Source organism: Aulonocara sp. 'chitande type north' Nkhata Bay, unplaced genomic scaffold (assembly GCF_057382095.1).
Source record: "Aulonocara sp. 'chitande type north' Nkhata Bay isolate Kocher_YH1m ecotype deep benthic unplaced genomic scaffold, A_spYH_male_GT1.1 unmapped_scaffold_2, whole genome shotgun sequence".
In the NCBI taxonomy this organism is placed as follows: domain Eukaryota; kingdom Metazoa; phylum Chordata; class Actinopteri; order Cichliformes; family Cichlidae; genus Aulonocara; species Aulonocara sp. 'chitande type north' Nkhata Bay.
The window spans coordinates 1-144,179 of NW_028234334.1; the positions used below are offsets into that span (position 1 = coordinate 1).

Below are 144,179 nucleotides of genomic sequence, written 5' to 3' on the forward strand. Positions count from 1 at the left end.
TCTCTGTTGTGTCTGCATTTGGATCCTTATTTGAAATGTAAAACTGAAAAGCAATTGCCTGCAATTCTTAGGTGCACTCAGTTTATTTATGTAAAGAAAAATAATTTAAAGACATTGTCAATAGTTTGGCCACAGGAACTGCTTGCAGGACTCAGCTGTGAATAACAAAGCACATCTGCATGCTATTGTGTTCATTTCTCCTCATATTTGCAATGTTTTTCTGAACCACAAAAAGAGAAGTGTGTTACAATTGGTGCACTAGTGACGTAGGTCTTGATTATTTTTGGAGCTACTTAAAATGTATAAAAACTGAAGCCTCCAGAGCCAAGTGTCAGTTCTTCTGCTTCTGTGACAGAACTGCGTGTCTGAGCTGCACCAGACGTGATCTCTGCTCATCGAGTCTTCACTCCTCAATTGGTAAGAATTTTTTATTTATATTATGTATATTTATACACACCAAATTGATGGATTTATGCTCAAATTTAAATAAACTTTTCATTGAAATCCAGTTTTACTATGAATTCACAGTAATCACTGACACCTTCAGAGCATTACATTCATTAAAGACGTCTTCTCACCTTCTCTTCCAGACGACCGACACATACCTCAACCACTGCAGATTAACCAACCACTCATCAGTAAAGCACAAAATAAGGTAAGTGTCCTCATGTGGAAAGGACTTAAATACAACTCCCATATATTACTAATGTAACAGATCCATTTAGGTAGAGTAAGAACACTACGCTGGATGTCTTTTAATGCAGGAAAGTCCTGTTTTATGCTGCACCTCTCTGAGGAGAATATCATTGTTCCTACAGACCATCAGCTCCATCAAAACCAAAGCAGGAAAGACTAATCCTGTGGCAGCAACAAATCATTTACATTTAATATCTGAGGACAGTTTCATGATCCAATATCATAAAATTTTAGGCCTGCTGTCAACAATAACTGCAATGTTGATTCACATGCATACATGCCAACCCTCCCGATTTTTCCGGGAGAATCCCGAATTTCAGTGCCGCTACCAAAAGTCTCCCGGAGCCACCATTCTCCCCAATTTCTCCCGATTTTCCACCCGGACAACAAAATTGAAAAACCATATCCCAGATTGGCCCAGCCAATTCCAGTTTCCAACAATGGATACTACTACTGCAGCTACTTAGTTTTAATTTTACTCTTATTACTCTTTCTGGGTCACAAAATAAACTTTTAACATATTTTCAGGCAACAATATAGCTGTGTAAACTTCAAATATCTGAGCCGGGGAGAACAGCAAACTCCTGGAACATCGTTTTCAAACCCCCGCGGTCTTTCGCTACTCAGGTTAAACATGATATATAAGTCACTTAAATAACTGAAACATGTTTTTGTTACTGGGTTTTATTTGTTCGTGAGTAAATCGGTTTGGCTGAGATTAAAGTTATTAGATTAGATGAGATTAAATAAAACTTTATTAATCCCTCGGGAGGATTCCTCCGGGGTTTTCACACAGCTGAATAAACGTCAAACAGAAAACTGATTAAACAGAAGTGTGAGATGGTCAAAAATTTACGCCAGCGTCCGGTTATATTTTAGATAGCAAGGAGCAGACACCTGAGTTTCACTCCACCGAGAGAGCTCGTGACGTAATTCTGAAGGCTAGACCGTCCAATTTCACAGTTGCTCATTTCCGGTCTGCCCGGCTTTTGGAGGACCCAGCCCACTTAGACCACGAAGGCCGGGTCCTCAGGTGGACGCAGACTCTGAATTTGGACACCCCTGGCCTGTTTCCGGCTGGACAATAATAACGGTGACATTTAACTTATTTTATCCGATAAATAAACACTGTAAGATTCAAGTTTTTTGTATATATATATATATATATAGCATGGTGGTGAAGGGGTGATGATTTGAGCTTGTCTTGCAGCTACAGAACCTGGGCCCTTGCAGTCATTGAGTTTTCCATGAATTCCCTTGTATACCAAGTAGTCTACAGTCAAAACTGAGTTTTGGTAATGCAGCAGGACAAAGATCCCAAGCACATCAGCAGAGCTACAACAGAATCAAGGTGTTGCAATGACCAGGTCACAGTCCACACCTCAACCTGAAAAACAGTGCTGGGAAATTAAGAGGGCTTTACATAAACAATACCACAAACCTCAATGAACTGACAAAACGATGTAAAGAAACGTCAGGCGAATGGAGACTAAGAGTCATATAGAAACAATTTGGTGACGCTACTGCTGCTAAAAGGTGGCTCTGCAAGCTACTCACTCATGTACAGTGCTTAGTTTTTCAGAGTACTCTATAGATTCCCATGAAAACACTCTTTTCCACATGACTGTATGTCAGATAAAAGAGATACGATCTGTGAAGAGGATTCTGAGAAGAGAAAACATCTGGGGACCTGTCCCGAAAAGTTCATTTTGTTCATCTGGACGTAGAGTTTTCAGTAGCAGGAACGCTCTGTCACTCATCCGAGTTCGACTTCAGACTTCTTCTGTCTCGGCTCAGTGCAGGTTTCCCCAACCTTTGTTTGAATTTAGACTTTACATGTTGTCCAGTTTCAGGCAAGGGAACTGAAAATTGTGCTGAGGATAAATGATAAATTAGGCAGATGTAAATGAACAACAGCTGCAGGCTGGTGGCTCTGACATCACACCTGATGGACACCTAGAAGGCTAGATTCAATTGTTTTGGAGTTTCTGAAGACCGTCTATGACTCTGGGGTGACATCAATCATCTTTTATGGTGTGTTCTGCTGGGACAGCTGGGGCTTCCCTCTTTCCCCTGCTGGGATGGGCACGCACACGTCGCTGAGATGTGTGGTCTCAGGTAACTGGTACTGCTGGAGGCTGCAGGTGACATAGTCATACTATACCAGTGTAATAACTGAAATAACACAAATAGAAATGAATAAATAAACAGATAACATAGTCACATGAACAAGAGGAGCCTATAGAGATTCTAAGTAGCTGATCTTGCAAAAGCAAAATGTGTTGTGCACCACAATGCATTCAGGTCACAATTCTGATTGCAAAAGCTGGCAGATAGGACAGGATATTAAAAATAAAACAAAAACCCACCTCCCACCACATGCAGGTCATCCTAGCAGCACTGAGCAGCTCCTACAGTGACACGCTGCTGCAACAACAGTGTGCGAGGAGAAATTTCAGATATCTTTCCAGCTGCTGTCAGACTCTACAATAGAGTCTTAGTGCCCACTTTAAAATTAGGTGTATACAACATCAGGGGAATAACAACACGTGATATATTACACCGTGCCATTATTTACTTAAGGCCTGAGCATTTCAAAGGTTACTGTGTCTGATGTGGGCCTGTCTGATCATTACTGTGTTTTCTTTGAAAGTAAAATCTCAGCCCACACAAATATATCAACAACAGTGATCACAAAACGGTGTATAACTGAACACAGTAGTGCAATTTTTAACCAGGTCTTCCCATTAACACCTGACCTGTCCAAAGGTTCAGTCAATGAGCTCGTCAATAGCTTCAATGCTAACATGTTAAATGTAATGGACACTATTGCTCCCATTAAGGTGAAGGTTATCTCTGGAAGGAAAAAGTCTCCATGGAGAAACTCCACACTGGTGAAAAAAGAAAAAAGAGAGTGTAGGAAAGCTGAGCGCAGATGGAGAAAAACAAACCTCCAGGTTCATTATGACATTTATAAAGAGAAACTTCACAATTATAATTTACAACTGAGGAATGCAAGGAGGTCCTACTTCTCTGACATCATCACTAAAAACAGCCATAATGCTCGGGTCTTATTTTCTACAGTTGACAGGCTAACAAACCCTCCTGTGTCAGTGGCAGCTGAACTTCATTCGACCATGGCCTGCAATGACTTTGCCAAATTCTTCACTGAAAAAATCCAAAAAATTAGACAAGCAATTGGTACATCAACAGCAGATCCAGGATATGTACTGTGTCCACCAAAAAACTGTTTAAACACCATGAAACAGTTTCAACCTATTAACAGCAAAGACCTGGAGGACATCTTAGGTAAACTGAACTCCTCCTCCTGCTGTTTAGATGTCCTGCCAACAAGTTTTTTCAAAAAGGTCTCAAAGACTTTAGAGTCAGACCTGTTACAGATCGTCAACTTTTCTTTATTATCAGGTGTGTTTCCAGAATCACTAAAAACTGCTGTAATCAAACCTATACTGAAAAAGGACAATCTTGACAAGACACAAATGAACAACTACAGGCCGATCTCAAATCTCCCGTTTTTAAGTAAGATCATTGAAAAAGCAGTTTCTCAACAGCTCAGTTACTTCTTAAAACAGAATAATTGCTACGATGCCTTCCAGTCAGGTTTTAGACAGAACCACAGCACTGAAACCGCTCTGACCAAAGTGTTTAATGACATATGTCTGAATACAGACAGTGGAAAAATGTCAGTCCTAGTTTTACTGGATCTCAGTGCAGCATTTGATACAGTTGACCACAACATATTACTCAAACGACTGGAGAACTGGACAGGTCTTTCAGGAACTGTACTAAACTGGTTCAAAACATACGTAGAAAACAGGAAATACTTTGTATCAATAGGTAACTTCACATCTGAGCAGACAAGTATCACATGTGGAGTTCCCCAAGGTTCCATCTTGGGACCCCTTCTGTTTAACATCTACATGCTCCCACTGGCACAGATTATAAACAACAACAAAATAAACTATCACAGCTATGCAGATGACACACAAATATATATCACAATGTCACCAGGAGACCGAGGCCCTGTACAGGCTCTTGGTAAATGCATTGAGGAAATCAATGACTGGTTGTGCCACAATTTTCTCCAGCTAAACAAAAACAAAACTGAGGTAATAGTCTTTGGCGCCAAAGAAAAACGATTACAGGTCACCAGAGAACTTCAATCTATACATCTAAAAACCACAAACCAGGCGAGAAATTTGGGTGTAGTGATGGATGCAGACCTAAACTTAGAAAAACACATTAAGACAATAACAAAGTCAGCTTACTATCACCTCAAGAATATATCAAGGATAAAAGATCTGATGTCTCAACAGGACCTGGAAAAACTAGTCCATGCATTCATCTTTAGTAGGCTTGATTACTGTAACAGCATCTTTACAGGTCTACCTAAAAAAATCAGTCAGACAACTACAGCTCATTCAGAACTCTGCTGCTCGAGTCCTCACTAAGACCAAAAAAGTGGACCACATCAGTCCAGCTCTGAGGTCCTTACACTGGCTGCCTGTCCGTCAGAGGATAGACTTTAAAGTTCTGATGCTGGCCTATAAAGCTCTGAATGGTTTAGGACCAAAATACATCAATGACCTCCTGACCCAGTATGAACCATCCAGATCCCTCAGGTCATCTGGATCCGGTCTTTTATCAGTTCCCAGAGTCAGAACCAGACACGGAGAAGCTGCATTCAGCTTTTATGCTCCTTATATCTGGAACAAACTCCCAGAAAGCCTCAGATCAGCTGAAACACTCAGTTTATTTAAATCCAGGTTGAAGACTCACCTGTTCTCAGCTGCATTTGAATAAAGCACCAAATCCACACTTTAAGCTTAAATTTCAAAACTTACATTTAACTACTGATTTTATCTACTGTTCTGATTTTATCTGTTTTGATTTTATATACTGTTTTGTTTGTTTGTTAATTAGTTAGTTAGTTTATTTGCTTGTTTTAATCAATTTTAAATCATGCTTTTTATTTGTTCTTGTTTCTAATGTCTCTGTAAAGCACTTTGAATCACCTTGTTGTTGAATTGTGCTATACAAATAAACTTGCCTTGCCTTGCATTGCCTTGCCTTAACAAAAACTAAGCCAAAAGGCAGTTTCTGCACTTTTTTCACAAATGTCAATATTTTTTTATTTACTTATTTTTAAAACATGTGGTTTATTGAATTGAAAAAAAAAATAGCTGCAATTGTTGTAACGCGAGCTATGAGAGACAACCTGCATCTGCAGCTGTGGTCACTGGTCCTCACATCATGTTTGCAGCATGTTCTGAACCACAAACAGAGCAGTGCTAACTGGTGGGCTGGTGATGTAGACACTGATGCTAGTTAATTTAAGGTGGGGCTGCTGAAATGTTTAAAAGCTGAAGCCCCCAAAGTTTTACTTGTCTGTGACACAAATGAGCTCCAACCTGCTCAGGTAGAATTTACTAACAGCTGAGCTGCACTAGACCTGGTCTCTGCTCATCTTGACTCCTCGTTTGGTAAGAACTTTTTATTTGTATATTTAAAATCTTTTATAGACAACAGGCTTATTTTGAATAACTCGATCTCCTGCCACACTTATACTCACATTCACTAACCAGATATGGGCTTTAAAACATGCATCATCTGGGTTCTGTGACCATGAATATCGTGAATAAGAAATGTGCATGCACAGGCAGAGGCCTATCTTTTTTTATTTATGTTCAAATAATGTTCAATTTTAATTCCCCTTTAGAGCATTTCATTTACTGAAGACATCTTCACCACCTGCTGTTCCAGACGACTGACTCGTGCCTGAACTCCTGCAGGTTAATCAACCAACCACTGATCAGTAAAGCAAAAAATACGGTAAGTGTCCTCATTTGGAAAAGTTTGCTTAAAAGTTTCATAACTTTCTAATATAATAATTACATTTAACAAGAATGTTGTCATGACTGAGTGCAATGACCGTTTCCCTCTGTAAGGTTCAATGTGTGGATGCAAGTAGAGAAGTTGCCTTTAGATACACCTCATGAACTCATCAACTGAGAGTTAACAAATCATCAAATTTATTTAAATTACTTAATTTGTTGTTCATTTTCACTTGTTTACCATATCTACCATATGTAAGTAAATGATTAAAATTGCCTGTTTTAAAAATATCCAGTAATACTCTAAAAAACGTACACAATATTATTGTTCAACATGTCCTCCAGTGCCTCTGATAAGTTTCAAAATATTTACTGAAGAAAAAAATGACTGGTTTAGATGTTGAATTTTTTGAAGCTGTTATATTGATTTTGATTTTCTTTATTTTATCATTTAATGATTTAAAAGACTACATTAAAGTAACGACAGCTGTTTTTGGTTATTTTTAAATGATGGTTGGCGTTTACTAGATGACCCTCAAGCACCAGGAATTCCTTGCTTACGGCCACACATTGAACCGTAAATGGCGACGTAGACGCGCAAATTATTTTCTAGAGTAGATAGCGAGCCAAAATTAATATTTCAACTGAGGGGTGCTTTGCAGACATATTTTCAGGCACTTTCCAATAACCTGCAGTCTTTACGGTGAGGACACACAAACATTAACCCGACTGGAACATAACTGTATGAAAATATATCACCTGTATTTATGTTCGCTTCGTAGTTACACTGTTTAAAACAAAATATTAAACCAAACTGCGGTAATTACCTGTCCAGCAGAGAGCTCAGGTAAATTCTTTCTGTCTGCTTTGCTTTATCAGAGATCGTCTGTCTTTTCCTTCCGACTTGTCTCTCCGCGCTTTCTGCTCAAGTCAGCCCCCTCCTCTGCCGCGCATGCCCGACGGGGTCTGCGCAGCGCGTGCACCACAGGTGTGGAGAAGTACTGCTTAGTGTTGCAGTTTCAAAATAAAAGCTGCCAAAAAGCGAAACATGCTGCCTTCAATGTTTCAAACCATGTTCCAGGGTTTTTAGTTCACCATGTATAATGTTAAAACAAGAAAATAAAAGACAGATCTGAACGTTTGAAAATGTTTTGGAAAAACTCCATAAAGAATAGATGAAAAACACTGAAATTATCCTTTTATTTATGTTGATCCATTAAGTTGGTTCATTTTTTTGTTACATAAGTTGTTTTTAAAGTTAAACTTGTGTGGGTTTCTATATAAGTCAATAAAAAAAACAACAAGCCATTAAAAATGAAAAGTAAACTCTGCCAAAGAAACTGAGAGGTTCTGGAAGCGTGGAGTTCAGTTTGCAAATTTATCTAATGCAAAAAACATCTATGAATAAAACTTTGTTGGCCAGCAGCTTTTCAAAAAGACAAAAAAGAAAAAAGATGGTCATAAAAAGAAGCTATTATCTGGGGGGAAATAATCATTTGATCCCCTGCTGAGTTTGTAAGTTTGTTCACTTATATTAAATGATCAGTCTCTAATTTTTTTAAGTATTTTCATTTTGATGTAATGAGACAGAATATCAACCAAAATTCAATAAAAAATATATTTGCTAAAATAAATGAATTGATTTATATGTCACTGAGTGAAGTAAGTATTTGATCTCAAACACAACTTAGTACTTGGTGGAGAAACCCTTATTGCCCAGCACTGCGGTAATATGTTTCTTGTAGTTGGTCACTGGGTTTGCTCACATCTCAGGAGGGATTTTTTTTCCACTCCTCCTTCCACAAACTCTCTAAATTCTTTAGATTTCTTTGCTGCTGTTTGGTAACTTTAAGCTTCAGCTCCCTCCACAGATTTTCTTCAGGACTGAGGTTTGGAGACTGCCTTAGCCCCACTCCATGTCCTTGTGCTTCTTCTTTAGCCACACCTAAAGTATGCATCAGTGGTATGTTTTAGGCCATTGTCATGCTGGAAGACCCATCGATGACACATCTTCAGTCTTCTGCCTGAGAGAAAGTGGTTCTTGTCCAAGATTTTGCAGTACATGGCTCCATCTACTGGCCGCCTCAATGTGGCGAGGCGCCCCACAGTATAATGTTTCCACTTCTGTGCTTGACAGTGGGGATGGTGTTCTGTGGGTTACACTCAGCATTTCTCTTCCTCCAAACACAGTGGGCTCAGTTCATGCCACAGAGTTTTTGATTTCAAATGACCACAGCATTTCCCCCCAAACCTTCTCTCAATCATTTAGATGTTTACTGGCAAACTTAAGACTGGCCTGTAGTTTTGGGCTGATCCAACACCTTTCTCATGATTATCCTCACCCCATGAGCCAAGATATTACATGGAGCAAGATAAGAGGTCTTTGGTCTTGACCATGACTTTTCTTGTCCCTGAGGTCCCTTGCCCGAGTAGACCTCAGTAACTAATCCTTTTACACTTCTTCAATCTTGCCCATGGTGGTGGAGATGGAGTTGGAATGGAAGAATTTGGTACTGTGGACAGGTGTGCTTTATACACATAATAAACTGAGATTGGGAGTATCTGTAATGGACTGATTGATTGACTGTAATCCAGTCTGTGGGAACCAGAACTCTTGTTGGGTTGTCGAGGATCAAAAACTTACTTCACTCAATTATATGCAAATCAGTGAAAAGAAATCATGTATTGTGTTTTGTTTCTGTTGGTGTTCTTGTCTCTCTCCAGTAAAATAAAACATCCACAAAAAATAGAGACTGTTCATTTCTTCATAAGGGAACAAATTTACAAATTCAGCAGGGGATCAAATACTTACTTCTGCCACTACAGTGATGACGTTTTTGTTGCATTAAATTCTTGATCTGGAAAATGTTCCTGTTTTTCTCTCTCCAGGAAACAATGAGGATCATGTTTACCTGTTTGCTGCTTGTGCTGCCCTTTGTTACTGGACTCTCAAAACCAGCCAATCTTCAACCCAACCGAATTGAGAAGCGACTGAATGAAACAAATTATGAAAAGTTTAGACGACAGCATGTAGATGCCAAGATGAGCGTGAAAAAATGTGATACAGAAATGAAAAAAAAGAAAATATATGCTGATCGAAACAAATGTAAGGATGTTAACACATTCATCCTCAGTGATTACAAACAGGTCAAAGCCATTTGTAACGGTCAAGGAAGATATGATCAGACGAATGGCACGACAAAGAGTGTAGCAAAGTTTCGCATTGTTAGATGTGACCTAAAGAACAATGCAGCCAGGAAACCCAAGTGTCAGTATAAAGGCACACTTCTCACTAACAGAATAGTTGTGGTCAAATGTGAAGGAAAGTTACCTGTGCACTATTGTGGTGATGAAATGACCTTTGAATCCAATAATGCAACTATAGGAAAAATCCCCATGCGCTCTACTTCTGTACCCACAAATTTACATTTCTGAGATAACAAAAGAGCAACATTTATCATCAGCTCTAACTAAACGTCGCTGGAAACGTCTTCTTCATTATACGTTTTTATTTGAGTCTGTCTTAGCAATAAGTATATACATTTTTTAACATGTGATCAACCTCTATTTCTTCACATGTTACATGAAATAACATAAAACTATTATTTCCTTCTGATGAGGGAATTTTATATTCATCCCACCAATACCGACATATTAATTGTACTGACTGTAGGATGCTGTGTAGAAATAATCTCTTAGATCCAGCTTGCTTCTAATAAAATATTTTTTATCTGATCACAGGATAAGCATATAATAAAAGTCACTTTTTGGTGTTTGTTGGTTTTTATATATTTATTTTTTAACATTTGGAGCATCACCAGTTACAAGACTCACAAGCTGACAAGTTCTTATTCAGCGCCCTGTCTCTTGTTTCTTTTGTTTTTAATGTCATCCAATTTTTTTGTTTTCATTTTGGCATGCGATTCATTTCTAAGACTTTTCTAAATGTCTAAAAGACAAAAGTGTAAACGTCGTTGCCATAACGGAGGGGGCTTGAGCATTTGCCCCTTTCCTCTTGGACGTCCCAAGAGCCCTGTTCTTGAGGCATTACTATTTTTTAATCTGTGTACATGTGCTGTCTGTGCCCCTCAACAATAACATTTAACTATTAACCCCAATTTTGCTAAATAAAAGGATCTGGCTTCCACTAGTCACATGATGCCCATTAACTAATTCTCGACTTTGACGGCAGAGGGCATTGGTTACGAGATCACAAAGAACATGCACATTTTTTGCCGCCTGGGTGGTGCGGAGCTGTAAGCGAAACACACAAAGTAATTGGGAGATGCAGACTGGTGCAACAAAAACCAGTAAGTAGGTGTAGAGCGTACACTGTAGTCTATAGCAGCGGTCCCCAACCCCCGGGCCACGGACCGGTACCAGGCCTTGAGTCGTTTGGTACCGGGTCAAGAGAGTTGAAGCTCGTACCGCACAGAAAAAATAAATAACTTACATTATTTCCGTTTTATTTATTATCCGACTCTGAACAGTGTTTTATTTGGAAAAAGACTGAATTCTCTCAGTTACTTCAGTCTATGACTGACTCTTGACGCATGTCAAGATACATTAGTTAATATTAAACCCACAAACTAGCAAAATTAGTAAAAAACAGATGTCTTTGGAGGGTTTCTTTGCAAAGGAAAAAAGGCCCAGTGAGGAGACAGAAGAAGAGTCTATGACAACTACTAAGAAAAAGAAAGCTGCATTTAACAGACGACAAGTGGATATATTGCAACAAGTGATTCCCATGCACCAAGCCCGCTCTGCATAATATATGTGGAGACCAGCTCTCCAATGAGGCAATGAAGCCTTCAAAACTGCTTCGTCACTTGGAGACCAAGCACCCGACATTAAAAAACAAGCCTTTGGACTAGTCTAAAAGAAAAAAAGCGGGAACAACAGGGACAGAAGCCATTACTGAGGGCCTCCACAACAACAAATACAAGTGCACTGAGAGCATCATACTTGGTGGCTAACCGTATTGCTAAGGCTAAAAAGTCATTCACTATTGGTGAAGAATCGATCCTTCCTGCCACTAAAGACATTTGCTGTGAACTTTTCCCCTTAATATTGGTATGATCCCAGCTCAGGCACTGAGCGAGGGGGCGGGGCAGCTGCTGCCTGCGAGTGCGCTGTTGGAGAAGCGCAGCGAGGCAGACAGAGAACTGAAGTTTGACCAGGTTCCAAAGGAAATCATTCGTACTGTACAAATAATGTAAATATGACGGTGCATCACAAAAGATTGATATCAAACTGATCACTTGACCCATATTACGTTACTTGCTCTTCAAGTGAATCAACAAAAGGTGAAATGAAAAGCCGAACAACAACAATGCTGTTTCTTTAGAGAGTCTCAGCTTACATGTGTGTTTATTTCATATTTTCAGTTGTTTCCCTCCACGGCTAAATAAATCGGTTTCAGTTATGCACTGATATACAAGACTGGACATAAGGAGCTTCTTTCAAAGAAAAACTCTGGTAGATGTTATTTTATATATTATGCTTTGTATGTTGTTCAGTATATTTCTATGCAAAACAAAAGGAATTTCAATACACAGCAGTATATTCACAGTTGAAACCAGATATTTACATACACTTTATGGAAAACACAAGAACATTTTTTTACTGTACAACATCAATTTAGAGTAAACTTGTTTTGTTTTGCATAAATAAATATTGAAATATATTTTGAATTAGTTAAAGAGAGAGAGCTGTCTCTTTTTTATCACTTTCACCAAATTTAGGAGCACATATACACTAAGTTTATTGTTAATTAATAAGAAAACTCCAGACGATTCCATTCTGAGCTGAAGAAGCTTCTGATAGGTTGGTGGCACACCTGTGGATGCATATAAGGCAAAACACAGAGCCTGTTTCTGTGACATGGGAACATCAAGAGATGTCAACCAAAACACCTGGAAAAGAACTGTGGAGCTCCATAAGTGTGGCTCAATTTGAATACAATTTGGTGCCATTTACAATTAAGAAATACAGACAGTTTCTCTCTTTACTCTTAAAGTTAACAAATATGTTTTTTATATTTATCAACATAAAAAATAAACATTTAGTCTGATTTGATGTTACAATTAAAAAAGTGTTTTTGTTTTTATCTGAAGAGTTTGTAAATATCTGGTTTCAACTGTATATTTGATGATGTTGGTGTTTGGTTTGATTGTCAGCACAAAGAGGGAGAGAGAGGGAGGGAGAGAGAGAGAGAGAGAGAGAGAGAGAGAGGACAGAACAGAGATGAACAAGAGCAGGTGAGACACACATGTTAGTCAAATGGTTGTTTACCAAAAGTATCAGCGTATCATAGGTCCTCATGTATCTCGTACCTAGTGTTTCTTTTTAGATACCATTTGTTACTTTTCAAATTCTATATTTATTAAGTTTTGCAGGCTTGTTTGCACAACAAGGTTAAATAATTATCTAAACTTTTCTCAATCTAAATAGTGGACTTTGGTAGAATTAAAAAATAAGTGTAGTGCAGGTCTATGATGATTTTTAGTGCTACTATCATCTAGTTCTGATTCTGGTTCTGTCTTGGTTAAATCCTAAGTAGTCCTGCTTCTGAACTGTTGTAGTCCTGTTTTAATTCCGGATCAGTTCTGGGTCTGGTTGAATTGGGGTTTAGTCCTCGTGTCTTGTTACAGCCCCGACTTTGTTCTGCCTTGCTGCTTAATTAAAAAACTACTTTAAGGTGTCCTGCACATGTGATATATTTTTCCCTATATGAATATGAACTCAAAACAGAGCCAATTAATCTTTCAGTCATTTCTTCCCCCCCACCCCCCAAGTCCCAGATGCATACTACCCTTTAGGGCTAAGCCCCGGGTGTATCAAATGTCTGCCTCTGCTCTGCTCTACAACAGAATCACAAAGGTGTCTCCAATAAGCTGCAGAGATGATTGTTGTTTTAATTTTTTAACGGTACACAAGCAAAAAATTAGAAGAGAGGTCATGAAGTTTCTTACTAAACAGTAGCGCCCTCTGCAGTTTGTGTGTGGAAGTGCAAAAACTTACAGCACCTGGTATTCCCAGGCGGTCTCCCATCCAAGTACTGACCAGGCCCGACCCTGCTTAGCTTCCGAGATCAGACGAGATCGGGCGCGTTCAGGGTGGTATGGCCGTAAGCGAAAGGTCAGCTCAGAAACGGCGTTTTTATACATGCTGTAATGACACATACACGCTTACGTTTTTGTTTTCTATATTTAAGTTAAAATGTCCAAACGACAAAAATGTTGGACTTCCAAATCGACCCAACACACCGTGTGCTCTCTGTCACTTTAACACTGTGCTGTAATCAACGAACATGTCTTCTTATCGTGATGTTACTGCGGGAAAAGCATTTTTGCAGCTCAATTTGAAGCTGCAGTTACAGTTTTTTCTGAATGCTTAAACCCTAACTGTGATTCCTGTAGCACAATCTCTAAAACTATTCAGACTTATAGCAAAACCACTCACTGAGTTTGCAAAACTAAAAGCACAAAAACTGCTTTGCACTCAGTTTGCAATTTTGTAACACACACTTTGCAAAACTGTAGGCACAATTCACTGCACAACACTCAATTACCAAATTTCCAACACACTCCTAGCAAAAGTATACACATGTATGGCTATCATTAACACTAACTTGCCAACTGTCTGGCACACTTTCACATGTGAAAACTTTTTTAGATAATTCGTTCACTTTGCAATCAGCCTAAGCACTATGATACAGGTAAGCTGTGTGTGCGGAGTACAATGGAGGGAGCAGAAAGAGTGAGAAGTAGAGGAGGCCGAGGAAGAGGACGTGGAGGTGAAGAAGTAGGATGAAGAGGACGACAAGGACAAGGAGGAGCAAGAGGAAGATGAGGAGGGGGGAGAGGAAGATGAGGAGGGGGGAGAGGAAAATGAGGAGGGGGGAGAGGAAGGGTAGGAAGAGTAAGAAATAGAATTACTGATGACATCAGAGCTACAATAGTGGACCATGTAATCAACCGTGGAGTGACCCTGAGGGTAGCTGGCCAACGGGTCCAGCCTAACTCGAGCCGCTACACTGTAGCAAGCACCATAAGGACATCTTGAAATGAGAATCGGTTAGTTGTGTGCTTAGTAGATGATGGCTTGTGTGTACTGTTTGATACGGAAACACCACTTTTACGAAGGTGTGAAGAGTTAGTCTAGCTGTGTTTGCTTTTGCAAGAGAACTACAATGTTTTGATGATTGGGTGACAGGTTTTCTTATTTGTGTGAAGAGTTTTGCAAAATTAGCCAATAGTTACAAAAAATGTGCTTAAGCAATCAGAAAAAACTGTAATAACGAAGGTTTGCATGTTGTCGCTGTAACATATGAAGTTTAGCACAATAATATAGATCAAACTGTGAGACATTTGCCACCAATAAAAGGTCTTTTTCACAGCTTTGCTTTCGCTTACGGCCATACCACCCTGAACACGCCCGATCTCGTCTGATCTCGGAAGCTAAGCAGGGTCGGGCCTGGTCAGTACTTGGATGGGAGACCGCCTGGGAATACCAGGTGCTGTAAGCTTTTGCACTTCCACACAAAAACTGCAGAGGGCGCTTCTGCTCCTGCTTGTGCTAAGAGGCATGAGAAGTTAACATTTATGGGTGATAAAATCCTTTTTCTATATTTTTAACATGAGAATATCAATTTTCCATCTTGTGTTCCAGAGTAATCGGACAAAAGACAAACGTAGAACAAGGAAAAAAGAGGCCAAGTGTCTCACCTATAAAACAAAATAGAATAGAATAGAATAGAATTCAACTTTATTGTCATTGCACATGCACAGGTACAGGGCAACGAAATGCAGTTTGCATCCATCCAGAAGTTCTTTAGTGATATAGATATATTACAATATATATTAGCAATAATATAGATATGTGAGTATATTACAGAAATGGGTCTATTATGGTATGTTATAATGTACACGGTATGAAGTATGTTGTGAATATTCTATAACTATAAGTATGTACAGGCTGTAGTGAGTACAAGCTATGTACAGGCTATGAACAGGATATAAATATGAAAAACTATACAGAATATGAAATAAATAACTTTACAGAATCTGGGATATACAGTTATACAGAAATGGGAACTATGCAAGTTGTAAACAGTTGTAGGATTAAAGATTATCGAATGTACAGAATGATTATTTACACAGAGCTATACAGTAGCTGAAAATTACTGTTTTCTGAATAGTCTCACACAGATAAACATTTGCAGGGAATACCTTTTCCTTCAAAACAAACGTCACAGACTGTGTTTTTCTTTACTGATTGTATTTGAGTAGAAACTCAGATTAAAATGGCATGAGTGCTCATAAAACGATTTAACTGTAAAAGTAGGTGTAGTGGATCACTTTGCATAGATGTAGATAAAAGTGCAGTAAGCAAAGACTACAGTGGTCATTGAGCAGCTGTTCCTATAATGTGAATCTGGGATAAAGGCAGAGATTATTTGTTTGCCTTTGTTTCCTGGTTCTTTCTTTCTTATCCAAATGGAAAAAGAGAGCATAAAAGTACTGTTTACAAGCAGCTTATCTACCTCATTGTGCCCACTATCATAAAATCTTGGTTGACTGAGCACTGAGCCATCTACCACTCGAAATTGAACCTGTGTGGGACAACAACAAAGTCCAGTATACTAAGTTTCAGTAATGTGCAGTTTTTTCTGTGGAAGATGTAAATCTAAATAGATGTCCTATTGTATGCATAATATACCACTGAAATGTATAAAACAATTTCTAAAGACAAATTTCAATTTATTTTAGATTTTCTCAAATCCAAACAGCGCTAAAAGCATACACACAGTCAAATATTTTTCATACGAGGTGCTGAAGGTTCTGCAATGTTCTGTCAGTGCGCCCCAGGGCAGCTGTGGCTACAATGTAGCTGCCATTACCAGTGTGTGAATGTGTGTGTGAATGTGTGAATGACTGAATGTAGTGTAAAGCTCTTTGGGGTCCTTGGGGACTAAGTAAAGCGCTGTACAAATACAGGCCATTTACTGTGCGTGTGTTTATGCTCAAGTGTATGAATAAATTAGTCAGTTTGAAACAGTTGCAATTTAAACAGTAGAAGAGTGGCACTATATTTATATATTTATAAAGAATTTCAAAGAACAATTAATTGATGGTCAAAGCAGGTTTATTTAATTAATATCCAGATTTCCAATTAGTTCCGAATTGATTCAGCAGCAAATCACATCACCAGTCACTTCAAGGCTGTATGTATTATTGTAAGGTAGACCCTACAATAATACATACAGAGAACCCAACAATCATATGACCCCCTATGAGCAAGCACTTTGGCGACAGTGGGAAGGAAAAACTCCCTTTTTACAGGAAGAAACCTCCGGCAGAACCAGGCTCAGGTCGGGGCGGCCATCTGCTGCGACCGGTTGGGGTGAGAGACTGAAGACGTTTGTTGTAGGTCTGATTGAAGGACTGATGTGATGGTAAGTTGTCTGCTGCTCCGCTTTGAATATTGAGAGATTAGTTGATGGATTTCAAGCCAAATTGTGCCCAAGTTTAAGACCACATTCATTGGTTGTTTTTGTTGATGTTATTGTTTTGGGCTTTTTTTCCACAAGAATTTCTAGCTCCCCTAGAATTCTGGCCACCCAAACGATGATTGCTGCTGAGAGAGCACAAGGTTTTGTCCCCCTGTACTATTCATGTCAGTGCAGGGGGTTCTCCTTGAGAGGCCAGGGTGGAAAAAGGGATGCTTCAGAACCTCCAAGGGTGTTATGCGCTGATTTGCATCCAAGGCCAACATTTCTTTGATTAGCCTTACAAATAATGATTGGCCATTTTCCGGTCCTCGCCTAACCTTTAGCAGTTGTTCGAGGTCATCGAGACGCTTAAGTTTTATATATCGAGTTTCTTTAGATCGATAATGTGTCTCGTATTGAAATTGTTCTTGGGTCTTAAATGTCCAGCGCTGTTTGTTGTAGTTATCCTCGATGAAGTAGCAGTCAGTGTACAAGCCAGACTCTAGGAGATGATCTGGTAGCTGACCCTGGGTTTCAATTATGAATTTTAAAACATCATAATCGTCTTCCCCAGGATAGAGAGGCACCCCTGTAGCAAGCTCCACAGCTACCAGCCCCAGAGACCACATGTCGATTGCTTCGTGGTATGGAATGCCAAGCATAACCTCAGGTGCACAATAACCAGTTGTCCCCACACAGTCACCAGGAATCACTGCAGAAGCAGGACATGCGAGGCCAAAGTCTATGAGTTTGACTTTGACGGGAGACTCACTGCGGTTCACAACCATGATGTTTCCAGGTTTGAGGTCAGCATGCACTATTCCCACAGAACCCAGGTGGAACAGAGCATTTGCAAGCTGATGCAAAATTGGCCTGAGTTCTCTCATTGGGAGACCTCGGTTATTCCGGTCCCCAATGTAGTCCCACAGGCTTTGGTCGAGCAGTTCGAAATTCAAGCAAATGCGCTGTCCATCGAGGAAATAGTCGTTCCATTCCACAATGTTGCACCTGTCTGGATCCAAGCGTCGTAGCTGCTCCAGGATGAAAATTTCCAGTTTTGCCTGGAGCAGAATTTCAGGGTCGCTCTTGTTGACTTTAATAGCAACAGTTTTGTTATTTTTTGTATCGCGACATCTGGTTACAACACCAAAGCCTCCTTCTCCAAGGAAGGCCTCTACCACGTGGTGATCTCCTAAAATGGTCCCTTCCGTTATTTGAAGATCATCTTCAGAGGCAGATGGGTTGGCTGAGGTGTTGATGTCTCCTTTTTGAGGAAATTCAACTGAGTTTTGGAAACTGCAGCTGAATTTTTGCGATCCATGACTTTTCCAGCTTGAAGGCTGCTGAGAGAGCACAAGGAGTTCTCCCCCTGTACTATTCATGTCAGTGCAGGGGGTTGTCCTTGAGAGGCCAGGGTGGAAAAAGGGATGCTTCAGAACCTCCGAGGGTGTTATGCGCTGATTTGCATCCAAGGCCAACATTTCTTTGATTAGCCTTACAAATAATGATTGGCCATTTTCCGGTCCTCGCCTAACTTTCAGCAGTTGTTCGAGGTCATCGAGACACTTAAGTTTTATCGATCGAGTTTCCTTGGATCGATAATCTGTCTCATATTGAAATTGTTCTGGGGTCTTAAATGTCCAGCGCTGTTCCTTGTGGTTATCCTCGATGAAATAGCTGTCAGTGTACAAGCCAGACTCTAGGAGATGATCTGGTAGCTGACCCTGGGTTTCAATTATGAATTTCAAAACGTCATAATCGTCTTCCCCAGGATAGAGAGGCACCCCTGTAGCAAGCTCCACAGCTACCAGCCCTAGAGACCACATGTCAATTGCTTCATCATATGGAGTGCCAAGCATAATCTCAGGTGCACAATAACCAATTGTCCCCACACAGTCACCAGGAATCACTGCAGAGGTGTTACATGCGATGCCAAAGTCTATAAGTTTGACTCTGACTTGAGACTCACTGCGGTTCACAACCATGATGTTGACAGGTTTGAGGTCAGCATGCACTATTCCCACAGAACCCAGGTGGAATAGAGCATTTGCAAGCTGATGCAAAATTGGCCTGATTTCTCTCATTGGGAGACCTTGGTTATTCCGGTCCCCTATGTAGTCTGACAGGCTTTGGTCGAGGAGTTCAAAATTCAGGCAAATGCGCTCTCCATCGAGGAAATAGCCGTTCCATTCCACAATGTTGCACCTGTCTGGATCCAAGCGTCGTAGCTGCTCCAGGATGAAAATTTCCAGTTTTGCCTGGAGCAGAATTTCAGGGTCGCTCTTGTTGACTTTAACAGCAACAGTTTTGTTGTTTTTTGTATCGCGACATCTGGTTACAACACCAAAGCTTCCTTCTCCAAGGAAAGCCTCCACCATGTGGTGATCTCCCAAAATGGTCCCTTTAGATATTCCAAGCTCATCTGAGCCGAAGGATGGGTTGGCTGACATGGTGTAATGTGTCTGTTTGCGCTGTGAATTGGTGAGAAACAAAACTGAACTTGTTTTGGTTTCTCTCGTAAATTGCTCTCAAAACTTCTCAAAAGGGTTTTAGTTGCTGCAGGTCAACGTCCGTTAAGCATAAAGTAACAGGTGAGCGCTTCTATTTATAGGTTTTGGATCAAAGCAAAGTTATGACGTCAGAAAGGATCAAAGCAAAGTTATCACGTCACAAGCGATCGAAGCGATTCTAATATGTGCGCATGCGCACATATGAGAAGCGATCGAAGCGATTCTAATATGTGCGCATGCGCACATATGAGAAGCGATCGAAGGGATTCTAATATGTGCGCATGCGCACACACGTGCTTGTTTGTGTAATATTGTTCACACTAAACTTGACCCTAATCAATTTAATATCAGTCAATCAAAGAAAATGTTAGTTTTGGAAAATTTTAAAATGACATAACTGACAGTTAAAACATTTTTTGTTCATGTATTTGTATTTGTATTGTCTTCGGGGTTTTTTTTGCATACCACGTCAAGCTTTTCTGTATATAGTCATGTCGTAGATTTCGGAGCAAACAAGAAATTGAATTGGATTTTAATATTGCAGTGCTTGGATTTCGGATTTGGTGCTTAAAACTTCTTGAAACTGTAACCGTATTTCATTCACTACAAAGAACTATCTGATTGAATAGTTTTCTTATCAGATAGAGAAATAAAACGAGTCGCAAAGTCTAAAAGCAACATTTGTCTGCCTGGGCTGTACCTCTGCACGTTAGTCTGTTTCAGTGTGTGACCCCCCACCCCCTCCCTGATCAGTCGGGGGTGAGTGCGCTAATGTGCCTGGAGGCCGTTTTAATGAGTGTTTGCTGGAAAACGAAAAATACAAGAAGGATTTGTACGTTTTCACAACGGGGGAGTTGCGTAAGTACTAGTAAATAATTTTCTCGAGTGTGTACGTTACACATGTTATTTGTTTAAAATTGGTATTATTATTTTGCTAGCTAGCAAACTCGCGGGACAAAGGATTGAAGTGCACTCAGTGCGATACAATACGGTGGCGCTATTCTAACAGTTAGTTATTGCAGGGTAACTTGTAGAATATGCTGTGAATTGAACCAAGATTACACAGCAGTAGCAGTAATACGAGTTACTTCCCTCAAGTGAAAGCGTTAAACGTTAGCCCGATGCTTAACTAGCCAACGTCAGGCTTTCTGATTGAAGGCTAAAAGCGACGTTGTCACCAAGTAAACAGAATATTGATGATATTTTTGTGTATCGCTGCAGCCTTTTCAAGTATTAACCTGGTGTCTTTGGGAACAGCTTAGGGGGAAATGACGGTAATATGACTGAACCATATGGGAAGAAAGAATAGGCACTTTTTTGTGCTAGCGAAGTTTCCTCGCTTTCATTCAAAATCTGTTTCTCATTAAACAATTGAAACATAATGGCTTCGAGCTGACATTGAGGCCTGTGGGGCACTATCAGCCACTGAGACAGTAGACAAGTGACTATTTCACACTTTAAGGCTGCCTGTTTATTTAAGGGAGATGAACAGTACATTCTAACTGTACATAATAATATCAATGATGATAGATTAAATAAATGGGTTTTTGAAAGACGCTTGTGCATTTTTAAAGTCTAAAGTGTTGAATTGATCTGAGTATGTCATGTGTTCAAAGCCTCTCCCAGTCAGTGCTGTTCTCTATGCCTGTCTTACTCTACATGATGTTATTAGCACAAACACTTTAAAGGTGATAATTAGGTCTACAACAATAACACAGACTGCAATGTAGTTAAGCGTCTTACAGTTAGTTTTGAATGAATGAACTTAAAAAACAACACAAGCAAAGATCTGTCTCCTCCTGTTTTTTGTGTCACATAAGAAAGAAGCATCAATATCTGATGAGAAGACTTATTAATTTGGCCTTTCACGTGGTCTTACTCAGGTGATGCGAAGTGAAATATGCATCCTTTTTATGGTAATGTGCTGGAAAATGTTGAAAATGGACATTAAACGTGCTTACAAAGTGCTTGAATTTGACCCTGAAAGGTGTATGAAGCCAGAAAAAGTCACACTTGGAGTAAAAACCTCTCATAGCAAGTTAATCATATTCAATTGATTTGATGCTTTCAGCACAAAATTTAGCCACACAGTCAGGACAGCGTCTGATTTACCTTCATCGGTAAACGTGTTTATGCAGTACATAGTAACAGTGTGGCTGAGTCCTCTGGTTCAAATCAGTTCCAGTACATTTGGAGATGTAAGTCTTAACCTTTCACATGCATCGGGAAGGAAAAAACATTTGATCTTCACAGTACTGCCGAAGTGCAGCGATACATTGTGAAGTGCACATTTGCATTTGTCATACAGTACCGAGCAAAAGTCTTGAACCACCCCCTTATTTTTTCGTGTTTTGCCAGGTCAGTCTGTGTTAACGGTGTTATTAACTGCATTCTTCAACTAAAGAAGTGAGAACAAATGATGTGGGCTTTTGTTTTTTTGCAATAGGCTGCAAGTAAATGTGTACAGATACAATTTAAAATTGGTTCTTTGTTAAGTTTTGTGGTCCTTTCCGTGACTTAGGTGTCTGTTTATGTTTGAATGTTTCAGAGATTAGTGTGAAGGGTCTTAACAGACAAAAAGTGGTCAAATACAAGCCCTGGATTAAAAATCAGAAACACTTTAAAAAGCCTGGAGAGCTATTCCTTAATACCACTTTAAAGATTACAGGGAAGTCCGGATCCCTGGAAGCAAATGAGGGATGGCTCAAGACTTTTGCACAGTGCTGTACATGTCATGTTCCCTGTTTTATAGCTCAGCTCAAACTGACACGTTCTCACTAACTGCTTCTCATTTTCTCCACAGTAAACTTTGACCACTTCCAGATACTGCGGGCCATCGGGAAAGGAAGCTTTGGAAAGGTAATGCAGCCTCCATTTTTCACGCCACTTGTATATTGTTTGCCCTTAATTACCCACCACGGTCGTCATCTCTAAAGAATCAGTGCAAGCGAAGCGAAATGTGCTGGGATTACACTTTAGTTCTCGTGTGCTGCTGTTATTTAATAACAGTTATAAATGCAGCTGATGTAATTATTTCTATAAAGTCAGTTAGAGGAGAGCCGATTTCTATTTCATCTCACTCAATCTAGGTGGGAATTTTGACCCCACGTCTCAATTTAATTACACAGCAGCAAAATTCTGCGGCTCTATTTGTCATCGCGCTCAACGGTTGGGCTGAAGGCAGGAGGAGAACTTAGTGTGTGTGTGATACACAATTGGGGCTGCAGAGATTGGAATAGTTTACCTTCATTTTAAATATCACTGCCCTGTGCACATTGTCGGCTTTAAAATTCAAACTTAAAGAGTTTGTAAGTAAACTGGCTGAGATGAGACAGACGATGCACCGGGTCCTCGTCTGAGTGCTGGCTTTCAGTTGTGCTGTTTCTCTTGCCCAGCCATGCACACACAGACACTGTGCTACACTTACACAGTGAGACAGATGCTCACAGAGACGTCCAGATACATTTTGTCCTTGCTGGAGGTCATCTTGTGTTTTTTGGCCCACTGTGGCCTCACACCGAGCTCCTGCTGTTTTTTGAACACTTTAACAGCACCAGTCTTTAGCTTCCTGTTGAACACACTTAAGTGGGGGAGGTGTTATTATTAGTGGTAAATGATTTGTGTATTTGTTGGATGCACCTCAGAGCAACAGGAAACATGACACGACACGCTCCAGTAACCTGCAGTCTTTACAGTGAGGACACACAAACATTAACCCTCTGCTCCTTACAGAAACTCTCTAAATCCTGTAAGTTTCTTGACTGCCACTTGGAAAGTTGAAACTTCAGCTCCCTCCACAGATTTTCTACAGTACTGATGTCTGGAGACTGACTAGACCACTCCGTGATCTTATAGCACTTCTCCATTAGTACATACTCAGATCAGCTTGCTGTGACTCATTTTCCATTACAATCAAGTACCACCTAATGTGCGTGGGGTCATTACAGCAAAGCGGCCCGATGTCCATGTTGTCATTTATGAGCAACACGAATGCCACAACAAAGGAAGACGTCGCAGCGATGATGTATCTGTGGCTTTTTGTCACACTTGGAAACCACGGTGTTGTGCAGCTATTTGCCTTGTTGCAGGGTTTTAAAAAAACTGCAGTTTTGATTTTAGTGAAAGACAAAAGCCAATCCGTGGCCTGCAGTCTGACGATGTCACATTTCCTGACTGCTTGGAACCCCGACTAAGTCGTCCTGTAGCCCACATCATAATGTTTCCATCTCTCTGCTTGACTGCGGGGATGCTATTTTTTGCATCACACTCCTATTTCAAAAGGTCAGTTAAAGCCACATAATTGGAATTTCGTTTCATCTCCCCACAGCACTTTCTCCAAAGTCTTCCCTGAATCATTTAGATGTTCACTGGCACTTGAGATGGGCCTATACATGTTTCTCCTTGAACAGGTAGCTACCCTATGTTAGCCTAGCTTTCTATCACTGATGCTCTGTGTGTATGCTGCTGCCTCTCGTCTCGTGTTACTTAAAAAATTAATCCCACAGCTTCAATAACCGTATCTAAAAATCTCTCACTGAAAGTTACGGTTGAAGGTTTGGAAACATTTTGGGGTAGCCAGTGTTAAATAGAGACAGTGCCACATTCTTTATCTAGTCATTGTAATGAAAGAAGCACATTAAAAACTATATGAGAGTTTGCTTTTAACAAGCATGTAATGACTCTACTTAAAAACTGAAAGTAGCATTTTGTGGATGTTTTCCCTGCTGCCCGATCCCATCAGTCTCTTAAAGCATCATTTTTTATGCGCCCTGGTGTGACAGTGGTTTCATGGCGCTACAGGTTACCTGAGCACATCAGGTATATTACGGTTGAAAACAAGTGCCCGGCCTTCCAGTGGGTGTTCGACCCCTCGTGCACAGCTCAGGAGTCTAAACGACCCAGCAGTTATGGACATGTGTGTTTTTGGTGTGCTGTCCCTCGTTCTCCCTGCTTGCAGGTATATCTGTGTGTGTGTGTGTGTGTGTGTGTGTGTGTGTGTGTGTGTGTGTGTGTGTGTGTGTGTGTGTGTGTGGATGCCGGAGTTTCTGAGAGCACCTTCAGGCCTGGTGGGTGTGGCCCTGCCAGGTGGTTGGCCACACCTGAAGACCATCACACAGCTGATCAAGCTTTGTCGGAGGAGCTACTTAAGAATGCGGTGGCGCTCTCTCTGACGCTGGATCATTGCGTGACTTCACGTTAGTCTCTCGGCCAGTCAGTACGGATAGTCTGCCGCATTGTATGTGTCTTACGGCTGCCTGTTTGTTATCTCCCCAGGAGAAGCGTGGAGACGAGAGGGCAGCGAGCACGGGGTGCTCAGACACTGAGGAGCGGAGACAAGGAACACTAGCACTGGGAAGAGGACATTTCACGGGAGTCGGGAACGCACTGCGGATTTATTGTTATTTTCCATTCACTGTAAATAAACGCACTGCTTGCATTCAGAGCTCCGTGCCTGGCTCCTCCTTCCTCACATCCCCACGGTTGACGCTGGCCAACCGTGACAAATACCTTTTCTTAGATTCATTATTAGTTCAACATTGACAAATAGTAGTTGACTAATATCAGGAGCCAAAAAGAAAACAAAAAACAAACTAAATAAATATTTCAGACGCTGAAAATAAATTATTACGGTCGTTTAAATTTGCTGTCAGCAAGTTAGGTCTAATACATGTAGTCAATCTAATGAATCAATATTACATGTAAAAAGTACAGAACTGAAAATAAAACTAAAATATAACGGTAAATGAACTGGTTCTTGTATAAAACCTTTCTACTCTCTACAACTTGCCTCATTCATGCACTCACTTTTTTCTATGCTTTTTCTCTGTAAGTGCTTTCTATCTAACATTAATACGCATTCATCCTCCCGATGGATGCATCGGAGAGCAACTTGGGGTTAGCGTCTTGCCCAAGGATATTTGGCATGCAGGCTGGAGCAGGCGGGGATTGAACCAGCAACTTTCTGATTAGTAGGTTTCCTGCTCTACCTGAGCTACAGACACCCCAATTTGTGGTGTTCTGGAAACAACACGTTCTCATCCCAACAGGTAACGATGCTATGTGACAAATCATCGGTATGTGTAAATGTGTTTTTTGTTCTAATCATGAATTGCTTTGTAAAACAAGACCTGATAGGGTTAAGGTTAAAGTTACGGTTAGAGTTAATGTTAGGGATAGGGCTGGAATGGACGGCTGGAGCCTCTCCTCCAAGTGTGTGTTACTGCCGCGATCAGCATTCTGTTGTATGCTTTTCTCTGTAAGCGCTTCGAGCCTGTACTTTTTTGCTTTAGCTGAGTAATGAAGTTGAATCAGTACTTTAACTTTCACTGGAACAATAGTATTTTTACTTCTACTTAAGAATGTCTGATCTTTTGCCAACTCTGGCTGTCTCTCAGTCTTGGAATACCCACTTGTTGTCCAGCGGTGTCCTGGGAATATGGGAACTAGACAGACTGGGGAAACAATGGGAGGAGACACAAAGATGGAATCACTTTTACCATCTTTGATGTATTTGCTGGTCGTCTTATTTCTTCTATTTTGCAAGCACAGTGTTGCAATCATTGTCTTTGTGGTACAATGACACAGGTAGAATGCAGGTGTTTTCATGTAACACGATGCCAGAAAGATGAGTAATGTGTTTTGAAGAGAAGATAAAACATCATGTTTGAACAAAGATAAGCAGCAGACACGTCTGTGTGTGAGTTATTCAGGTTCAGTAAGAAGGTAATATGTCTGCAGAATTTGTCATTCTTATGAAGATATTGCTTGTACAATAAATAAAATCCCTTTAACTTCTTCTTCTGGAGAGTGTCTTTATATATTTAGTCATTTATTTAGTAGTAACGCTAGTCGGGGATATATATCAGAGTTTACTTTCAGATATGAGCATTGTGTTTCCTGTGGATGAATGAATGAATTATTTATTTATGTATTTTTTTGAAAGACTGGCTCATGTAAAATCTCTGAAAGTATGACACAGCTCTCCTGTTACACTTTATGGACTCCTGAGCTTCACCATGAGGGCCTGTCTTTATTCACTGAAATCCACTTTTATAATGAATTCACAGTAATCACTGACACCTTCAGAGCATTACATTCATTAAAGACGTCTTCTACACCTACTCTTCCAGACGACCGACACATACTTCAACCACTGCAGGTTAACCAGCCACTCATCAGTAAAGCAAAAACTAAATGTAAATGTCCTCATGTGGAAAAGACTGAAACACAACTCCCACATATCACTAATGTAACAGATCCATTTAGGGAGAGTGAGAACACTAGGCTGGATGTGTTTTAATGCAGGAACATTCATCATGTCTTGAGTTCAACAAATCATTTACATTGAATATGTGAGCTGGATGGTTACACGATACAATGTGATTGTCAACAATAACTGCAATGAACGCTGGTTTGAGGGCGGAGTCAAGGAGGCCATTTACGTGAAAAGGGAAAGACCCTCTCTGAATCAAGGAGGGGGCCTAAGGGTACATCTGTCACCATCTTACAATGCTGTGATTGCAGCCGTTCTCCAACTCTCTGTGAATGGTACTCAAGACCATTGATCAGTGGTTGTTGATCAATGGTCATGAGAATTTGCATAATCATGATTAAGGAACTGACCTCCCAGCCCATTGTTCCTTCAGTCGGCTGGTTTCTCTGACTGAAAACGCTACGTCCAGAAGAACAGGATCAACTTTTGGAGATTTACTTCCCTGGATGATTGAGCACGCATCAAGACCTTTAATCAGGCCAACAAATAGCTTGTACTCAATTTTAGCAGCAGCCATTGTGACACTGATGATAAAACTTGTGTAAAAGTGCGAAGCTGTAAAAAAAGTAATTATAAAAAAGCATTTTTGTAGCTGAATGTTACTGGATAGCTGTTTCATCTGTAACACATCAAAATAACCTGCTAAGGTTTAATAGGCTATAAGGAACACACTCACTTCCTGAGCCCTGGGCAATAAGAGACGTTTTGTGTTTTATAATTTATTGACATGTTTGATCCTTTCTGACCTGCGTTAATGAAGCAGTCATTAGAGCACCATGTCCGCTATAATAGTTCTGTAGTTTGATGCTTGAGTCGTTGCAGACTTGTTGAAACTCCCTCACCCGTCAAAGCAGCGTCTTTGTTATTGGAGTCCAGCAGATGGCAGTGTTTCACTGTCTGACGGCTGTCTGAAGCTTCAGCTGGTTTATCCGTTTGCTATGTTTGCCATGTTACAGTGGGGAGGAAAAACTCCTTTTTGACAGGAATATCTAGACATGAGTGATTACTGCAGTGGGGCACTATCTGTGCTATCTATAAGAAATGTTAGCAACAATAAAACTCTGAGGATCAGGGCTCCATTTCACTCCAGTGTTCAGTGGCATTTTAAAAGAGTGAATACCGACGCTGAATGTCTTTGTAAAGCAAAAGCACTTTGTTAGCCTTTACAGAGCAAAGCTATGGATCAATGTGCAGTGAAGAAAAATCCAGGTGGCCAGTCTGTCCTTTCCTAACCAATCACAGAGCTCCTTACATTGTTGCGCTGGAGAATAACTAAATATAATATAAAGATGATATTGAAAATAATCTTTTGTAGAGTCACTACTTAGTGGGCAGAGGACAGTTATCACTTTGCTGGATGCTTTAAAGTCGCATGTTCTGTATTTGCAGATTAACAGGATATTAACAGATTAACAGCTTTCATTAGACTTCATATGATAATCAACAGTGAAGTGTTTCTCTTTCAGTGTTTATTCTTGCTCATTGAATGATCTCTGTTCAGATAATATGCTGCACTCATCTCATGTTTCTTTAAATACGGCATCACTTGTCCAGCTGTCAAACTCTGAAAGAGTTACAGTTTCACCACTGAGCACTTTGAATGGTTATTCTTTTATTTAAAAGCACTTATTCTAGCTGCATCATCAATACGACAAAAACTGTGACTTCAACAAAAATGTATCTAAAAATATTTAGGGGGAAATGTTCCTACACCCCTCATGTAAACGTTACACCTCCAAAAGGGAGAAATAATCAGAATAAGGCGTAATCATTGTCTTGATAATAATGACCATGAAAATGAAACTAGGCCTACCTTTAGTTCAGCACACTCAGTGTTGCATAAAGACATGCGAACATGCCATCATCCATTCTGGAGCCTACTTTTAAAAAGAGCGAGCTGTTTATTCTGGCTGAGTAGCAAACAGAACCAACCATGAAAACCTAAACTGGGAAAATACTCGGAAACCTTGAACACTGGGAATATGGAGACACAGGGGGTAGGTGAACAGACACTCTGACAAAGGACAGAGGAAAGCAGATACAGTATATACACTGAGGGGTGATCCGGGAGTGGACAAACATGGGAACACAGACTAGGATTATCAAAATAAGACAAGAAGTAGCACGAACACAGAGACTGAGATAAGGACACATGAGCTTGACACTAGGATGGAAATAAACAAACATGGGAACACACGACGGACTGAGGAGACAAGGACAACACACAAAGAGAGGGACACTGGAAACAGGTAAAGGAGACAAAACCCAGAGACAGCACTAAGACACAAAGAGAGGGAGACACAAGACGGGCTGGGGACACTAAGGGGACGCCGAGGACAGAACACAGAGACGAACTCTATGACAGACATTACGTGACAACAAGACTGACATCCACAGGAGACACAGAAAAAACAATAATCAGAAAATTCACGAATGCAGGAAAAGTAAACTAGGAAACTTCAGTCAGTATAAGAACACAACAATAATGATGAAGCAACATTCAAAAGTCCATCAACACAAAACACTGGGACAAAGACCCAGAACCATGACACACAGACACTGACAGTGTTCTTGTTAATGCTCTGCCTCCTCTGGATCTTTAGTTAGCTAAAGTGGACTGCAGTCTTTCATTTATTGATATCATTAATAGTTTACCCGTATTAGACTCTTTAGTCCACCTGAATCAAACATAACAACATGTTACAAGCTGTTTTGCTGCTTCCAGTGTCTCAGATCTCATGCAAACAAGTGGCTGGCTCAGTGAATGTTAATTTAGCACATGTTATATAGAATAGAATAGAATAGAATTCAACTTTATTGTCATTGCACATGCACAGGTACAGGGCAACGAAATGCAGTTTGCATCCATCCAGAAGTGCTTTAGTGATATAGATATATTACAATATATATTAGCAATAATATAGATATGTGAGTATATTACAGAAATGGGTCTATTATGGTATGTTATAATGTACTCAGATTGAAGTATGTTGTGAATATTCTATAACTATAAGTATGTACAGGCTGTAGTGAGTACAAGCTATGTACAGGATATGAACAGGATATAAATATGAAAAACTATACAGAATATGAAATAAATAACTTTACAGAAATCTGAGATATACAGCTATACAGAAATGTGAACTATGCAAGTTGTAAACAGTTGTAGGGTTAAAGATTATCGAATGTACAGAATGATTATTTACACAGAGCTATACAGTAGTGCAGTTAAGATAAGTGAGGGTGTAGATAGTTTCTACAGAGGCTATATAAAGTGCTAGTGGTTGTGAGTGGTGGTTCAGTCCATGTTATTATTGTGTGTTTGAGGGTACAGTTGTCCATTGTGGGTGTGTGTATGTTCAGTCCATATGTTAACGTGGGTCAGATGTCAGGAGGCAGAGTTCAGGAGTCTGACAGCTGTGGGGAAGAAGCTGTTCCGGTACCTGGTGGTCTTAGTCCGGAGGCTCCTGTAGCGCCTCCCAGAGGGCAGGAGGGTGAAGAGTCCATGTGATGGGTGACTGGGGTCTTTGATGATTTTCCCAGCCCTTTTCAGACACCGCTTCCTGTAGATGTCTTTTATGGCAGGAAGTGGTGCTCCGGCGATGCGCTGGGCAGTTTTCACGACCCTCTGCAACGCCTTCCGGTCCGAGGTAGAGCAGTTCCCGTACCAGACTGTTATACAGTTGGTCAGGATGCTCTCGATGGTGCAACGATAGAAGTTCACCAGGATGTCTGAGGACAGGTGGTTCTTCCTCAGAGTCCTCAAGAAGAAGAGGCGCTGATGAACCTTCTTGACCAGCTTGGAGCAGTTGGTCGTCCAGGTGAGATCCTCGGAGATGTGGACTCCCAGGAACTTGAAGCTGCTCACACGCTCCACAGCCGTCCCCTTAATGTGGATGGGTGGATGTGGGTCAGCATTCCTCCTGTAGTCCACGATGAGCTCCTTGGTCTTCTCGGTGTTAAGCAGCAGGTTGTTTCTGTCGCACCACTCAGCCAGACGATCCACTTCCTCCCTGTAGGCGGCCTCATCGTTGTCACTGATGAGGCCAATCACCGTGGTGTCATCTGCAAACTTAATGATGGTGTTGGAACCATCAGCAGGTCTGCAGTCGTGGGTGAAGAGGGAGTAGAGGAAAGGGCTCATCACACAGCCTTGTGGTACACCGGTGTTCATTGTGATGGTAGATGAGCAGTGGTTATCCAGCCGGACATGTTGGGGGCGGTTGGTCAGGAAGTCCAGTAACCATTTGCAGATGAGGGAACTGATGCCCAGGTCTGTCAGTTTCTTGATGAGTTGTGAGGGGTGGATTGTATTGAATGCTGAACTGAAGTCTATAAACAGCATTCTGGCGTAGGTGTTGTTGTTGTCCAGGTGTGAGAGGACAGAGTGCAGTGCGATGGAGACTGCATCCTCTGTGCTCCTGTTCTGGCGGTATGCGAATTGGTGGGGGTCCAGGGTGGGGGGGAGACAGGATTTGAAGTGTGCTAGGACCAGCTGCTCTAAGCACTTAGTGATGATGGGGGTGAGTGCTACTGGGCGGTAGTCATTGAGGCAAGATGGGTTGGAGTTTTTGGGTATCGGGACGATGGAGGTGGATTTGAAGCAGGCTGGTACCACAGCGTGGGCCAAGGACAGATTGAATATGTCTGTGAGCACTCCTGCAAGCTCCCCAGAACACGCTCTGAGAACACACCCGGGGATGCCATCGGGACCTGCAGCCTTGTGGACATTGATCCTGCTCAGCACCGCTCCTACATCGGTGGGGGAGAGAGTCAGAGGTTGGTGGTCTGGCGTCATGTCTGCTTTGGTTGTGGTTGTGGGGTTCCCTCGCTCAAAACGAGCATAAAAGTTGTTGAGCTCGTTGAGGAAGGAGACATCAGAGGATGCGGGGGAGGGTTTGGTGGTCCTGTAGTCTGTAATGGTCTGGAGTCCTTGCCACATGCGTCGGGGGTTGGAGTTGGAGAAGTGTTCTTCTACCTTCTTTTTATAATGGTGTTTGGCTTTTTTGATGCCCTTCTTTAGATTAGCCCTGGCTGTGCTGTAGGCGTGTGCATCTCCTGACCTAAAGGCGGTGTTGCGGGCCTTCAGGAGGAGACGAACATCCCGGTTCATCCAAGGCTTCTGGTTGGGGTACATGGTGATCCGTTTCTGGGTGGTGACCAGAAACGGCTCCAGCCAGGTTGGAATACACATGGTCTAAAGTCTTGTCTCCTCTGGTGTGGCAGGAGACATGTTGGTGGAATCTGGGGAGGACTGTCTTTAAGTTGGTGTGGTTGAAGTCGCCAGCAACAATAAAAGCAGCCTCGGGGTGTTTATTCTGGTGTTTGTTAATGGCTGCAGAAAGTTCTTTCATGGTCCGATATATCTCTGTTCAGATATTATGTTGTACTCATTTTTTTCCTTTATTCAAATAAGAGCAGTTATTGTTCATTTAATCAAACGCTGCTCAATCATCCATGTAACGAAAACTTTGATTCTCTTCATCTGGATGTAACGTTTTCAGAATCAACTTTTTTGGGAGCTGCAAAGCAGTTTCAGCTCAGAGCACCGTTCATGTTAACTTTTGCACCACTTATTGAAGCTGCATCATCATTTCCATCGAAGCTGTGTGTTGACACAGCTTCTTCTGTCATTGCATCCTCTTGTTTTTTTCTTGCTCTTGGCCTTTGTCTTTGAGCCAGAGAGATGGAGGTCCATGGCGTCATGTAAAACTACTTTGAAATTCTGACCATTTGATAATAAATTGTGAAAATGTATAATTTGAACATATTTGTTTTCACTCAGCACTACAAGCTGTATGTTCTTGCTTTTGAGCCCCGCACTCCCTCCTTTTTCCAATTCGTTTACTTCTCATTAGCACTCAGGGATCTGCACAGCTCAGGAGTCGCTGGCTGTCCCCTCTGTGACCTTCCCCAAACTGCAGCTTAAATTCATGCTCAAGCCATCTGCCATTATCTACTAAAAATGCTATCAAACCTAAAAAGAGGATGTGGTCTCAGCTGGTGAAATTGCATTATAAACCGCTTTGAGGCAACTGTAGATAATTCATTTATCATTATTCAACATTGACAAATAGTAGTTGACTAATATCAGGAGCCAAAAGGAAACAAAAAAAACAACAACCCCAAACTAAACTAATATTTCAGATGCCGGAAAAAAATGATTACAGTTGTTCAAATTTGCTGTCACCGAGTTAGGTGTGATACATGTACATCAATCTTACATGTAAAAAGTAGAAAACTGAAAGTAAATCTGAAATATAAAAATGAACTGGTTCTTATATAAAACCTTTCTACTCTCTACAACTTGCCTCATTCACCCAATCACTTCTTTTTTTTCTCTGTAAGTGCTTTCTATCTAACATTAATACGCATTCATCCTCCCGATGGATGCATCGGAGAGCAACTTGGGGTTTGCATCTTGCCCAAGGATATTTGGCATGCAGGCTGGAGCAGAGGGGGATTGAACCAGTAACTTTCTGATTAGTAGGTTTCCTACCTGAGCTACAGACACCCCAATTTATGGTGCTTTGGAAACAACACGTTCTCATCCCAACAGGTAACGATGCTATGTGACAAGTCATCAGTATGCGTTTGGAGGCATGAGAGCCGTTTGGAATGAATCTATACATGTAAATGTGTTTTTTGTTCTAATCATGAATCGCTTTGAAAAACACTACCTGATAGGGTTAAGGTTAAAGTTATGGATAGAGTTAATGTTAGGAGCCTCTGCTCCAAGTGTGTGTTACTGCTGCGAGCAGCGTTCGGTTGTTTTCAAATGGGAATCTGGAGCATCTCATAAGGATGCGGAAAGATACCTTTCACGTTACTATGAGATGCCTCAGGCCATGACAAACTTTTGGTATGTTATAAGAACTGAGGGCAGCTGTATTTGGGCCTTTATTGGCTACAGAGATTCATTAGAGGTAAGGGTAAGGAAATGTGGCTTCCAGTAATTGTCCTGAACATACACCTGAGAAAACTTCAAAATCAGAAAAAAAAGCATCAAAGTAATCTTAAAATGTGTAATGTGCTTGTTACTCTGCTACAACTGGGATCATGTACCGCATAAAAAGACTAGATAGTCTATGTGATGTGGATGCTAGAGCGAAAGCCATGGTTGATATTTGACCTTGTAGTATTTTATAGTTTCCTTCCTGGAGCCAAATAGAGAAACAAATGAAGGCCCCAATTGCAAGAAGATGCTAGCATAAAACAAGCAATATAAAGACAACATATTCTGATCAAATAGCGCTGCAGTCATTGTCTTCATACTGGTAGTGATGATGCATTTCTGATAAATGCCTGTAAAAGAAAGACTAACCATATATGGTGCTCAGTGGTGAAACTGCTTTGTAAGTTCCTTACAAACCATTTTATACTGATTAAAAAACCAGAAATGAGAACGCTATATCTGAGCAGAGATAAGCAACAGACAGCTGTGAAAGTAAGATATTCAAATTCACTGAGCCAAAGACGCAGCTACAGAACTCATGACTCAAGAGTTTGCAAAATATATCCTTTCAAGAAACAAAGTTAAAAATGAGCTTATTGTTCATTATGATAGCGAGCGATATTCCACAGGGCATTGACAGATCCAAACCACTTCACACTTCACACACTTTAGAATTAATCCTGAACAGCTCACCACAACATTGTTTTCTCCACGGGATCTGCACACAGGAAAATAAATAATGATGGGACATACTGAACATTTGTGGAGAAATCCAGTACGTTTTTTATGAAGCACGTATCAAGGCTTGCTTATTTAAGAGTGAGTAATGTCTCTGATAAGAAAATTATTAGTCTTGCTGTTTCAGAAAGTGGTTTGAGTGCTGGTGTGATTAATGACCATATACAGTGGTCCCTCGTTTATCGCAGGAGTCACTGATAGATGAAATCCATGAAGTAGCCAACTTTATTTTTTACAATTATTATAGATGTTTTAAGGCTGTAAAACCCCTCACTACACACTTTATACACTTTTCCCAGGCAGGCATGAACATTTTCACACTTTTCTCTCTTGTTTGAACACTCTCAAAGTCTTGTAGAAAAATAAGTCCAGTGTTATAGAAGGAAACCAAAGGCACCCGCCGGTGACGATGTTTTGTCGACATTGTTGTGTTTGTTGGGGAGAAAACTTACAAACATACAGTACAGCACGTCAGAGTCACACTGCTAGCGATCGAAGCTTTATGTAAATTTGACCAGCTGAACGCATTCTGTACTGTACAGGAGACACAACACGAGATTGATTGACAATGGTCTAATTGTCTACAGCCAGTCAGGACGCAGAATACAATGCACTTAAAAAAATAAATAAAAAATGCAACAAAAAAGAAAAAATCAGCGAAACAGTGAGGGACCACTGTATGTGCTATTGGATCCCTGCAAAATTCTTCTGCTCATGTTGGAGATTCACCTTTTTCACCTCTTTTTGTGTGTGTGCCAAGCAACTGGGGTACAACAACACCTAATCTATATAATCTAAGCAGAGGTGCATCTATCCAAATCTTTACAGGCTTTCTGTGGGATACCCTTAAACCCCTGCCTACTTAGTACCACGTGAAAGGGGTTTTCTCCAGAGATGGAGAGGTTATTACCAAAAAGAGAAACCAGCTGAGCCAAGGCACAGCGGAAAAAATATTATTTTTAATTAAACTTTATTTTTATAGAACCAAATCACAAATGTGCTTTATATTGTACGATAAAACCCTACAGTAATACAAGGACAACAGAAGACCCAACAATTATATGAACCCCTATGAGCAAGTAGGGTGACACACAAGCAGGTAGGGATGGCATTCTCAATATCACTTATCAATATGATTCTCTTATTGATTCTTATTGGGTTGTAACTGGCTCCACGTTGAGATCTACAACCATCTCTAAGCAGCATATTAAAGGCATTACATTCATGCAGATGAATTGCATGCTGTGGGTCAAATGTTTGTGCATGTTGGAGGCATCGCCCGTTCTTATAGAGTTCAATACTGGGGAAACATGAACCTAGTCAAAAAAGTAATGCATTACACAGAACAGTGTTCTTAAAAGTATTGCAATGCATTATTTACTCATTACATCTGTCATTTTTTACAGTGTGGTATGTTGGAGCAGCAGTTTATCGGCAGCTGAGAGGAAGAGGTTGGATAAACTCATCAGGAAGGCCAGCTCTGTTCTGGGATGCACCCTGGACCCAGTGCAGGTGGTGGGAGACAGAAGGACTCTGGCCAAAATAACATCTCTGATGGACAGAGTCTCCCACCCCATGCATGTAGATGTTGCTGAACTGCAGAGCTCCTTCAGTGAGAGACTGCTGCATCCTAGATGCATGAAGGAGCGTTTCCGCAGGTCCTTCCTCCCTGCAGCTGTCAGACTGTACAATCAGAACTGCTCCCAACAAACATAGATGTTTACATCAATGCTGTAACTGCAATAAGTTAGTTAATTAACCAATTCGCACTACAACCTGGTTTGCCTCTTACCTGTAATTATTTTTATTTTATTTAATAACTGTACAGTACTCTCTGTTTATAGTAACCATTGTCCTTAATGTAAATATGTAAGAAAAATTGTGTATGTTTCTGTTCTGTGTCCTGTGTACTGTTTGTTTGTATATTTGTCTTTTTGGCTGCTGTTACAACCAAATTTCCCCTTGTGGGACAATTAAAGGATTATTCTATTTTATTCTACTTTTGTGTTACTCTGTAAAATAGCTGAAACACATTGTCACATTATAACCAGTAACAGTATAAACCTTAGGAAACAGTCCCACACACCAACACAAATCCCGGTCCTAATGAGGAGACACATATGAACTTTCTCTTAGTATTTAGGTATGAACACAATGTAACAATGAAAGCCATGCAGCCTTTAAAGCGATCGCCACAGTGATTCTACTTTGGAAACACGAACAGGTAGAAATGGAGGCGTCAAGCCTGATCGTTCAACCTGATTGTTTGGCCTGCAAATATGCAAGAAAACTTGTTTTTTCGTAAAACAGTAGAAAAGCCAGCTATGAGTGACAAACTACATTTGCGTGATGCTGTGGTCATGTTGCATTAAGTTTCTGAAACACAAACAGAGAAGTGGTACATTTTCTTAGAACTGGTGCACTGGTGATGTAGGTGATAATTTAAATGATTACATAAGGCGGTGCTGCTGAAATGTATAAAAATGAAAGTGACAAGAACCAAGTGTTCTTTGTTCCAGTTTGACTGACTTGAACGTAACAGCGTGTCTCAGCTACACTCTGCTCATCTCGAGTCTTCGCTCCTCATTTGGTAAGAATGTTTTGTTTGTACAATAAAAATATTTAATTCTCAACAGGCTCATGTTCTACACCTCCAAGGAAGTATAACAACCCTCGCTCCTGCCACACTTTACCTACTTTTACAATCCAGACACGGGCTTAAAAACATGCTGACATTATCTGGGTTCTGTGAGCACACAAATCCTGCATAAGCTACATGCATGTACAGTTTGAGACCAGTCTTTATGTTAGATAATCTTTCATTTTCATTCACACTGACTATCAGATGTTGCCTATTCAGTCATGTATTTGATTTATTGTAATCTTTCGCCAGCTTCAGAGCCTTTCACCTGCTGCTCCACACGACCCACTTGTGCCTGAACCGCTGCAGGTTAACCAACCAACCAACCAACCAACCAACCAACCAACCAACCAACCAACAACCACTCATTCACTCATCAGTGAAGCAAAAATAAGGTAATCTCATGCTGGATGCCTTTTAGTGCAGCAAAGGTCGTGAGGTTCTTGAGTTGAGTTTTATTCGTTTTCAGATGTGCAGTGCAGATTTGTTATTACAGACCAAGCCACAATACACGAGGAGATGTGAGGAAAGCTTCCAGCGTTTACATTTATGATGATTTCATGTCCGAGTCGACGTTTAAGTTCTTGCAAATTGTTTCATTGTGTGATGTAAAGATTTCTGGCTGGCGATCAGTTTGTGAAAAGACAAAATCAAAATTCTAATGTGTCTCACTATAAGACATTTAGATTCAACAGCAATTTAAGACTCGGCCCCTTAGTTCCAGTAAAAGATACTCTTAATGCTTCTACACACCAAAACACTTATGATACTGTGGCAGGATGAATGTTATCCCTCGGTCCAACCCACTTTCAGCCTGGCCCATTAGGGGGTGCTGGTATAAATAGTGGCCATTTGAGTGTCTCTGGATTGCTTGCCTGTGATCTCCTTTTTGGTCATCTGACTTCCTCGGTGTGGTAGAGATCGTTTGTGGGTTACTCCTCTAAAGTCTCCATCGCGGCTGGTCGTAGCTATAGAAGCCTCCTCTGAGCTATTCTGCTTACATTCTATGACCCGGCTTACTTGGTATGTAATCAACTTTTGTTACGCTCTCTGCCTTCTATTGTTCTTTTATAGTAATTATTTATTATGTTTCGCAGGAAGTGTGGGCCTTAGTTTTGCGCCAAGCTACGCGAACTGAAGTGCTGCTGTTTTGCCTTGCTGTGCTTTTACCGTCTGTTCCCGTTGTGAGAATTCTTTCCCTGCTGCTGTCAGCTTTTACAGTGGACGTCGGCGAGGACAACGGCCATATGCATGCCGGTTATCGGAGTCAGCTGGCGTGCATATTGATTGACTGTTAACTTATCGTCGTGTGGACGGCAAGTTGGAGCAGTACGGCGATTCCGTTTGCTCCAGATTTTAGAGTTTTATTCAGATTGTATGTTGTTTTATTGCTTTTTGATTTGTAGTTTGGATTTTCTGTTACACCACTGGTGGGAGGCCCTTTTTCTAGCTGTAGATCACCAGTGTGGTCTTGCAGTTGGGTTATCCCCCGGTGCTACACATTAGTTTGTTGTAATATATTAAAATTTTCTTTGTTTCTTTTTATTCAGAGCTGAGGCTTACCAGTGGAGGGGCAGGGATGCCACACACAAACTAAAGAAAGAAAACACACCCAAAACACAAGTGCAACACACTATCACACACACTCACACTAATAAACTAAACAAGGCAGGTGTGTACACTCAAGGGATCCCACCACCAAGGCACCCTAGTCTCCTCCACGTCGGCACTCCGCATCTGAATAAAAAGAAACAAAGAAAATTTTAATATATTACAACAAACTAATGTGTAGCACCGGGGGATAACCCAACTGCAAGACCACACTGGTGATCTACAGCTAGAAAAAGGGCCTCCCACCAGTGGTGTAACAGAAAATCCAAACTACAAATCAAAAAGCAATAAAACAACATACAATCTGAATAAAACTCTAAAATCTGGAGCAAACGGAATCGCCGTACTGCTCCAACTTGCCGTCCACACGACGATAAGTTAACAGTCAATCAATATGCACGCCAGCTGACTCCGATAACCGGCATGCATATGGCCGTTGTCCTCGCCGACGTCCACTGTAAAAGCTGACAGCAGCAGGGAAAGAATTCTCACAACGGGAACAGACGGTAAAAGCACAGCAAGGCAAAACAGCAGCACTTCAGTTCGCGTAGCTTGGCGCAAAACTAAGGCCCACACTTCCTGCGAAACATAATAAATAATTACTATAAAAGAACAATAGAAGGCAGAGAGCGTAACAAAAGTTGATTACATACCAAGTAAGCCGGGTCATAGAATGTAAGCAGAATAGCTCAGAGGAGGCTTCTATAGCTACGACCAGCCGCGATGGAGACTTTAGAGGAGTAACCCACAAACGATCTCTACCACACCGAGGAAGTCAGATGACCAAAAAGGAGATCACAGGCAAGCAATCCAGAGACACTCAAATGGCCACTATTTATACCAGCACCCCCTAATGGGCCAGGCTGAAAGTGGGTTGGACCGAGGGATAACATTCATCCTGCCACAATACGTTCATGCTCCATAGTCTGTGGGAACAGTTTGGGGATGGCCCCTTCCTGTTCCAACGTCACTGCACACCAGTGCACAAAACAAGATCCATAAAGACATGGATGAGCAAGTTTGGCCTGCACAGAGTCCTGATCTCAACCTGAAAGAACTGCTCATAAATAGAGCAGAGACTGCAAGTTAATGTGTGAGATCAGTGGCTGACCTCATAAATTCCCCATACACTCCTAAACGCTGTGGAAAGCATTTACAGGGAGGTCGACATCATATGGATTAAAAATAGGATGTAATTCAAGTTTATATGTGTGTGTGAAAGCAGAGGAACAGAATCTTTTGGCAACATAGTGTATGTAACAGTAGAATATGAATGAAGGGGAAGGAGTGTATGAGAAGTCCCTGAGCACCCAAAGACAAAAGCAAAGTAACTAAGCAATCATTCAGCAGCTGATCCGACGCTTCTTGCTGGGCTTGAAGCCAGAATAGGAGCAGGCTCAACAGGAGAGGGCTGGGTGATAGTTGAAGCCTCTGCTTCCTGTTAGATTTGTATTGTTGGATTGTCATTTATGCTTAGAAATATATATTTATATATGCTTAGAAGTATATATTCATTTGTAGATTGAAAGAATGTCTCATCCTAGGAGGTCTGTAACAACTCTGTGTAGCATGAAGAGGGGGGTGCGTTCACTCCTCTTCAGAGAGACACTTGGCTCCAGGCAGGTCTCCCTCATGCATGAGTAACACAAAGAACTTTGCCTACTTGTGTCTTGATTTTTGCTGTGTAGTAAACTGTGGTTTATGCTACAAACCTATCACTTCCCATTCTACTTTAGGAACCACAAGTTAGCATGTAGACTCAAATTTATTACATATTTGTTGCAATAATTTGTGCTTTTTCTGGATAAAATTCTCAATCAGAATATTGTTTCTGTTTTTTCTTCACCAGGTAATAATGAGGATCCTGTTTATCTGTTTGCTGCTCATTGCCACTGAGAGTTCAACGCTTGAAGAAGACGGCTATGGCAAGTTTAAAAGACAGCACATAAATGCCAAGATGACTGCAAAGGATTGTGATAAGGTTATAAAAAGTAAACAGATCTACAATGTTGACAACAGCTGTAAAGATACCAACACGTTCATCCTTGATAATCCAAGTGAGATCAAAAACATTTGTGTTGAGGGAATATTTGATGAAACACTTCAAATGACAAAAAGTCACAAGATGTTCAAAGTTGTTAAGTGTGAACTAAGGAATGTGGGAGCCAGAAAACCCAGATGCCAGTATCGTGGTAATCTCCTCACTAACAGATATGTTGCAGTTGCTTGTGAAAATAATTCACCTGTACACTTTGCAAGAGACATTCTGGTCTTAGACGGCTAACAACTAGTGTTAAGTATGTTCAGGAAAGCCCCTAATATTATTTTTTCTTTTCTCTTTGGTGGAAGCAAAACTTAGCTGTGAAGACTGTTAACCTGTAGCTAAACACACAATGAATTTGAATCTCTCTAAAACTGCAAAGTAATCACAGAACATCGAACGATTCCTGAAGCTCGTGTTGCTTTGAGTTTGTGGTCCAAAGCATTAACATGTCGTAACAGTAACATGCTGCCACTTGTTCAGTGATTCTGTCATCAGCCATGGCTGGCTTGTGACGCAGTGCCAAAGGTGACTGTGTTTCTGTGATACTTTTACAGTCTGGACGATGTCAATGACTAGTCTCATGATCACACACATTTCACTGAACACACATGAGCTGTTTCTCTGTCAGTCACAGCAGGAGGAAGACTGTCGCTTTTTTGTCTTTTTACCTTTGACTCTGTCATTTCTTTTGGAGCTTAGTAAACAACCTGAACACGCGTTAGCCACTTTTTAATTTCTTTCTTTGTTTTTAGCAGCATTCCAGGGCTGTGTGCTGCCCAGCAATTTCAAAGCATGTTTCTTGTGTTTGAGCAATAAAAAAAGTTACTAAAAAAACCATCTGGTTACACGTCATTTTTCTTTATACTACCTGAGCTGGTACATAATAAATACAACAATAAATACTGTACCTTCTACAACACGACTTGTGTAGATGAGTTAGTAATATCTCTCCCGAGCTTGCAGAATTAACTAAATTAAACCACATCCCACTTTTAAAGACAGTAGAAGGCGACCTGGCTAGATGGATTTCTCTACCCATATCACTCATGGGAAGGGTCGCCGCTATAAAAATGATGGTCTTGCCAAAAATAAACTATTTATTTTCAATGATCCTAAATAAGCCATCACAAGATTGGTTCAGATCTCTAGACTCGTATATTTCTAAATTCCTTTGGAAAGATAAATCCCCACGTATCAGCTTAAAAACACTACAAAGGACCAAGGATAAAGGAGGATTAGATCTGCCTAACTTTAATCACTACTTTTTAGCCAACAGGCTTCAGTTCATCTCTAGATGGTTTAAACACATCTTCTTAGATGAAACCTGGATAGATGTAGAACAGGCACTATGTAATAACCTAGAGATTTCAGACCTACCATTTATCAGCTCAAACATCAAACGACATGAATGCTTTAAAAGCATCAATATCAGCTCTTCTCTGACAGCATGGTGGGAGTTTCTAAAATTGACGGCGTCTTCATTAATCCCATGCAAACGTACACCTATCTGGAACTATCCGGACATATTACAAAACAATAACATGATAAACTTTCCAGTTTGGAGTTATAAAGGAATTAAAAACTTGGAACATATATTGGAAGGAACAGACTTTATTTTATTTGACAGACTAGTTACACAATATGGGATCAACAAGAAAATACTTTTGGAATATCAACAAATTAAATCCATAGTAAAAAAAAGAAATTTAATTCCAGTGAAGCTGAATTACAAACACCACCAAGTGTGGTACAATTTTTTAATCTAACCCCCCCCCCCCAAAAAAAATTATTGTCTAAAATATACAGCACACTTTCTAAAGTAGATGAATCAATATCCCTTCCGATTGCAAAATGGGAAGCAGATTTATCAATCAGCTTAGACCAAATCCTTTGGTCTCAGATATGCTTAAAAACCTTTCAATGGATCAGAAATCCCAGTTTGCCATTAATACAATACAAAATATTACACAGAGTGCACTATACTGGTCATAGGATGTTCAAGATCGGCTATACGTCTTCCAACAACTGCTCACACTGCACAGCAAATACACCGGACAATTATATCCACGCTCTTTGGTTCTGTCCACCAGTTCAGAAGTTTTGGCGCAAGATATGTGACGACTTATCAAAGTGTCTGAAATGTAACATTCCAGCCTCCCCTTTAGTATGCTTGCTGGGCAACTTGGATGAGGTCACTACAGAAATAAACACAGCCCACGTTGTTTTTACGGCCCTATGCATTGCCAAGAAAATGGTCCTCATTAACTGGAAAAATAAAAATAATCTTAATTCTAACCAATATAAAAACCATCTAATAGATCACATTAGTCTTGATACAGCCTCTGCCATCACATTTGATCAATCCCTCTGGACTACTTTGATTGGCTTCATCACCTAGTGGGGGTGGGGGGTCATGGTTTAGTTCTGCCTTCGCTATTGTGGTTGATATGGGGGTCGGGACGGCCTTAGGGCATCTAGGGATTCCCTAGGGACGTTTTCCCTGTGGCCATGACCTGGTAAGGGGCTCTGGTGGCTCTTAGATGGTGTTTTCCTTGTGGCTGCTTACAGCGGAGATGGGGGAGGGTCTGTGCTGGTGGACATTGGTTACTGGCCTGGTAGCCTGGCTGCCCCTGGGTGGGTCCGGGATGGGCGTGGAGGCTTGGGGGTCTGGGGGTGCTCCGCCCCCAGGCTGGGGCTCTGGCTGGGCCTTGGGGCCTTGGGTCCTGGTTGTTGTGTCGCCGGGGTGGTGCATGGGGGCTCAGCCCCGGAGCGGGGGACCTCTGGTGCATCGGCCTGAATGGAGGGCTCTCTAACTGGTGGGGAGGCTGTTACATCTTTGCAGGAGGTCTCCTCTCTACAGGAGCAGACTCTGCAGGTGGGGGAAAGATATTGGAGAGGTGGAGAATGACTCAACCTGGGTGTCTATTGTCTTGTGTAGTCTGGGAGAAGATTGGATGACGGGGTGGGTGCATTTTTCTCTGCAGTGGGGTCGGGTGGGCTGTCCCGGACTCTGTGGGGCCGGGTGGTGCTGCTGCTGTGGGTCCCGGTCCGGATGGGCCTGGGCCCTCTTGCCCCGGTGGGTTCCAGAGTGTGGGGGTGCCTACTGGGGTCAGCGGGGGAGCTTGGGTGTAAGACTCCACCTCTCTGGGGACATCTCGGGCTCTCCGAGGTGTGGAGACCTCTCCCCCCTCGGCACGCTCCCTGCCGGTGGCTGGTGTTGGTGTGTTGGTGGTTCTGGGGGCGACTGTGGCTCAGGGATTTGGGAAGCCTCGCTTCTGTCAGTCTGCCCCAGGGCAGCTGTGGCTACAACTGTAGCTTGCCTCCACCAGTCTTATGAATATGAGAGTGAATGAATAGTGGAATTGTAAAGCGCTTTGGGTGCCTAGAAAAACTCTATATAAATGCAATCCATTATTGTTATTCGTTTTGGTGTCTGGGGCGGGGCGCTCATGTATTTACCGACTCACTCCTGGTGGCCGATTGGCGGGGCCTGGCACCTGTGGCCCAGCTAGGCCCCTTACGGGGGGTCGGGTGCCCTCAGGCCTCTCGGCCTGATACCCGGTCTTCTCTGGCACAGCTGGCTGCTGGCAGAGCCCGCGGGCACATCACTGCAACCCCCTCTGGCCTCTGCTCCGTGGCTGCTGGGTGACCTCTCGTTTGGGGCTCTCCTCAGCTCTTCCCAGGAGGGTGGCACGTTGGCCCCCTGGTGGTCCTCCTCGGGTCCTCGTACTCTGGGGCCTCTGGATGTCTGGGGCCTGGATCTCCTCCATACCTGCTTCATGCCCTGGGGGACGGGGCTATGGCTCCCCACACTCCCTAGCAGATCGTTACATGGAGAAACCTTTTGAATACAAGCGTGCTGATCCACACAGGTGTGTACACAGGTGTTCACAGACACAAACTACACCTTTCTTGGCTGCTGCCTGAAAGCACATTGTGCGCTGTCGATCTTGCGTGCTGTAACATAACATCTAATATTTGGTATCTACTGTTATCTACTGTTAGCTGTTTTATTGTGATGGTGCTATATTTATTATGTTGCTCTTTCTTGTTTGTTTTCTCTTCTGTTTTTTCTTATCTCCATACAGGTGATCCAGGTGTTTTGTTTGTTTTTCTTTTTTTCTTCCCCCCTTTCTCACCGTCTCTTCTCCCCTCTATTTTTTTTTCTCCCCCTCTCTTTCTTTCATTCTTTCTCCCTGTCCTATCCCCCAGTCATGTCTGTCCCATCTGTAACAACCAAAAATCAAATCAAATAAATATATAATTATAATAAAGGTCAATCAAATGGCCCAAACGCAAGACCGTGATGATCCAATTGGTAAAGTAAAGCCGCTTGGCATCTTTCTTGGCCTTCAGACAACAATTCTGATGGCTAAAGATCCAAACGGGACAGGCAAAAAAAAAAAAAAAAAGATGAGTCAGTGAAGCAAACTGATCAGCTGTCTTATTGTGTCTTTTGTGTGTTTGGTTTTGTGTATTCAATGAACCGAACGCCGTCTTTACTGCACGAGGGTGTGACCATCCACATCCTTTCATCTGTCCACTGTCAGCCAATAATTTTGTAAAAATCTGGCCAAGTCTTCCAAGTGTGCGTGCTTTTCCTTCTGACCAGATGCAGATTTCTGTACCATCACTTTATTGCCCTTATACTGTTCAGCACACAGTGTATGTGCGCTAAAACAGAAACTGTTTCACTGCTTCTTTGTAGTGGCAGGTTACAAAACATCATAAGATGCTGAGTGGCCATACAAGATGGAATTTGGTTAGCAACAACTCTCTGAGGCCTTTACTGTGAAACACAACGCTGTCTTATCCGGTTAACTTCAAGATTTAATGTGGGATTTTTTTGTAATCCAAGACATAATGCCAGGTCAACTCATGCTTTGAACCTAATCTGCTCCAGAGCAAATCATGTTCCAAATGTGAGATCAACAGGTAGAAAATCACCACCTACTAACCAGTAAGACCGAAAAAGAACAAAATAAATAAAATCCCCGATCCTGGAAGATCCCTCAGACCACTGTGTGCAGAGAGTAGGAGGGTGTAATGTCTTTGTCTTTCCATGATGAGCAACAATAATGAACATAGATTCTCTACAACAACTTTATTGTTTTGGAAGTATTAATATATTATCCCAAAACTTCTACATTTAACCTTTTAATCAGACCAGCAAAAATCTAGTATTGAATTTTAGCAGCAGTCATAAAAAATTATTTGCTAAAAGCATTTTTGCAGCTGAATATTTTAAATTACAGTTAACTTTACTTTTTGGCTGTTTTACCTGTAAGACATTAAAATAACATGCTAAGGTTTAATAGTCTATATGGAATACACTCTGAGGCCTGGGCAGTGTTGTGCTAATAAGAGAAGGTTTGTGTGTGCAGTGAAACAGTAATTTTTTGTATTTCACAATTTATTGATATGTTTGATCCTTTCTGACCTGCGTTAATGAAGCAGTCATTAGAGCACCATGTCCGCTACAATAGTTCTGTAGTTTGATGCTTGAGTCGTTGCAGACTTGTTGAAACTCCCTCACCCGTCAAAGCAGCGTCTTTGTTATTCGAGTCCAGCAGATGGCAGTGTTTCACTGTCATATGACGGCTGTCTGAAGCTTCAATATGATTGTTCGTTTAAATTAGATCGTTTTATACAATAGTTTGTGTTTGCTAGGTTTGCTATGCAACAGTGGGGAGGAAAAACTCCGTTTTAACAGGAATATCTAGACATGAGTGATTACTGCAGTGGGGCACTATCTGTGCTATCTATAAGAAATGTTAGCAACAATAAAACTCTGAGGATCAGGGCTCCATTTCACTCCAGTGTTCAGTGGCATTTTAAAAGAGTGAATACCGACGCTGAATGTCTTTGTAAAGCAAAAGCACTTTGTTAGCCTTTACAGAGCAAAGCTATGGATCAATGTGCAGTGAAGAAAAATCCAGGTGGCCAGTCTGTCCTTTCCTAACCAATCACAGAGCTCCTTACATTGTTGCGCTGGAGAATAACTAAATATAATATAAAGATGATATTGAAAATAATCTTTTGTAGAGTCACTACTTAGTGGGCAGAGGACAGTTATCACTTTGCTGGATGCTTTAAAGTCGCATGTTCTGTATTTGCAGATTAACAGGATATTAACAGATTAACAGCTTTCATTAGACTTCATATGATAATCAACAGTGAAGTGTTTCTCTTTCAGTGTTTATTCTTGCTCATTGAATGATCTCTGTTCAGATAATATGCTGCACTCATCTCATGTTTCTTTAAATACGGCATCACTTGTCCAGCTGTCAAACTCTGAAAGAGTTACAGTTTCACCACTGAGCACTTTGAATGGTTATTCTTTTATTTAAAAGCACTTATTCTAGCTGCATCATCAATACGACAAAAACTGTGACTTTAGCAAAAGTTTATCTAAAAATATTTAGGGGGAAATGTTCCTACACCCCTCATGTAAACGTTACACCTCCAAAAGGGAGAAATAATCAGAATAAGGCGTAATCATTGTCTTGATAATAATGACCATGAAAATGAAACTAGGCCTACCTTTAGTTCAGCACACTCAGTGTTGCATAAAGACATGCGAACATGCCATCATCCATTCTGGAGCCTACTTTTAAAAAGAGCGAGCTGTTTATTCTGGCTGAGTAGCAAACAGAACCAACCATGACAACCTAAACTGGGAAAACACTTGGAAACCTTGAACACTGGGAATATGGAGACACAGGGGGTAGGTGAACAGGCACTCTGACAAAGGACAGAGGAAAACAGAGACAATATATATAAGACAAGAAGTAACACAGACACCCTTTTCGGTGACAAAAAAGAGAAAATATCCAGTGAAAGGCAGTTCTCTTGGAAAAACTGCCTTATTGATGTCAACGGTCAGAGAAAAATGTCTGATAGGAAGGCAACCGTAGCTCATACAACCATTTGTTGCAACCAAAGAATGCAGAAGAGCGTTTTGGTCAGCTAAGAACAGGAAATTGAAGCTACAGTTCTCAAAATTTGACATGAGAAGATTGGATAAATGTTGCCTGGTCTGATGAGTCTTGATTTCTGCTCTGACATGCAGATGGTCGGGTCAGAATTTGGCATAAATAGCATGAAAGGATGGATCCATGCTGCCTTATGTCAGCTGTGCAGACTAGTGGTGGTGGTGTCACTGTGGGGGGAAGGGGCGGTATTTTTTTGCTGAAACGTTACATAGTGAGTGTGTGTGTGTGTGTGTGTGTGTGTGTGTGTGTGTGTGTGTGTGAGTGAGAGAGAGAGAGAGAGAGAGAGAGAGAACAACTTGAAACAAACTGCAGCAATAAGGGCAAACTAGTGCACAGTTATGTTTACGTGAGCGTTATTTTGTATGCATTTGTACAGTTCCATAACTGTGAGAATACATTGATAGCATTTAACTCTAGTAACAGGCATTTGTACCAGTAAGCATGAAAAAGTAGGGAAAAGAACTAGTATGTAAGCACTGACTAGTACTGTAAAGTATATGTGTATATAGGGCAATCGTGGCTCAAGAGTTCGCAGTTCATCCTGTAATTGGAAGGTTGCCAGATTGAGCCCCGCCTCCGACAGTCTCGGTCGTTGTGTCCCGGGGCAAGACACTTCACCCGTTGCCTACTGGTGGTGGTCAGAGGGCCCGGTGGCGCCAGTGTCCGGCAGCCTCGCCTCTGTCAGTGCGCCCCAGGGCAGCTGTGGCTACAATGTAGCTGCCATCACCAGTGTGTGAATGTGTGAATGACTGAATGTAGTGTAAAGCTCTTTGGGGTCCTTGGGGACTAAGTAAAGCGCTGTACAAGTACAGGCCATTTACTGTGCATGTGTTTATGCTCAAGTGTATGAATAAATTAGTCAGTTTTAAACAGTTGCAATTTAAACAGTAGAAGAGTGGCACTATATTTATATATTTATAAAGAATTTCAAACAACAATTAATTGATGCTCAAAGCAGGTTTATTTAATTAATATCCAGATTTCCAATTAGTTCCGAATTGATTCAGCAGCAAATTACATCACCAGTCACTTCAAGGCTGTATGTATTATTGTAAGGTAGACCCTACAATAATACATACAGAGAACCCAACAATCATATGACCCCCTATGAGCAAGCACTTTGGCGACAGTGGGAAGGAAAAACTCCCTTTTTACAGGAAGAAACCTCCGGCAGAACCAGGCTCAGGTCGGGGCGGCCATCTGCTGCGACCGGTTGGGGTGAGAGACTGAAGACGTTTGTTGTAGGTCTGATTGAAGGACTGATGTGATGGTAAGTTGTCTGCTGCTCCGCTTTGAATATTGAGAGATTAGTTGATGGATTTCAAGCCAAATTGTGCCCAAGTTTAAGACCACATTCATTGCTTTTTTTTGTTGATGTTATTGTTTTGGGCTTTTTTTCCACAAGAATTTCTAGCTCCCCTAGAATTCTGGCCACCCAAACGATGATTGCTGCTGAGAGAACACAAGGTTTTGTCCCCCTGTACTATTCATGTCAGTGCAGGGGGTTCTCCTTGAGAGGCCAGGGTGGAAAAAGGGATGCTTCAGAACCTCCGAGGGTGTTATGCGCAGATTTGCATCCAAGGCCAACATTTCTTTGATTAGCCTTACAAATAATGTTTGGCCATTTTCCGGTCCTCGCCTAACTTTCAGCAGTTTTTCGAGGTCATCGAGACACTTAAGTTTTATATATCGAGTTTCCTTTGATCGATAATGTGTCTCGTATTGAAATTGTTCTTGGGTCTTAAATGTCCAGCGCTGTTTGTTGTAGTTATCCTCGATGAAGTAGCAGTCAGTGTACAAGCCAGACTCTAGGAGATGATCTGGTAGCTGACCCTGGGTTTCAATTATGAATTTTAAAACATCATAATCGTCTTCCCCAGGATAGAGAGGCACCCCTGTAGCAAGCTCCACAGCTACCAGCCCCAGAGACCACATGTCGATTGCTTCGTCGTATGGAATGCCAAGCATAACCTCAGGTGCACAATAACCAATTGTCCCCACACGGTCACCAGGAATCATTGCAGAAGCAGGACATGCGAGGCCAAAGTCTATGAGTTTGACTTTGACGGGAGACTCACTGTGGTTCAGCACCATGATGTTTCCAGGTTTGAGGTCAGCATGCACTATTCCCACAGAACCCAGGTGGAACAGAGCATTTGCAAGCTGATGCAAAATTGGCCTGAGTTCTCTCATTGGGAGACCTCGGTTATTCCGGTCCCCAATGTAGTCCCACAGGCTTTGGTCAAGCAATTCGAAATTCAAGCAAATGCGCTGTCCATCGAGGAAATAGTCGTTCCATTCCACAATGTTGCACCTGTCTGGATCCAAGCGTCGTAGCTGCTCCAGGATGAAAATTTCCAGTTTTGCCTGGAGCAGAATTTCAGGGTCGCTCTTGTTGACTTTAATAGCAACGGTTTTGTTGTTTTTTGTATCGCGACATCTGGTTACCAAACCAAAGCCTCCTTCTCCAAGGAAAGCCTCTACCACGTGGTGATCTCCTAAAATGGTCCCTTCCGTTATTTGAAGATCATCTTCAGAGGCAGATGGGTTGGCTGAGGTGTTGATGTCTCCTTTTTGAGGAAATTCAACTGAGTTTTGGAAACTGCAGCTGAATTTTTGCGATCCATGACTTTTCCAGCTTGAAGGCTGCTGAGAGAGCACAAGGAGTTCTCCCCCTGTACTATTCATGTCAGTGCAGGGGGTTCTCCTTGAGAGGCCAGGGTGGAAAAAGGGATGCTTCAGAACCTCCGAGGGTGTTATGCGCTGATTTGCATCCAAGGCCAACATTTCTTTGATTAGCCTTACAAATAATGTTTGGCCATTTTCCAGTCCTCGCCTAACTTTCAGCAGTTGTTCGAGGTCATCGAGACACTTAAGTTTTATCGATCGAGTTTCCTTGGATCGATAATCTGTCTCGTATTGAAATTGTTCTGGGGTCTTAAATGTCCAGCGCTGTTCCTTGTGGTTATCCTCGATGAAATAGCTGTCAGTGTACAAGCCAGACTCTAGGAGATGATCTGGTAGCTGACCCTGGGTTTCAATTATGAATTTCAAAACGTCATAATCGTCTTCCCCAGGATAGAGAGGCACCCCTGTAGCAAGCTCCACAGCTACCAGCCCTAGAGACCACATGTCAATTGCTTCATCATATGGAGTGCCAAGCATAATCTCAGGTGCACAATAACCAATTGTCCCCACACAGTCACCAGGAATCACTGCAGAGGTGTTACATGCGATGCCAAAGTCTATAAGTTTGACTCTGACTTGAGACTCACTGCGGTTCACAACCATGATGTTGACAGGTTTGAGGTCAGCATGCACTATTCCCACAGAACCCAGGTGGAATAGAGCATTTGCGAGCTGATTCAAAATTGGCCTGATTTCTCTCATTGGGAGACCTCGGTTATTCCGGTCCCCTATGTAGTCTGACAGGCTTTGGTCGAGGAGTTCAAAATTCAGGCAAATGCGCTCTCCATCGAGGAAATAGCCGTTCCATTCGACGATGTTGCACCTGTCTGGATCCAAGCGTCGTAGCTGCTCCAGGATGAAAATTTCCAGTTTTGCCTGGAGCAGAATTTCAGGGTCGCTCTTGTTGACTTTAACAGCAACAGTTTTGTTGTTTTTTGTATCGCGACATCTGGTTACAACACCAAAGCTTCCTTCTCCAAGGAAAGCCTCCACCATGTGGTGATCTCCCAAAATGGTCCCTTTAGATATTCCAAGCTCATCTGAGCCGAAGGCTGGGTTGGCTGACATGGTGTAATGTGTCTGTTTGCGCTGTGAATTGGTGAGAAACAAAACTGAACTTGTTTTGGTTTCTCTCGTAAATTGCTCTCAAAGCTTCTCAAAAGGGTTTTAGTTGCTGCAGGTCAACGTCCGTTAAGCATAAAGTAACAGGTGAGCGCTTCTATTTATAGGTTTTGGATCAAAGCAAAGTTATGACGTCAGAAAGGATCAAAGCAAAGTTATCACGTCACAAGCGATCGAAGCGATTCTAATATGTGCGCATGCGCACATATGAGAAGCGATCGAAGCGATTCTAATATGTGTGCATGCGCACATATGAGAAGCGATCGAAGGGATTCTAATATGTGCGCATGCGCACACACGTGCTTGTTTGTGTAATATTGTTCACACTAAACTTGACCCTAATCCATTTAATATCAGTCAATCAAAGAAAATGTTAGTTTTGGAAAATTTTAAAATGACATAACTGACAGTTAAAACATTTTTTGTTCATGTATTTGTATTTGTATTGTCTTCGGAATTTTTTTTTGCATACCATGTCAAGCTTTTCTGTATATAGTCATGTCGTAGATTTCGGAGCAAACAAGAAATTGAATTGGATTTTAATATTGCAGTGCTTGGATTTCGGATTTGGTGCTTAAAACTTCTTGAAACTGTAACCGTATTTCATTCACCACAAAGAACTATCTGATTGAATAGTTTTCTTATCAGATAGAGAAATAAAACGAGTCGCAAAGTCTAAAAGCAACATTTGTCTGCCTGGGCTGTACCTCTGCACGTTAGTCTGTTTCAGTGTGTGACCCCCCACCCCCTCCCTGATCAGTCGGGGGTGAGTGCGCTAATGTGCCTGGAGGCCGTTTTAATGAGTGTTTGCTGGAAAACGAAAAATACAAGAAGGATTTGTACGTTTTCACAACGGGGGAGTTTGCGTAAGTACTAGTAAATAATTTTCTCGAGTGTGTACGTTACACATGTTATTTGTTTAAAATTGGTATTATTATTTTGCTAGCTAGCAAACTCGCGGGATAAAGGATTGAAGTGCACTCAGTGCGATACAATACGGTGGCGCTATTCTAACAGTTAGTTATTGCAGGGTAACTTGTAGAATATGCTGTGAATTGAACCAAGATTACACAGCAGTAGCAGTAATACGAGTTACTTCCCTCAAGTGAAAGCGTTAAACGTTAGCCCGATGCTTAACTAGCCAACGTCAGGCTTTCTGATTGAAGGCTAAAAGCGACGTTGTCACCAAGTAAACAGAATATTGATGATATTTTTGTGTATCGCTGCAGCCTTTTCAAGTATTAACCTGGTGTCTTTGGGAACAGCTTAGGGGGAAATGACGGTAATATGACTGAACCATATGGGAAGAAAGAATAGGCACTTTTTGTGCTAGCGAAGTTTCCTCGCTTTCATTCAAAATCTGTTTATCATTAAACAATTGAAACATAATGGCTTCGAGCTGACATTGAGGCCTGTGGGGCACTATCAGCCACTGAGACAGTAGACAAGTGACTATTTCACACTTTAAGGCTGCCTGTTTATTTAAGGGAGATGAACAGTACATTCTAACTGTACATAATAATATCAATGATGATAGATTAAATAAATGGGTTTTTGAAAGACGCTTGTGCATTTTTAAAGTCTAAAGTGTTGAATTGATCTGAGTATGTCATGTGTTCAAAGCCTCTCCCAGTCAGTGCTGTTCTCTATGCCTGTCTTACTCTACATGATGTTATTAGCACAAACACTTTAAAGGTGATAATTAGGTCTACAACAATAATACAGACTGCAATGTAGTTAAGCGTCTTACAGTTAGTTTTGAATGAATGAACTTAAAAAACAACACAAGCAAAGATCTGTCTCCTCCTGTTTTTTGTGTCACATAAGAAAGAAGCATCAATATCTGATGAGAAGACTTATTAATTTGGCCTTTCACGTGGTCTTACTCAGGTGATGCGAAGTGAAATATGCATCCTTTTTATGGTAATGTGCTGGAAAATGTTGAAAATGGACATTAAACGTGCTTACAAAGTGCTTGAATTTGACCCTGAAAGGTGTATGAAGCCAGAAAAAGTCACACTTGGAGTAAAAACCTCTCATAGCAAGTTAATCATATTCAATTGATTTGATGCTTTCAGCACAAAATTTAGCCACACAGTCAGGACAGCGTCTGATTTACCTTCATCGGTAAACGTGTTTATGCAGTACATAGTAACAGTGTGGCTGAGTCCTCTGGTTCAAATCAGTTCCAGTACATTTGGAGATGTAAGTCTTAACCTTTCACATGCATCGGGAAGGAAAAAACATTTAATCTTCACAGTACTGCCGAAGTGCAGCGATACATTGTGAAGTGCACATTTGCATTTCTCATACAGTACCGAGCAAAAGTCTTGAACCACCCCCTTATTTTTTCGTGTTTTGCCAGGTCAGTCTGTGTTAACGGTGTTATTAACTGCATTCTTCAACTAAAGAAGTGAGAACAAATGATGTGGGGTTTTGTTTTTTTGCAATAGGCTGCAAGTAAATGTGTACAGATACAATTTAAAATTGGTTCTTTGTTAAGTTTTGTGGTCCTTTCCGTGACTTAGGTGTCTGTTTATGTTTGAATGTTTCAGAGATTAGTGTGAAGGGTCTTAACAGACAAAAAGTGGTCAAATACAAGCCCTGGATTAAAAATCAGAAACACTTTAAAAAGCCTGGAGAGCTATTCCTTAATACCACGTTAAAGATTACAGGGAAGTCCGGATCCCTGGAAGCAAATGAGGGATGGCTCAAGACTTTTGCACAGTGCTGTACATGTCATGTTCCCTGTTTTATAGCTCAGCTCAAACTGACACGTTCTCACTAACTGCTTCTCATTTTCTCCACAGTAAACTTTGACCACTTCCAGATACTGCGGGCCATCGGGAAAGGAAGCTTTGGAAAGGTAATGCAGCCTCCATTTTTCACGCCACTTGTATATTGTTTGCCCTTAATTACCCACCACGGTCGTCATCTCTAAAGAATCAGTGCAAGCGAAGCGAAATGTGCTGGGATTACACTTTAGTTCTCGTGTGCTGCTGTTATTTAATAACAGTTATAAATGCAGCTGATGTAATTATTTCTATAAAGTCAGTTAGAGGAGAGCCGATTTCTATTTCATCTCACTCAATCTAGGTGGGAATTTTGACCCCACGTCTCAATTTAATTACACAGCAGCAAAATTCTGCGGCTCTATTTGTCATCGCGCTCAACGGTTGGGCTGAAGGCAGGAGGAGAACTTAGTGTGTGTGTGATACACAATTGGGGCTGCAGAGATTGGAATAGTTTACCTTCATTTGAAATATCACTGCCCTGTGCACATTGTTGGCTTTAAAATTCAAACTTAAAGAGTTTGTAAGTAAACTGGCTGAGATGAGACAGACGATGCACCGGGTCCTCGTCTGAGTGCGGCCCGATGTCCATGTTGTCATTTATGAGCAACACGAATGCCACAACAAAGGAAGACGTCGCAGCGATGATGTATCTGTGGCTTTTTGTCACACTTGGAAACCACGGTGTTGTGCAGCTATTTGCCTTGTTGCAGGGTTTTAAAAAAACTGCAGTTTTGATTTTAGTGAAAGACACCGTCTCATGACTCATTGAGTGCCGCGACTGACAAGCCAATCCGTGGCCTGCAGTCTGACGATGTCACATTTCCTGACTGCTTGGAACCCCGACTAAGTCGTCCTGTAGCTCACATCATAATGTTTCCATCTCTCTGCTTGACTGCAGGGATGCTATTTTTTGCATCACACTCCTATTTCAAAAGGTCAGTTAAAGCCACATAATTTCGTTTCATCTCCCCACAGCACTTTCTCCAAAGTCTTCCCTGAATCATTTAGATGTTCACTGGCACTTGAGATGGGCCTATACATGTTTCTCCTTGAACAGGTAGCTACCCTATGTTAGCCTAGCTTTCTATCACTGATGCTCTGTGTGTATGCTGCTGCCTCTCGTCTCGTGTTACTTAAAAAATTAACCCCACAGCTTCAATAACCGTATCTAAAAATCTCTCAGTGAAAGTTACGGTTGAAGGTTTGGAAACATTTTGGGGTAGCCAGTGTTAAATAGAGACAGTGCCACATTCTTTATCTAGTCATTGTAATGAAAGAAGCACATTAAAAACTATATGAGAGTTTGCTTTTAACAAGCATGTAATGACTCTACTTAAAAACTGAAAGTAGCATTTTGTGGATGTTTTCCCTGCTGCCCGATCCCATCAGTCTCTTAAAGCATCATTTTTTATGCGCCCTGGTGTGACAGAGGTTTCATGGCGCTACAGGTTACCTGAGCACATCAGGTATATTACGGTTGAAAACTAGTGCCCGGCCTTCCAGTGGGTGGTCGACCCCTCGTGCACAGCTCAGGAGTCTAAACGACCCAGCAGTTATGGACATGTGTGTTTTTGGTGTGCTGTCCCTCCTTCTCCCTGCTTGCAGGTGTGTGTGTGTGTGTGTGTGTGTGTGTGTGTGTGTGTGTGTGTGTGTGTGTGTGTGTGTGGATGCCGGAGTTTCTGAGAGCACCTGTTTACAGGCACCTTCAGGCCTGGTGGGTGTGGCCCTGCCAGGTGGTTGGCCACACCTGAAGACCATCACACAGCTGATCAAGCCTTGTCGGAGGAGCTACTTAAGAATGCGGTGGCGCTCTCTCTGACGCTGGATCATTGCGTGACTTCACGTTAGTCTCTCGGCCAGTCAGTACGGATAGTCTGCCGCATTGTATGTGTCTTACGGCTGCCTGTTTGTTATCTCCCCAGGAGAAGCGTGGAGACGAGAGGGCAGCGAGCACGGGGTGCTCAGACACTGAGGAGCGGAGACAAGGAACACTAGCACTGGGAAGAGGACATTTCACGGGAGTCGGGAACGCACTGCGGATTTATTGTTATTTTCCATTCACTGTAAATAAACGCACTGCTTGCATTCAGAGCTCCGTGCCTGGCTCCTCCTTCCTCACATCCCCACGGTTGACGCTGGACAACCGTGACAAATAGCTGTTCTTAGATTCATTATTAGTTCAACATTGACAAATAGTAGTTGACTAATATCAGGAGCCAAAAAGAAAACAAAAAACAAACTAAATAAATATTTCAGACGCTGAAAATAAATTATTACGGTCGTTTAAATTTGCTGTCAGCAAGTTAGGTCTAATACATGTAGTCAATCTAATGAATCAATATTACATGTAAAAAGTACAGAACTGAAAATGAAACTAAAATATAACGGTAAATGAACTGGTTCTTGTATAAAACCTTTCTACTCTCTACAACTTGCCTCATTCATGCACTCACTTTTTTCTATGCTTTTTCTCTGTAAGTGCTTTCTATCTAACATTAATACGCATTCATCCTCCCGATGGATGCATCGGAGAGCAACTTGGGGTTAGCGTCTTGCCCAAGGATATTTGGCATGCAGGCTGGAGCAGAGGGGCATTGAACCAGCAACTTTCTGATTAGTAGGTTTCCTGCTCTACCTGAGCTACAGACACCCCAATTTGTGGTGTTCTGGAAACAACACGTTCTCATCCCAACAGGTAACGATTCTATGTGACAAATCATCGGTATGTGTAAATGTGTTTTTTATTCTGATCATGAATCGCTTTGTAAAACAAGACCTGATAGGGTTAAGGTTAAAGTTATGGTTAGAGTTAATGTTAGGGATAGGGCTGGAATGGACGGCTGGAGCCTCTCCTCCAAGTGTGTGTTACTGCCGCGATCAGCATTCTGTTGTATGCTTTTCTCTGTAAGCGCTTCGAGCCTGTACTTTTTTGCTTTAGCTGAGTAATGAAGTTGAATCAGTACTTTAACTTTCACTGGAACAATAGTATTTTTACTTCTACTTAAGAATGTCTGATCTTTTGCCAACTCTGGCTGACTCTCAGTCTTGGAATACCCACTTGTTGTCCAGCGGTGTCCTGGGAATATGGGAACTAGACAGACTGGGGAAACAATGGGAGGAGACACAAAGATGGAATCACTTTTACCATCTTTGATGTATTTGCTGGTCGTCTTATTTCTTCTATTTTGCAAGCACAGTGTTGCAATCATTGTCTTTGTGGTACAATGACACAGGTAGAATGCAGGTGTTTTCATGTAACACGATGCCAGAAAGATGAGTAATGTGTTTTGAAGAGAAGATAAAACATCATGTTTGAACAAAGATAAGCAGCAGACACGTCTGTGTGTGAGTTATTCAGGTTCAGTAAGAAGGTAATATGTCTGCAGAATTTGTAATTCTTATGAAGATATTGCTTGTACAATAAATAAAATCCCTTTAACTTCTTCTTCTGGAGAGTGTCTTTATATATTTAGTCATTTATTTAGTAGTAACGCTAGTCGGGGATATATATCAGAGTTTACTTTCAGATATGAGCATTGTGTTTCCTGTGGATGAATGAATGAATTATTTATTTATGTAATTTTTGAAAGACTGGCTCATGTAAAATCTCTGAAAGTATGACACAGCTCTCCTGTTACACTTTATGGACTCCTGAGCTTCACCATGAGGGCCTGTCTTTATTCACTGAAATCCACTTTTATAATGAATTCACAGTAATCACTGACACCTTCAGAGCATTACATTCATTAAAGACGTCTTCTACACCTACTCTTCCAGATGACCGACACATACTTCAACCACTGCAGGTTAACCAGCCACTCATCAGTAAAGCAAAAACTAAATGTAAATGTCCTCATGTGGAAAAGACTGAAACACAACTCCCACATATCACTAATGTAACAGATCCATTTAGGGAGAGTGAGAACACTAGGCTGGATGTGTTTTAATGCAGGAACATTCATCATGTCTTGAGTTCAACAAATCATTTACATTGAATATGTGAGCTGGATGGTTACACGATACAATGTGATTGTCAACAATAACTGCAATGAACGCTGGTTTGAGGGCGGAGTCAAGGAGGCCATTTACGTGAAAAGGGAAAGACCCTCTCTGAATCAAGGAGGGGGCCTAAGGGTACATCTGTCACCATCTTACAATACGAAGCTGTAAAAAAGTAATTATAAAAAAGCATTTTTGTAGCTGAATGTTACTGGATAGCTGTTTCATCTGTAACACATCAAAATAACCTGCTAAGGTTTAATAGGCTATAAGGAACACACTCACTTCCTGAGCCCTGGGCAATAAGAGACGTTTTGTGTTTTATAATTTATTGATATGTTTGATCCTTTCTGACCTGCGTTAATGAAGCAGTCATTAGAGCACCATGTCCGCTATAATAGTTCTGTAGTTTGATGCTTGAGTCGTTGCAGACTTGTTGAAACTCCCTCACCCGTCAAAGCAGCGTCTTTGTTATTGGAGTCCAGCAGATGGCAGTGTTTCACTGTCTGACGGCTGTCTGAAGCTTCAGCTGGTTTATCCGTTTGCTATGTTTGCCATGTTACAGTGGGGAGGAAAAACTCCCTTTTGACAGGAATATCTAGACATGAGTGATTACTGCAGTGGGGCACTATCTGTGCTATCTATAAGAAATGTTAGCAACAATAAAACTCTGAGGATCAGGGCTCCATTTCACTCCAGTGTTCAGTGGCATTTTAAAAGAGTGAATACCGACGCTGAATGTCTTTGTAAAGCAAAAGCACTTTGTTAGCCTTTACAGAGCAAAGCTATGGATCAATGTGCAGTGAAGAAAAATCCAGGTGGCCAGTCTGTCCTTTCCTAACCAATCACAGAGCTCCTTACATTGTTGCGCTGGAGAATAACTAAATATAATATAAAGATGATATTGAAAATAATCTTTTGTAGAGTCACTACTTAGTGGGCAGAGGACAGTTATCACTTTGCTGGATGCTTTAAAGTCGCATGTTCTGTATTTGCAGATTAACAGGATATTAACAGATTAACAGCTTTCATTAGACTTCATATGATAATCAACAGTGAAGTGTTTCTCTTTCAGTGTTTATTCTTGCTCATTGAATGATCTCTGTTCAGATAATATGCTGCACTCATCTCATGTTTCTTTAAATACGGCATCACTTGTCCAGCTGTCAAACTCTGAAAGAGTTACAGTTTCACCACTGAGCACTTTGAATGGTTATTCTTTTATTTAAAAGCACTTATTCTAGCTGCATCATCAATACGACAAAAACTGTGACTTCAACAAAAATGTATCTAAAAATATTTAGGGGGAAATGTTCCTACACCCCTCATGTAAACGTTACACCTCCAAAAGGGAGAAATAATCAGAATAAGGCGTAATCATTGTCTTGATAATAATGACCATGAAAATGAAACTAGGCCTACCTTTAGTTCAGCACACTCAGTGTTGCATAAAGACATGCGAACATGCCATCATCCATTCTGGAGCCTACTTTTAAAAAGAGCGAGCTGTTTATTCTGGCTGAGTAGCAAACAGAACCAACCATGACAACCTAAACTGGGAAAACACTTGGAAACCTTGAACACTGGGAATATGGAGACACGGGGGGTAGGTGAACAGACACTCTGACAAAGGACAGAGGAAAACAGAGACAATATATATAAGACAAGAAGTAACACAGACACCCTTTTCGGTGACAAAAAAGAGAAAATATCCAGTGAAAGGCAGTTCTCTTGGAAAAACTGCCTTATTGATGTCAACGGTCAGAGAAAAATGTCTGATAGGAAGGCAACCGTAGCTCATACAACCATTTGTTGCAACCAAAGAATGCAGAAGAGCGTTTTGGTCAGCTAAGAACAGGAAATTGAAGCTACAGTTCTCAAAATTTGACATGAGAAGATTGGATAAATGTTGCCTGGTCTGATGAGTCTTGATTTCTGCTCTGACATGCAGATGGTCGGGTCAGAATTTGGCATAAATAGCATGAAAGGATGGATCCATGCTGCCTTATGTCAGCTGTGCAGACTAGTGGTGGTGGTGTCACTGTGGGGGGAAGGGGCGGTATTTTTTTGCTGAAACGTTACATAGTGAGTGTGTGTGTGTGTGTGTGTGTGAGTGTGTGTGTGTGTGTGTGTGAGTGAGAGAGAGAGAGAGAGAGAGAGAACAACTTGAAACAAACTGCAGCAATAAGGGCAAACTAGTGCACAGTTATGTTTACGTGAGCGTTATTTTGTATGCATTTGTACAGTTCCATAACTGTGAGAATACATTGATAGCATTTAACTCTAGTAACAGGCATTTGTACCAGTAAGCATGAAAAAGTAGGGAAAAGAACTAGTATGTAAGCACTGACTAGTACTGTAAAGTATATGTGTATATAGGTCAATCGTGGCTCAAGAGTTCGCAGTTCATCCTGTAATTGGAAGGTTGCCAGATTGAGCCCCGCCTCCGACAGTCTCGGTCGTTGTGTCCCGGGGCAAGACACTTCACCCGTTGCCTACTGGTGGTGGTCAGAGGGCCCGGTGGCGCCAGTGTCCGGCAGCCTCGCCTCTGTCAGTGCGCCCCAGGGCAGCTGTGGCTACAATGTAGCTGCCATCACCAGTGTGTGAATGTGTGAATGACTGAATGTAGTGTAAAGCTCTTTGGGGTCCTTGGGGACTAAGTAAAGCGCTGTACAAGTACAGGCCATTTACTGTGCATGTGTTTATGCTCAAGTGTATGAATAAATTAGTCAGTTTTAAACAGTTGCAATTTAAACAGTAGAAGAGTGGCACTATATTTATATATTTATAAAGAATTTCAAACAACAATTAATTGATGCTCAAAGCAGGTTTATTTAATTAATATCCAGATTTCCAATTAGTTCCGAATTCATTCAGCAGCAAATCACATCACCAGTCACTTCAAGGCTGTATGTATTATTGTAAGGTAGACCCTACAATAATACATACAGAGAACCCAACAATCATATGACCCCCTATGAGCAAGCACTTTGGCGACAGTGGGAAGGAAAAACTCCCTTTTTACAGGAAGAAACCTCCGGCAGAACCAGGCTCAGGTCGGGGCGGCCATCTGCTGCGACCGGTTGGGGTGAGAGACTGAAGACGTTTGTTGTAGGTCTGATTGAAGGACTGATGTGATGGTAAGTTGTCTGCTGCTCCGCTTTGAATATTGAGAGATTAGTTGATGGATTTCAAGCCAAATTGTGCCCAAGTTTAAGACCACATTCATTGCTTTTTTTTGTTGATGTTATTGTTTTGGGCTTTTTTTCCACAAGAATTTCTAGCTCCCCTAGAATTCTGGCCACCCAAACGATGATTGCTGCTGAGAGAACACAAGGTTTTGTCCCCCTGTACTATTCATGTCAGTGCAGGGGGTTCTCCTTGAGAGGCCAGGGTCGAAAAAGGGATGCTTCAGAACCTCCAAGGGTGTTATGCGCAGATTTGCATCCAAGGCCAACATTTCTTTGATTAGCCTTACAAATAATGTTTGGCCATTTTCCGGTCCTCGCCTAACTTTCAGCAGTTTTTCGAGGTCATCGAGACACTTAAGTTTTATATATCGAGTTTCCTTTGATCGATAATGTGTCTCGTATTGAAATTGTTCTTGGGTCTTAAATGTCCAGCGCTGTTTGTTGTAGTTATCCTCGATGAAGTAGCAGTCAGTGTACAAGCCAGACTCTAGGAGATGATCTGGTAGCTGACCCTGGGTTTCAATTATGAATTTTAAAACATCATAATCGTCTTCCCCAGGATAGAGAGGCACCCCTGTAGCAAGCTCCACAGCTACCAGCCCCAGAGACCACATGTCGATTGCTTCGTCGTATGGAATGCCAAGCATAACCTCAGGTGCACAATAACCAATTGTCCCCACACGGTCACCAGGAATCACTGCAGAAGCAGGACATGCGAGGCCAAAGTCTATGAGTTTGACTTTGACGGGAGACTCACTGTGGTTCAGCACCATGATGTTTCCAGGTTTGAGGTCAGCATGCACTATTCCCACAGAACCCAGGTGGAACAGAGCATTTGCAAGCTGATGCAAAATTGGCCTGAGTTCTCTCATTGGGAGACCTCGGTTATTCCGGTCCCCAATGTAGTCCCACAGGCTTTGGTCAAGCAATTCGAAATTCAAGCAAATGCGCTGTCCATCGAGGAAATAGTCGTTCCATTCCACAATGTTGCACCTGTCTGGATCCAAGCGTCGTAGCTGCTCCAGGATGAAAATTTCCAGTTTTGCCTGGAGCAGAATTTCAGGGTCGCTCTTGTTGACTTTAATAGCAACGGTTTTGTTGTTTTTTGTATCGCGACATCTGGTTACCAAACCAAAGCCTCCTTCTCCAAGGAAAGCCTCTACCACGTGGTGATCTCCTAAAATGGTCCCTTCCGTTATTTGAAGATCATCTTCAGAGGCAGATGGGTTGGCTGAGGTGTTGATGTCTCCTTTTTGAGGAAATTCAACTGAGTTTTGGAAACTGCAGCTGAATTTTTGCGATCCATGACTTTTCCAGCTTGAAGGCTGCTGAGAGAGCACAAGGAGTTCTCCCCCTGTACTATTCATGTCAGTGCAGGGGGTTCTCCTTGAGAGGCCAGGGTGGAAAAAGGGATGCTTCAGAACCTCCGAGGGTGTTATGCGCTGATTTGCATCCAAGGCCAACATTTCTTTGATTAGCCTTACAAATAATGTTTGGCCATTTTCCGGTCCTCGCCTAACCTTCAGCAGTTGTTCGAGGTCATTGAGACACTTAAGTTTTATCGATCGAGTTTCTTTGGATCGATAATCTGTCTCGTATTGAAATTGTTCTGGGGTCTTAAATGTCCAGCGCTGTTCCTTGTGGTTATCCTCGATGAAATAGCTGTCAGTGTACAAGCCAGACTCTAGGAGATGATCTGGTAGCTGACCCTGGGTTTCAATTATGAATTTCAAAACGTCATAATCGTCTTCCCCAGGATAGAGAGGCACCCCTGTAGCAAGCTCCACAGCTACCAGCCCTAGAGACCACATGTCAATTGCTTCATCATATGGAGTGCCAAGCATAATCTCAGGTGCACAATAACCAATTGTCCCCACACAGTCACCAGGAATCACTGCAGAGGTGTTACATGCGATGCCAAAGTCTATAAGTTTGACTCTGACTTGAGACTCACTGCGGTTCACAACCATGATGTTGACAGGTTTGAGGTCAGCATGCACTATTCCCACAGAACCCAGGTGGAATAGAGCATTTGCAAGCTGATGCAAAATTGGCCTGATTTCTCTCATTGGGAGACCTCGGTTATTCCGGTCCCCTATGTAGTCTGACAGGCTTTGGTCGAGGAGTTCGAAATTCAGGCAAATGCGCTCTCCATCGAGGAAATAGCCGTTCCATTCGACGATGTTGCACCTGTCTGGATCCAAGCGTCGTAGCTGCTCCAGGATGAAAATTTCCAGTTTTGCCTGGAGCAGAATTTCAGGGTCGCTCTTGTTGACTTTAACAGCAACAGTTTTGTTGTTTTTTGTATCGCGACATCTGGTTACAACACCAAAGCTTCCTTCTCCAAGGAAAGCCTCCACCATGTGGTGATCTCCCAAAATGGTCCCTTTAGATATTCCAAGCTCATCTGAGCCGAAGGCTGGGTTGGCTGACATGGTGTAATGTGTCTGTTTGCGCTGTGAATTGGTGAGAAACAAAACTGAACTTGTTTTGGTTTCTCTCGTAAATTGCTCTCAAAGCTTCTCAAAAGGGTTTTAGTTGCTGCAGGTCAACGTCCGTTAAGCATAAAGTAACAGGTGAGCGCTTCTATTTATAGGTTTTGGATCAAAGCAAAGTTATGACGTCAGAAAGGATCAAAGCAAAGTTATCACGTCACAAGCGATCGAAGCGATTCTAATATGTGCGCATGCGCACATATGAGAAGCGATCGAAGGGATTCTAATATGTGCGCATGCGCACACACGTGCTTGTTTGTGTAATATTGTTCACACTAAACTTGACCCTAATCAATTTAATATCAGTCAATCAAAGAAAATGTTAGTTTTGGAAAATTTTAAAATGACATAACTGACAGTTAAAACATTTTTTGTTCATGTATTTGTATTTGTATTGTCTTCGGAATTTTTTTTTGCATACCATGTCAAGCTTTTCTGTATATAGTCATGTCGTAGATTTCGGAGCAAACAAGAAATTGAATTGGATTTTAATATTGCAGTGCTTGGATTTCGGATTTGGTGCTTAAAACTTCTTGAAACTGTAACCGTATTTCATTCACCACAAAGAACTATCTGATTGAATAGTTTTCTTATCAGATAGAGAAATAAAACGAGTCGCAAAGTCTAAAAGCAACATTTGTCTGCCTGGGCTGTACCTCTGCACGTTAGTCTGTTTCAGTGTGTGACCCCCCACCCCCTCCCTGATCAGTCGGGGGTGAGTGCGCTAATGTGCCTGGAGGCCGTTTTAATGAGTGTTTGCTGGAAAACGAAAAATACAAGAAGGATTTGTACGTTTTCACAACGGGGGAGTTTGCGTAAGTACTAGTAAATAATTTTCTCGAGTGTGTACGTTACACATGTTATTTGTTTAAAATTGGTATTATTATTTTGCTAGCTAGCAAACTCGCGGGATAAAGGATTGAAGTGCACTCAGTGCGATACAATACGGTGGCGCTATTCTAACAGTTAGTTATTGCAGGGTAACTTGTAGAATATGCTGTGAATTGAACCAAGATTACACAGCAGTAGCAGTAATACGAGTTACTTCCCTCAAGTGAAAGCGTTAAACGTTAGCCCGATGCTTAACTAGCCAACGTCAGGCTTTCTGATTGAAGGCTAAAAGCGACGTTGTCACCAAGTAAACAGAATATTGATGATATTTTTGTGTATCGCTGCAGCCTTTTCAAGTATTAACCTGGTGTCTTTGGGAACAGCTTAGGGGGAAATGACGGTAATATGACTGAACCATATGGGAAGAAAGAATAGGCACTTTTTGTGCTAGCGAAGTTTCCTCGCTTTCATTCAAAATCTGTTTCTCATTAAACAATTGAAACATAATGGCTTCGAGCTGACATTGAGGCCTGTGGGGCACTATCAGCCACTGAGACAGTAGACAAGTGACTATTTCACACTTTAAGGCTGCCTGTTTATTTAAGGGAGATGAACAGTACATTCTAACTGTACATAATAATATCAATGATGATAGATTAAATAAATGGGTTTTTGAAAGACGCTTGTGCATTTTTAAAGTCTAAAGTGTTGAATTGATCTGAGTATGTCATGTGTTCAAAGCCTCTCCCAGTCAGTGCTGTTCTCTATGCCTGTCTTACTCTACATGATGTTATTAGCACAAACACTTTAAAGGTGATAATTAGGTCTACAACAATAACACAGACTGCAATGTAGTTAAGCGTCTTACAGTTAGTTTTGAATGAATGAACTTAAAAAACAACACAAGCAAAGATCTGTCTCCTCCTGTCTTTTGTGTCACATAAGAAAGAAGCATCAATATCTGATGAGAAGACTTATTAATTTGGCCTTTCACGTGGTCTTACTCAGGTGATGCGAAGTGAAATATGCATCCTTTTTATGGTAATGTGCTGGAAAATGTTGAAAATGGACATTAAACGTGCTTACAAAGTGCTTGAATTTGACCCTGAAAGGTGTATGAAGCCAGAAAAAGTCACACTTGGAGTAAAAACCTCTCATAGCAAGTTAATCATATTCAATTGATTTGATGCTTTCAGCACAAAATTTAGCCACACAGTCAGGACAGCGTCTGATTTACCTTCATCGGTAAACGTGTTTATGCAGTACATAGTAACAGTGTGGCTGAGTCCTCTGGTTCAAATCAGTTCCAGTACATTTGGAGATGTAAGTCTTAACCTTTCACATGCATCGGGAAGGAAAAAACATTTGATCTTCACAGTACTGCCGAAGTGCAGCGATACATTGTGAAGTGCACATTTGCATTTGTCATACAGTACCGATCAAAAGTCTTGAACCACCCCCTTATTTTTTCGTGTTTTGCCAGGTCAGTCTGTGTTAACGGTGTTATTAACTGCATTCTTCAACTAAAGAAGTGAGAACAAATGATGTGGGCTTTTGTTTTTTTGCAATAGGCTGCAAGTAAATGTGTACAGATACAATTTAAAATTGGTTCTTTGTTAAGTTTTGTGGTCCTTTCCGTGACTTAGGTGTCTGTTTATGTTTGAATGTTTCAGAGATTAGTGTGAAGGGTCTTAACAGACAAAAAGTGGTCAAATACAAGCCCTGGATTAAAAATCAGAAACACTTTAAAAAGCCTGGAGAGCTATTCCTTAATACCACGTTAAAGATTACAGGGAAGTCCGGATCCCTGGAAGCAAATGAGGGATGGCTCAAGACTTTTGCACAGTGCTGTACATGTCATGTTCCCTGTTTTATAGCTCAGCTCAAACTGACACGTTCTCACTAACTGCTTCTCATTTTCTCCACAGTAAACTTTGACCACTTCCAGATACTGCGGGCCATCGGGAAAGGAAGCTTTGGAAAGGTAATGCAGCCTCCATTTTTCACGCCACTTGTATATTGTTTGCCCTTAATTACCCACCACGGTCGTCATCTCTAAAGAATCAGTGCAAGCGAAGCGAAATGTGCTGGGATTACACTTTAGTTCTCGTGTGCTGCTGTTATTTAATAACAGTTATAAATGCAGCTGATGTAATTATTTCTATAAAGTCAGTTAGAGGAGAGCCGATTTCTATTTCATCTCACTCAATCTAGGTGGGAATTTTGACCCCATGTCTCAATTTAATTACACAGCAGCAAAATTCTGCGGCTCTATTTGTCATCGCGCTCAACGGTTGGGCTGAAGGCAGGAGGAGAACTTAGTGTGTGTGAGATACACAATTGGGGCTGCAGAGATTGGAATAGTTTACCTTCATTTGAAATATCACTGCCCTGTGCACATTGTCGGCTTTAAAATTCAAACTTAAAGAGTTTGTAAGTAAACTGGCTGAGATGAGACAGACGATGCACCGGGTCCTCGTCTGAGTGCGGCCCGATGTCCATGTTGTCATTTATGAGCAACACGAATGCCACAACAAAGGAAGACGTCGCAGCGATGATGTATCTGTGGCTTTTTGTCACACTTGGAAACCACGGTGTTGTGCAGCTATTTGCCTTGTTGCAGGGTTTTAAAAAAACTGCAGTTTTGATTTTAGTGAAAGACACCGTCTCATGACTCATTGAGTGCCGCGACTGACAAGCCAATCCGTGGCCTGCAGTCTGACGATGTCACATTTCCTGACTGCTTGGAACCCCGACTAAGTCGTCCTGTAGCCCACATCATAATGTTTCCATCTCTCTGCTTGACTGCAGGGATGCTATTTTTTGCATCACACTCCTATTTCAAAAGGTCAGTTAAAGCCACATAATTTCGTTTCATCTCCCCACAGCACTTTCTCCAAAGTCTTCCCTGAATCATTTAGATGTTCACTGGCACTTGAGATGGGCCTATACATGTTTCTCCTTGAACAGGTAGCTACCCTATGTTAGCCTAGCTTTCTATCACTGATGCTCTGTGTGTATGCTGCTGCCTCTCGTCTCGTGTTACTTAAAAAATTAACCCCACAGCTTCAATAACCGTATCTAAAAATCTCTCAGTGAAAGTTACGGTTGAAGGTTTGGAAACATTTTGGGGTAGCCAGTGTTAAATAGAGACAGTGCCACATTCTTTATCTAGTCATTGTAATGAAAGAAGCACATTAAAAACTATATGAGAGTTTGCTTTTAACAAGCATGTAATGACTCTACTTAAAAACTGAAAGTAGCATTTTGTGGATGTTTTCCCTGCTGCCCGATCCCATCAGTCTCTTAAAGCATCATTTTTTATGCGCCCTGGTGTGACAGAGGTTTCATGGCGCTACAGGTTACCTGAGCACATCAGGTATATTACGGTTGAAAACTAGTGCCCGGCCTTCCAGTGGGTGGTCGACCCCTCGTGCACAGCTCAGGAGTCTAAACGACCCAGCAGTTATGGACATGTGTGTTTTTGGTGTGCTGTCCCTCCTTCTCCCTGCTTGCAGGTGTGTGTGTGTGTGTGTGTGTGTGGATGCCGGCGTTTCTGAGAGCACCTGTTTACAGGCACCTTCAGGCCTGGTGGGTGTGGCCCTGCCAGGTGGTTGGCCACACCTGAAGACCATCACACAGCTGATCAAGCCTTGTCGGAGGAGCTACTTAAGAATGCGGCGGCGCTCTCTCTGACGCTGGATCATTGCGTGACTTCACGTTAGTCTCTCGGCCAGTCAGTACGGATAGTCTGCCGCATTGTATGTGTCTTACGGCTGCCTGTTTGTTATCTCCCCAGGAGAAGCGTGGAGACGAGAGGGCAGCGAGCACGGGGTGCTCAGACACTGAGGAGCGGAGACAAGGAACACTAGCACTGGGAAGAGGACATTTCACGGGAGTCGGGAACGCACTGCGGATTTATTGTTATTTTCCATTCACTGTAAATAAACGCACTGCTTGCATTCAGAGCTCCGTGCCTGGCTCCTCCTTCCTCACATCCCCACGGTTGACGCTGGACAACCGTGACAAATAGCTGTTCTTAGATTCATTATTAGTTCAACATTGACAAATAGTAGTTGACTAATATCAGGAGCCAAAAAGAAAACAAAAAACAAACTAAATAAATATTTCAGACGCTGAAAATAAATTATTACGGTCGTTTAAATTTGCTGTCAGCAAGTTAGGTCTAATACATGTAGTCAATCTAATGAATCAATATTACATGTAAAAAGTACAGAACTGAAAATAAAACTAAAATATAACGGTAAATGAACTGGTTCTTGTATAAAACCTTTCTACTCTCTACAACTTGCCTCATTCATGCACTCACTTTTTTCTATGCTTTTTCTCTGTAAGTGCTTTCTATCTAACATTAATACGCATTCATCCTCCCGATGGATGCATCGGAGAGCAACTTGGGGTTAGCATCTTGCCCAAGGATATTTGGCATGCAGGCTGGAGCAGAGGGGCATTGAACCAGCAACTTTCTGATTAGTAGGTTTCCTGCTCTACCTGAGCTACAGACACCCCAATTTGTGGTGTTCTGGAAACAACACGTTCTCATCCCAACAGGTAACGATTCTATGTGACAAATCATCGGTATGTGTAAATGTGTTTTTTATTCTGATCATGAATCGCTTTGTAAAACAAGACCTGATAGGGTTAAGGTTAAAGTTATGGTTAGAGTTAATGTTAGGGATAGGGCTGGAATGGACGGCTGGAGCCTCTCCTCCAAGTGTGTGTTACTGCCGCGATCAGCATTCTGTTGTATGCTTTTCTCTGTAAGCGCTTCGAGCCTGTACTTTTTTGCTTTAGCTGAGTAATGAAGTTGAATCAGTACTTTAACTTTCACTGGAACAATAGTATTTTTACTTCTACTTAAGAATGTCTGATCTTTTGCCAACTCTGGCTGTCTCTCAGTCTTGGAATACCCACTTGTTGTCCAGCGGTGTCCTGGGAATATGGGAACTAGACAGACTGGGGAAACAATGGGAGGAGACACAAAGATGGAATCACTTTTACCATCTTTGATGTATTTGCTGGTCGTCTTATTTCTTCTATTTTGCAAGCACAGTGTTGCAATCATTGTCTTTGTGGTACAATGACACAGGTAGAATGCAGGTGTTTTCATGTAACACGATGCCAGAAAGATGAGTAATGTGTTTTGAAGAGAAGATAAAACATCATGTTTGAACAAAGATAAGCAGCAGACACGTCTGTGTGTGAGTTATTCAGGTTCAGTAAGAAGGTAATATGTCTGCAGAATTTGTAATTCTTATGAAGATATTGCTTGTACAATAAATAAAATCCCTTTAACTTCTTCTTCTGGAGAGTGTCTTTATATATTTAGTCATTTATTTAGCCTTTATTTAGTAGTAACGCTAGTCGGGGATATATATCAGAGTTTACTTTCAGATATGAGCATTGTGTTTCCTGTGGATGAATGAATGAATTATTTATTTATGTATTTTTTTGAAAGACTGGCTCATGTAAAATATCTGAAAGTATGACACAGCTCTCCTGTTACACTTTATGGACTCCTGAGCTTCACCATGAGGGCCTGTCTTTATTCACTGAAATCCACTTTTATAATGAATTCACAGTAATCACTGACACCTTCAGAGCATTACATTCATTAAAGACGTCTTCTACACCTACTCTTCCAGACGACCGACACATACTTCAACCACTGCAGGTTAACCAGCCACTCATCAGTAAAGCAAAAACTAAATGTAAATGTCCTCATGTGGAAAAGACTGAAACACAACTCCCACATATCACTAATGTAACAGATCCATTTAGGGAGAGTGAGAACACTAGGCTGGATGTGTTTTAATGCAGGAACATTCATCATGTCTTGAGTTCAACAAATCATTTACATTGAATATGTGAGCTGGATGGTTACACGATACAATGTGATTGTCAACAATAACTGCAATGAACGCTGGTTTGAGGGCGGAGTCAAGGAGGCCATTTACGTGAAAAGGGAAAGACCCTCTCTGAATCAAGGAGGGGGCCTAAGGGTACATCTGTCACCATCTTACAATGCTGTGATTGCAGCCGTTCTCCAACTCTCTGTGAATGGTACTCAAGACCATTGATCAGTGGTTGTTGATCAATGGTCATGAGAATTTGCATAATCATGATTAAGGAACTGACCTCCCAGCCCATTGTTCCTTCAGTCGGCTGGTTTCTCTGACTGAAAACGCTACGTCCAGAAGAACAGGATCAACTTTTGGAGATTTACTTCCCTGGATGATTGAGCACGCATCAAGACCTTTAATCAGGCCAACAAATATCTTGTACTCAATTTTAGCAGCAGCCATTGTGACACTGATGATAAAACTTGTGTAAAAGTGCGAAGCTGTAAAAAAGTAATTATAAAAAAGCATTTTTGTAGCTAAATGTTACTGGATAGCTGTTTCATCTGTAACACATCAAAATAACCTGCTAAGGTTTAATAGGCTATAAGGAACACACTCACTTCCTGAGCCCTGGGCAATAAGAGACGTTTTGTGTTTTATAATTTATTGATATGTTTGATCCTTTCTGACCTGCGTTAATGAAGCAGTCATTAGAGCACCATGTCCGCTATAATAGTTCTGTAGTTTGATGCTTGAGTCGTTGCAGACTTGTTGAAACTCCCTCACCCGTCAAAGCAGCGTCTTTGTTATTGGAGTCCAGCAGATGGCAGTGTTTCACTGTCTGACGGCTGTCTGAAGCTTCAGCTGGTTTATCCGTTTGCTATGTTTGCCATGTTACAGTGGGGAGGAAAAACTCCTTTTTGACAGGAATATCTAGACATGAGTGATTACTGCAGTGGGGCACTATCTGTGCTATCTATAAGAAATGTTAGCAACAATAAAACTCTGAGGATCAGGGCTCCATTTCACTCCAGTGTTCAGTGGCATTTTAAAAGAGTGAATACCGACGCTGAATGTCTTTGTAAAGCAAAAGCACTTTGTTAGCCTTTACAGAGCAAAGCTATGGATCAATGTGCAGTGAAGAAAAATCCAGGTGGCCAGTCTGTCCTTTCCTAACCAATCACAGAGCTCCTTACATTGTTGCGCTGGAGAATAACTAAATATAATATAAATATAATATAAAGATGATATTGAAAATAATCTTTTGTAGAGTCACTACTTAGTGGGCAGAGGACAGTTATCACTTTGCTGGATGCTTTAAAGTCGCATGTTCTGTATTTGCAGATTAACAGGATATTAACAGATTAACAGCTTTCATTAGACTTCATATGATAATCAACAGTGAAGTGTTTCTCTTTCAGTGTTTATTCTTGCTCATTGAATGATCTCTGTTCAGATAATATGCTGCACTCATCTCATGTTTCTTTAAATACGGCATCACTTGTCCAGCTGTCAAACTCTGAAAGAGTTACAGTTTCACCACTGAGCACTTTGAATGGTTATTCTTTTATTTAAAAGCACTTATTCTAGCTGCATCATCAATACGACAAAAACTGTGACTTCAACAAAAATGTATCTAAAAATATTTAGGGGGAAATGTTCCTACACCCCTCATGTAAACGTTACACCTCCAAAAGGGAGAAATAATCAGAATAAGGCGTAATCATTGTCTTGATAATAATGACCATGAAAATGAAACTAGGCCTACCTTTAGTTCAGCACACTCAGTGTTGCATAAAGACATGCGAACATGCCATCATCCATTCTGGAGCCTACTTTTAAAAAGAGCGAGCTGTTTATTCTGGCTGAGTAGCAAACAGAACCAACCATGAAAACCTAAACTGGGAAAACACTCGGAAACCTTGAACACTGGGAATATGGAGACACAGGGGGTAGGTGAACAGGCACTCTGACAAAGGACAGAGGAAAACAGATACAGTATATACACTGAGGGGTGATCCGGGAGTGGACAAACATGGGAACACAGACTAGGATTATCAAAATAAGACAAGAAGTAGCACGAACACAGAGACTGAGATAAGGACACATGAGCTTGACACTAGGATGGAAATAAACAAACATGGGAACACACGACGGACTGAGGAGACAAGGACAACACACAAAGAGAGGGACACTGGAAACAGGTAAAGGAGACAAAAACCCAGAGACAGCACTAAGACACAAAGAGAGGGAGACACAAGACGGGCTGGGGACACTAAGGGGACGCCGAGGACAGAACACAGAGACGAACTCTATGACAGACATTACGTGACAACAAGACTGACATCCACAGGAGACACAGAAAAAACAATAATCAGAAAATTCACGAATGCAGGAAAAGTAAACTAGGAAACTTCAGTCAGTATAAGAACACAACAATAATGATGAAGCAACATTCAAAAGTCCACCAACACAAAACACTGGGACAAAGACCCAGAACCATGACACACAGACACTGACAGTGTTCTTGTTAATGCTCTGCCTCCTCTGGATCTTATTTAGTTAGCTAAAGTGGACTGCAGTCTTTCATTTATTGATATCATTAATAGTTTACCCATATTAGACTCTTTAGTCCACCTGAATCAAACATAACAACATGTTACAAGCTGTTTTGCTGCTTCCAGTGTCTCAGATCTCATGCAAACAAGTGGCTGGCTCAGTGAATGTTAATTTAGCACATGTTATATAGAATAGAATAGAATAGAATAGAATAGAATAGAATTCAACTTTATTGTCATTGCACACGCACAGGTACAGGGCAACGAAATGCAGTTTGCATCCATCCAGAAGTGCTTTAGTGATATAGATATATTACAATATATATTAGCAATAGTATAGATATGTAAGTATATTACAGAAATGGGTCTATTATGGTATGTTATAATGTACACGGTATGAAGTATGTTGTGAATATTCTATAACTATAAGTATGTACAGGCTGTAGTGAGTACAAGCTATGTACAGGCTATGAACAGGATATAAATATGAAAAACTATACAGAATATGAAATAAATAACTTTACAGAAATCTGAGATATACAGCTATACAGAAATGGGAACTATGCAAGTTGTAAACAGTTGTAGGGTTAAAGATTATCGAATGTACAGAATGATTATTTACACAGAGCTATACAGTAGTGCAGTTAAGATAAGTGAGGGTGTAGATAGTTTCTACAGAGGCTATATAAAGTGCTAGTGGTTGTGAGTGGTGGTTCAGTCCATGTTATTATTGTGTGTTTGAGGGTACAGTTGTCCATTGTGGGTGTGTGTATGTTCAGTCCATATGTTAACGTGGGTCAGATGTCAGGAGGCAGAGTTCAGGAGTCTGACAGCTGTGGGGAAGAAGCTGTTCCGGTACCTGGTGGTCTTAGTCCGGAGGCTCCTGTAGCGCCTCCCAGAGGGCAGGAGGGTGAAGAGTCCATGTGATGGGTGACTGGGGTCTTTGATGATTTTCCCAGCCCTTTTCAGACACCGCTTCCTGTAGATGTCTTTTATGGCAGGAAGTGGTGCTCCGGCGATGCGCTGGGCAGTTTTCACGACCCTCTGCAACGCCTTCCGGTCCGAGGCAGAGCAGTTCCCGTACCAGACTGTTATACAGTTGGTCAGGATGCTCTCGATGGTGCAGCGATAGAAGTTCACCAGGATGTCTGAGGACAGGTGGTTCTTCCTCAGAGTCCTCAAGAAGAAGAGGCGCTGATGAGCCTTCTTGACCAGCTTGGAGCAGTTGGTCGTCCAGGTGAGATCCTCGGAGATGTGGACTCCCAGGAACTTGAAGCTGCTCACACGCTCCACAGCCGTCCCCTTAATGTGGATGGGTGGATGTGGGTCAGCATTCCTCCTGTAGTCCACGATGAGCTCCTTGGTCTTCTCGGTGTTAAGCAGCAGGTTGTTTCTGTCGCACCACTCAGCCAGACGATCCACTTCCTCCCTGTAGGCGGCCTCATCGTTGTCACTGATGAGGCCAATCACCGTGGTGTCATCTGCAAACTTAATGATGGTGTTGGAACCATCAGCAGGTCTGCAGTCGTGGGTGAAGAGGGAGTAGAGGAAAGGGCTCATCACACAGCCTTGTGGTACACCGGTGTTCATTGTGATGGTAGATGAGCAGTGGTTATCCAGCCGGACATGTTGGGGGCGGTTGGTCAGGAAGTCCAGTAACCATTTGCAGATGAGGGAACTGATGCCCAGGTCTGTCAGTTTCTTGATGAGTTGTGAGGGGTGGATTGTATTGAATGCTGAACTGAAGTCTATAAACAGCATTCTGGCGTAGGTGTTGTTGTTGTCCAGGTGTGAGAGGACAGAGTGCAGTGCGATGGAGACTGCATCCTCTGTGCTCCTGTTCTGGCGGTATGCGAATTGGTGGGGGTCCAGGGTGGGGGGGAGACAGGATTTGAAGTGTGCTAGGACCAGCTGCTCTAAGCACTTAGTGATGATGGGGGTGAGTGCTACTGGGCGGTAGTCATTGAGGCAAGATGGGTTGGAGTTTTTGGGTATCGGGACGATGGAGGTGGATTTGAAGCAGGCCGGTACCACAGCGTGGGCCAAGGACAGATTGAATATGTCTGTGAGCACTCCTGCAAGCTCCCCAGAACACGCTCTGAGAACACGCCCGGGGATGCCATCGGGACCTGCAGCCTTGTGGACATTGATCCTGCTCAGCACCGCTCCTACATCGGTGGGGGAGAGAGTCAGAGGTTGGTGGTCTGGCGTCATGTCTGCTTTGGTTGTGGTTGTGGGGTTCCCTCGCTCAAAACGAGCATAAAAGTTGTTGAGCTCGTTGAGGAAGGAGACATCAGAGGATGCGGGGGAGGGTTTGGTGGTCCTGTAGTCTGTAATGGTCTGGAGTCCTTGCCACATGCGTCGGGGGTTGGAGTTGGAGAAGTGTCCTTCTTTTTATAATGGTGTTTGGCTTTTTTGATGCCCTTCTTTAGATTAGCCCTGGCTGTGCTGTAGGCGTGTGCATATCCTGACCTAAAGGCGGTGTTGCGGGCCTTCAGGAGGAGACGAACATCCCGGTTCATCCAAGGCTTCTGGTTGGGGTACATGGTGATCCGTTTCTGGGTGGTGACCAGAAACGGCTCCAGCCAGGTTGGAATACACATGGTCTAAAGTCTTGTCTCCTCTGGTGTGGCAGGAGACATGTTGGTGGAATCTGGGGAGGACTGTCTTTAAGTTGGTGTGGTTGAAGTCGCCAGCAACAATAAAAGCAGCCTCGGGGTGTTTATTCTGGTGTTTGTTAATGGCTGCAGAAAGTTCTTTCATGGTCCGATATATCTCTGTTCAGATATTATGTTGTACTCATTTTTTTCCTTTATTCAAATAAGAGCAGTTATTGTTCATTTAATCAAACGCTGCTCAATCATCCATGTAACGAAAACTTTGATTCTCTTCATCTGGATGTAACGTTTTCAGAATCAACTTTTTTGGGAGCTGCAAAGCAGTTTCAGCTCAGAGCACCGTTCATGTTAACTTTTGCACCACTTATTGAAGCTGCATCATCATTTCCATCGAAGCTGTGTGTTGACACAGCTTCTTCTGTCATTGCATCCTCTTGTTTTTTTCTTGCTCTTGGCCTTTGTCTTTGAGCCAGAGAGATGGAGGTCCATGGCGTCATGTAAAACTACTTTGAAATTCTGACCATTTGATAATAAATTGTGAAAATGTATAATTTGAACATATTTGTTTTCACTCAGCACTACAAGCTGTATGTTCTTGCTTTTGAGCCCCGCACTCCCTCCTTTTTCCAATTCGTTTACTTCTCATTAGCACTCAGGGATCTGCACAGCTTAGGAGTCGCTGGCTGTCCCCTCTGTGACCTTCCCCAAACTGCAGCTTAAATTCATGCTCAAGCCATCTGCCATTATCTACTAAAAATGCTATCAAACCTAAAAAAAGGATGCGGTCTCAGCTGGTGAAATTGCATTATACACCGCTTTGAGGCAACTGTAGATAATTCATTTATCATTATTCAACATTGACAAATAGTAGTTGACTAATATCAGGAGCCAAAAGGAAACAAAAAAAACAACAACCCCAAACTAAACTAATATTTCAGATGCCGGAAAAAAATGATTACAGTTGTTCAAATTTGCTGTCACCGAGTTAGGTGTGATACATGTACATCAATCTTACATGTAAAAAGTAGAAAACTGAAAGTAAATCTGAAATATAAAAATGAACTGGTTCTTATATAAAACCTTTCTACTCTCTACAACTTGCCTCATTCACCCAATCACTTCTTTTTTTTCTCTGTAAGTGCTTTCTATCTAACATTAATACACATTCATCCTCCCGATGGATGCATCGGAGAGCAACTTGGGGTTTGCATCTTGCCCAAGGATATTTGGCATGCAGGCTGGAGCAGAGGGGGATTGAACCAGTAACTTTCTGATTAGTAGGTTTCCTACCTGAGCTACAGACACCCCAATTTATGGTGCTTTGGAAACAACACGTTCTCATCCCGACAGGTAACGATGCTATGTGACAAGTCATCAGTATGCATTTGGAGGCATGAGAGCCGTTTGGAATGAATCTATACATGTAAATGTGTTTTTTGTTCTAATCATGAATCGCTTTGAAAAACACTACCTGATAGGGTTAAGGTTAAAGTTATGGATAGAGTTAATGTTAGGAGCCTCTGCTCCAAGTGTGTGTTACTGCTGCGAGCAGCGTTCGGTTGTTTTCAAATGGGAATCTGGAGCATCTCATAAGGATGCGGAACGATACCTTTCACGTTACTATGAGATGCCTCAGGCCATGACAAACTTTTGGTATGTTATAAGAACTGAGGGCAGCTGTATTTGGGCCTTTATTGGCTACAGAGATTCATTAGAGGTAAGGGTAAGGAAATGTGGCTTCCAGTAATTGTCCTGAACATACACCTGAGAAAACTTCAAAATCAGAAAAAAAAGCATCAAAGTAATCTTAAAATGTGTAATGTGCTTGTTACTCTGCTACAACTGGGATCATGTACTGCATAAAAAGACTAGATAGTCTATGTGATGTGGATGCTAGAGCGAAAGCCATGGTTGATATTTGACCTTGTAGTATTTTATAGTTTCCTTCCTGGAGCCAAATAGAGAAACAAATGAAGGCCCCAATTGCAAGAAGATGCTAGCATAAAACAAGCAATATAAAGACAACATATTCTGATCAAATAGCGCTGCAGTCATTGTCTTCATACTGGTAGTGATGATGCATTTCTGATAAATGCCTGTAAAAGAAAGACTAACCATATATGGTGCTCAGTGGTGAAACTGCTTTGTAAGTTCCTTACAAACCATTTTATACTGATTAAAAAACCAGAAATGAGAATGCTATATCTGAGCAGAGATAAGCAACAGACAGCTGTGAAAGTAAGATATTCAAATTCACTGAGCCAAAGACGCAGCTACAGAACTCATGACTCAAGAGTTTGCAAAATATATCCTTTCAAGAAACAAAGTTAAAAATGAGCTTATTGTTCATTATGATAGCGAGCGATATTCCACAGGGCATTGACAGATCCAAACCACTTCACACTTCACACACTTTAGAATTAATCCTGAACAGCTCACCACAACATTGTTTTCTCCACGGGATCTGCACACAGGAAAATAAATAATGATGGGACATACTGAACATTTGTGGAGAAATCCAGTACGTTTTTTATGAAGCACGTATCAAGGCTTGCTTATTTAAGAGTGAGTAATGTCTCTGATAAGAAAATTATTAGAGTCTTGCTGTTTCAGAAAGTGGTTTGAGTGCTGGTGTGATTAATGACCATATACAGTGGTCCCTCGTTTATCGCAGGAGTCACTGATAGATGAAATCCATGAAGTAGCCAACTTTATTTTTTACAATTATTATAGATGTTTTAAGGCTGTAAAACCCCTCACTACACACTTTATACACTTTTCCCAGGCAGGCATGAACATTTTCACACTTTTCTCTCTTGTTTGAACACTCTCAAAGTCTTGTAGAAAAATAAGTCCAGTGTTATAGAAGGAAACCAAAGGCACCCGCCGGTGACGATGTTTTGTCGACATTGTTGTGTTTGTTGGGGAGAAAACTTACAAACATACAGTACAGCACGTCAGAGTCACACTGCTAGCGATCGAAGCTTTATGTAAATTTGACCAGCTGAACGCATTCTGTACTGTACAGGAGACACAACACGAGATTGATTGACAATGGTCTAATTGTCTACAGCCAGTCAGGACGCAGAATACAATGCACTTAAAAAAATAAATGAAAAATGCAACAAAAAAGAAAAAATCAGCGAAACAGTGAGGGACCACTGTATGTGCTATTGGATCCCTGCAAAATTCTTCTGCTCATGTTGGAGATTCACCTTTTTCACCTCTTTTTGTGTGTGTGCCAAGCAACTGGGGTACAACAACACCTAATCTATATAATCTAAGCAGAGGTGCATCTATCCAAATCTTTACAGGCTTTCTGTGGGATACCCTTAAACCCCTGCCTACTTAGTACCACGTGAAAGGGTTTTTCTCCAGAGATGGAGAGGTTATTACCAAAAGGAGAAACCAGCTGAGCCAAGGCACAGCGGAAAAAATATTATTTTTAATTAAACTTTATTTTTATAGAACCAAATCACAAATGTGCTTTATATTGTACGATAAAACCCTACAGTAATACAAGGACAACAGAAGACCCAACAATTATATGAACCCCTATGAGCAAGTAGGGTGACACACAAGCAGGTAGGGATGGCATTCTCAATATCACTTATCAATATGATTCTCTTATTGATTCTTATTGGGTTGTAACTGGCTCCACGTTGAGATCTACAACCATCTCTAAGCAGCATATTAAAGGCATTACATTCATGCAGATGAATTGCATGCTGTGGGTCAAATGTTTGTGCATGTTGGAGGCATCGCCCGTTCTTATAGAGTTCAATACTGGGGAAACATGAACCTAGTCAAAAAAGTAATGCATTACACAGAACAGTGTTCTTAAAAGTATTGCAATGCATTATTTACACATTACATCTGTCATTTTTTACAGTGTGGTATGTTGGAGCAGCAGTTTATCGGCAGCTGAGAGGAAGAGGTTGGATAAACTCATCAGGAAGGCCAGCTCTGTTCTGGGATGCACCCTGGACCCAGTGCAGGTGGTGGGAGACAGAAGGACTCTGGCCAAAATAACATCTCTGATGGACAGAGTCTCCCACCCCATGCATGTAGATGTTGCTGAACTGCAGAGCTGCTTCAGTGAGAGACTGCTGCATCCTAGATGCATGAAGGAGCGTTTCCGCAGGTCCTTCCTCCCTGCAGCTGTCAGACTGTACAATCAGAACTGCTCCCAACAAACATAGATGTTTACATCAATGCTGTAACTGCAATAAGTTAGTTAATTAACCAATTCGCACTACAACCTGGTTTGCCTCTTACCTGTAATTATTTTTATTTAATTTAATAACTGTACAGTACTCTCTGTTTATAGTAACCATTGTCCTTAATGTAAATATGTAAGAAAAATTGTGTATGTTTCTGTTCTGTGTCCTGTGTACTGTTTGTTTGTATATTTGTCTTTTTGGCTGCTGTTACAACCAAATTTCCCCTTGTGGGACAATTAAAGGATTATTCTATTTTATTCTACTTTTGTGTTACTCTGTAAAATAGCTGAAACACATTGTCACATTATAACCAGTAACAGTATAAACCTTAGTAAACAGTCCCACACACCAACACAAATCCCGCTCCTAATGAGGACACACATATGAACTTTCTCTTAGTATTTAGGTATGAACACAATGTAACAATGAAAGCCAGCCTTTAAAGCGATCGCCACAGTGATTCTACTTTGGAAACACGAACAGGTAGAAATGGAGGCGTCAAGCCTGATCGTTCAACCTGATTGTTTGGCCTGCAAATATGCAAGAAAACTTTTTTTTTCGTAAAACAGTAGAAAAGCCAGCTATGAGTGACAAACTACATTTGCGTGATGCTGTGGTCATGTTGCATTAAGTTTCTGAAACACAAACAGAGAAGTGGTACATTTTCTTAGAACTGGTGCACTGGTGATGTAGGTGATAATTTAAATGATTACATAAGGCGGTGCTGCTGAAATGTATAAAAATGAAAGTGACAAGAACCAAGTGTTCTTTGTTCCAGTTTGACTGACTTGAACGTAACAGCGTGTCTCAGCTACACTCTGCTCATCTCGAGTCTTCGCTCCTCATTTGGTAAGAATGTTTTGTTTGTGCAATAAAAATATTTAATTCTCAACAGGCTCATGTTCTACACCTCCAAGGAAGTATAACAACCCTCGCTCCTGCCACACTTTACCTACTTTTACAATCCAGACACGGGCTTAAAAACATGCTGACATTATCTGGGTTCTGTGAGCACACAAATCCTGCATAAGCTACATGCATGTACAGTTTGAGACCAGTCTTTATGTTAGATAATCTTTCATTTTCATTCACACTGACTATCAGATGTTGCCTATTCAGTCATGTATTTGATTTATTGTAATCTTTCGCCAGCTTCAGAGCCTTTCACCTGCTGCTCCACACGACCCACTTGTGCCTGAACCGCTGCAGGTTAACCAACCAACCAACCAACAACCACTCATTCACTCATCAGTGAAGCAAAAATAAGGTAATCTCATGCTGGATGCCTTTTAGTGCAGCAAAGGTCGTGAGGTTCTTGAGTTGAGTTTTATTCGTTTTCAGATGTGCAGTGCAGATTTGTTATTACAGACCAAGCCACAATACACGAGGAGATGTGAGGAAAGCTTCCAGCGTTTACATTTATGATGATTTCATGTCCGAGTCGACGTTTAAGTTCTTGCAAATTGTTTCATTGTGTGATGTAAAGATTTCTGGCTGGCGATCAGTTTGTGAAAAGACAAAATCAAAATTCTAATGTGTCTCACTATAAGACATTTAGATTCAACAGCAATTTAAGACTCGGCCCCTTAGTTCCAGTAAAAGATACTCTTAATGCTTCTACACACCAAAACACTTATGATACGTTCATGCTCCATAGTCTGTGGGAACAGTTTGGGGATGGCCCCTTCCTGTTCCAACGTCACTGCACACCAGTGCACAAAACAAGATCCATAAAGACATGGATGAGCGAGTTTGGCCTGCACAGAGTCCTGATCTCAACCTGAAAGAACTGCTCATAAATAGAGCAGAGACTGCAAGTTAATGTGTGAGATCAGTGGCTGACCTCATAAATTCCCCATACACTCCTAAACGCTGTGGAAAGCATTTACAGGGAGGTCGACATCATATGGATTAAAAATAGGATGTAATTCAAGTTTATATGTGTGTGTGAAAGCAGAGGAACAGAATCTTTTGGCAACATAGTGTATGTAACAGTAGAATATGAATGAAGGGGAAGGAGTGTATGAGAAGTCCCTGAGCACCCAAAGACAAAAGCAAAGTAACTAAGCAATCATTCAGCAGCTGATCCGACGCTTCTTGCTGGGCTTGAAGCCAGAATAGGAGCAGGCTCAACAGGAGAGGGCTGGGTGATAGTTGAAGCCTCTGCTTCCTGTTAGATTTGTATTGTTGGATTGTCATTTATGCTTAGAAATATATATTTATATATGCTTAGAAGTATATATTCATTTGTAGATTGAAAGAATGTCTCATCCTAGGAGGTCTGTAACAACTCTGTGTAGCATGAAGAGGGGGGTGCGTTCACTCCTCTTCAGAGAGACACTTGGCTCCAGGCAGGTCTCCCTCATGCATGAGTAACACAAAGAACTTTGCCTACTTGTGTCTTGATTTTTGCTGTGTAGTAAACTGTGGTTTATGCTACAAACCTATCACTTCCCATTGTACTTTAGGAACCACAAGTTAGCATGTAGACTCAAATTTATTACATATTTGTTGCAATAATTTGTGCTTTTTCTGGATAAAATTCTCAATCAGAATATTGTTTCTGTTTTTTCTTCACCAGGTAATAATGAGGATCCTGTTTATCTGTTTGCTGCTCATTGCCACTGAGAGTTCAACGCTTGAAGAAACCCGCTATGGCCAGTTTAGAAGTCAGCACATAAACGCCAAGATGACTGCAATGGATTGTGATAAGGTTATAAGAAGTAAACAGATCTACAATGTTGACAACAGCTGTAAAGATACCAACACGTTCATCCTTGATAATCCAAGTGAGATCAAAAACATTTGTGTTGAGGGAATATTTGATGAAACACTTCAAATGACAAAAAGTCACAAGAAGTTCAAAGTTGTTAAGTGTGAACTAAAGAAGGAGGGAGCCAGAAAACCCAGATGCCAGTATACTGGTAATCTCCTCACTAACAGATATGTTGCAGTTGCTTGTGAAAAGAATTTACCTGTACACTTTGCAAGAGACATTCTGGTCTTAGACGGCTAACAACTAGTGTTAAGTATGTTCAGGAAAGCCCCTAATATTATTTTTTCTTTTCTCTTTGGTGGAAGCAAAACTTAGCTGTGAAGACTGTTAACCTGTAGCTAAACACACAATGAATTTGAATCTCTCTAAAACTGCAAAGTAATCACAGAACATCGAACGATTCCTGAAGCTCGTGTTGCTTTGAGTTTGTGGTCCAAAGCATTAACATGTCGTAACAGTAACATGCTGCCACTTGTTCAGTGATTCTGTCATCAGCCATGGCTGGCTTGTGACGCAGTGCCAAAGGTGACTGTGTTTCTGTGATACTTTTACAGTCTGGACGATGTCAATGACTAGTCTCATGATCACACACATTTCACTGAACACACATGAGCTGTTTCTCTGTCAGTCACAGCAGGAGGAAGACTGTCACTTTTTTGTCTTTTTACCTTTGACTCTGTCATTTCTTTTGGAGCTTAGTAAACAACCTGAACACGCGTTAGCCACTTTTTAATTTCTTTCTTTGTTTTTAGCAGCATTCCAGGGCTGTGTGCTGCCCAGCAATTTTGTTTTTCAAAGCATGTTTCTTGTGTTTGAGCAATAAAAAAAGTTACTAAAAAAACCATCTGGTTACACGTCATTTTTCTTTATACTACCTGAGCTGGTACATAATAAATACAACAATAAATACTGTACCTTCTACAACACGACTTGTGTAGATGAGTTAGTAATATCTCTCCCGAGCTTGCAGAATTAACTAAATTAAACCACATCCCACTTTTAAAGACAGTAGAAGGCGACCTGGCTAGATGGATTTCTCTACCCATATCACTCATGGGAAGGGTCGCCGCTATAAAAATGATGGTCTTGCCAAAAATAAACTATTTATTTTCAATGATCCTAAATAAGCCATCACAAGATTGGTTCAGATCTCTAGACTCGTATATTTCTAAATTCCTTTGGAAAGATAAATCCCCACGTATCAGCTTAAAAACACTACAAAGGACCAAGGATAAAGGAGGATTAGATCTGCCTAACTTTAATCACTACTTTTTAGCCAACAGGCTTCAGTTCATCTCTAGATGGTTTAAACACATCTTCTTAGATGAAACCTGGATAGATGTAGAACAGGCACTATGTAATAACCTAGAGATTTCAGACCTACCATTTATCAGCTCAAACATCAAACGACATGAATGCTTTAAAAGCATCAATATCAGCTCTTCTCTGACAGCATGGTGGGAGTTTCTAAAATTGACGGCGTCTTCATTAATCCCATGCAAACGTACACCTATCTGGAACTATCCGGACATATTACAAAACAATAACATGATAAACTTTCCAGTTTGGAGTTATAAAGGAATTAAAAACTTGGAACATATATTGGAAGGAACAGACTTTATTTTATTTGACAGACTAGTTACACAATATGGGATCAACAAGAAAATACTTTTGGAATATCAACAAATTAAATCCATAGTAAAAAAAAGAAATTTAATTCCAGTGAAGCTGAATTACAAACACCACCAAGTGTGGTACAATTTTTTAATCTAACCCCCCCCCCCCAAAATTATTGTCTAAAATATACAGCACACTTTCTAAAGTAGATGAATCAATATCCCTTCCGATTGCAAAATGGGAAGCAGATTTATCAATCAGCTTAGACCAAATCCTTTGGTCTCAGATATGCTTAAAAACCTTTCAATGGATCAGAAATCCCAGTTTGCCATTAATACAATACAAAATATTACACAGAGTGCACTATACTGGTCATAGGATGTTCAAGATCGGCTATACGTCTTCCAACAACTGCTCACACTGCACAGCAAATACACCGGACAATTATATCCACGCTCTTTGGTTCTGTCCACCAGTTCAGAAGTTTTGGCGCAAGATATGTGACGACTTATCAAAGTGTCTGAAATGTAACATTCCAGCCTCCCCTTTAGTATGCTTGCTGGGCAACTTGGATGAGGTCACTACAGAAATAAACACAGCCCACGTTGTTTTTACGGCCCTATGCATTGCCAAGAAAATGGTCCTCATTAACTGGAAAAATAAAAATAATCTTAATTCTAACCAATATAAAAACCATCTAATAGATCACATTAGTCTTGATACAGCCTCTGCCATCACATTTGATCAATCCCTCTGGACTACTTTGATTGGCTTCATCACCTAGTGGGGGTGGGGGGTCATGGTTTAGTTCTGCCTTCGCTATTGTGGTTGATATGGGGGTCGGGACGGCCTTAGGGCATCTAGGGATTCCCTAGGGACGTTTTCCCTGTGGCCATGACCTGGTAAGGGGCTCTGGTGGCTCTTAGATGGTGTTTTCCTTGTGGCTGCTTACAGCGGAGATGGGGGAGGGTCTGTGCTGGTGGACGTTGGTTACTGGCCTGGTAGCCTGGCTGCCCCTGGGTGGGTCCGGGATGGGCGTGGAGGCTTGGGGGTCTGGGGGTGCTCCGCCCCCAGGCTGGGGCTCTGGCTGGGCCTTGGGGCCTTGGGTCCTGGTTGTTGTGTCGCCGGGGTGGTGCATGGGGGCTCAGCCCCGGAGCGGGGGACCTCTGGTGCATCGGCCTGAATGGAGGGCTCTCTAACTGGTGGGGAGGCTGTTACATCTTTGCAGGAGGTCTCCTCTCTACAGGAGCAGACTCTGCAGGTGGGGGAAAGATATTGGAGAGGTGGAGAATGACTCAACCTGGGTGTCTATTGTCTTGTGTAGTCTGGGAGAAGATTGGATGACGGGGTGGGTGCATTTTTCTCTGCAGTGGGGTCGGGTGGGCTGTCCCGGACTCTGTGGGGCCGGGTGGTGCTGCTGCTGTGGGTCCCGGTCCGGATGGGCCTGGGCCCTCTTGCCCCGGTGGGTTCCAGAGTGTGGGGGTGCCTACTGGGGTCAGCGGGGGAGCTTGGGTGTAAGACTCCACCTCTCTGGGGACATCTCGGGCTCTCCGAGGTGTGGAGACCTCTCCCCCCTCGGCACGCTCCCTGCCGGTGGCTGGTGTTGGTGTGTTGGTGGTTCTGGGGGCGACTGTGGCTCAGGGATTTGGGAAGCCTCGCTTCTGTCAGTCTGCCCCAGGGCAGCTGTGGCTACAACTGTAGCTTGCCTCCACCAGTCTTATGAATGTGAGAGTGAATGAATAGTGGAATTGTAAAGCGCTTTGGGTGCCTAGAAAAACTCTATATAAATGCAATCCATTATTGTTATTCGTTTTGGTGTCTGGGGCGGGGCGCTCATGTATGTACCGACTCACTCCTGGTGGCCGATTGGCGGGGCCTGGCACCTGTGGCCCAGCTAGGCCCCTTACGGGGGGTCGGGTGCCCTCAGGCCTCTCGGCCTGATACCCGGTCTTCTCTGGCACAGCTGGCTGCTGGCAGAGCCCGCGGGCACATCACTGCAACCCCCTCTGGCCTCTGCTCCGTGGCTGCTGGGTGACCTCTCGTTTGGGGCTCTCCTCAGCTCTTCCCAGGAGGGTGGCACGTTGGCCCCCTGGTGGTCCTCCTCGGGTCCTCGTACTCTGGGGCCTCTGGATGTCTGGGGCCTGGATCTCCTCCATACCTGCTTCATGCCCTGGGGGACGGGGCTATGGCTCCCCACACTCCCTAGCAGATCGTTACATGGAGAAACCTTTTGAATACAAGCGTGCTGATCCACACAGGTGTGTACACAGTTTATAGAAATAATTACAGAAGCTGCATTTATAACTGTTATTAAATAACAGCAGCACACGAGAACTAAAGTGTAATCCCAGCACATTTCGCTTCGCTTGCACTGATTCTTTAGAGATGACGACCGTGGTGGGTAATTAAGGGCAAACAATATACAAGTGGCGTGAAAAATGGAGGCTGCATTACCTTTCCAAAGCTTCCTTTCCCGATGGCCCGCAGTATCTGGAAGTGGTCAAAGTTTACTGTGGAGAAAATGAGAAGCAGTTAGTGAGAACGTGTCAGTTTGAGCTGAGCTATAAAACAGGGAACATGACATGTACAGCACTGTGCAAAAGTCTTGAGCCATCCCTCATTTGCTTCCAGGGATCCGGACTTCCCTGTAATCTTTAAAGTGGTATTAAGGAATAGCTCTCCAGGCTTTTTAAAGTGTTTCTGATTTTTAATCCAGGGCTTGTATTTGACCACTTTTTGTCTGTTAAGACCCTTCACACTAATCTCTGAAACATTCAAACATAAACAGACACCTAAGTCACGGAAAGGACCACAAAACTTAACAAAGAACCAATTTTAAATTGTATCTGTACACATTTACTTGCAGCCTATTGCAAAAAAACAAAAGCCCACATCATTTGTTCTCACTTCTTTAGTTGAAGAATGCAGTTAATAACACCGTTAACACAGACTGACCTGGCAAAACACGAAAAAATAAGGGGGTGGTTCAAGACTTTTGATCGGTACTGTATGAGAAATGCAAATGTTCACTTCACAATGTATCGCTGCACTTCGGCAGTACTGTGAAGATTAAATGTTTTTTCCTTCCCGATGCATGTGAAAGGTTAAGACTTACATCTCCAAATGTACTGGAACTGATTTGAACCAGAGGACTCAGCCACACTGTTACTATGTACTGCATAAACACGTTTACCGATGAAGGTAAATCAGACGCTGTCCTGACTGTGTGGCTAAATTTTGTGCTGAAAGCATCAAATCAATTGAATATGATTAACTTGCTATGAGAGGTTTTTACTCCAAGTGTGACTTTTTCTGGCTTCATACACCTTTCAGGGTCAAATTCAAGCACTTTGTAAGCACGTTTAATGTCCATTTTCAACATTTTCCAGCACATTACCATAAAAAGGATGCATATTTCACTTCGCATCACCTGAGTAAGACCACGTGAAAGGCCAAATTAATAAGTCTTCTCATCAGATATTGATGCTTCTTTCTTATGTGACACAAAAAACAGGAGGAGACAGATCTTTGCTCGTGTTGTTTTTTAAGTTCATTCATTCAAAACTAACTGTAAGACGCTTAACTACATTGCAGTCTGTGTTATTGTTGTAGACCTAATTATCACCTTTAAAGTGTTTGTGCTAATAACATCATGTAGAGTAAGACAGGCATAGAGAACAGCACTGACTGGGAGAGGCTTTGAACACATGACATACTCAGATCAATTCAACACTTTAGACTTTAAAAATGCACAAGCGTCTTTCAAAAACCCATTTATTTAATCTATCATCATTGATATTATTATGTACAGTTAGAATGTACTGTTCATCTCCCTTAAATAAACAGGCAGCCTTAAAGTGTGAAATAGTCACTTGTCTACTGTCTCAGTGGCTGATAGTGCCCCACAGGCCTCAATGTCAGCTCGAAGCCATTATGTTTCAATTGTTTAATGATAAACAGATTTTGAATGAAAGCCAGGAAACTTCGCTAGCACAAAAAGTGCCTATTCTTTCTTCCCATATGGTTCAGTCATATTACCGTCATTTCCCCCTAAGCTGTTCCCAAAGACACCAGGTTAATACTTGAAAAGGCTGCAGCAATACACAAAAATATCATCAATATTCTGTTTACTTGGTGACAACGTCGCTTTTAGCCTTCAATCAGAAAGCCTGACGTTGGCTAGTTAAGCATCGGGCTAACGTTTAACGCTTTCACTTGAGGGAAGTAACTCGTATTACTGCTACTGCTGTGTAATCTTGGTTCAATTCACAGCATATTCTACAAGTTACCCTGCAATAACTAACTGTTAGAATAGCGCCACCGTATTGTATCGCACTGAGTGCACTTCAATCCTTTGTCCCGCGAGTTTGCTAGCTAGCAAAATAATAATACCAATTTTAAACAAATAACATGTGTAACGTACACACTCGAGAAAATTATTTACTAGTACTTACGCAAACTCCCCCGTTGTGAAAACGTACAAATCCTTCTTGTATTTTTCGTTTTCCAGCAAACACTCATTAAAACGGCCTCCAGGCACATTAGCGTAGTGATGTGACGTTCTGTATCGAGGCTTCGGAGCGTGTGTCGAGTAATGGAGGGGGCGTTTCCGCGAAGCGCGTATCGAGGCTTGCTTCATTTATGGGAGGAGCTGAAAATGATGACGTCCGAAGCCTCGCTGCCCGGCTGTACCACGTGACTGGTTCATGAAGTGGTTCGAACTTTGCCACGAGCTATGACAGATATAAACCCCTCAGACTTCATTCAAAATGTGGGTGTTTGATGGAGAGTTGCGGTTAGTGAGAGTTTGGAGACAGTTTGGAGGTTTATGAGAGTGAGGAGAGAAAGTCAGGAGAGAATGGAGCCAGCTAAGAAGAGGAGGATGTCCTCCCCTGTGTGGGAACATTTTGATCTTATTCCTCCCAACAAGGTATGTAAATTTCTACAGAAGATGTATTTTCATGATACTGATGGTGCAATACAATTTATGTTGAGCTGTCTTGACTTTTGTACAAGGTGAAGTGTTTGCTATGTGCCAGGGAGCTGGGATATAACAACAACATCCATGCTTAGGCACTACAGAGCTTTGCATGAGAATAAGGGGGACACCGATTGTGGAGCAAGACCAGGTGAGCCATCAAATGCAATGATAATATAGCATGCAGTAATGTTACTAAATTATATAACAATATTATACAACTGTTATAAGTTACGTGTGTGATATTTATATTTGTGCTTTATCTTTATTGTCTTTCCTCAGGAGAACAATCTCAAATAGATGAAGACCTGGTCAGCATGGTGATTGAGGACTCCCAGCCATTTAGCATTGTGGAGGACAAAGGATTCAAAAGATTTGTTAAATCATTAAATCCTAGCTATGTTCTCCCCACTAAAAAGGACGTAAAAGCAGTGAAAATTTAGTTTTTACAGAATAAAATGTGAACAGGCAGGACTGAGGCTCAAAGCCTCAGTGTGTAGCTGTCCATACCTCAACGTTACAAAAGCACAACCACTGTCCACACCCCAACCACACCTCACCTCACAGTAAATGATCGTTTCCATTTCAAGCATTTCCAAATAATCATTTCCCATACTGCCACTATAAATATACACAGTATACTGCATCACTACAATATACATGTTTTACACACTCCTTTTGTTGTTGACATTTACAGGCTGTGTGCAAAAATGCCACACTCTTCAAATTCATGCCAACTAATATTTTTACGTCCAGTAGGTGTCCTGCTAGAGCAAATGAAGCTTCATGAAGCTTCGCGTTGGGGTGAACCAATTGGATGAAAAGCTTCAGTGCTTCATGGGGCTTCATCTGCCCATCACTACATTAGCGCACTCACCCCCGACTGATCAGGGAGGGGGTGGGGGGTCACACACTGAAACAGACTAACGTGCAGAGGTACAGCCCAGGCAGACAAATGTTGCTTTTAGACTTTGCGACTCGTTTTATTTCTCTATCTGATAAGAAAACTATTCAGATAGTTCTTTGTGGTGAATGAAATACGGTTACAGTTTCAAGAAGTTTTAAGCACCAAATCCGAAATCCAAGCACTGCAATATTAAAATCCAATTCAATTTCTTGTTTGCTCCGAAATCTACGACATGACTATATACAGAAAAGCTTGACATGGTATGCAAAAAAAACCCCGAAGACAATACAAATACAAATACATGAACAAAAAATGTTTTAACTGTCAGTTATGTCATTTTAAAATTTTCCAAAACTAACATTTTCTTTGATTGACTGATATTAAATTGATTAGGGTCAAGTTTAGTGTGAACAATATTACACAAACAAGCACGTGTATGCGCATGCGCACATATTAGAATCCATTCCATCGCTTCTAATATGTGCGCATGCGCACATATTAGAACCCTTCCATCGCTTCTCATATGTGCGCATGCGCACATATTAGAATCGCTTCGATCGCTTGTGACGTGATAACTTTGCTTTGATCCTTTCTGATGTCATAACTTTGCTTTGATTCCAAAACCTATAAATAGGAGCGCTCACCTGTTACTTTATGCTTAACGGACGTTGACCTGCAGCAACTAAAACCCTTTTGAGAAGATTTGAGAGCAATTTACAAGAGAAACCAAAACAAGTTCAGTTTTGTTTCTCACCAATTCACAGCGCAAACAGACACATTACACCATGTCAGCCAACCCATCCTTCGGCTCAGATGAGCTTGGAATATCTAAAGGGACCATTTTGGGAGATCACCACATGGTGGAGGCTTTCCTTGGAGAAGGAAGCTTTGGTGTCGTAACGAAATGTCGCGATACAAAAAACAACAAAACTGTTGCTGTTAAAGTCAACAAAAGCGACCCTGAAATTCTGCTCCAGGCAAAACTGGAAATTTTCATCCTGGAGCAGCTACGACGCTTGGATCCAGACAGGTGCAACATCGTCGAATGGAACGGCTATTTCCTCGATGGAGAGCGCATTTGCCTGAATTTTGAACTCCTCGACCAAAGCCTGTCAGACTACATAGGGGACCGGAATAACCAAGGTCTCCCAATGAGAGAAATCAGGCCAATTTTGCATCAGCTCGCAAATGCTCTATTCCACCTGGGTTCTGTGGGAATAGTGCATGCTGACCTCAAACCTGTCAACATCATGGTTGTGAACCGCAGTGAGTCTCAAGTCAGAGTCAAACTTATAGACTTTGGCATCGCATGTAACACCTCTGCAGTGATTCCTGGTGACTGTGTGGGGACAATTGGTTATTGTGCACCTGAGATTATGCTTGGCACTCCATATGATGAAGCAATTGACATGTGGTCTCTGGGGCTGGTAGCTGTGGAGCTTGCTACAGGGGTGCCTCTCTATCCTGGGGAAGACGATTATGATGTTTTGAAATTCATAATTGAAACCCAGGGTCAGCTACCAGATCATCTCCTAGAGTCTGGCTTGTACACTGACAGCTATTTCATCGAGGATAACCACAAGGAACAGCGCTGGACATTTAAGACCCCAGAACAATTTCAATACGAGACAGATTATCGATCCAAGGAAACTCGATCGATAAAACTTAAGTGTCTCGATGACCTCGAAAAACTGCTGAAAGTTAGGCGAGGACCGGAAAATGGCCAAACATTATTTGTAAGGCTAATCAAAGAAATGTTGGCCTTGGATGCAAATCAGCGCATAACACCCTCAGAGGTTCTGAAGCATCCCTTTTTCCACCCTGGCCTCTCAAGGAGAACCCCCTGCACTGACATGAATAGTACAGGGGGAGAACTCCTTGTGCTCTCTCAGCAGCCTTCAAGCTGGAAAAGTCATGGATTGCAAAAATTCAGCTGCAGTTTCCAAAACTCAGTTGAATTTCCTCAAAAAGGAGACATCAACACCTCAGCCAACCCATCTGCCTCTGAAGATGATCTTCAAATAACGGAAGGGACCATTTTAGGAGATCACCACGTGGTAGAGGCCTTCCTTGGAGAAGGAGGCTTTGGTTTAGTAACCAGATGTCGCGATACAAAAAACAACAAAACCGTTGCTATTAAAGTCAACAAGAGCGACCCTGAAATTCTGCTCCAGGCAAAACTGGAAATTTTCATCCTGGAGCAGCTACGACGCTTGGATCCAGACAGGTGCAACATTGTGGAATGGAACGACTATTTCCTCGATGGACAGCGCATTTGCCTGAATTTCGAATTGCTCGACCAAAGCCTGTGGGACTACATTGGGGACCGGAATAACCGAGGTCTCCCAATGAGAGAACTCAGGCCAATTTTGCATCAGCTCGCAAATGCTCTGTTCCACCTGGGTTCTGTGGGAATAGTGCATGCTGACCTCAAACCTGGAAACATCATGGTGCTGAACCACAGTGAGTCTCCCGTCAAAGTCAAACTCATAGACTTTGGCCTCTCATGTCCTGCTTCTGCAGTGATTCCTGGTGACCGTGTGGGGACAATTGGTTATTGTGCACCTGAGGTTATGCTTGGCATTCCATACGACGAAGCAATCGACATGTGGTCTCTGGGGCTGGTAGCTGTGGAGCTTGCTACAGGGGTGCCTCTCTATCCTGGGGAAGACGATTATGATGTTTTAAAATTCATAATTGAAACCCAGGGTCAGCTACCAGATCATCTCCTAGAGTCTGGCTTGTACACTGACTGCTACTTCATCGAGGATAACTACAACAAACAGCGCTGGACATTTAAGACCCAAGAACAATTTCAATATGAGACACATTATCGATCAAAGGAAACTCGATATATAAAACTTAAGTGTCTCGATGACCTCGAAAAACTGCTGAAAGTTAGGCGAGGACCGGAAAATGGCCAAACATTATTTGTAAGGCTAATCAAAGAAATGTTGGCCTTGGATGCAAATCTGCGCATAACACCCTCGGAGGTTCTGAAGCATCCCTTTTTCCACCCTGGCCTCTCAAGGAGAACCCCCTGCACTGACATGAATAGTACAGGGGGACAAAACCTTGTGTTCTCTCAGCAGCAATCATCGTTTGGGTGGCCAGAATTCTAGGGGAGCTAGAAATTCTTGTGGAAAAAAAGCCCAAAACAATAACATCAACAAAAAAAAGCAATGAATGTGGTCTTAAACTTGGGCACAATTTGGCTTGAAATCCATCAACTAATCTCTCAATATTCAAAGCGGAGCAGCAGACAACTTACCATCACATCAGTCCTTCAATCAGACCTACAACAAACGTCTTCAGTCTCTCACCCCAACCGGTCGCAGCAGATGGCCGCCCCGACCTGAGCCTGGTTCTGCCGGAGGTTTCTTCCTGTAAAAAGGGAGTTTTTCCTTCCCACTGTCGCCAAAGTGCTTGCTCATAGGGGGTCATATGATTGTTGGGTTCTCTGTATGTATTATTGTAGGGTCTACCTTACAATAATACATACAGCCTTGAAGTGACTGGTGATGTGATTTGCTGCTGAATGAATTCGGAACTAATTGGAAATCTGGATATTAATTAAATAAACCTGCTTTGAGCATCAATTAATTGTTGTTTGAAATTCTTTATAAATATATAAATATAGTGCCACTCTTCTACTGTTTAAATTGCAACTGTTTAAAACTGACTAATTTATTCATACACTTGAGCATAAACACATGCACAGTAAATGGCCTGTACTTGTACAGCGCTTTACTTAGTCCCCAAGGACCCCAAAGAGCTTTACACTACATTCAGTCATTCACACATTCACACACTGGTGATGGCAGCTACATTGTAGCCACAGCTGCCCTGGGGCGCACTGACAGAGGCGAGGCTGCCGGACACTGGCGCCACCGGGCCCTCTGACCACCACCAGTAGGCAACGGGTGAAGTGTCTTGCCCCGGGACACAACGACCGAGACTGTCGGAGGCGGGGCTCAATCTGGCAACCTTCCAATTACAGGATGAACTGCGAACTCTTGAGCCACGATTGACCTATATACACATATACTTTACAGTACTAGTCAGTGCTTACATACTAGTTCTTTTCCCTACTTTTTCATGCTTACTGGTACAAATGCCTGTTACTAGAGTTAAATGCTATCAATGTATTCTCACAGTTATGGAACTGTACAAATGCATACAAAATAACGCTCACGTAAACATAACTGTGCACTAGTTTGCCCTTATTGCTGCAGTTTGTTTCAAGTTGTTCTCTCTCTCTCTCTCTCTCTCTCTCTCTCACACACACACACACACACACACACACACACTCACTATGTAACGTTTCAGCAAAAAAATACCGCCCCTCCCCCCCACAGTGACACCACCACCACTAGTCTGCACAGCTGACATAAGGCAGCATGGATCCATCCTTTCATGCTATTTATGCCAAATTCTGACCCGACCATCTGCATGTCAGAGCAGAAATCAAGACTCATCAGACCAGGCAACATTTATCCAATCTTCTCATGTCAAATTTTGAGAACTGTAGCTTCAATTTCCTGTTCTTAGCTGACCAAAACGCTCTTCTGCATTCTTTGGTTGCAACAAATGGTTGTATGAGCTACGGTTGCCTTCCTATCAGACATTTTTCTCTGACCGTTGACATCAATAAGGCAGTTTTTCCAAGAGAACTGCCTTTCACTGGATATTTTCTCTTTTTTGTCACCGAAAAGGGTGTCTGTGTTACTTCTTGTCTTATATATATTGTCTCTGTTTTCCTCTGTCCTTTGTCAGAGTGCCTGTTCACCTACCCCCTGTGTCTCCATATTCCCAGTGTTCAAGGTTTCCAAGTGTTTTCCCAGTTTAGGTTGTCATGGTTGGTTCTGTTTGCTACTCAGCCAGAATAAACAGCTCGCTCTTTTTAAAAGTAGGCTCCAGAATGGATGATGGCATGTTCGCATGTCTTTATGCAACACTGAGTGTGCTGAACTAAAGGTAGGCCTAGTTTCATTTTCATGGTCATTATTATCAAGACAATGATTACGCCTTATTCTGATTATTTCTCCCTTTTGGAGGTGTAACGTTTACATGAGGGGTGTAGGAACATTTCCCCCTAAATATTTTTAGATAAACTTTTGCTAAAGTCACAGTTTTTGTCGTATTGATGATGCAGCTAGAATAAGTGCTTTTAAATAAAAGAATAACCATTCAAAGTGCTCAGTGGTGAAACTGTAACTCTTTCAGAGTTTGACAGCTGGACAAGTGATGCCGTATTTAAAGAAACATGAGATGAGTGCAGCATATTATCTGAACAGAGATCATTCAATGAGCAAGAATAAACACTGAAAGAGAAACACTTCACTGTTGATTATCATATGAAGTCTAATGAAAGCTGTTAATCTGTTAATATCCTGTTAATCTGCAAATACAGAACATGCGACTTTAAAGCATCCAGCAAAGTGATAACTGTCCTCTGCCCACTAAGTAGTGACTCTACAAAAGATTATTTTCAATATCATCTTTATATTATATTTAGTTATTCTCCAGCGCAACAATGTAAGGAGCTCTGTGATTGGTTAGGAAAGGACAGACTGGCCACCTGGATTTTTCTTCACTGCACATTGATCCATAGCTTTGCTCTGTAAAGGCTAACAAAGTGCTTTTGCTTTACAAAGACATTCAGCGTCGGTATTCACTCTTTTAAAATGCCACTGAACACTGGAGTGAAATGGAGCCCTGATCCTCAGAGTTTTATTGTTGCTAACATTTCTTATAGATAGCACAGATAGTGCCCCACTGCAGTAATCACTCATGTCTAGATATTCCTGTCAAAAAGGAGTTTTTCCTCCCCACTGTAACATGGCAAACATAGCAAACGGATAAACCAGCTGAAGCTTCAGACAGCCGTCAGACAGTGAAACACTGCCATCTGCTGGACTCCAATAACAAAGACGCTGCTTTGACGGGTGAGGGAGTTTCAACAAGTCTGCAACGACTCAAGCATCAAACTACAGAACTATTATAGCGGACATGGTGCTCTAATGACTGCTTCATTAACGCAGGTCAGAAAGGATCAAACATATCAATAAATTATAAAACACAAAACGTCTCTTATTGCCCAGGGCTCAGGAAGTGAGTGTGTTCCTTATAGCCTATTAAACCTTAGCAGGTTATTTTGATGTGTTACAGATGAAACAGCTATCCAGTAACATTCAGCTACAAAAATGCTTTTTTATAATTACTTTTTTACAGCTTCGCACTTTTACACAAGTTTTATCATCAGTGTCACAATGGCTGCTGCTAAAATTGAGTACAAGATATTTGTTGGCCTGATTAAAGGTCTTGATGCGTGCTCAATCATCCAGGGAAGTAAATCTCCAAAAGTTGATCCTGTTCTTCTGGACGTAGCGTTTTCAGTCAGAGAAACCAGCCGACTGAAGGAACAATGGGCTGGGAGGTCAGTTCCTTAATCATGATTATGCAAATTCTCATGACCATTGATCAACAACCACTGATCAATGGTCTTGAGTACCATTCACAGAGAGTTGGAGAACGGCTGCAATCACAGCATTGTAAGATGGTGACAGATGTACCCTTAGGCCCCCTCCTTGATTCAGAGAGGGTCTTTCCCTTTTCACGTAAATGGCCTCCTTGACTCCGCCCTCAAACCAGCGTTCATTGCAGTTATTGTTGACAATCACATTGTATCGTGTAACCATCCAGCTCACATATTCAATGTAAATGATTTGTTGAACTCAAGACATGATGAATGTTCCTGCATTAAAACACATCCAGCCTAGTGTTCTCACTCTCCCTAAATGGATCTGTTACATTAGTGATATGTGGGAGTTGTGTTTCAGTCTTTTCCACATGAGGACATTTACATTTAGTTTTTGCTTTACTGATGAGTGGCTGGTTAACCTGCAGTGGTTGAAGTATGTGTCGGTCGTCTGGAAGAGTAGGTGTAGAAGACGTCTTTAATGAATGTAATGCTCTGAAGGTGTCAGCGATTACTGTGAATTCATTATAAAAGTGGATTTCAGTGAATAAAGACAGGCCCTCATGGTGAAGCTCAGGAGTCCATAAAGTGTAACAGGAGAGCTGTGTCATACTTTCAGAGATTTTACATGAGCCAGTCTTTCAAAAATTACATAAATAAATAATTCATTCATTCATCCACAGGAAACACAATGCTCATATCTGAAAGTAAACTCTGATATATATCCCCGACTAGAGTTAGTACTAAATAAAGGCTAAATAAATGACTAAATATATAAAGACACTCTCCAGAAGAAGAAGTTAAAGGGATTTTATTTATTGTACAAGCAATATCTTCATAAGAATGACAAATTCTGCAGACATATTACCTTCTTACTGAACCTGTATAACTCACACACAGACGTGTCTGCTGCTTATCTTTGTTCAAACATGATGTTTTATCTTCTCTTCAAAACACATTACTCATCTTTCTGGCATCGTGTTACATGAAAACACCTGCATTCTACCTGTGTCATTGTACCACAAAGACAATGATTGCAACACTGTGCTTGCAAAATAGAAGAAATAAGACGACCAGCAAATACATAAAAGATGGTAAAAGTGATTCCATCTTTGTGTCTCCTCCCATTGTTTCCCCAGTCTGTCTAGTTCCCATATTCCCAGGACACCGCTGGACAACAAGTGGGTATTCCAAGACTGAGAGACAGCCAGAGTTGGCAAAAGATCAGACATTCTTAAGTAGAAGTAAAAATACTATTGTTCCAGTGAAAGTTAAAGTACTGATTCAACTTCATTACTCAGCTAAAGCAAAAAAGTACAGGCTCGAAGCGCTTACAGAGAAAAGCATACAACAGAATGCTGATGGCGGCAGTAACACACACTTGGAGGAGAGGCTCCAGCCGTCCATTCCAGCCCTATCCCTAACATTAACTCTAACCATAACTTTAACCTTAACCCTATCAGGTCTTGTTTTACAAAGCGATTCATGATCAGAATAAAAAACACATTTACACATACTGATGATTTGTCACATAGCATCGTTACCTGTTGGGATGAGAACGTGTTGTTTCCAGAACACCACAAATTGGGGTGTCTGTAGCTCAGGTAGAGCAGGAAACCTACTAATCAGAAAGTTGCTGGTTCAATGCCCCTCTGCTCCAGCCTGCATGCCAAATATCCTTGGGCAAGACGCTAACCCCAAGTTGCTCTCCGATGCATCCATCGGGAGGATGAATGCGTATTAATGTTAGATAGAAAGCACTTACAGAGAAAAAGCATAGAAAAAAGTGAGTGCATGAATGAGGCAAGTTGTAGAGAGTAGAAAGGTTTTATACAAGAACCAGTTCATTTACCGTTATATTTTAGTTTTATTTTCAGTTCTGTACTTTTTACATGTAATATTGATTCATTAGATTGACTACATGTATTAGACCTAACTTGCTGACAGCAAATTTAAACGACCGTAATAATTTATTTTCAGCGTCTGAAATATTTATTTAGTTTGTTTTTTGTTTTCTTTTTGGCTCCTGATATTAGTCAACTACTATTTGTCAATGTTGAACTAATAATGAATCTAAGAACAGCTATTTGTCACGGTTGTCCAGCGTCAACCGTGGGGATGTGAGGAAGGAGGAGCCAGGCACGGAGCTCTGAATGCAAGCAGTGCGTTTATTTACAGTGAATGGAAAATAACAATAAATCCGCAGTGCGTTCCCGACTCCCGTGAAATGTCCTCTTCCCAGTGCTAGTGTTCCTTGTCTCCGCTCCTCAGTGTCTGAGCACCCCGTGCTCGCTGCCCTCTCGTCTCCACGCTTCTCCTGGGGAGATAACAAACAGGCAGCCGTAAGACACATACAATGCGGCAGACTATCCGTACTGACTGGCCGAGAGACTAACGTGAAGTCACGCAATGATCCAGCGTCAGAGAGAGCGCCGCCGCATTCTTAAGTAGCTCCTCCGACAAGGCTTGATCAGCTGTGTGATGGTCTTCAGGTGTGGCCAACCACCTGGCAGGGCCACACCCACCAGGCCTGAAGGTGCCTGTAAACAGGTGCTCTCAGAAACGCCGGCATCCACACACACACACACACACACACACACACACACACACACACACACACACACACACACACACACACACACACACACACACACACACCTGCAAGCAGGGAGAAGGAGGGACAGCACACCAAAAACACACATGTCCATAACTGCTGGGTCGTTTAGACTCCTGAGCTGTGCACGAGGGGTCGACCACCCACTGGAAGGCCGGGCACTAGTTTTCAACCGTAATATACCTGATGTGCTCAGGTAACCTGTAGCGCCATGAAACCTCTGTCACACCAGGGCGCATAAAAAATGATGCTTTAAGAGACTGATGGGATCGGGCAGCAGGGAAAACATCCACAAAATGCTACTTTCAGTTTTTAAGTAGAGTCATTACATGCTTGTTAAAAGCAAACTCTCATATAGTTTTTAATGTGCTTCTTTCATTACAATGACTAGATAAAGAATGTGGCACTGTCTCTATTTAACACTGGCTACCCCAAAATGTTTCCAAACCTTCAACCGTAACTTTCACTGAGAGATTTTTAGATACGGTTATTGAAGCTGTGGGGTTAATTTTTTAAGTAACACGAGACGAGAGGCAGCAGCATACACACAGAGCATCAGTGATAGAAAGCTAGGCTAACATAGGGTAGCTACCTGTTCAAGGAGAAACATGTATAGGCCCATCTCAAGTGCCAGTGAACATCTAAATGATTCAGGGAAGACTTTGGAGAAAGTGCTGTGGGGAGATGAAACGAAATTATGTGGCTTTAACTGACCTTTTGAAATAGGAGTGTGATGCAAAAAATAGCATCCCTGCAGTCAAGCAGAGAGATGGAAACATTATGATGTGAGCTACAGGACGACTTAGTCGGGGTTCCAAGCAGTCAGGAAATGTGACATCGTCAGACTGCAGGCCACGGATTGGCTTGTCAGTCGCGGCACTCAATGAGTCATGAGACGGTGTCTTTCACTAAAATCAAAACTGCAGTTTTTTTAAAACCCTGCAACAAGGCAAATAGCTGCACAACACCGTGGTTTCCAAGTGTGACAAAAAGCCACAGATACATCATCGCTGCGACGTCTTCCTTTGTTGTGGCATTCGTGTTGCTCATAAATGACAACATGGACATCGGGCCGCACTCAGACGAGGACCCGGTGCATCGTCTGTCTCATCTCAGCCAGTTTACTTACAAACTCTTTAAGTTTGAATTTTAAAGCCAACAATGTGCACAGGGCAGTGATATTTCAAATGAAGGTAAACTATTCCAATCTCTGCAGCCCCAATTGTGTATCACACACACACTAAGTTCTCCTCCTGCCTTCAGCCCAACCGTTGAGCGCGATGACAAATAGAGCCGCAGAATTTTGCTGCTGTGTAATTAAATTGAGACGTGGGGTCAAAATTCCCACCTAGATTGAGTGAGATGAAATAGAAATCGGCTCTCCTCTAACTGACTTTATAGAAATAATTACATCAGCTGCATTTATAACTGTTATTAAATAACAGCAGCACACGAGAACTAAAGTGTAATCCCAGCACATTTCGCTTCGCTTGCACTGATTCTTTAGAGATGACGACCGTGGTGGGTAATTAAGGGCAAACAATATACAAGTGGCGTGAAAAATGGAGGCTGCATTACCTTTCCAAAGCTTCCTTTCCCGATGGCCCGCAGTATCTGGAAGTGGTCAAAGTTTACTGTGGAGAAAATGAGAAGCAGTTAGTGAGAACGTGTCAGTTTGAGCTGAGCTATAAAACAGGGAACATGACATGTACAGCACTGTGCAAAAGTCTTGAGCCATCCCTCATTTGCTTCCAGGGATCCGGACTTCCCTGTAATCTTTAAAGTGGTATTAAGGAATAGCTCTCCAGGCTTTTTAAAGTGTTTCTGATTTTTAATCCAGGGCTTGTATTTGACCACTTTTTGTCTGTTAAGACCCTTCACACTAATCTCTGAAACATTCAAACATAAACAGACACCTAAGTCACGGAAAGGACCAGAAAACTTAACAAAGAACCAATTTTAAATTGTATCTGTACACATTTACTTGCAGCCTATTGCAAAAAAACAAAAGCCCACATCATTTGTTCTCACTTCTTTAGTTGAAGAATGCAGTTAATAACACCGTTAACACAGACTGACCTGGCAAAACACGAAAAAATAAGGGGGTGGTTCAAGACTTTTGCTCGGTACTGTATGACAAATGCAAATGTGCACTTCACAATGTATCGCTGCACTTCGGCAGTACTGTGAAGATTAAATGTTTTTTCCTTCCCGATGCATGTGAAAGGTTAAGACTTACATCTCCAAATGTACTGGAACTGATTTGAACCAGAGGACTCAGCCACACTGTTACTATGTACTGCATAAACACGTTTACCGATGAAGGTAAATCAGACGCTGTCCTGACTGTGTGGCTAAATTTTGTGCTGAAAGCATCAAATCAATTGAATATGATTAACTTGCTATGAGAGGTTTTTACTCCAAGTGTGACTTTTTCTGGCTTCATACACCTTTCAGGGTCAAATTCAAGCACTTTGTAAGCACGTTTAATGTCCATTTTCAACATTTTCCAGCACATTACCATAAAAAGGATGCATATTTCACTTCGCATCACCTGAGTAAGACCACGTGAAAGGCCAAATTAATAAGTCTTCTCATCAGATATTGATGCTTCTTTCTTATGTGACACAAAAAACAGGAGGAGACAGATCTTTGCTTGTGTTGTTTTTTAAGTTCATTCATTCAAAACTAACTGTAAGACGCTTAACTACATTGTGCAGTCTGTGTTATTGTTGTAGACCTAATTATCACCTTTAAAGTGTTTGTGCTAATAACATCATGTAGAGTAAGACAGGCATAGAGAACAGCACTGACTGGGAGAGGCTTTGAACACATGACATACTCAGATCAATTCAACACTTTAGACTTTAAAAATGCACAAGCGTCTTTCAAAAACCCATTTATTTAATCTATCATCATTGATATTATTATGTACAGTTAGAATGTACTGTTCATCTCCCTTAAATAAACAGGCAGCCTTAAAGTGTGAAATAGTCACTTGTCTACTGTCTCAGTGGCTGATAGTGCCCCACAGGCCTCAATGTCAGCTCGAAGCCATTATGTTTCAATTGTTTAATGATAAACAGATTTTGAATGAAAGCGAGGAAACTTCGCTAGCACAAAAAGTGCCTATTCTTTCTTCCCATATGGTTCAGTCATATTACCGTCATTTCCCCCTAAGCTGTTCCCAAAGACACCAGGTTAATACTTGAAAAGGCTGCAGCGATACACAAAAATATCATCAATATTCTGTTTACTTGGTGACAACGTCGCTTTTAGCCTTCAATCAGAAAGCCTGACGTTGGCTAGTTAAGCATCGGGCTAACGTTTAACGCTTTCACTTGAGGGAAGTAACTCGTATTACTGCTACTGCTGTGTAATCTTGGTTCAATTCACAGCATATTCTACAAGTTACCCTGCAATAACTAACTGTTAGAATAGCGCCACCGTATTGTATCGCACTGAGTGCACTTCAATCCTTTGTCCCGCGAGTTTGCTAGCTAGCAAAATAATAATACCAATTTTAAACAAATAACATGTGTAACGTACACACTCGAGAAAATTATTTACTAGTACTTACGCAACTCCCCCGTTGTGAAAACGTACAAATCCTTCTTGTATTTTTCGTTTTCCAGCAAACACTCATTAAAACGGCCTCCAGGCACATTAGCGCACTCACCCCCGACTGATCAGGGAGGGGGTGGGGGGTCACACACTGAAACAGACTAACGTGCAGAGGTACAGCCCAGGCAGACAAATGTTGCTTTTAGACTTTGCGACTCGTTTTATTTCTCTATCTGATAAGAAAACTATTCAATCAGATAGTTCTTTGTGGTGAATGAAATACGGTTACAGTTTCAAGAAGTTTTAAGCACCAAATCCGAAATCCAAGCACTGCAATATTAAAATCCAATTCAATTTCTTGTTTGCTCCGAAATCTACGACATGACTATATACAGAAAAGCTTGACATGGTATGCAAAAAAAAATTCCGAAGACAATACAAATACAAATACATGAACAAAAAATGTTTTAACTGTCAGTTATGTCATTTCAAAATTTTCCAAAACTAACATTTTCGTTGATTGACTGATATTAAATTGATTAGGGTCAAGTTTAGTGTGAACAATATTACACAAACAAGCACGTGTGTGCGCATGCGCACATATTAGAATCCCTTCGATCGCTTCTCATATGTGCGCATGCGCACATATTAGAATCGCTTCGATCGCTTGTGACGTGATAACTTTGCTTTGATCCTTTCTGACGTCATAACTTTGCTTTGATCCGAAAACCTATAAATAGAAGCGCTCACCTGTTACTTTATGCTTAACGGACGTTGACCTGCAGCAACTAAAACCCTTTTGAGAAGCTTTGAGAGCAATTTACAAGAGAAACCAAAACAAGTTCAGTTTTGTTTCTCACCAATTCACAGCGCAAACTTTACACCATGTCAGCCAACCCATCCTTCGGCTCAGATGAGCTTGGAATATCTAAAGGGACCATTTTGGGAGATCACCACATGGTGGAGGCTTTCCTTGGAGAAGGAAGCTTTGGTGTTGTAACCAGATGTCGCGATACAAAAAACAACAAAACTGTTGCTGTTAAAGTCAACAAGAGCGACCCTGAAATTCTGCTCCAGGCAAAACTGGAAATTTTCATCCTGGAGCAGCTACGACGCTTGGATCCAGACAGGTGCAACATCGTCGAATGGAACGGCTATTTCCTCGATGGAGAGCGCATTTGCCTGAATTTTGAACTCCTCGACCAAAGCCTGTCAGACTACATAGGGGACCGGAATAACCGAGGTCTCCCAATGAGAGAAATCAGGCCAATTTTGAATCAGCTCGCAAATGCTCTATTCCACCTGGGTTCTGTGGGAATAGTGCATGCTGACCTCAAACCTGTCAACATCATGGTTGTGAACCGCAGTGAGTCTCAAGTCAGAGTCAAACTTATAGACTTTGGCATCGCATGTAACACCTCTGCAGTGATTCCTGGTGACTGTGTGGGGACAATTGGTTATTGTGCACCTGAGATTATGCTTGGCACTCCATATGATGAAGCAATTGACATGTGGTCTCTAGGGCTGGTAGCTGTGGAGCTTGCTACAGGGGTGCCTCTCTATCCTGGGGAAGACGATTATGACGTTTTGAAATTCATAATTGAAACCCAGGGTCAGCTACCAGATCATCTCCTAGAGTCTGGCTTGTACACTGACAGCTATTTCATCGAGGATAACCACAAGGAACAGCGCTGGACATTTAAGACCCCAGAACAATTTCAATACGAGACAGATTATCGATCCAAGGAAACTCGATCGATAAAACTTAAGTGTCTCGATGACCTCGAACAACTGCTGAAAGTTAGGCGAGGACCGGAAAATGGCCAAACATTATTTGTAAGGCTAATCAAAGAAATGTTGGCCTTGGATGCAAATCAGCGCATAACACCCTCGGAGGTTCTGAAGCATCCCTTTTTCAACCCTGGCCTCTCAAGGACAACCCCCTGCACTGACATGAATAGTACAGGGGGAGAACTCCTTGTGCTCTCTCAGCAGCCTTCAAGCTGGAAAAGTCATGGATTGCAAAAATTCAGCTGCAGTTTCCAAAACTCAGTTGAATTTCCTCAAAAAGGAGACATCAACACCTCAGCCAACCCATCTGCCTCTGAAGATGATCTTCAAATAACGGAAGGGACCATTTTAGGAGATCACCACGTGGTAGAGGCTTTCCTTGGAGAAGGAGGCTTTGGTTTGGTAACCAGATGTCGCGATACAAAAAACAACAAAACCGTTGCTATTAAAGTCAACAAGAGCGACCCTGAAATTCTGCTCCAGGCAAAACTGGAAATTTTCATCCTGGAGCAGCTACGACGCTTGGATCCAGACAGGTGCAACATTGTGGAATGGAACGACTATTTCCTCGATGGACAGCGCATTTGCTTGAATTTCGAATTGCTTGACCAAAGCCTGTGGGACTACATTGGGGACCGGAATAACCGAGGTCTCCCAATGAGAGAACTCAGGCCAATTTTGCATCAGCTTGCAAATGCTCTGTTCCACCTGGGTTCTGTGGGAATAGTGCATGCTGACCTCAAACCTGGAAACATCATGGTGCTGAACCACAGTGAGTCTCCCGTCAAAGTCAAACTCATAGACTTTGGCCTCGCATGTCCTGCTTCTGCAGTGATTCCTGGTGACCGTGTGGGGACAATTGGTTATTGTGCACCTGAGGTTATGCTTGGCATTCCATACGACGAAGCAATCGACATGTGGTCTCTGGGGCTGGTAGCTGTGGAGCTTGCTACAGGGGTGCCTCTCTATCCTGGGGAAGACGATTATGATGTTTTAAAATTCATAATTGAAACCCAGGGTCAGCTACCAGATCATCTCCTAGAGTCTGGCTTGTACACTGACTGCTACTTCATCGAGGATAACTACAACAAACAGCGCTGGACATTTAAGACCCAAGAACAATTTCAATACGAGACACATTATCGATCAAAGGAAACTCGATATATAAAACTTAAGTGTCTCGATGACCTCGAAAAACTGCTGAAAGTTAGGCGAGGACCGGAAAATGGCCAAACATTATTTGTAAGGCTAATCAAAGAAATGTTGGCCTTGGATGCAAATCAGCGCATAACACCCTCGGAGGTTCTGAAGCATCCCTTTTTCGACCCTGGCCTCTCAAGGAGAACCCCCTGCACTGACATGAATAGTACAGGGGGACAAAACCTTGTGTTCTCTCAGCAGCAATCATCGTTTGGGTGGCCAGAATTCTAGGGGAGCTAGAAATTCTTGTGGAAAAAAAGCCCAAAACAATAACATCAACAAAAAAAAGCAATGAATGTGGTCTTAAACTTGGGCACAATTTGGCTTGAAATCCATCAACTAATCTCTCAATATTCAAAGCGGAGCAGCAGACAACTTACCATCACATCAGTCCTTCAATCAGACCTACAACAAACGTCTTCAGTCTCTCACCCCAACCGGTCGCAGCAGATGGCCGCCCCGACCTGAGCCTGGTTCTGCCGGAGGTTTCTTCCTGTAAAAAGGGAGTTTTTCCTTCCCACTGTCGCCAAAGTGCTTGCTCATAGGGGGTCATATGATTGTTGGGTTCTCTGTATGTATTATTGTAGGGTCTACCTTACAATAATACATACAGCCTTGAAGTGACTGGTGATGTGATTTGCTGCTGAATGAATTCGGAACTAATTGGAAATCTGGATATTAATTAAATAAACCTGCTTTGAGCATCAATTAATTGTTGTTTGAAATTCTTTATAAATATATAAATATAGTGCCACTCTTCTACTGTTTAAATTGCAACTGTTTAAAACTGACTAATTTATTCATACACTTGAGCATAAACACATGCACAGTAAATGGCCTGTACTTGTACAGCGCTTTACTTAGTCCCCAAGGACCCCAAAGAGCTTTACACTACATTCAGTCATTCACACATTCACACACTGGTGATGGCAGCTACATTGTAGCCACAGCTGCCCTGGGGCGCACTGACAGAGGCGAGGCTGCCGGACACTGGCGCCACCGGGCCCTCTGACCACCACCAGTAGGCAACGGGTGAAGTGTCTTGCCCCGGGACACAACGACCGAGACTGTCGGAGGCGGGGCTCAATCTGGCAACCTTCCAATTACAGGATGAACTGCGAACTCTTGAGCCACGATTGACCTATATACACATATACTTTACAGTACTAGTCAGTGCTTACATACTAGTTCTTTTCCCTACTTTTTCATGCTTACTGGTACAAATGCCTGTTACTAGAGTTAAATGCTATCAATGTATTCTCACAGTTATGGAACTGTACAAATGCATACAAAATAACGCTCACGTAAACATAACTGTGCACTAGTTTGCCCTTATTGCTGCAGTTTGTTTCAAGTTGTTCTCTCTCTCTCTCTCTCTCTCTCTCTCTCACTCACACACACACACACACACACACACTCACTATGTAACGTTTCAGCAAAAAAATACCGCCCCTCCCCCCCACAGTGACACCACCACCACTAGTCTGCACAGCTGACATAAGGCAGCATGGATCCATCCTTTCATGCTATTTATGCCAAATTCTGACCCGACCATCTGCATGTCAGAGCAGAAATCAAGACTCATCAGACCAGGCAACATTTATCCAATCTTCTCATGTCAAATTTTGAGAACTGTAGCTTCAATTTCCTGTTCTTAGCTGACCAAAACGCTCTTCTGCATTCTTTGGTTGCAACAAATGGTTGTATGAGCTACGGTTGCCTTCCTATCAGACATTTTTCTCTGACCGTTGACATCAATAAGGCAGTTTTTCCAAGAGAACTGCCTTTCACTGGATATTTTCTCTTTTTTGTCACCGAAAAGGGTGTCTGTGTTACTTCTTGTCTTATATATATTGTCTCTGTTTTCCTCTGTCCTTTGTCAGAGTGCCTGTTCACCTACCCCCTGTGTCTCCATATTCCCAGTGTTCAAGGTTTCCGAGTGTTTTCCCAGTTTAGGTTGTCATGGTTGGTTCTGTTTGCTACTCAGCCAGAATAAACAGCTCGCTCTTTTTAAAAGTAGGCTCCAGAATGGATGATTGCATGTTCGCATGTCTTTATGCAACACTGAGTGTGCTGAACTAAAGGTAGGCCTAGTTTCATTTTCATGGTCATTATTATCAAGACAATGATTACGCCTTATTCTGATTATTTCTCCCTTTTGGAGGTGTAACGTTTACATGAGGGGTGTAGGAACATTTCCCCCTAAATATTTTTAGATACATTTTTGTTGAAGTCACAGTTTTTGTCGTATTGATGATGCAGCTAGAATAAGTGCTTTTAAATAAAAGAATAACCATTCAAAGTGCTCAGTGGTGAAACTGTAACTCTTTCAGAGTTTGACAGCTGGACAAGTGATGCCGTATTTAAAGAAACATGAGATGAGTGCAGCATATTATCTGAACAGAGATCATTCAATGAGCAAGAATAAACACTGAAAGAGAAACACTTCACTGTTGATTATCATATGAAGTCTAATGAAAGCTGTTAATCTGTTAATATCCTGTTAATCTGCAAATACAGAACATGTGACTTTAAAGCATCCAGCAAAGTGATAACTGTCCTCTGCCCACTAAGTAGTGACTCTACAAAAGATTATTTTCAATATCATCTTTATATTATATTTAGTTATTCTCCAGCGCAACAATGTAAGGAGCTCTGTGATTGGTTAGGAAAGGACAGACTGGCTACCTCGATTTTTCTTCACTGCACATTGATCCATAGCTTTGCTCTGTAAAGGCTAACAAAGTGCTTTTGCTTTACAAAGACATTCAGCGTCGGTATTCACTCTTTTAAAATGCCACTGAACACTGGAGTGAAATGGAGCCCTGATCCTCAGAGTTTTATTGTTGCTAACATTTCTTATAGATAGCACAGATAGTGCCCCACTGCAGTAATCACTCATGTCTAGATATTCCTGTTAAAACGGAGTTTTTCCTCCCCACTGTTGCATAGCAAACCTAGCAAACACAAACTATTGTATAAAACGATCTAATTTAAACGAACAATCATATTGAAGCTTCAGACAGCCGTCATATGACAGTGAAACACTGCCATCTGCTGGACTCGAATAACAAAGACGCTGCTTTGACGGGTGAGGGAGTTTCAACAAGTCTGCAACGACTCAAGCATCAAACTACAGAACTATTGTAGCGGACATGGTGCTCTAATGACTGCTTCATTAACGCAGGTCAGAAAGGATCAAACATATCAATAAATTGTGAAATACAAAAAATTACTGTTTCACTGCACACACAAACCTTCTCTTATTAGCACAACACTGCCCAGGCCTCAGAGTGTATTCCATATAGACTATTAAACCTTAGCATGTTATTTTAATGTCTTACAGGTAAAACAGCCAAAAAGTAAAGTTAACTGTAATTTAAAATATTCAGCTGCAAAAATGCTTTTAGCAAATAATTTTTTATGACTGCTGCTAAAATTCAATACTAGATTTTTGCTGGTCTGATTAAAAGGTTAAATGTAGAAGTTTTGGGATAATATATTAATACTTCCAAAACAATAAAGTTGTTGTAGAGAATCTATGTTCATTATTGTTGCTCATCATGGAAAGACAAAGACATTACACCCTCCTACTCTCTGCACACAGTGGTCTGAGGGATCTTCCAGGATCGGGGATTTTATTTATTTTGTTCTTTTTCGGTCTTACTGGTTAGTAGGTGGTGATTTTCTACCTGTTGATCTCACATTTGGAACATGATTTGCTCTGGAGCAGATTAGGTTCAAAGCATGAGTTGACCTGGCATTATGTCTTGGATTACAAAAAAATCCCACATTAAATCTTGAAGTTAACCGGATAAGACAGCGTTGTGTTTCACAGTAAAGGCCTCAGAGAGTTGTTGCTAACCAAATTCCATCTTGTATGGCCACTCAGCATCTTATGATGTTTTGTAACCTGCCACTACAAAGAAGCAGTGAAACAGTTTCTGTTTTAGCGCACATACACTGTGTGCTGAACAGTATAAGGGCAATAAAGTGATGGTACAGAAATCTGCATCTGGTCAGAAGGAAAAGCACGCACACTTGGAAGACTTGGCCAGATTTTTATAAAATTATTGGCTGACAGTGGACAGATCAAAGGATGTGGATGGTCACACCCTCGTGCAGTAAAGACGGCGTTCGGTTCATTGAATACACAAAACCAAACACACAAAAGACACAATAAGACAGCTGATCAGTTTGCTTCACTGACTCATCTTTTTTTTTTTTTTTGCCTGTCCCGTTTGGATCTTTAGCCATCAGAATTGTTGTCTGAAGGCCAAGAAAGATGCCAAGCGGCTTTACTTTACCAATTGGATCATCACGGTCTCGCATTCGGGCCATTTGATTGACCTTTATTATAATTATATATTTATTTGATTTGATTTTCGGTTGTTACAGACGGGACAGACATGACTGGGGGATAGGACAGGGAGAAAGAATGAAAGAAAGAGAGGGAGAGAAAGAAAAATAGAGGGGAGAAGAGACGGTGAGAAAGGGGGGAAGAAAAAAAGAAAAACAAAAAAAACACCTGGATCACCTGTATGGAGATAAGAAAAAACAGAAGAGAAAACAAACAAGAAAGAGCAACATAATAAATATAGCACCATCACAATAAAACAGCTAACAGTAGATAACAGTAGATACCAAATATTAGATGTTATGTTACAGCACGCAAGATCGACAGCGCACAATGTGCTTTGAGGTAGCAGCCAAGAAAGGTGTAGTTTGTGTCTGTGAATACCCGTGTGTACACCTGTGTGGATCAGCATGCTTCTATTCCAAAGGTTTCTCCATGTAACGATCCACAGGGCCAAGTTATCTTAAGGAACTCTTAAATTCATATCTTCCTACGAGGGCCTTAAGATCTTCCTCACAGTCATTGTTGGTTCAGCCCAGATCTCGCTTGAAGTCTAGAGGTGATCGAGCGTTCGCTCTAGCTGCACCTGAGCTGTGGAACAGTCTCCCGATTGGCATCCGGGCGTCTGATTCTATTCAATCTTTTAAATCACGGCTTAAAACATATCTGTTTGAACTTGCTTTTTCTACTAGAGATGAACCGATCTGATATTACGTATCGGTCTGATACTGACGTAAATGACTGGATCGGATATCGGAGAAAAATAAAAAATGTAATCCGATCCATTAAATATCAAAAAAGCACCTGACAAAACTTGCAACATGGCATAACTCGGCTCATAACCATAGCACGTCAGAGCAGTATGCGTCACGTGATAGAGCTGCTGTGGCGTGCCAGACCTGTCGGCGGTCTGGTTGAGCAGTTGGAGCCTCGCTACAAACCGGCATTTCATCTTCGAGAAAGTGATCCCAGAGAGAAGTAAAGCAAATGTGTAAGTTCATCTCTGAATGTTTGTAAAGCATTCCCACGTTAAGCTTAACAATCAATATATGGAGGGACTGCCTCTTCTCTCTCCCTCCCTCTCCTGCTGCTACTTCAATTCCGTCTCTCTTGTTTGTTTTTGGCCCACTTTGCACCAGAAAGAGGAAACCAGCAGCTGAACAACAGCAGCACGTTTAAGCTTGATAAGCTGTTGTTTGAATTTATTTAATATTACTTTCTACACCAGGAGCTGACGGCTGGTAACTGTGCAGGGGCAGATCTAGCAAAGTTTAGCCAGGGGGGCCGATAGGACATTAACAGGGAAAAAAAAGGTGGGGGGGGGGCACAGAGACATACTTTTCTTTTATTTAAAATGTCTCGCTTTTAATAAATAATCTGATGTAAAATGTATAGAAGTCCATTACTGTATATAGTAACTATTAAGTCTAATAAACCCTAGTAAGCTGTAGTACTTTTTCCTTTGGGAACCATCTGTGCAGTCTGCAGTTCTGTTGAAGAAAGATGTTGAATCTATTTAATTATTCTTGAAAAAATAATTGATTTCTGTGCATTTTATTTCACACTGCATCAAATCAAAGTTGATTACGTCGATTAAGCATCATGAAGTGGAGGGTGATTCCCTGTTTTCTTTTTTTTTTTGGGGGGGGGGCGGGGTTTGCTGGGAGTTTTAGAACCCTATTAGTTAGGTTGCTTACTCTTTAAAATACCAGAATAGGGAGGATGGAGTAGTTTTAAGTTTATTAGATTGATCAGTATTGTTGAACTATGAAATATTTTGGGTGCAGTGTATTTTTTGCATACAGGTATAACAGAATAACTTTAGTGTTTCTTTGTTTTTTTTAACTTGAGTATTAACTTATACAAAAGCAGCAAGATATTAAAAAAACAGTTTTATTGATTAAAAACACACTATATCGGATTCATATCGGTATCTGCAGATATCCAAATTTATGATATCGGTATCAGACATAAAAAAGTAGTATCGTGCCATCTCTAGTTTGTATACTTTCTGCCCAGTTTGACCCATTTAGCAGAAGTCTGCCTGTTTAAGGCTCTGATATCTATTCTGTATGACTTAAAGCAGTTATGACATGGTCTGATTTTCTCACCCAATAAAGGAATATTTTATATATCAGTCTACTCTTCATTCTATCAGACACAGTTATCACAGCTCGTACATTTTGTTTTTACATATATGTAAGCACTGAGTCAAATTTAGTAATGCCAACATATTAAAAGAACAATATTTGTCTCTTATATATATAATACATCTATATATATACACTGTCAAAGATACTTGTCTTTGAGTGAAGATTTAAGGTGATAGGAAATATAAATAACTGCAACTTGAATCTTTGACCCCGAGTTCAAGTTTAATGCTGTAATAACTAATAATGATTAATATAATAACTATAATATTGGCCATATTATATTTACATTACCAAAGTGAGTTGACTTTAGTCCAGAGGTAGGCAACTCCAGGCCTCGGGTTGGCATCTAGACAAATGCGATTGCATTTGTCCCTAACCATCGGGAACCCTCACGTTATTTTTTATGGAGTGGAAAAAAGTTAGCATTTATCCTTCAGCTTCACTGTGTTCATGTTATGCTAACATAGTTGTGTCACTAGCGATCAGGTAGCACATCATTATATACCAGCTAGCCCAACTTCAGTACCAAGAGTCACTGTTGTTGTTTTTTTTCTGTCTTCGTTTATGTTGGAAGTGATAGCAGAGCTGTACGTTTGAATTTTTTCAGAAATCTCTCAGTCAGAACAGGCTTATGTTTAGATGGAAACTAGCGAGCTAACTTCCTGCTAACTTCTAACTCCATTAAATTTAATAAATTCTGTTTTCATGGATGTCTGGATGTTAAACTTAATTGTTACACCTGGTAAAGCAGCAACGCTGATGATTTTATTAAAGATGAAAGAATTTAGACAGTTTTTAACTCTCAGTGATGCTGCAGTGTTCGTTTGACTTTGGGACCTGCAGCGGAGTTTTGGACCCAGATTACTCTGTGAGGCTCATGACTACGATAACCTAATGCTCCGACAATCCATCAAGCAGTGCGACGTCGTAGCTTACCAAAGTCGTAGTGCAACATTTTTTGACAGATTTCTGAGCAATGTGTACCACATAAAATCAGTTTGAGGTCAGTAACCACAAACAGAATTCATACATAAGGCGCACTATTGATTTTTTAGAAAATTAAAGGATTTTTAGAGCGCCTTGTAATGCAGAACATACAGTACTCTGACATACAGAGTGGAGGAGCCAGGAGGTGAAGCAGCAACCTTTGTAAAAAACCTGATTTGTAAACGACCCGCTCTACTTCCTGAGCCTGAGTTTTATTCATCAGCAACAAAATACTAGAACAAATGGTTCAGAAGCAGCAAATAGTTTTTATTGTGTTTGCCTTTTTTGTGCTGTGTTTGTTTATTGTAATTGAGGACAAAATAAGTACATAGTGGATTCTAATTATACAAGAACCACTGAAACTGCAATTTGTCAATACAACAAAAAATCCTATAAAATATAAAAACACACAGGGCACTGAGCAAAGACATGTCAACTTGTGAGTCTTGATGTTTGAAGTGTTCAAAGAACATTTTTTTTACACATTTACTCTGTGATCAGACAATAAATCATTTATTAGAAGCAAGCAGGATCCCAGAGTTACCAAAATCACCTTTCACATCATTTTAATACGTAACTGTACATCTGTATTCTGCAGTCATTGCTATTAATATATCAGTATCGATGATAAAAGAACCAAATAACAAAATTTTACTTCTTTGTTTTTTTTTCTTATCAGTAACATTTAATACAGTTTTTTTTTACCTGCATTTGTAGTAAAAAATGTTTAACTGTTTTTCGTACAATATGAGTGGAAATGCAAGTTGAACACTTGCAAAACACGTATGCACTTAAAAGACAGGCTCAAGTAAAAACTTATGATATGGAAGATGTTTCCAGTCACTTCTAGTTAGAGCTGATGCTAAATGTTGCTCTTTTGTTATCTCAGAAATGTATATTTGTGGGTACAGAATTAGAGTCCATGGAAATTTTTCCTGTAGTTGCGTTATTGGATTCAAAAGTCTGTATGTGCTTTTCATAGTGCACAGGTAACCTTCCTTCACATCGGACTACAACACTCACGTTACTGAGAACTCTCCCATTATACTGACAGTTTCTTTTCTTGGCTCCATTATTTAGTTTACATATAACAATACTAAACTTTGCTCTACTCTTTGTAAAGATAGTATTCTTATAAGGTGATCCTTGGCCATTACAAATGGCTTTGACCTGTTTGTCATTACTAAGGATGAACGTGTTTGTGTACTTACAACCGTGGTTAACATCGTAGATCCACTTTTTTTTAAATTTCTGTATCACATTTTTCCGCAGTCATATTAGCATCTACATGTTTTCATATAAACTCTTCATAACGGGTTTCTTGCTGCGGCCATTTGAGTTGGCGATTAGCTAGTTTTGAGCGTCCAGTGTCAAAGAGCAGCACAAGCAGCAAACAGGCAAACAGGATCCTCATTGTTTCCTGGAGAAAGAAATACAGGAACATTTTCCAGAATAAGAATTGAAAGCAGCAAAAATATTGTCACTGGTGGAAATAATCATTTGATCTCCTGCTTAATTTGTAATTTTGCTCCCTTACAAAGAAATGAACAGTCTCTAAAATTTATGGTAGTTTGAGTTTAATGGAGAAAGACAGAACAACCAAAATCCAGGACAAAAAAACATTACATGAAAGTTTTTAATTGATTTGCATGTTATTGATTGAACTATTTGATCCCCTATAACCAAACCAGAATTCTTGCACACAGATTGGATTACAATTAATCAGCTACAGATGCTCCTGATCTCAGTTTATTTTGTGTGAAAAGCACACCTGTCCACAGTATCAGTTTCTTCCATTCCAACTTCTGCACCATCATGGCGAGACCAAAGAGCACTCAAAGGACTTTTTACTGAGGTCTACAGGGACAATACAAGATCATCGACCTTCTTCAGGTCTACAGTCCCCCTGCAACATCTTCCTTTGTTGTGGTGTTCGTGTTGCATATGAACGACATCACAGACATTTGGCCACTTTGCTGTAATGACCCCACGCACATTAGGTGGTACTTGATTGCAATGGAAAACAAGTTGAGTCACATCAAGCTGATCTCAGTATGTACTAATGGAGGACTATAAGGTCACAGAGTGGTTTAGTCAGTCGACAGGCCTCACAGTCACACAGTCAAGAAACTTAAAGGATGTAGAGAGTTTCTGTAAAGAGGAGTGGCCTAAGATCTGTAAACCAAGAGACGTGAGTACTTTTTTTTATGACCATCTCTTGGCCAGACAAAATATGTAAACATATTCGGTGACCCTTTAAAGTCACATACTGAGACCAAAAGCACGACTCCGTTTTTCTCTTCTCTCTTGCTTCCTACATTTTAAGAGCCACTTTTCACTGATTTACGACCATCACGTAATTTTTCGCAGCTCTCGAAACTTCTATTTTGAAACTGAAACAGCTGTGTTAGCACTGATATTTATAATGAATGTGATCATAAATAGACAACACTTTTGCTAAATGTAATTACTATATTAGAAATTTATCAAGATTGAATTCACACTTCCAAATGAGGATATATAGCTTATTTTTTACCTTACTGATCAGTGTTTGGTTGGTTAACTGCAGGTGTTCGGGCACAAGTCCGTCGTCTGGAAGAGCAGGTGGTGAAGATGACTTCAGTGAATCAAATGCCCTGAAAGTGGAATTAAAGTTAAACTTGATTTGTACATGAATCAATGAAGACAGGCATCTGTCTCGACATGCAGTAATTGCATTACTTATGCATGATTTGCATGCTCACAGAACCCAGATGATGCCAGCATGTTTTGAAGCCCATGTCTGAATGTGAGTATAAGTGTGTCAGGAGAGTAAGTTTCTTTCTTGGAAGTATGCAAAAGCCAACGAGTTCTTACCGAATGAGAAGTGAAGCCTGGAGATGAGCAGAGATCAAGTCAAGTGCAGTTCAGACTTGCTGTTATTAAATTCTACCTGAGCAGGTTACAGTTCATCTCAGTTATGGAAGAACAAATAACATTTGGCTCTGGGAGCTTCAGTTTTTATACATTGCTGTAGCACCACCTTAAGCAATCATTTACATCAATACCTACATCACTAGCCCACCAGTTCTAAGAAACGTCTCTGTTTGTGGTTCAGAACCTAATGTGACACCAATGACCACAACAGCCTGCAGCTGCAGGTTGTCATTCACACCTGGCTTAATGGTAAAGAGGCATATTTGCAGGCAGCTGTTTGAAATTATTTTTATATAAATAAAAAAAAGGTGTCTAAAAAATAGGTAAACAATCAGAATAATTAATTTTTTTAAAATACCGAAAACGCATTTGGCTTAGTTTTTGTTAACTTGGGTGTAATATGTCATGTGTTGTTGTTCAGCTGAAGTCTTCTTCCACACAACATGATGAGTGCCGCCTGCTGCAATCAGAGACAATGTAAAATGCAGCACTGTTAAAACAATAAGATTAACACTGCATTAAAACAAACATTTAGCACATAGAGAGGATTAAACAGATTAAATTGAGTTAATTATTTATAAGGCAGTTGCTACACATTAAAGCTCTGAAACGTCAGATTGGACACATTCAAATGTTAAAGCTTACTCTCTCACAGACTAACAGAAGAGACGTGGAATCACTTTAGTTTGTCTCCAGATACAGTCTGTGCCTCATTCAGTGGAATGGTGCAAAGTTTAAGAGTAAAGACAAAATATAAAAAGAGAATTCAGATATGGCTCCAGTCTGGGACAGATTGGGTCTAAAGCACAAGTTACCATGGCAATATACCCCAGTAAAAAGCAAATCACCTTTGTAGGACATAAAACCCAGAGCTAACCCTAAAGTTACCTGGTTAAGACAAAATTGTGCTTCATTTTCGTGACTATTTACATTGTAGATTCTCACTGAAGGTATCAGAACTATGAATGACACATATATGGAATGATGTAGCAAACCAAAATGTTAAAAATAACTCAAAACATGTTATATGTTAGATTCTTCAAAACAGCCACACTTTGTTGTGATTATTGCTTTGCACACCACCTGAAATGGTTTTCCAAGAGTCTTGATGGAGTTTCCAGAGGTGCTGAGCGCTTGTTGACTCTATTGCTTTCACTCTGCGGTCCATCTCATCCCAAACCATCTCAATATGGTTTAGGTCAGGTGACTGTGGAGGCCGGGCCATCTGCCACAGCACTCCATCACTCTCCTTCTTGGTCAGATAGCTCCTACACAGCCTGGCGGTGTCTTTGGGGTCATTGTCCTGTTGGGGGGGAAAAAGACGGTGGTCCAACTAAATGCAAACTTGTTAGGATGGCATGTTGCTGCAGGATGCTGTGGTAGCCATGCTGGTTCGGTGTGACTTCAGTTTTGAACAAATCCAAAACAGTGTCACCAGCAAAGCACCCCCACACCATCACACCTCCCCCTCCATGCTTCATGGTGGGAACCATGCATGTAGAGACCATCAGTTCACCTTCTCTGTATCAGTCAAAGACATGGCAGGTGGAATCAAAGATCTCAAATTTGGACCCATCAGACTAAAGCATGGATGTCTACCGGTCTAATGTCCATTCCTTGTGTTTCTTGGCCCAAACAAATCTCTTCTGCTTGTTGATCTTCCTTAGTAGTGTTTTCTTAGCTATTTGGCCATAAAGGCCTGATTCACACAGTCTCCTCTGAACAGTTGATGTAGAGATGTGTCTGCTACTGTTTATTGGTCAGATGAACACACTGCTTCTGAGTCCTCTATCTTAATGTTTATTCCCTGTTCACTTTTCTTAGGTGGAGAATGTTTGTCCTACCAGCTTCTTGGTTTTCCCAGTGCTAATCTGGAGGCGGAGCTGCTGGCACCAGTCATCAAAGTCCTCAGTCAGTCTTCTGTACTTCCCGTGGTCCCCATTTACCAGTAATTACTGACTGATCAAATAACTTTTCCAGGAATCATTTATCAAAAGTGTAGGAGAAGTCTATTGTTTATATTGTGATAGAAATGGAGTCAGGACTGTTCCCTGTGACGTACCTATACTGCAAAATTCCCATTCAGACACATAATTATGAGCACTTGTGTACTGAGGGTGGTTGGTAATAGTGATGGGATTTCCGGCTCTTTTTAGAGAACCGGCTCTTTTGGCTCCCAACCGGCTCTTCAGGTTGTTTTGTTGCTTTAATTTATTTATTATTAACAACAATATAAAATTATGGACAAAAGGAATTACTAATGTAAAAAAAGTACTTTTATTTATATATGTTTATATATAAATATTTACGGTGGCCCCTAGAGAAAAAGCACGTACAAACTTGTTACTACCACACACCAAATCTGGTCGTTGGTACTTGCTGGCTTGTGTAGCCACTAGGTAACAAAAGCTCAACACTGCGCCCAGCATCCTGGAGCACTTCTGTTGTGTTTTGTACGTGCTTCGGAGTTTGTACGTGCTTTGTCTCTAGGGTCTAGGGGTCACCGTAAATATACTTTTATTTATTCACTTCACATAAAATGTAATAAATAAATCATATAATACAAAAAACAACTATTTACATTTCAACTTTTAACTATTTAAATTTTCAGCTTTTTCCTTTTAAACAAATTTAAAGTGAAACAACACAAAACACTGCAAACCACAACACAATTAAATATAAATTTCAATATGAAAACAAAAAGAACATGCATATTCTCTGTCATATACAGTGGGGCAAAAAAGTATTTAGTCAGCCACCGATTGTGCAAGTTCCCCCACCTAAAATGATGACAGAGGTCAGTAATTTGCACCAGAGGTACACTTCAACTGTGAGAGACAGAATGTGGAAAAAAAAAAAAATCCATGAATCCACATGGTAGGATTTGTAAAGAATTTATTCGTGAATCAGGGTGGAAAATAAGTATTTGGTCAATAACAAAAATACAACTCAATACTTTGTAACATAACCTTTGTTGGCAATAACAGAGGTCAAACGTTTACTATAGGTCTTTACCAGGTTTGCACACACAGTAGCTGGTATTTTGGCCCATTCCTCCATGCAGATCTTCTCGAGAGCAGTGATGTTTTGGGGCTGTCGCCGAGCAACACGGACTTTCAACTCCCGCCACAGATTTTCTATGGGGTTGAGGTCTGGAGACTGGCTAGGCCACTCCAGGACTTTCAAATGCTTCTTACGGAGCCACTCCTTTGTTGCCCGGGCGGTGTGTTTTGGATCATTGTCATGTTGGAAGACCCAGCCTCGTTTCATCTTCAAAGTTCTCACTGATGGAAGGAGGTTTTGGCTCAAAATCTCACGATACATGGCCCCATTCATTCTGTCCTTAACACGGATCAGTCGTCCTGTCCCCTTGGCAGAAAAACAGCCCCATAGCATGATGTTTCCACCCCCATGCTTCACAGTAGGTATGGTGTTCTTGGGATGCAACTCAGTATTCTTCTTCCTCCAAACACGACGAGTTGAGTTTATACCAAAAAGTTCTACTTTGGTTTCATCTGACCACATGACATTCTCCCAATCCTCTGCTGTATCATCCATGTGCTCTCTGGCAAACTTCAGACGGGCCTGGACATGCACTGGCTTCAGCAGCGGAACACGTCTGGCACTGCGGGATTTGATTCCCTGCCGTTGTAGTGTGTTACTGATGGTGACCTTTGTTACTTTGGTCCCAGCTCTCTGCAGGTCATTCACCAGGTCCCCCCGTGTGGTTCTGGGATCTTTGCTCACCGTTCTCATGATCATTTTGACCCCACGGGATGAGATCTTGCGTGGAGCCCCAGATCGAGGGAGATTATCAGTGGTCTTGTATGTCTTCCATTTTCTGATGATTGCTCCCACAGTTGATTTTTCACACCAAGCTGCTTGCCTATTGTAGATTCACTCTTCCCAGTCTGGTGCAGGTCTACAATACTTTTCCTGGTGTCCTTCGAAAGCTCTTTGGTCTTGGCCATGGCGGGGTTTGGAGTCTGACTGTTTGAGGCTGTGGACAGGTGTCTTTTATACAGATGATGAGTTCAAACAGGTGCCATTCATACAGGTAACGAGTGGGGGACAGAAAAGCGTCTTACAGAAGACATTACAGGACTGTGAGAGCCAGAGATTTTCCTTGTTTGAGGTGAACAAATACTTATTTTCCACCCTGATTTACGAATAAATTCTTTACAAATCCTACCATGTGAATTCATGGATTTTTTTTTCACATTCTGTCTCTCACAGTTGAAATGTACCTCTGGTGCAAATTACTGACCTCTGTCATCATTTTAAGTGGGGGAACTTGCACAATCGGTGGCTGACTAAATACTTTTTTGCCCCACTGTAAGCAACAGACAGCTGTGAAAGTAAGATATTCAAATTCACTGAGCCAAAGACGCAGCTACAGAACTCATGACTCAAGAGTTTGCAAAATATATCCTTTCAAGAAACAAAGTTAAAAATGAGCTTATTGTTCATTATGATAGCGAGCGATATTCCACAGGGCATTGACAGATCCAAACCACTTCACACTTCACACACTTTAGAATTAATCCTGAACAGCTCACCACAACATTGTTTTCTCCACGGGATCTGCACACAGGAAAATAAATAATGATGGGACATACTGAACATTTGTGGAGAAATCCAGTACGTTTTTTATGAAGCACGTATCAAGGCTTGCTTATTTAAGAGTGAGTAATGTCTCTGATAAGAAAATTATTAGAGTCTTGCTGTTTCAGAAAGTGGTTTGAGTGCTGGTGTGATTAATGACCATATACAGTGGTCCCTCGTTTATCGCAGGAGTCACTGATAGATGAAATCCATGAAGTAGCCAACTTTATTTTTTACAATTATTATAGATGTTTTAAGGCTGTAAAACCCCTCACTACACACTTTATACACTTTTCCCAGGCAGGCACGAACATTTTCACACTTTTCTCTCTTGTTTGAACACTCTCAAAGTCTTGTAGAAAAATAAGTCCAGTGTTATAGAAGGAAACCAAAGGCACCCGCCGGTGACGATGTTTTGTCGACATTGTTGTGTTTGTTGGGGAGAAAACTTACAAACATACAGTACAGCACGTCAGAGTCACACTGCTAGCGATCGAAGCTTTATGTAAATTTGACCAGCTGAACGCATTCTGTACTGTACAGGAGACACAACACGAGATTGATTGACAATGGTCTAATTGTCTACAGCCAGTCAGGACGCAGAATACAATGCACTTAAAAAAATAAATAAAAAATGCAACAAAAAAGAAAAAATCAGCGAAACAGTGAGGGACCACTGTATGTGCTATTGGATCCCTGCAAAATTCTTCTGCTCATGTTGGAGATTCACCTTTTTCACCTCCTTTTGTGTGTGTGCCAAACAACTGGGGTACAACAACACCTAATCTATATAATCTAAGCAGAGGTGCATCTATCCAAATCTTTACAGGCTTTCTGTGGGATACCCTTAAACCCCTGCCTACTTAGTACCACGTGAAAGGGTTTTTCTCCAGAGATGGAGAGGTTATTACCAAAAAGAGAAACCGGCTGAGCCAAGGCACAGCGGAAAAAATATTATTTTTAATTAAACTTTATTTTTATAGAACCAAATCACAAATGTGCTTTATATTGTACGATAAAACCCTACAGTAATACAAGGACAACAGAAGACCCAACAATTATATGAACCCCTATGAGCAAGTAGGGTGACACACAAGCAGGTAGGGATGGCATTCTCAATATCACTTATCAATATGATTCTCTTATTGATTCTTATTGGGTTGTAATTGGCTCCACGTTGAGATCTACAACCATCTCTAAGCAGCATATTAAAGGCATTACATTCATGCAGATGAATTGCATGCTGTGGGTCAAATGTTTGTGCATGTTGGAGGCATCGCCCGTTCTTATAGAGTTCAATACTGGGGAAACATGAACCTAGTCAAAAAAGTAATGCATTACACAGAACAGTGTTCTTAAAAGTATTGCAATGCATTATTTACTCATTACATCTGTCATTTTTTACAGTGTGGTATGTTGGAGCAGCAGTTTATCGGCAGCTGAGAGGAAGAGGTTGGATAAACTCATCAGGAAGGCCAGCTCTGTTCTGGGATGCACCCTGGACCCAGTGCAGGTGGTGGGAGACAGAAGGACTCTGGCCAAAATAACATCTCTGATGGACAGAGTCTCCCACCCCATGCATGTAGATGTTGCTGAACTGCAGAGCTCCTTCAGTGAGAGACTGCTGCATCCTAGATGCATGAAGGAGCGTTTCCGCAGGTCCTTCCTCCCTGCAGCTGTCAGACTGTACAATCAGAACTGCTCCCAACAAACATAGATGTTTACATCAATGCTGTAACTGCAATAAGTTAGTTAATTAACCAATTCGCACTACAACCTGGTTTGCCTCTTACCTGTAATTATTTTTATTTAATTTAATAACTGTACAGTACTCTCTGTTTATAGTAACCATTGTCCTTAATGTAAATATGTAAGAAAAATTGTGTATGTTTCTGTTCTGTGTCCTGTGTACTGTTTGTTTGTATATTTGTCTTTTTGGCTGCTGTTACAACCAAATTTCCCCTTGTGGGACAATTAAAGGATTATTCTATTTTATTCTACTTTTGTGTTACTCTGTAAAATAGCTGAAACACATTGTCACATTATAACCAGTAACAGTATAAACCTTAGGAAACAGTCCCACACACCAACACAAATCCCGGTCCTAATGAGGACACACATATGAACTTTCTCTTAGTATTTAGGTATGAACACAATGTAACAATGAAAGCCATGCAGCCTTTAAAGCGATCGCCACAGTGATTCTACTTTGGAAACACGAACAGGTAGAAATGGAGGCGTCAAGCCTGATCGTTCAACCTGATTGTTTGGCCTGCAAATATGCAAGAAAACTTTTTTTTTCGTAAAACAGTAGAAAAGCCAGCTATGAGTGACAAACTACATTTGCGTGATGCTGTGGTCATGTGGTATTAAGTTTCTGAAACACAAACAGAGAAGTGGTACATTTTCTTAGAACTGGTGCACTGGTGATGCGGGTGATAATTTAAATGATTACATAAGGCGGTGCTGCTGAAATGTATAAAAATGAAAGTGACAAGAACCAAGTGTTCTTTGTTCCAGTTTGACTGACTTGAACGTAACAGCGTGTCTCAGCTACACTCTGCTCATCTCGAGTCTTCGCTCCTCATTTGGTAAGAATGTTTTGTTTGTGCAATAAAAATATTTAATTCTCAACAGGCTCATGTTCTACACCTCCAAGGAAGTATAACAACCCTCGCTCCTGCCACACTTTACCTACTTTTACAATCCAGACACGGGCTTAAAAACATGCTGACATTATCTGGGTTCTGTGAGCACACAAATCCTGCATAAGCTACATGCATGTACAGTTTGAGACCAGTCTTTATGTTAGATAATCTTTCATTTTCATTCACACTGACTATCAGATGTTGCCTATTCAGTCATGTATTTGATTTATTGTAATCTTTCGCCAGCTTCAGAGCCTTTCACCTGCTGCTCCACACGACCCACTTGTGCCTGAACCGCTGCAGGTTAACCAACCAACCAACCAACCAACCAACCAACAACCACTCATTCACTCATCAGTGAAGCAAAAATAAGGTAATCTCATGCTGGATGCCTTTTAGTGCAGCAAAGGTCGTGAGGTTCTTGAGTTGAGTTTTATTCGTTTTCAGATGTGCAGTACAGATTTGTTATTACAGACCAAGCCACAATACACGAGGAGATGTGAGGAAAGCTTCCAGCGTTTACATTTATGATGATTTCATGTCCGAGTCGACGTTTAAGTTCTTGCAAATTGTTTCATTGTGTGATGTAAAGATTTCTGGCTGGCGATCAGTTTGTGAAAAGACAAAATCAAAATTCTAATGTGTCTCACTATAAGACATTTAGATTCAACAGCAATTTAAGACTCGGCCCCTTAGTTCCAGTAAAAGATACTCTTAATGCTTCTACACACCAAAACACTTATGATACGTTCATGCTCCATAGTCTGTGGGAACAGTTTGGGGATGGCCCCTTCCTGTTCCAACGTCACTGCACACCAGTGCACAAAACAAGATCCATAAAGACATGGATGAGCGAGTTTGGCCTGCACAGAGTCCTGATCTCAACCTGAAAGAACTGCTCATAAATAGAGCAGAGACTGCAAGTTAATGTGTGAGATCAGTGGCTGACCTCATAAATTCCCCATACACTCCTAAACGCTGTGGAAAGCATTTACAGGGAGGTCGACATCATATGGATTAAAAATAGGATGTAATTCAAGTTTATATGTGTGTGTGAAAGCAGAGGAACAGAATCTTTTGGCAACATAGTGTATGTAACAGTAGAATATGAATGAAGGGGAAGGAGTGTATGAGAAGTCCCTGAGCACCCAAAGACAAAAGCAAAGTAACTAAGCAATCATTCAGCAGCTGATCCGACGCTTCTTGCTGGGCTTGAAGCCAGAATAGGAGCAGGCTCAACAGGAGAGGGCTGGGTGATAGTTGAAGCCTCTGCTTCCTGTTAGATTTGTATTGTTGGATTGTCATTTATGCTTAGAAATATATATTTATATAAGCTTAGAAGTATATATTCATTTGTAGATTGAAAGAATGTCTCATCCTAGGAGGTCTGTAACAACTCTGTGTAGCATGAAGAGGGGGGTGCGTTCACTCCTCTTCAGAGAGACACTTGGCTCCAGGCAGGTCTCCCTCATGCATGAGTAACACAAAGAACTTTGCCTACTTGTGTCTTGATTTTTGCTGTGTAGTAAACTGTGGTTTATGCTACAAACCTATCACTTCCCATTCTACTTTAGGAACCACAAGTTAGCATGTAGACTCAAATTTATTACATATTTGTTGCAATAATTTGTGCTTTTTCTGGATAAAATTCTCAATCAGAATATTGTTTCTGTTTTTTCTTCACCAGGTAATAATGAGGATCCTGTTTATCTGTTTGCTGCTCATTGCCACTGAGAGTTCAACGCTTGAAGAAACCCGCTATGGCCAGTTTAGAAGACAGCACATAAACGCCAAGATGACTGCAATGGATTGTGATACGGTTATAAGAAGGAAACAGATCTACAATGTTGACAACAGCTGTAAAGATACCAACACGTTCATCCTTGATAATCCAAGTGAGATCAAAAACATTTGTGTTGAGGGAATATTTGATGAAACACTTCAAATGACAAAAAGTCACAAGAAGTTCAAAGTTGTTAAGTGTGAACTAAAGAAGGAGGGAGCCAGAAAACCCAGATGCCAGTATACTGGTAATCTCCTCACTAACAGATATGTTGCAGTTGATTGTGAAAATAATTTACCTGTACACTTTGCAAGAGACATTCTGGTCTTAGACGGCTAACAACTAGTGTTAAGTATGTTCAGGAAAGCCCCTAATATTATTTTTTCTTTTCTCTTTGGTGGAAGCAAAACTTAGCTGTGAAGACTGTTAACCTGTAGCTAAACACACAATGAATTTGAATCTCTCTAAAACTGCAAAGTAATCACAGAACATCGAACGATTCCTGAAGCTCGTGTTGCTTTGAGTTTGTGGTCCAAAGCATTAACATGTCGTAACAGTAACATGCTGCCACTTGTTCAGTGATTCTGTCATCAGCCATGGCTGGCTTGTGACGCAGTGCCAAAGGTGACTGTGTTTCTGTGATACTTTTACAGTCTGGGGGATGTCAATGACTAGTCTCATGATCACACACATTTCACTGAACACACATGGGCTGTTTCTCTGTCAGTCACAGCAGGGGGAAGACTGTCACTTTTTTGTCTTTTTACCTTTGACTGTGTCATTTCTTTTGGAGCTTAGTAAACAACCTGAACACGCGTTAGCCACTTTTTAATTTCTTTCTTTGTTTTTAGCAGCACTCCAGGGCTGTGTGCTGCCCAGCAATTTTGTTTTTCAAAGCATGTTTCTTGTGTTTGAGCAATAAAAAAAGTTACTAAAAAAAACCATCTGGTTACACGTCATTTTTCTTTATACTACCTGAGCTGGTACATAATAAATACATACATAATAATAAAAAATGTAATCGAGTTGGCGCATGGTAGTTTGTGTACAGCTGTTCTCAGTGTTTTCTCTCTGGGTTCAATGCACACATTGCTTGAATTTATAACATTATCAAAAAAATAACAAATTAACATAATAAAATTATACCAGTGCATTTTTCCCATTTAGTCCATCATCAGCAATTAAAAAATGGCACTGCCTTTGTTGAATATTTGTCTTCATATCAAAATATTGTTCAAGCTGTGATCAGTTATTCACAAAAGAACTTCTATTGAATAGTTAAATTAGCTTTACAGTGTGAATATTATAGATCACTTTTTGTATCCAAATAAATGCTGTGCTCAGTTTTGCCTCCATAAAGTTCTACTATGGTAAGTGGCAGACATAACGCTAAATAATACAATAGTTCCTGGATACTTCCATTTATGTCTTCATCATCTGTCATCTGTCTGGTGAAGGTACAGACATTCTGTCCTTCAGTAGAAGTAGAGACACTAGTGTTAAAAAAATACTCCAGTAAAAGGGCCTGCTTAAGTTTTATTGAAGTCCAGCAAAAGGCGATAAAAAAGTAAAACAGAATATAATAGAACTGCATGCTTTCCAGCATCATTACACATTTCATTCACGGTCGCTGCTCACAAGTGGCTGCGACTTTCCAGTCACCAGTCGAACACACAAACCAACAACAATTCTGCAGGAACCAGTAGAGACTTTAAGTTGGTGTTCCAGATTAACTGGCGTCGCAGATCCACTGGTGCTGGTCGAATAGATGTGTGGTAGACTTGCTTTTAAGGAGCCGCTACCGACAAACCAGCAAATAAACACGAAATATTTCATCTGTGACATTTATGAGGTTACCTTAACAAAATATTTAAAAGTGTCGTGAGTTTACCTGGTGTTACTCCCATGCACGAGGTTGTGGTTAGTAACAAACAGAGCCAGTGTGATTGAGTCGACCTTATGAGTGACTCATGTGTGTCTGTTGGTTTGTCATCTGTTTTTGAGCGTGGAGGAGAGTTAGAAATCTTTTGTTCTAAATCCAAGTTAGGAATATTCATGATTTAATTTCCAAAACTTGCATATGATCTTCAATTTGTAGCAGTTCTACTGACCATCACAGCAGCTGGAGCAGTCTCAAATGGAGGTCAGTCCACTACTGTCACCTGTGGCCAAGTGCCATAGCCTACTAGTAGATGAACTTGTCACACATCCAGGCGCGTAATTTCCAGGGGTGTTAGGGGGGTATTTGATTTGATTCGTAAAAAGAAAGTAAAATTATTAACATGGTGGTTTTTGGTTTTTTTTAGTTTTAGTTTTACATGTTGCTTGCTTTGTTTTCTACTGAATACTCTTTAGACATCCCTTTAGACAAGTCTTTATGACACCCCCCCCATAAATTATGAATTATCTTGCATAAATAGCTTGTTGATTTTCTTTAATCATTTCAATTATTACCAGCAAAAAAGTTGCATGTTTAATAATACGACCGGCTTTCTCTACCAAACCTATTTGCTGTATGTTTGTTAGCACAGTCGCTGGTGCTAACTAAAAACTTGCTAACTGAACTGAGACATCAGACATGAAAAGATGCGGACAGACAACACTATTTAATTGTTGGTTCAGACCAACCGCTTGTAAAAAGAAAAGAAGTCCTGACTAAAAGGAGGTAAATACCCATGTTGTTAAGTTAGGTGATGATATGTTGACTGGAGTTGGTCTCCTGTGAGGAAAAGCCAGAGGCTGCCAGTGATGTAGCCTACTGTGTAGGACCAATGTCCGTTTCACTGAATTGTAACTTAAGGAGCTGTTTGCTACAATACAGTCACACGTTTTGGCATTGTTTACCTATCTGCCATCCCTCCTGCTTAACTCTGTCATTGACAGCTGGCTGCTGATGGTTAGTTCAGAGCATAGGCAGTAAGGTTCAGAGCACACGCCTGCACACACCGACATACGGTGAATGACGGTGCGTGGTTGTAGGTTTGTTTGTTACAAACAGAGGTAGTCTATGACAGAAACGGTGAGTTAAGGATTAACAGAAACATCTGGTTCGCTGTTCTTTAGCTTGTCTGCAAAAAATCTGAAATACTGAATGTAAAATAATTGCAATGTAAGGAAAAGGAAATATTTGCCCTATTCGTTGACGTCTGCCACCATAAATCACAGCAAACTTTGATGTTAACACTGTGCTGTATATGTGGGGAAGGGGGCTTACTGATGATGGCAGTGGTGTGTTTGTGTGTGTGTTTGGTTGGGGGCATTGTGCTGTATATAGACTTGAGGGGAGAGAAAAGGTGACAGTGGGTCAGATGACCAAAGAGAGGGAGCGAAAACACAGAAGGCAGCTGCACAGGAGGGACGGATGTCCAGGAAACAGACATAAAAATCAACAAAAATAATTGTGCATGCAAACACACACTGTCAGAACACTGATTTGGTTTGTGTGGTTTCCTCTCTGAGGGCCTGGCTGTTGCCCTGGCCCTCAGAGAGTGACAGGTTTTCTTGTCATGTTTACCAAAAGGACTTGAGCCCCGTGTCAGGAACCAGTCACCCACAGATGACAGGGACAGAAAAGGATTTTGTTTCAGACATCATCACCTGCACAAAGCCTGCACAACCTGATCCTAGGTTTATAGTAGCGCAACTTTTCCTTGGTTGCATTACAGTGCCACTTTACAAGGGGTGCTGTGTTTTCACTGTGCCAAAGTTATTCAAATCAGTCAATCCAAGCAAGTGTGACCCTGCCTTTGTGAATGTAGGCTTTAGAAATTGGATAAAGGCTCTCTTCAGGTTCTCAGGACATGCAAAAAGTCAGTTACATATCCATGCCATGAACATCTGTGCTCAAAGTGGGAACACTGTAGCTTCACAGCTTTCTTCAGCTGTTGCCAGAAAACAGGAGGAAGCAAGGTATGGATTACTGAAGATTATAGGCTCCATCAAATACTTAGTGTTGCAAGGTTTAGCTCTACGAGGTCATGTGGGTATAGTTGTTGGTATAGTTTATTGGTGTCAATACAGTGATGCAAATGATTGAGTATACATATAAATAAGCAGAGTCACCATGTGGTATTTTTGCCATCTTGCAATAATTTCCTTAGGGACTAATAAAGTATTCTGATTCTGAATACAGCAGTGGAGAGGCGACAAGCAAAAATGCTTGAATATGAGTCACAGTGACATTAAAACTGATGAAGACAGTCATGGTTAGAGGCAGCAATGAACTTAAAAAGATACTTTAAATTCCACTGGTCTAAAATCTCAGGACTCAGGACCATCACAGCTGAAGAAAAATGTTTTAGTTTTTAGTTTACTTTTCCTGAAATAGAAGTTGTATAGCTGCAGTTTAACAGATGAAATCATGTTCAGTGCTTTGTCCTGTCAGTAAACACAGATTCTTTATTTGCACTGAATGGGACAGCATATTTTCACTGCTTTTAGCATAATGACAATAGAAGATTCAGATTCATTGAGTGTGAACGCAAACATCAACACATATGCACTCGTTTTGCAATTTTAGGCTCATGCTTTAAAAATAGTTGTACACGCTAATGAATGACTTCTTTTTAGTTTCAAAGTCTGACCTGCAAAGCCCGTCCACCCAGTGTCCTCCTCAGTCATGCTGGTTACATGATTGCTGTAGAAGTGCTAAACTACTGTGACCCGATTAATTGAATTGAGCTCACTCTGCAATAACTAATCAGTGAGGTGGTAGTTTAAGTACTTCATTACCAAACTGTGTCATGGTTGGCTGTGTGGCAGGCAAGCAGAAGTGGTGGACCCAAAATTGCAGGACTCTTGGAGATGGGAATAAACTGAAAACGCAGCCTTATTGCTGGAGGAATGATTCACGAAATAAAACTTACAAAAACAAAACTCTAAACCGAGGTGCTGGAGGACAGGACATTACAAACACACAGCAAGTTGAGGGTACGACGCGACACTGACACAGAGAAACACAGGGCTTAAATACACAGATGGCAGTAATCAAGGGATGAGAGACAGGAGGGGAACACACCTGGGAGAAATCACAGCTGACGAGACAGGGGAAACGTAAACTGAGCACACTCACATCACATAGCACTTTATATAGCCTCTGTAGGAATTATATCTCACTTATCTTAACTGCACTACTGTATAGCTCTGTGTAAATAATCATTCTGTACATTCGATAATTTTTAACCCTACAACTGTTTACAACTTGCATAGTTCCCATTTCTGTATAGCTGTATATCTCAGATTTCTGTAGTTATTTATTTCATATTCTGTATAGTTTTTCATATTTATATCCTGTTCATATCCTGTACATACTTATAGTTATAGAATATTCACAACATACTTCAATCTGTGTACATTGTAACATACCATAATAGACCCATTTCTGTAATATACTCACATATCTATATTATTGCTAATATATATTGTAATATATCTATATCACTAAAGCACTTCTGGATGGATGCAAACTGCATTTCGTTGCCCTGTACCTGTGTATGTAACAGTCTTCATTAATCCCATGCAAACGTACACCTATCTGGAACAATCCGGACATATTACAAAACAATAACATGATAAACTTGCCAGTTTGGAGTTATAAAGGAATTAAAAACTTGGAACATATATTGGAAGGAACAGACTTTATTTTGTTTGACAGACTAGTTACACAATATGGGATCAACAAGAAAATTTTCTTGGAATATCAACAAATTAAATCCATAGTAAAAAAAAAAAAAAGGAATTTAATCCCAGTGAAGCTGAATTACAAACACCACCAAGTGTGGTACAATTTTTTTAATCTAACCCCCCCCCCCAAATTATTGTCTAAAATATACAGAACACTTTCTAAAGTAGATGAATCAATATCCCTTCCGATTGCAAAATGGGGAGCAGATTTATCAATCAGCTTAGACCAAAACCTTTGGTCTCAGATATGCTTAAAAACCTTTCAATGGATCAGAAATCCCAGTTTGCCATTAATACAATACAAAATATTACACAGAGTGCACTATACTGGTCATAGGATGTTCAAGATCGGCTATACGTCTTCCAACAACTGCTCGGACAATTACATCCACGCTCTTTGGTTCTGTCCACCAGTTCAGAAGTTTTGGCGTGAGATATGTGAAGACTTATCAAAGTGTCGGAAATGTAACATTCCAGCCTCCCCTTTAGTATGCTTGCTGGGCAACTTGGATGAAGTCACTGCAGAAATAAACACAGCCCACGTTGTTTTTACGGCCCTATGCATTGCCAAGAAAATGGTCCTCATGAACTGGAAAAATAAAAATAATCTTAATTCTAACCAATATAAAAACCATCTAATAGATCACATTAGTCTTGATACAGCCTCTGCCATCACATTTGATCAATCCCTCTGGACTACTTTGATTGGCTTCATCACCTAGTGGGGGTGGGGGGTCATGGTTTAGTTCTGCCTTCGCTATTGTGGTTGATATGGGGGTAGGGACGGCCTTAGGGCATCTAGTCAGAAACAAGGCCAAAAAAAACCAAAATGTCCAACACAAGCACAGGAGCGAATGGCGAAGCAGTTCAGGTGGCCGCCCCGGAGGTTGACAGCAAAACAAAAGAAAGTTCAAAAGTTCAGGTGGCCGACCAGGAGGCCAACGGTCCAGCAGTCCAAAATCCATGAGCTCAGGGGGCCGACCCGGAGGTCGAGAGCACAGCAGGTCACAGTTCATCAGTTCAGGCGGCCGACCCCGATGGCAACGAAGTCCAGCTGACGGCCCGGAAAGCGGCCGGCAATTCCGAGGGGCAAAACGTGGCTTGGGCGGCGGCAAAACAGCCGCGGGACCAGGCGAGGCTGACACAGAAACAGAGGCCGAAGCTGGACCAGGCGAGGGCGAAGCAGAAGCCGAGGCCGGACCAGGCGAGGGCGAAGCAGAAGCCGAGGCCGGACCAGGCGAAGCAGAAGCTGAGGCCGAAGCTGGACCAGGCGAGGGCGAAGCAGAAGCCGAGGCCGGACCAGGCGAAGCAGGAGCTGAGGCCGAAGCCGGACCAGGCGAAGCAGAAGCAGAGGCCGAAGCCGGACCAGGCGAAGCAGAGGCAGAAGCTGGACCAGGCGAAGCAGGAACAGAGGCCGATGCTGGACCTGACGATAGCGAAGCAGGAGCTGATGCTGAGGCTGGACCAGGCGAAGCACAGGCTGAAGCTGGACTAGGCGAAGCAGAAGCAGAAACCGAAGCTGGACCAGGCGAAGCAGAGGCAGAAGCTGGACCAGGCGAAGCAGAAGCAGAGGCAGAAGCTGGACCAGGCGATGCAGAAGCAGAGGCCGGACCAGGCGTAGCCGAAGCAGAGGCCGGACCAGGCGCAGACGATGAAGCCGGACCAGGCGTAGCACAGGCAGAAGCCGGACCAGGCAACGGCGTGGGCGGAGACACGGAGGCCGCAGCTGGCGTGGATGAGGCTGCTGGTGGAGCAGCTGGTGGCTGAACGGGCCCCTCGGACCCTCCAGCGGAGACAGGAGGCTGGACGGGCCCCTCGGGCCCTCCAGCGGAGACAGGAGGCTGGACGGGCTCCTCGGGCCCTCCAGCGGAGACAGGAGGCTGGACGGGCTCCTCGGGCCCTCCAGCTGACGAGGCATGAGGCTGGACGGGCTCCTCGGGCCCTCCAGCGGAGACAGGAGGCTGGACGGGCTCCTCGGGCGCTCCAGCGGAGACAGGAGGCTGGACGGGCTCCTCGGGCCCTCCAGCTGACGAGGCATGAGGCTGGACGGGCTCCTCGGGCCCTCCAGCTGACGAGGCATGAGGCTGGACGGGCTCCTCGGGCCCTCCAGCTGAAGCAGCGGCAGGACCAGTAGGTGCAGAGAGTACTGGCTGAACAGAAGGCTGAGTGGGTGATGGAACAAATGACTGAGCTGAACAATGGGGAGCTGGCTGAGCTGCACAGTGGGCTAAGGGCTGAGTTAACGGAAGCACAGGAAAGTGTACTACAGACTGGGCTGCTAACAGAGCTAACCACTGAGCTATAGACTGAAAAGCATGCAGTAGTGATGGTTTTGGTTGTGGACTGAATTCTCCTGAGCCTTCAGTAGAAACAGGAACGGGTGCAGGCACCTGCTGGACACTAGCCACTCCCACCCGAGGAGTAGGTACGGGTGCGGAGACGGGCTGTATCCTGGCTGACCTCACCTTGGGGACTGGCATGGGTGCAGGGGTGGACTGGTTCACAGCCCCCCTCACCCCGGAAGCCAGGACAGGCACCGGCAACGGCTGGGCAACTGCCCTTCCCACCCGAGGAGCTGATACGGGTGCAGAAATGGACAGAGCCTCAGCCGGCCTGGAAACCAGAGCAGGGACCAACTGGGCCTCAGCCCTGGTAGAAGTGTTCACAGTTTTTCCTTTAACCGCATGTGCGGACTTAGGCGAGCGGGTATTGTATTTGATCTCACCCTGTTCAGAGGGAGCAAAGCAAAATAACTGTTCCCAGTCCACGTCATCATCCATAAGGGAAGTTCCCCACGGATCAGAGGTGAGGATGTTACTTTTACTGTCAGACGGGACATGAGAATAGGAGTCATTGTCACTCACCACCGTGAGTTGCTTAGTGATGTCCAGTTTATGGCGGCGGGCGCGCCGCTTCCTGCGAACAGAGGAAGCTGGCGGAGCGAGCGACTGAGCCCCTGGTGCACAGAACGGTGACACCGAGGCTGGAGCGTGAGCGCCTGAAGCCACACGGAGGACTCCCACCTGAAGCGAGCGAGGCTTGGATGCAGGCAGCGCAACAGGCGGGGACTTTTGGCAGCTCTTGGGACCTCTGAGAGCTAGCCGAGTCCCGTGGAAAATGCACTCGTAATCGGGAGTACGCCACGGCTTCCAACGGAGCTCTTCCTCCAGTTGGGCGAAGGCTGCCTCCCGACGCTCATAGAGCTCGCGGTCTGCTGAGTCCATAGTATGTTCAGGTCGTACTGTCACGGTCTGGCTGGGGCAGACCGTATGTGTTGCAGAGGAGGACTCAAACGCAGACCAAAACGTGGTGTGGATTAACAAAACAAGCCGTTTATTGAGGCTAGCAACGAGGGTACAAAATAATAGGGCATCGGTGAAAACTAAACAATAACCTAAACTGGGTGAACTAATAACAAAATATGAAAAACCTTAACCATAGTGAACTGACAGAGATACCTGGAGATGAGACATGGATGAGCAGACGACCTGACAACGAATGACTGAAAGCACACGGACTAAATAGACACAGGAGGATAATGAGGAAAGTGGCAACACATAGAGAAACAGCTGACACGTGAACATAACGACGTCACAGTGGAAGAGTAAACTGAACACGATGAACCCAGAAACACCAGACCTCTTCACAATAAAACAGGAAACATAATGAGACGCAGACATGACAACCAGAACTTGACAACGTAAAACACAGACATGAAACACATGAAGAGCAGGGGAGACTTAACATGGGTTGGAAACACGAGGGGGAATTAATAAGAACTAGAATCACCTAGGCATGGTAACAAATGAACTGAAACTCAAAACACTGGGTCATAAGACCCAGGACCGTGACAATACCGACGCTGAATGTCTTTGTAAAGCAAAAGCACTTTGTTAGCCTTTACAGAGCAAAGCTATGGATCAATGTGCAGTGAAGAAAAATCCAGGTGGCCAGTCTGTCCTTTCCTAACCAATCACAGAGCTCCTTACATTGTTGCGCTGGAGAATAACTAAATATAATATAAATATAATATAAAGATGATATTGAAAATAATCTTTTGTAGAGTCACTACTTAGTGGGCAGAGGACAGTTATCACTTTGCTGGATGCTTTAAAGTCGCATGTTCTATATTTGCTGTATGCAGATTAACAGGATATTAACAGATTAACAGCTTTCATTAGACTTCATATGATAATCAACAGTGAAGTGTTTCTCTTTCAGTGTTTATTCTTGCTCATTGAATGATCTCTGTTCAGATAATATGCTGCACTCATCTCATGTTTCTTTAAATACGGCATCACTTGTCCAGCTGTCAAACTCTGAAAGAGTTACAGTTTCACCACTGAGCACTTTGAATGGTTATTCTTTTATTTAAAAGCACTTATTCTAGCTGCATCATCAATACGACAAAAACTGTGACTTCAACAAAAATGTATCTAAACATATTTAGGGGGAAATGTTCCTACACCCCTCATGTAAACGTTACACCTCCAAAAGGGAGAAATAATCAGAATAAGGCGTAATCATTGTCTTGATAATAATGACCATGAAAATGAAACTAGGCCTACCTTTAGTTCAGCACACTCAGTGTTGCATAAAGACATGCGAACATGCCATCATCCATTCTGGAGCCTACTTTTAAAAAGAGCGAGCTGTTTATTCTGGCTGAGTAGCAAACAGAACCAACCATGAAAACCTAAACTGGGAAAACACTCGGAAACCTTGAACACTGGGAATATGGAGACACAGGGGGTAGGTGAACAGACACTCTGACAAAGGACAGAGGAAAACAGAGACAGTATATACACTGAGGGGTGATCAGGGAGTGGACAAACATGGGAACACAGACTAGGATTATCAAAATAAGACAAGAAGTAGCACGAACACAGAGACTGAGATAAGGACACATGAGCTTGACACTAGGATGGAAATAAACAAACATGGGAACACACGACGGACTGAGAAGACAAGCACAAAACACAAAGAGAGGGACACTGGAAACAGGTAAAGGAGACAAAACCCAGAGACAGCTCTAAGACACAAAGAGAGGGAGACACAAGACGGGCTGGGGACACTAAGGGGACGCTGAGGACAGAACACAGAGACGAACTCTATGACAGACGTTACGTGACAACAAGACTGACATCCACAGGAGACACTGAAAAAAACAATAATCAGAAAATTCACGAATGCAGGAAAAGTAAACTAGGAAACTTCAGTCAGTATAAGAACACAACAATAATGATGAAGCAACATTCAAAAGTCCACCAACACAAAACTGAGACAAAGACCCAGAACCATGACACACAGACACTGACAGTGTTCTTGTTAATGCTCTGCCTCCTCTGGATCTTATTTAGTTAGCTAAAGTGGACTGCAGTCTTTCATTTATTGATATCATTAATAGTTTACCCGTATTAGACTCTTTCAGTCCACCTGAATCAAACATAACAACATGTTACAAGCTGTTTTACTGCTTCGAGTGTCTCAGATCTCATGCAAGCAAGTGGCTGGCTCAGTGAATGTTAATTTAGCACATGTTATATCTCTGTTCAGATATTATGTTGTACTCATTTTTTTCCTCTATTCAAATAACAGCAGTTATTGTTCATTTAATCAAACGCTGCTCAATCATCCATATAACGAAAACTTTGATTCTCTTCATCTGGATGTAACGTTTTCAGAATCAACATTTTGGGATCTGCAAAGCAGTTTCAGCTCAGAGCACCGTTCATGTTCACTTTTGCACCACTTATTGAAGCTGCATCATCATTTCCATCGAAGCTGTGTGTTGACACAGCTTCTTCTGTCATTGCATCCTCTTGTTTTTTTCTTGCTCTTGGCCTTTGTCTTTGAGCCAGAGAGATGGAGGTCCATGGTGTCATGTAAAACTACTTTGAAATTCTGACCATTTGATAATAAATTGTGAAAATGTATAATTTGAACATATTTGTTTTCACTCAGCACTACAGGCTGTATGTTCTTGCTTTTGAGCCCCGCACTCCCTCCTTTTTCCAATTCGTTTACTTCTCATTAGCACTCGGCGATCTGCACAGCTCAGGAGTCGCTGGCTGTCCCCTCTGTGACCTTCCCTAAACTGCAGCTTAAATTCATGCTCAAGCCATCTGCCATTATCTACTAAAAATGCTATCAAACCTAAAAAGAGGATGTGGTCTCAGCTGGTGAAATTGCATTATAAACCGCTTTGAGGCAACTGTAGATAATTCATTTATCATTATTCAACATTGACAAATAGTAGTTGACTAATATCAGGAGCCAAAAGGAAACAAAAACAACAACAACCCCAAACTAAACTAATATTTCAGATGCCGGAAAGAAATGATTACAGTTGTTCAAATTTGCTGTCACCGAGTTAGGTGTGATACATGTACATCAATATTACATATAAAAAGTCGAAAACTGAAAATAAATCTGAAATATAAAAATGAACTGATTCTTATATAAAACCTTTCTACTCTCTACAACTTGCCTCATTCACCCAATCACTTCTTTTTTTTGTAAGTGCTTTCTATCTAACATTAATACGCATTCATCCTCCCGATGGATGCATCGGAGAGCAACTTGGGGTTAGTATCTTGCCCAAGGATATTTGGCTGCACTAATGAATTAGACTAACTATTCACTTTAGCTAAAGTTATTAAGTCAGCTAAAGAGTTGGGATGCTGTGTAAGACATAAATAAAGCTAAAATACAAAGGTTTGGACACCGTTTTGCGTGTTTCCCTACTGTAGGGTCTCTGCAAGCATACAGAGGGGGTACTCTGAGAGGGTACAAGATGACAACTTTGGAATTCTACTAGAAACAGTCGATCATATTTGTTTGTCAAAGCAAACTATGCTAAATTAGCATTTTTAGCTAACAGCTACAATAAGCATAAAAGTTACCATACGGCTATCATTTGTTAACATGACGCTTGTTCTTATACATGTAATACATTTATTACCAACCTGAGAGTTTATTCGCTGGTCATTCGACATGACGAATGACTTCTGAAGTCTTAATTCAGCTCAAGACGCTGTAGATTCCCGTCGGTAACACTTTCGGTCCGCTAGTAAAACGTAGTTCTATTAATCTGCGCTTGAACCGGAACCGGATGGATGTAAGTTCCAAAAAACTGAATTTTGGAACTGAAATTGAATTGTAGAACTGAAACTGAATGGTGAGAAGTGAAACTGAAATTATTCGAGAGCTGAATTTTTAAAGGATAAAATGCAGTTTCAAAGCAAATCAATTCATTTTCAAAATATAAAATTCAATTTCAATTTAGTGATGATCATTTTCAAACCATAAATTCAATTTCAAATTAGACTAATTCAAATTCAGTTTTCAAAAGCATTTATTCAAGTTACAATTCAGATTCAATCTGAGCAATTCAAATTCAAATTGAACTTATTCAAATTCAGTTTCTGATGGCACAGATTTCTGCCCATAGAAAACTTTTTTAAAATTATTGATGGGTCTGTCTAGCACAGACCCACCGCTGTAACGAGACAATTATACTACAACAGCAAAAAGCATTGAACACCAACCAGAGCTCTTTGTTTGATCTCGTGCACGAGGGAGAGAACTGTGACGAGCGCTGTTCCTGACGCTCGAACCCCAGCCACTCTCGTCTGCTCCCTCGTAACACTGCTCTTTATTGCGGTTATATGACTATGCATAAGAATCATTAACATATGACATCTTACATAGGTGTATACATGTAAACAAAGAGCACCTTGTTTGTGTGTGTGTGTGTGCGTGTGTGTGTGTGTGTGTGTGGTCAAGATGTGATCCTGTGAAGACTCCTTAAAGCTGGTGCCAGGCGTCCAGCGGTCCTTCTAAACAAAGGGCTCTTATACTTAAACAGATACAGAGTAGGTGTCCTCCTATACCACAAATCAGTAAGAGAAGGCACGACCTCTCTCATGACCTTAAGATGTGTGTGTATGCCAGAGTGCTCTGGGAGGCACACAGTCTTTGCAGACTGCTAAGGATCAGACATACTATCAATATGCAATCGATTATAAGACTCTAAGCATATATGAGTGCATATTTCTAAGCATAAATGACAATCAACAATATAAACCTAACAATTATTATTCAAAAAATGATTTAATATGAAGGCAATAGGCAAAGTGTTACAGGTATAGCCCTAAAGAATGTAGCCTCAGCTTCTCAACGCCTCTCTCTGTCTCTCGCTAGCAAACTTGACCCAGACAACAAAGCAAAGCTAGTTTTCAGCTACGAGCCCGACACCGAAACCGACGGATTAGTCAGAGGTCCCTTTACTACTGTTTGGAGCCGCAGACCTGTTTTATATACGCGCGGAATAGTTTTCTATCCGGTTGTTCAGTGATGACGCGACGAATCCTACTTCCGGGTCTAAAGTAGTCTGCGTTTAATATGGCTTTTGTGTTGTTAACATGTTTAATGTTTTGCATTTTCTTCTATTTGATCTCAAAAAGCTCCTGAAACAGTCAGTGATCACTGTTGACCTCCCTCGGCTTTTATTACCGCTAATCATTTATTTAAGCTCAGTTTTTAAAACCTTAGGATGTAACTACAGCCCAGCCCATGCAGCAGTACATGAATGACTAACCTCGTATTGTGGATGGATTATCTCAGTTGTTCTCCTGGCTGAAGTTTGGTCCTTTTACAGCATTCTGCCATGCGATTACATTTGTTCCTGACCACCGAGAACACTCACGTTAACTTTTATCGAGTGGAAAAAAAGCTTGTTTATGTTATGCTACATAGCTCTGTCGCTAGCGGTCACGTAGCACATCATTATATACCAGCTAGCCCAACTTCAGTAACCCTACAAACATCACTGCTGTTTAGTTTTCTGTCTTCATTTATGCTGGAAGTGATAACAGAGCTGTACGTTTTCATTTGTTTCCAAAACCCCGCAGTCAGGACATGCTATATTGTATTTAGATAGAAGCTAGCGAGCTAACTTCCTGCTAACTTCTAACTCCGTTAAATGTCATAAATTCCGTTTTCATGGATGCCTGGATGTTAAACTCAATTGTTACACCTGGTAGAGCAGAACACTGATCATTTTATTAAAGATGAAAGACTTTAGACAGTTTTTCAACTCAGTAATGCTATAGTGATCGTTTGATATATGGGCCTGCAGCGGAGTTTAGACCCAGACACGGCTAGTGACGTCAGACTGAACACTCCCATACCAGATCGCTGCAAAAAGTGCAGCCTTACCTAATGTGCACCTACTGTTACTCATTTTATATTAAGATTTAAAAATCTAGTTGGTATTGGTATGGAGAGTAACCTTCAGTAATAGTAATAAGTCACACAGCAATAGTACATTCATGTAGTTGTAAAAAGCATGATAATATATTAAGTAATCCAAAGTATTCAGAATACGTTACTCTCATTGAGTAACGTATTTGGAATATGTTACAAAATACATTTTGGGGCATGTATTCTGTAATCTGTAGTGGAATACATTTTAAAAGTAACCTTCCCAACACTGTCTATTAGGTTCTCTTTGTGTCTTCATCATCTGTGTACCTCGCTGCCTCTCTGTGTTTGTCATGTCTAATTTTTCTTTTTACATATTCCCCTCCTTGTGTTTCATTCCATGTCCCCTCTGTCTGTCGTGTGCATTCATGTATGTTCCCCAGTCCGTCTTGCCTCTTTCTCTTCCCTCTCTTCCACCTTCATGTCTCTTGCTCTCTCTGTTTGTCCCTCTGTCTCTTGTTCCTTCTCTCTCGCTCTCTCCCTCCATGTCTCGTGTCCCTTAACTGTTTCCATCTTTGTGTCTCCTCCCATTGTTTCCCCAGTCTGTCTAGTTCCCATATTCCCAGGACACCGCTGGACAACAAGTGGGTGTTCCGAGACTGAGAGACAGCCAGAGTTGGTAAAAGAACAGACATTCTGTACTTAAGTAGAAGAACAAATACTACTGTTAAAAAATACTCCAGTGAAAGTTAAAGTACTGATTCAACTTCATTACTCAAGTTAAAGCAAAAAAGTACAGGCTCGAAGCGCTTACAGAGAAAAGCATAGAGAAAAGTACTTGGGTGAATGAGGCAAGTTGTAGAGAGTAGAAAAGTTTTATATGAGAACCAGTTCATTTACCATTACATGTTCATTTTATTTTCAGTTCTGTACTTTTTATATTTAATATTGATTCATTAGATTGACTACATGTATCAGACCTAACTCGCTGACTGTAATTGTTTATTTGTACATTATTGAACATTTAAAGGTGTGAAGTCTTGCACTTTAATAGAACAGAACAGTCTGGTTTCTAAAGCTACAATGGGAAATGATTGCGTCGAGGCTGCTTCCTGTCTGCACAAAGGTACATTTTTATTTTAATCAGCACACACGCAAGTAATGGAACTAAAGCTGATCGAGCTCTTTCTGCACAATGACAACCATATTAGGACACATAGAAGAAATGGTTGTATATATCTTAGCACAAATGACAATCTTAAATTATTAATTCTGACAGAGACCACATCCTCATTTTAGGTTTGACAGCATTTCTTGTAGATAATGGCAGATGGCTGGAGCATGAATTTAGGCTGCAATTTTGGGAAGGCCTCAGAGGGGACTGTCAGCGACTCCTGAGCTCACAGTCCGTTACAGTTTTTAAACTGTAACTGTAACGGAATACAGTTACTCATATTTTGTATTTTAAATATGTAACTCTGGTACATGTATTCTGTTACTCCCCAACACTGATAGCAGACAAGAAACTAAACAGGGATCACTTTTACCATCTTTTATGTATTTGCTGGTCATCTTATTTCTTCTATTTTGCAAGCACAGTGTTGCAATCATTGTCTTTGTGGTACAATGACACAGGCATAATACAGACTTTTTCATGTAAGATAAAGCATGTTTGTTCTTCAGTGGTCAAACTGATGCCCTAAAGATGCCTAATGTGATTTGAAGAGAAGATAAAAAATCATGTTTTAACAAAAATAAGCAGCAGACACGTCTGTGTGTGAGTTATTCAGGTTCAGTAAGAAGGTAATATGTCTGCAGAATTTGTAATTCCTGTGCAGATATTGCTTGTACAATAAATAAAATCTTTTTAACTTCTTCTTCTGGAAAGTGCCTTTATATATTTAGTCATTTTGGGGCGATCCTGTCACGGTCCTGGGTTGGTGACCCAATGTTTTCAGTTTTGTATCATTATTGAATTTTTGTCATCGCTTATCTTTTCTAGTCTTTTTTATTTCTGTTCTGTGTTCTATGGTTGCTGTATCCCTAAATTATGTCGGCGTCTGTTTTGTTTCCTGTTTTACTTTGAAAGTCGTTGTCTTATGTCAGTGTATTGAGTTTTGCTTCCCTTGCTCTCGTCATGTCAGATTACTCCCAGCTGTGCTCCCCTTCTGTGTCTCATGCCCTCGTTATCCCAGTGTGTATTTAAGCCCTGTGTTTTCCCTGTGCTGTGTTTGGCAGTTGATGTTCATGTCCTCCCTGTGCTGTGTTTGGCAGTTGTTCATGCGCTTAGTCCTGTTCCTATGGGTTCTCTATGTTTAGGTTCCAGTGTCCAGTCTAGTTTCATGTTCATGATTTTGGTTGTGTTTCAGTAATGTTTATTTCTCTGATGAGTCATCCCGGTGAATAAACTGCACTTTAAGTTAACCTCTTGGTTACGAGTCCTGTGTGTGCGTCCTCCATCCTGCCTGCTCCACAGCACACTACGACTGCTCCGTGACAGATCCTTCATTTAGTAGTAACCTTAGTTGGGGATATATATCACAGTTTACTTTCAGATATGAGCATTGTGATACCCGTAAATGAATCTATCATCATGACACATACAAAACAATAACTTACTGTGTTTTAATTTTCCTTCCACTCCATAACTGGCAATTCCCCCCCCCCCTTTTTTTTCTTTCTTTTTTTTTTTTCTTTTTTTTTTTTCTTCTTCCCCCTTTTCTTTTCTTCCTCTGTCTGGGTATAGTTTTGTCTTACACTGTGTGGTAGGACTTGAGTTCGAGCTTTTCTGTATGAATGATATGCTTTCTGAAAACTCAATAAAAACACTTTGATTATTATTATTACTGTGTTTTAATTGTTTGAAATCTGATGGTTAGACGAACTTAGTGTGTGAGGTTGCACTGACCATCAGAAATCTTGAGCCTTCGGGGGTGTTTTTTGTTCTTCTGTGAAAGACCTGCAAGCTAAAAGAAACCCATGTAGCTATAACCAGACAGTCAAACCCCTAGGTCACATTTGTATTGACATGCACAATTAAATCTTTTCAATGATTTAACAGTGTTGCTTTTCAAAGATTAGGATTTCAGAATTAAATTGTTGATCTAAATGTTCCACTGTTTTCTGACAGAATTAGTGTCACAAAAGGTAAAGAAGTTCATAATTTCATATAACTTTAATAATATGTGTATTGCTCACTGAGTAGAAGTGAATGCAGATGTTAGTGTTGCTCTGCATCTGTAAAAAACAGACCTGACTATTTGTGTGTCATATGTTTGTTTTGTTTGTGTCTTTGTCCCCTGAAAACTCATGTTAAAGATGTCCTGAGCACAAGGAATGTGTTACAAACTGTTACTGTAATCTCATTACATTTTTTAATAATGCAGTAATCTAACTCAATCTTGTATTAAATTTGCTAATTACGTTACTCTTACAATGATGTTGTTAATTCAAAGGAGCTTGCAAAGAAAAGCGTCTGGACTTCTTTAAGTTGCTTGAAGACGTTTCACCTCTCATCTGAGAAGCTTCTTCAGTTCTAAGGTCAAATGGTGGAGAGTCCCAGATATAAACCTAGTGGGAGTAACCCCCCACAGAGGGACAAAAGGACCCCCTGATGATCCTCTAATCGCCTGAGCCAAGGTGTGAAACTGGGTGTGGGTCCCAATCAGCCAGAGTTTCGGGTGTGTTCATTGTGAAACCTGGCCCCACCTTATCAT

The 144,179-nt window shown here is 41.5% G+C and overlaps 3 protein-coding genes, 6 long non-coding RNA genes and 2 other non-coding genes across 12 annotated transcripts; 6 read left to right on the forward strand and 5 right to left on the reverse strand.

Moving 5' to 3' along the window:
- Positions 1-203: 203 nt before the first annotated feature.
- LOC147300745 (uncharacterized) lies at positions 204-7,486 on the reverse strand. The gene is made up of 3 exons (XR_015127505.1): positions 7,379-7,486; positions 3,066-3,123; positions 204-2,871 (listed from the first exon to the last, which is right to left on the reverse strand). It is a non-coding gene; the product is annotated as an uncharacterized LOC147300745 (long non-coding RNA).
- Positions 7,487-13,567: 6,081 nt separating this feature from the next.
- LOC147300746 (5S ribosomal RNA) lies at positions 13,568-13,686 on the reverse strand. The gene has a single exon (XR_015127514.1). It is a non-coding gene; the product is annotated as a 5S ribosomal RNA (ribosomal RNA).
- A 1,276-nt stretch (positions 13,687-14,962) lies between these two features.
- Positions 14,963-15,081, forward strand: LOC147300747 (5S ribosomal RNA). The gene has a single exon (XR_015127513.1). It is a non-coding gene; the product is annotated as a 5S ribosomal RNA (ribosomal RNA).
- Positions 15,082-16,682: 1,601 nt separating this feature from the next.
- LOC147300748 (uncharacterized) lies at positions 16,683-19,699 on the reverse strand. Its single transcript, XM_086284827.1, has one exon. It carries the CDS (start codon positions 19,494-19,496, stop codon positions 17,160-17,162), a length of 2,337 nt encoding a protein of 778 aa, XP_086140953.1. The 5' UTR covers positions 19,497-19,699; the 3' UTR covers positions 16,683-17,159.
- Positions 19,700-37,040: 17,341 nt separating this feature from the next.
- Positions 37,041-41,590, forward strand: LOC147300749 (uncharacterized). The gene is made up of 3 exons (XR_015127508.1): positions 37,041-37,112; positions 37,416-37,558; positions 40,624-41,590. It is a non-coding gene; the product is annotated as an uncharacterized LOC147300749 (long non-coding RNA).
- Positions 41,591-48,755: 7,165 nt separating this feature from the next.
- LOC147300750 (uncharacterized) lies at positions 48,756-64,333 on the reverse strand. Its single transcript, XM_086284817.1, has 3 exons — positions 61,723-64,333; positions 56,316-56,415; positions 48,756-51,644 (listed from the first exon to the last, which is right to left on the reverse strand). The coding sequence occupies exons 1-3, from the start codon at positions 64,041-64,043 to the stop codon at positions 49,233-49,235; spliced, it is 4,833 nt and encodes a 1,610-aa protein (XP_086140943.1). The 5' UTR covers positions 64,044-64,333; the 3' UTR covers positions 48,756-49,232.
- On the forward strand, positions 52,021-56,509 carry LOC147300751 (uncharacterized). Its single transcript, XR_015127506.1, has 2 exons — positions 52,021-52,489; positions 54,434-56,509. It is a non-coding gene; the product is annotated as an uncharacterized LOC147300751 (long non-coding RNA).
- Positions 64,334-64,355: 22 nt separating the features above from the next.
- On the forward strand, positions 64,356-68,902 carry LOC147300752 (uncharacterized). Its single transcript, XR_015127507.1, has 2 exons — positions 64,356-64,918; positions 66,863-68,902. It is a non-coding gene; the product is annotated as an uncharacterized LOC147300752 (long non-coding RNA).
- A 22,231-nt stretch (positions 68,903-91,133) lies between these two features.
- On the forward strand, positions 91,134-106,812 carry LOC147300753 (uncharacterized). Its single transcript, XM_086284818.1, has 2 exons — positions 91,134-93,581; positions 103,962-106,812. The coding sequence occupies exons 1-2, from the start codon at positions 91,261-91,263 to the stop codon at positions 106,354-106,356; spliced, it is 4,716 nt and encodes a 1,571-aa protein (XP_086140944.1). The 5' UTR covers positions 91,134-91,260; the 3' UTR covers positions 106,357-106,812.
- LOC147300754 (uncharacterized) lies at positions 99,105-103,559 on the reverse strand. Of its 2 annotated transcripts, XR_015127500.1 has the most exons (3): positions 103,151-103,550; positions 99,353-101,204; positions 99,105-99,273 (listed from the first exon to the last, which is right to left on the reverse strand). It is a non-coding gene; the product is annotated as an uncharacterized LOC147300754 (long non-coding RNA). The 2 variants fall into 2 exon arrangements; XR_015127499.1 differs by having other exon boundaries at positions 99,105-101,204; positions 103,151-103,559.
- A 16,850-nt stretch (positions 106,813-123,662) lies between the features above and the next one.
- Positions 123,663-126,251, forward strand: LOC147300755 (uncharacterized). Its single transcript, XR_015127512.1, has 3 exons — positions 123,663-123,734; positions 124,038-124,164; positions 125,479-126,251. It is a non-coding gene; the product is annotated as an uncharacterized LOC147300755 (long non-coding RNA).
- The last annotated feature ends 17,928 nt before the right edge of the window (positions 126,252-144,179 follow it).

Excerpts from the sequence above, each read along its gene's own strand:
- LOC147300750 (XM_086284817.1), bottom strand. The coding sequence starts at position 64,043 with ATGTCAGCCAACCCAGCCTTCGGCTCAGATGAGCTTGGAATATCTAAA. Across the intron at positions 56,416-61,722 it reads CAGCAGCAATCATCGTTTGG|TGCTAGTGTTCCTTGTCTCC; the intron begins GTGGCCAGAATT and ends TCCTCTTCCCAG. Across the intron at positions 51,645-56,315 it reads GAGATAACAAACAGGCAGCC|CAATTTACGAGAGAAACCAA; the intron begins GTAAGACACATA and ends AAGCTTTGAGAG.
- LOC147300753 (XM_086284818.1), top strand. The coding sequence starts at position 91,261 with ATGTCAGCCAACCCATCCTTCGGCTCAGATGAGCTTGGAATATCTAAA. Across the intron at positions 93,582-103,961 it reads CAGCAGCAATCATCGTTTGG|AGAAACCAAAACAAGTTCAG; the intron begins GTGGCCAGAATT and ends GCAATTTACAAG.
- LOC147300748 (XM_086284827.1), bottom strand. The coding sequence starts at position 19,496 with ATGTCAGCCAACCCATCCTTCGGCTCAGATGAGCTTGGAATATCTAAA.